Source organism: Taudactylus pleione, unplaced genomic scaffold, assembly GCF_031769625.1.
Source record: "Taudactylus pleione unplaced genomic scaffold, aTauple2 ptg000113l, whole genome shotgun sequence".
In the NCBI taxonomy this organism is placed as follows: Eukaryota; Metazoa; Chordata; class Amphibia; order Anura; family Myobatrachidae; genus Taudactylus; species Taudactylus pleione.
In genome coordinates this window covers 3,417,788-3,539,683 of record NW_028284515.1, presented here as the reverse complement: position 1 = coordinate 3,539,683, position 121,896 = coordinate 3,417,788, and the positions used below count along the sequence as shown (strand labels likewise).

Genomic DNA, 121,896 nt, shown 5'->3' with positions numbered 1-121,896 from the left:
AATTGCCCGTAAATGTGTCAAATGCAGTGCAAAAATAGGATTCTAAAATACACCCACTGGCATCACTAGTGGAGTACGGGCAGCAATGGGTGACACCATCCAAGGGGGTGATACCAAAATAGCAGAGATGCTCTGCTATTTTGGTGTCACCCCGTTGGATGGTGTCACCAGGAATCCAGAATGTGGAGAGAGGCAGGGGAGAGACTGTGGGCTGCCCCAGCAGCTGCTGGAGCACTGGGTAAGCCCGCTGTGTCCCGAGAATGGGGGGCAGTAATGCCCCCAAGATCTTCACACATAAGACACGCCCCCTTGCACGTGTGAGCCTAAGGCGCACTAAACAACTCTGACCCAGGTAAGTGATGCCTCTGAATAGACCACCTCTTGGCCAGAGTCTTTCTCGTGTGTAACCACTTTAGATCACTCTGCACACAATTATGATGCCTATAAAAGGGGACTAAGCAGCTGAATACCTTCCTCTGATTACATCATGGTAGAATTTTGCAGATTGGCTTTGATGCAGGGTGCTGTGGGATTTCTGAGACTACCACCAGGCTGAAAGGTCCCAGGAGCAAGAAAGTGAGCAAGGTCGGCTCCGTCGTGCGCATGTGTTCTGGGCCACCATCGACCCGGTTGCGAGCGCTCAGCGCTTGCGACCGGGTCTGAATCAGGCCCTGTGTGCGAATGACTGTACACACATTGGGCTGAGACCACCTAGGGACCTTGCACATATCTATTTGAATAGGCACCATGCACACTCCACGAATGTGCAGGTGGTTTGTGATGCAAACATGAAAGCAATGAGTGTTGTGGTGGATTATCCTGGCGCTTGTCATGACTCATTTATCCTCAGTCAGTCAGCCCTTCATGATAAATTTGACACCGGAGAAATGCCAGAAACTTGGCTTCTTTGTGAGATAATTATTTACTGGCCATGTCTGTTTCTTTATGACTAATGGGTGTTTTTACACTATGTATTTCAGGAGATTCTGGGTACGGCTGTTTCTTCTGGCTACTGACTCCATTGTTGCTTCCAGAATCCGCTGCTGAGCATAGGTATAATGATGCACATAATGCCACTAAAGCGGTGATAGAAAGATTTTTTTGACTACTGAAAACTCGGTTCCCATGCCTGGACAGTTCTGGTGGCATTTTGTTGTAATCTCCATTAAAAATATCTGATATTGTGCTCAGCTGCTGTCTTTTACATAATCTGTGTTTGCTACAACCTGATGCACATTATTATATATTAGACAGTCAGCAGGCAGAGGATTTTGAGGTTTCTGGCAACAATCTGACATCAGAAAGTGGGAGGCAGGTAAGGCAGCAGATCATTCAAGAACACTTCAGAAGGAAGTACAGTATATGGCTTTTACTAAACCCTTAATGAAAGTTTGTTTTTATTTTATAAAATGTTATGGCCAGCTTGGAACATTTCTATAAGCTCACAATGTTATAATTATTGGCAAGCTGTTTGTCTAGGTGATCAGCAGTGCGATCGCATTCATTTTCATATTTTCACAACATGCGGGTACGTGTGATTGAAGTCTTGCAATCCAAGTTGAATGATGCCCTTAGTTTGAATATGAAGGACACTGTTAAGGACACTATTGATACTAAACAACAGGATGATGATGAAAGTTTTAGCACATTGAATTATTGGTGTAAATACAGTTTATGTCCATTTGGTTTCCACAGCAATACAACATCACACTTTTAAGATACATGCTGTGGGGGAAACAGGTTTTACAACACCAGACTGATTTGTGAAGTGCACTCAGTTTAGATGCAATGCCTACATGTACATAATGTTAAGTCAGAACCGTAACCAGTGCCTCTTCAACTGTTGTGAAACAACAAGTGCCAACATGCCTTTACAAAATTTTTGGGTGATAAACTTCTTTGTTGAAATGATTACACTGTGTCTGCCAATGCTGGAATAGGTTTCATCACAAAACCTAAAGAACCAGAGTTTGTGTTACCTTTTACTAGACAATGTATATGAATCATACTAACCAACCTCTATTAACGGCAATGTGAAGCAGGGGGCGGGGCCACGATGATGCAATTCAGCGTGAATTGCGTCATGGGTCCCCCCTGCTGGAACCGTGGGTGGTGGGGGTCATTGGGATCACCAGTGGCCGGGAGGCATGCCTGCCTTTCCAGGGAACTCCTGGCCAAATCGGGAGGGTAGGCAAGTATGATATTGTAACCATGGTTTAGGGTTAAAGAAAAAAACATTTAAATGTATACTTTTGACATACATTTCATAGCATTCTCAGGTCACATAAGTCTGTAATTGCTTAAATAAATAAAGTATATATGTGTGGAGATATCAAGGTACATTAAATTCCTACTGTACATGTTTATGTATAAGTTTAAGTAATGTGCACTATACAAGAAAGTGCCAGAACTGGCAGGCAGAAGCTGCTGTTAGGTGACCCCTGTTTAACATAAGCGGAGTGATACATGTAGGAGTGAATTGGTTCCTGTCAGGAAAAGAGGATCCGGTGAGAGGGAGGTGATATAACAGCTGTCAGCTGCAGCTGACAGTTAGTCTGGTGTTCCCTTCCTTGGGTGCTCAAACCCCCCTGTGCCTGCCAGGCACAAGGGGGTGGAGCCGGAGAGGAAGCCTGTCACAGCGGGAGCTGTGGGAGAGCAAATTCGGCTGACAAGCGGTCAGCATCTCCCAGGGAAGAAGTTAGCGGCAGGCTTCTAGAAGCTTTCCCTGGGGCGAGTGAGCAGCAGCGGGCAGCTGGCAGTAAGCATCAGCATACGTTGATCGGTCAGCACTAGAAGGCAGGATATGAATTGGAGACAGTGGTGCTGAACAGTGTAAGTGTGATGAGCCTTCACACAATTATCTAGCTGCACAACGCATATCTATCCCAGTATAGAGACCTTATTATGCAGCATACAGCTTCACAAATATGAATATGTAATAAGGAGTCACAGAGGCAGAGCCCCTCCTATATTCAGAACAGCGTCACTTATTTATAAGAGGGCTGAAAGGAAGAGATTGAGCAGCTGATTAGGACAGGTACTACACTACTATATTGGGATTTGGAGTGGCATTTATACAGACATTATTTAAGCCTTCGCACTAAGCTGCCCAGAGACTATAATGCCACCATTGAAACCCTCTAACTATATGTCAGTCCTACAAAGTACTGCATTACTGCTGATGAGAGAGATACTGTTAGTATCTGAGCTCAGGTGGATACAGTATCACTAAAGAAAGTACAGTATCTGTGCATATTGCAGCTTATCCAGTATTTGTAGTGGAAAGGGGAAGAGAAAATATATCTATAGGATACAAATCATCTCTCTAGTGCAGCAGGATTAAGAAAACTAAGCTAATGATGTTCTAATCTATCAGCAATAGACTCTACAGATGACACTATAGAAGTACTGATAACCACCTTTTTAATAAAGGATACAGGAGCCTTAAGAGCATGCACACTAGATGATATGCTCCCTGAGCGATATTGTCTAGTGTGTCCCTGGCAGGGTGTGCTCAATGTCGTTCATGACATTGAGCACACCCGCTGAACGATATCATTAACAATATCGTTCAGCGCCCGGCTCTCACCCCCATTCCCCAATATGCAGCAGCCTGACGATATCGTCAGGTTGGCCTGCATGTTTGCCCGATGAACGACACACGGGAACGTGCATCATCGTTATCGTTCATCGTTTTGGTGTAAAAAATAGACAATATAGTGAACAACTGAACGATAGCGATATCGTTATCGTTCAGTCGTCCACTTTATCGCCCAGTGTGTACGCACCTTTAGTCAACTTATGCAATTCAAAGACTTTTCCAATTGATCAGATATAAAGGCCCCAGCGTGCACCAACGTACTGCAGTGTTTATAAGGGACCTGCTTTGTTTATAAGGGACCAATAATGCCTAAGTGTTACAGAGTTCATTGTTTCTCCATATTATACTTATTTTGTTGTATGGCATGCAGAAGTATATGTATAGAAGGTATATTGATATATTCTAGGTTGTGGGGCATATTGTATTGTCCAAATAATTGTTATGTTTCTTAATTGGAATAAATGAACAATTACTTGTATATGTTCCACCGGTTCACCATTATTTAAAGGCCCTGGACGTTAACGAGGAGAGAAGGAAGTTATTTTATTTTTAAAAAGTGTAATTAGTATACTGCATACAGTATATAATACCATCAGGTTACATAATTACATTGATTGGCTTACCCAAGCAAGCCTGAATAACATAGCTATGGGTTTTCCCAAGTAGGCCCATCCATACAACCAATACTTGGATTTTCAATATTTAGAGGAGGAAATAAGTGGGTACACTAAACCACAAGGAAGTTAGTAACCTGGTGTCCCTGAAAGAGAATAAAGGGGGGTTACAATATGAATAAGTCACATTATTGGCTGTGTGTTGAAAAATGCAAAACGAAAAAAAAAAATTCTAACTATTATATGCAACATGAGACTTCCATACATTTCTATTTCATGTTGCTAAAAAGGACCATTCCATGCATGTCACTGTTATACAAAAAAAATCCACCTCAGGATGGCTCTACAAACTACAAACAACGATAAACCCACCAAACAATTATATAGTATGGCCTATAGACAGGTAAAAAAAACAACAACAAAATCAAATGAAAACCTGCACACAATAACAGATTTGGAACATGAATGATGGTTTCATATAAAACCACGAAAAAAAAGTCTGGGACTTAACTGTCTGATTTAGCATGTATATTTTAGGGGGTGTGCAAAACGCCAGCTTCTAGGGATTGCATCAGCTGAAGACCCTAAAATCCGGGTAGGGCACCCAAAAGGAAGAGGAATGGCTTCCCACTGGATGCACGCTCTCTGTTAATCGCACCCCAGACTGGCAGTCCTGCTGTAAGGGGTCTCCTGCTGACTATCTATCACTCACTTTGCGAATAAATCCTCTGTGTGAGAATAATCGCAATTCAACCACTGCGGGTGCACAGTGCGACTTACACGCATACGCAATGGCTAACAATCACTCAATCTGCTTTATTATCTGCATTGCATCCACGTCTGAATCAGGGCCATAGATGCCAACACTTTGTCATTCCTATCCCCCTGCCCTTCTTGCTATATCTCTTCCTGTACAACCCCCCCCCCCCTTCAGATCTACTCTTGCACATTCGTGTAGGTCCTTACTGGTATACAGAATGCTGTCTGCCTGTGGAACCCATTTCAGCCTCAATGGGAATCCAGCCCCACAAATGTCTATAGACCATTGATGGTTAACTACAACGACTGTAGCCCACAAATGCTGGACAGCTTTATTTTTACACTGCAATTTAGATTTGAGTCTGGACAAGCCCCTCATATAACCAAATCTCTCTACACATTTTTATTCTCACCCACCTGCAGTGCAACATGGTTTCTACCTAGATGCAAAGTTACTTGCTTTTTTCTGCTTTGCTTCCAACCAGCAGTGGCTCCTGCCCTCTTGGTCCGTGATAATCTGGATGGAAAGGAGGACACAGTCCAGGGCACAATAGATCTGGCAGGCACTAGGATACGGTGCATGTGCACAAGTCATACTTACCGACTTTGTATAAATCCATTCCGGTTTAGGAAATGGAAAGTCAGTGATTCGTGTGTCCAAGAGAAGGGGGCGGGGCTAAATGCCACAAATCACGCCGTTGAGCCCTGCCCCTTCCTTGCGGACCCACAAATTCCTCATCAAATCTCCCCATCCTGCCTACTTTACAAGGGGTGTGCGGGGATGCCTGAAAAGTCGAGAGCCTCCCGCGACTTCCAAGAGTGTAGGCAAGTATGGCACAACAGGTGGTGGGACTGTGCAAGTACAAAAAATGGCTTCTATGGACAACATCAGCTGCAGCCCCTAAAAGCCTGGTAGGGCTTTATGAAAGGATAGAGGAGTGGCTTCCCACTGGAAGCATGCTTTCTGTTAATCACAGCCCAGACTGGCAGTCCCAGGGGGAGAAAACTCCTTTTTCCTGGGACTGCTTGTTTTGTGTGTGATTGGCAGGTAGCGCTTCCAATGGGAAGTCACTGCTAGCCACAGTGTAGCCCGTGCAGTCATGGACTGCAACTGGCTCACTGAGGTGGTGGATTTTACTTGGGGTCTGCAGCCCTGCAGCTCCTGGGTAAATCCACCACTGCTCCCAACTCTAAATCAGTACCTATGACAAGAAAATGTCAATGGGTAATGCCTCATTTTCATTAATGATTTATAGCAGTGGTTCTCAAATTCGGTTTTCAAGGTACTGTACCTTTCCAGTCCATGTTTTCATATCAGTATACTTGGGCAACATAGCGAAACATTCGGTAACATCGGATCCACACACACAGTTAAGGCAGGTCAGACATCACTCAGGAATTGCTTACTTCAGCGCATGCTATGAGGCCTCAGGCTGCATCTGGTATCGCAATGGCCAATTTAAGCATGCCCCTTCAACGCCGTCCCAATGCACAGACATGCCTGCGTTCGTCCGACCCCACCCTCCCGTCACCACCCACTAATTGCACTTCCTGTCAATCACTCTGCCTTGGGTCTGCGTATAAACTGCGATCGCAGTACCAACCGCAGCTTATGGCTCACGCATGCTCACTGCGATGCATTAGCATGCAAAGTGCATATTAATTGCCAGATTGCATGTGTATAAACAACTGCATTCTCTGCTTAATCAGGCCCATAGAATCTATTGTATATGGAATTATGCATTGATACACAAGGATAAGTGGTACCCATTGCATAATGGTCCAGCCAGATTGCAAAGGTTTTTGGTGGGCTGTATAACCCAGTCACACAGGAAAGTTGGTCAGGTGGAAGTGAAAGTGAAGAAAGAGAAAATATGTAAAGTTATTTGTGGACTGTATAGTAGGAATGTAATTGGGTAGGATAGCTTATAAAGGTTATGTGGGTGATTCTGGAATTTGATAAGCTCAGGGAATGCTTGAAGGTTTGGAGACTAGATGAAAGTCTTACTGTGCATGGGAGGGCATTTCACAGAATGGGTTCATCCTGAAAATAGTCCTGTAACCATGAATAGAAGTTATGCATGTGTTTGAGAGACTCAGATCTTGTGCAGAGCGGAGAGGTGGGTTGGGAGCTATTTTGAGATAAGTGATGAGATGTATGTTGGTGTGGTTGGTTTATAGCCTTTTTGTGTAAGTAAAAGTATTTTATATTGAATACTATAGAAAAGAGGTAACCAATGGAGGGACTGACAGAGCAGAACATCAGATGATAAACATTTAGCAAGGAAGATCAGCCTTGCAGCTACAATTAAAATGGATTGTAGTTGTAAAAGCCTGTTTTGGGGAAGACCAGTAAGGAGACTATTGGAGTAATCAATGCAGGAAATAATGAGTGTTTGAATTAGAGTTTTTGCAGTGACTTGTGTAATATATGGGCGTATTATAAAGCAGACATGTTTTGTACTTGTATGTAACATGATTTGGAGACAGATGGAATATGGGGAACAAAGGACAGTTCTGAGTCAAGGATGACACCTAGGCAGTGAGCTTGTAGAGATATCAGGTTGCTACTATTGCCCAGTATAATATTATTAAGGCAAGATGACATCCAAGATGAAATGGCAGAGATACATTTAGTAATGCGGACCAATACAGATGGTGACAAATGTGGGCGGAGGGGATATGTAGATTTCAGTATCATCTACATACAGATGATACTGAATTCCGAAGGAGCCGATCATTTTGCCAAGTGATGAGAAAATCAGACCTAAGACTGAGCCTTTCGGTACTCCAACTGATAGAGGTACCGAAGAGGAGGTAGTTTCAGAGAAACAAACACAGAAAAAGTGATAAGATAAGCAGGGTGAGAACCAGGAAAAGGCTGTGTCTTAAAGACCTAGGGATTGTAGTATTTGTATGAGACAAGAGTGTTCAATAGTGTGAAATGCAAAATATATATTTTGCAAAAAAAAGACGTGGGTTATGGCCTTTATACTTAGCAGTGATCAGACCATTCACTACCTTAGTCAGTGCTGTCTCAGTGGAGTGTTGGGCACAAAAGCCTGACTGAAGTGGTCCAATAAGTTGTGTGAGTGAAGAAGGCGAGTGTAGGCCAGTCTCTCCAGTAGCTTGGAGGGGCATGGGTGCTGAGAGATAGGACTGCAAATTGAGAGAGAGAGAGGGTGAGAATTTTGTTTTTCAGAATAGGAGTAATCACTGCATGCTTGAACAGTAATAGAGAGAGAGAGAGAGAGAGAGAGACAGAGACAGAGACAGAGACAGAGACAGAGAGAGAGAGATTGCAGAGTTTAGTTAAGGTTGGGATTAGCACAGGAGACAGAGGTGGATGCAGTGTCAATGGCACATGCAAACGGACTATGGCCCTCATTCAGAGCCGTACGCTCTGAGCAGAGCGCACGCTCTGAATGAGGGCCGCCCTCCATGAAAATGGAGCGTCCTCCTGGACGCTCGTATAGCTGTGGGTCACCACCCACAGCCTATACGAGCGTGCATTTTGATGGCCGCGATGGTCGTGACCATCGCGACCATCGAAACTGTGAGCCGGAGCCTGCGGTTGAGGTTTTCAACCGCAAGCTCCGGAGTGATTTTGGCTCTATCAGAGCCAAAATCACTCCCACTGACATCACTAGTGATGTCAGTGGGCCGGCTTCTGACGGGAGGCGTTCCCGTGGGAACGCCCCCGTCAGGGAGGCACGCCCCCGGCATGCCCACCAAAGGGGGCGTGCTGTCAATCAACATCGACAGCACGCCCCCTTTGATCAGACACAACGAGCAAAGGACTTTCCTTCGCTCGTCGCGTCTGGCGCATGCGCACGACGGAGCTCCCTCCGTCGTGCGCATGCTCAGTGCATAACATCGACCCACTTGCGAGCGGACAGCCGCTCGCGAGTGGGTCTGAATCAGGCCCTATGTTTTAAGTCTGAGCATGTATCTAAGTCGTACAATGTCCTGATTGTCTGTGCTCAGAGAAGTAGTACAGAATCGGACACATGGTCTGAGAATTTTAGTGGGCATTGCTGCGAGGTAACGGGGATGATGAAGCCACACAGGCTTAAAGAGGCTGTATTCAAAGACTCACAGCTCCTCACACAGGAGGCTGCACTCTTACAGAGAGACTGCACCTGCCAAAGGGCTGGTGCAAGTTGCGATGGTGTAACCGATAGTGCGTCGATGGTGCATCTAAATACACACAATGATAGAAATGAACTGTCTTAAGACATTGCAAGTGGGTGTCTCAGTTGTTTGAAAGTCAGATGCTGCATTAGCATAAAGATGAAGAAGCGACTGCGGCATTACACGCAGCTGCTGCCGTGACTGCGTCCACCTCTGAATTAGGCCCCTTATGTCACAAATTGAAAATAGAATTCACACATTGTAACATTATTATTTATAGTGATAATGAACTTTGCTTTGTACTGTACTGTATGTCTTTTATGCAGATAATGTTAGTGTGATGCAAAGTATATCTTTAGTATCGGTGAGGTTTTCTTTCATCATCTTAAGTGAAATCCTAGGCCTTATTGAAAAGTTTAAGAAGACTTTAGGCATCCCTCCAATGTTTATTAATGTTTACCACCCTTACACACAATTATATTAAATAATAATAATCAAATGTCACCTAATTTACAATACACCTAAATAAATTAACATATATACAATGATGTTTAAGCAAAAACTCTGAGATCAGGGATATAATGAGTTATTATGTGCATTTGGCCGGGATCAGCAAAGCTGGGTACACATAATACCAATCACTTAGCAGATTAGATAAAGCTCCGATCCATGGAGTGATTGGGTGGGATGTACTACAGCTAAAATGCGCCCAAAACTCAGAAAACTGTTGTCTTCTGAGTTTTGGCTGCATTCCCTATATGTACTAAGCTCTGGAATGCTATACATTCCGAAACTTGCACCCAGTAGGTAACGACATCTGTAGATGGCATTGCCTAATAGAAGCCTATGGACTTCTTTTCGCATTCTACTCTGTAAGGAATCCAAAACTGGGTGCACACTGCACACATATTGCAGAAAATAAGGAGGGGGCAGTGCTAGAACAGCGTATAGCCAGTCCTAGACCTAGAAAGCTAACGGTACACTAGGGCATTTGCTATTAACCTTTATTTATTATTGAACGTTTATAATATTGTAATGACTGTATTCAAACATGGAGAAGTCGACACTGTAAACATTCACAAGTTTTCTAAACAAACTAGGAGATATGGATTCCAAGAACCATTTGCTTATTTGGTCATTTGTACGGCTTTCATTAAAACGATGTTTTACATCGGGGTAGCTGAGATATTTTGGGGCCCCAATGACCTTCAAAATAAAGTTTGCATCCTGTTTTATGGTATCTAGCTTGCCAAATATGTCATAATGGATTTTGCATGGTTCACAGAGGTTATACATGGTCTTCCAATGGGTATCTGCGTATCGAGGATTTTCTTGAACAATGTAGAGAGCAAACTCTTCAAAAGTAATCTTTTCCGTGGAATTTTTATTCTTTCGAACATGTTTTTTAATTATATCTGCAATAATTGTGCCATAGTAAATGTTTTTATGGAGGAACTTGTCTCTGTAGGCTGAAACCACCCTCTCTAATGGGTCTCTAGTAATCATTACTTTGGTATAATTTGCAAGAAGCTGTCTCTGCATAGCAGGAGGGTACGAGCTTAACTTGACCAGTAAAGGAGAGGAATCAACATCAAAAGATCTAATGTCTTTCATTGTGAGTCCAGAAGATTCATTCAGTAGAAGAATTACTCTCTTCCAGTTGGAGCAGCCCACTTTTGGCACCTCACAATATATAAATTTGTGGCTGTGTTCCACATATAACTGAGCAGCGACTCTTCTGTCCAGTGCAAAGAAAGACTTGGTGAGATTGTTAGTTTCACAAAAAGAATTCACTATAGTCTTCCGGTGTTCGTAGATCAATGTGTTTTGTGCACTGGCTGCAAATGAAAGATATTCATTGTTAGTAGTTGAAGACAATGGTTACAGTATAAACTCTATTTCTACAAATTAAAATGTAACTAAAGATGGGTACACACCTAACAGATATATCTGCAGATCGAGTGATCTGCAGATATATCTGCAGGTGATGGCTGTTCATACACATCTGTCATCTGGCCGCGGGTCCCCCTGGCCAGGGGTCGCGTTGTGGCCCCCCTCTCCTCGGCCTCTGCAGCAAATGTAAGGGCGGTTGGCTGGCCGTCCATATACACAGGACAATGCCCCAATATATTGGACATCGGTTGTGCAGAACAGCCGACGCAATATGTCTGTGCACAATACCATATACAGACATATCGCTGGTAAACACTGGCTGGTGGGCACACAATATAATGGCCGATCAATTGGTCAGTCAATATATCTGCCAATGTGTACCCAGCTCAAGGCTAAAAAATGTACATGCTGTAGTTGTTTTAAACTTAAAGTAAAAAGCAATGTATCATCTATATTACATATTGCCCAGTATCTATTCAACAAACAAAGATTTTACTGACTGGTAGCCGACATGAAAATGTGTCTTAAGGGAAGGTATATTAAGCCTTTTAAAAAGAGTGGAGGAGTTGCCATTAGTAACCATTCTGCTTTGAGGTAGCATTAATCAAGTACATCCTATAAAATGATAGGTAAAGCTAATTGGTTGCTATGGGTAACTTCTCCACTCTTTAGAAATCTCGATACATCTCCCTATTAGTATGGTACAGTGTAAACTGTTTATAGCACATTATATATATATATATATATATATATATATTAGGGGTGAGCGGGTTCGGATTTCTGAAATCCGAACCCCCCCGAGCCCCCCCGATCCGAGTCCGATCCGAGTCAGGCTCGACTTTTCCCGCCTGACTCGGATCTGAAATCGAGGCAAAACGTCATCATCCCGCCTTCCGAGTCTCGCGGGTTTTGGATCCTATATAAGGTACCCGCGTCGGCGCCATTTTCTCACTCGGCTGTGGACAGTGAAGAGGGAGGGTGGGAGTTGGGGCTGTGTAGTGTAGTGTAGTGTAGTGCTGCTGTTGTCCACTACTTCAAAGTCCATAGGGGCTGGCTGTGTAGTGCTGTGCTGCTGTTGTTAATAGGGGCTGTGTCCACTACTTCGAAGTCCATAGGGGCTGGCTGGACTGTGTTGTGCAGTCAGTTCTCCATAGGGGCAGTGTCCACTCCAAAGTCCTGTGCAGTGTCCCAGTCCTAAAGGGGTGCTGTAGTGTTGTCCAGGGGGTGCTCTGTCCATCACGGGTGCTCCCCCCAAGTGCTAAAAAAATAATATATTTTCTGTGTTTGTGAATTGTGTGCGCAGTAGCCGCACATGCATCAACAAAGTAGTGACAAGCGTGCGCCTGTGTCATAAGTAAAGGGCCGGCTGGCTTGACCGTTAAGGGTGCTGTTACCTCCGAAAGTACACTCCAGTCCAAACCAAAAAAAAAATTATTTTCTGTGTTTGTGAATTGTGTGCGCAGAAGCCGCACGTGCATCAACAAATTAGTGCCAAGCGTGCGCCTGTGTCATAAGTAAAGGGCCGGCTGGCTTGACCGTTAAAGGGTGCTGTAACCCCCAAAGTACACTCCAGTCCAAACCAAAAAAAAAATTATTTTCTGTGTTTGTGAATTGTGTGCGCAGTAGCCGCACGTGCATCAACAAAGTAGTGCCAAGCGTGCGCCTGTGTCATAAGTAAAGGGCCGGCTGGCTTGACCGTTAAGGGTGCTGTAACCCCCGAAAGTACACTCCAGTCCAAACCAAAAAATAAATTATTTTCTGTGTTTGTGAATTGTGTGCGCAGTAGCCGCACGTGCATCAACAAAGTAGTGCCAAGCGTGCGCCTGTGTCATAAGTAAAGGGCTGGCTGGCTTGACCGTTAAGGGTGCTGTAACCCCCGAAAGTACACTCCAGTCCAAACCAAAAAAAAAATTATTTTCTGTGTTTGTGAATTGTGTGCGCAGTAGCCGCACGTGCATCAACAAAGTAGTGCCAAGCGTGCGCCTGTGTCATAAGTAAAGGGCCGGCTGGCTTGACCGTTAAGGGTGCTGTAACCCCCGAAAGTACACTCCAGTCCAAACCAAAAAAAAAATTATTTTCTGTGTTTGTGAATTGTGTGCGCAGTAGCCGCACGTGCATCAACAAAGTAGTGCCAAGCGTGCGCCTGTGTCATAAGTAAAGGGCCGGCTGGCTTGACCGTTAAGGGTGCTGTAACCCCCGAAAGTACACTCCAGTCCAAACCAAAAAATAAATTATTTTCTGTGTTTGTGAATTGTGTGCGCAGTAGCCGCACGTGCATCAACAAAGTAGTGCCAAGCGTGCGCCTGTGTCATAAGTAAAGGGCCGGCTGGCTTGACCATTAAGGGTGCTGTATCCCCCAAAAGTACACTCCAGTCCAAACCAAAAAAAAAATTATTTTCTGTGTTTGTGAATTGTGTGCGCAGTAGCCGCACGTGCATCAACAAAGTAGTGCAAAGCGTGCGCCTGTGTCATAAGTAAAGGGCCGGCTGGCTTGACCGTTCAAGGGTGCTGTAACCCCCAAAGTACACTCCAGTCCAAACCAAAAAAAAAATTATTTTCTGTGTTTGTGAATTGTGTGCGCAGTAGCCGCACGTGCATCAACAAAGTAGTGCCAAGCGTGCGCCTGTGTCATAAGTAAAGGGCCGGCTGGCTTGACCGTTAAGGGTGCTGTAACCCCCGAAAGTACACTCCAGTCCAAACCAAAAAATAAATTATTTTCTGTGTTTGTGAATTGTGTGCGCAGTAGCCGCACGTGCATCAACAAAGTAGTGCCAAGCGTGCGCCTGTGTCATAAGTAAAGGGCCGGCTGGCTTGACCGTTAAGGGTGCTGTAACCCCCGAAAGTACACTCCAGTCCAAACCAAAAAATAAATTATTTTCTGTGTTTAGCCGCACGTATATATCAAATTGATATAACATAAATGGAGGACCAAACTTTCTCCGATAAAAATAAAATAGAGAAAGATCAAGAACCACTTCCTCCTAGTGCTGAAGCTGCTGCCACTAGTCATGACATAGATGATAACATGCCATCAACGTCGTCTGCCAAGGCCGATGCCCAATGTCATAGTAGAGGGCACATACAATCCCAAATGGCAAAGTTCAGGAAAATGACCTTGAAAAAGACATTTAAATCAGCTGAAGAGAAACGTAAACTTGCCAATATGCCATTTACGACACGGAGTGGCAAGGAACGGCTAAGGTCGATCCCTAGTATGTTCATGACTAGTGGTTCAGCTTCACATGACGATGGAAGCCCTCCTCCCACTAAAAAAATCAAAAGAGTTAAGCTGGCAAAAGCACAGCGAAGAACTGTGCTTTCTAAGAAGATATCACAAATCCCCATGGAGAGTCCAAGTGTGGTGGTGGTTGCGATGCCTGACCTTCCCAGCACTGGACGGGAAGAGGTGGCTCTTTCCACCATTTGCACGCCCCCTGCAAGTGCTGAAAGGAGCACCCACAGTCCACTTGCTGATATGCAAATTGAAGATGTCACTGTTGAAGTACAACAGGATGAGGATACTGGTGTAGCTGGCGCTGAGGAGGAAGTTGGCGAGGAGGATTCTGATGGTGATGTGGTTTGTTTAAATCAGGCTCCGGGGGAGACAGTTGTTGTCCGTGGGATGAAAAAGCCCATCACGGTCATGCCTGGGCAGAAGACCAAACATTCCACCTCTTTGGTCTGGCAATATTTCTATCCAAATCCGGACAACAACTGTCTTGCCATATGTACCATATGTAAAGGTGAAATAAGTAGGGGTAGGGACGTCAACCACCTAGGAACATCCTCCCTTATACGGCACCTGCAGCGCGTTCATAAAAAGTTACTGTCAAGTTCAGAAACTTTGGCTAAGACCGTAAGCAGTCCAGGGACACCTAAATCCCGTTGTCCTGTTGTATCCAAGCGCCTGCAAACCACACCGTCAACTCCCTCCTCGTCAATTTCCTCCTTAGTCAGGATCGGAAGTAGTCCTGCAGGCCATGTCACTGGCATGACTGACTCTCCTATCCGGGATTCCTCCGGAGGATCCTGCATTGCTACGCCTACTGCTGCCGCTGCTGCTGTTGCTGCTGCTGGGAGTCGTTCATCATCCCAGAGAGGAAGTAGGAACACCACTACTTTTACTAAACAATTGACCCTCCAACAGTCCTTAGCGAGGAGGATGAAGTATGACAGCAGTCATCCTGAAGCAAAACGTATAACTGAGGCCTTGACTGCTATGTTGGTGTTAGACGTGCGTCCGGTATCCGCCATTAGTGCAGTGGGATTTAGACAATTGATGGAGGTAGTGTGTCCCCGGTTCCAAATCCCGTCTAGATTCCACTTCACTAGGCAGGCAATACCGAGACTGTACAGAAACGTCAGAAAAAGTGTCCTCAGTGTCCTGAAAAATGCCGTTGTACACAATGTCCACTTAACCACGGACATGTGGACAAGTGGAACAGGGCAGACTAAGGACTATATGACTGTGACAGCCCACTGGGTAGATGTATCACCTTACGCAGCAACAGCAGCAGCGTCACCAGTAGCAGCATCTCAGAAACGCCAGCTCGTTACAAGGCAGGCTACGCTGTGTATCACCGGTTTCAGTAAGAGGCACACCGCCGACAACCTCTTAGAGAAACTGAGGGAAATCATCGCCCAGTGGCTTACCCCACTTAGACTCTCCTGGGGATTTGTGATATCTGACAACGCCACCAATATTGTGCGGGCATTACATCTGGGCAAATTCCAGCACGTCCCATGTTTTGCTCACACAATAAACTTGGTGGTGCAGAATTTTCTGAAAAGCGACAGGGGCGTGCAGGAGATGCTTTGGGTGGCCCGAAAAATTTCTGGCCACTTTCGCCATTCAGCGACTGCGTGCCGAAGACTGGAGCGCCAGCAAACACTCTTGAACCTGCCCCGCCATCACCTGAAGCAAGAGGTTGTGACGCGGTGGAACTCAACCCTCTATATGCTTCAGAGGATGGAGGAGCAACAAAAGGCCATACAAGCCTATACATCCACCTATGACATAGGCAAAGGAGGGGGTATGCACCTGACTCAAGCGCAGTGGAGAATGATTTCCGTGTTGTGCAAGGTTCTCCTGCCCTTCGAACTTGCCACATGTGAAGTCAGTTCAGACACTGCCAGCTTGAGTCAGGTCATTCCCCTCATCAGGCTTTTGCAGAAGCAGCTGGAGAAAGTGAAGGAGGAGCTAAGAAGGAGCGATTCCGCTCGGCATGTGGGACTTGTGGATGAAGCCCTTCATTCGCTTTGCCAGGATTCCAGGGTGGTCAATCTGTTGAAATCAGACCACTACATTTTGGCCACCGTGCTCGATCCTAGGTTTAAAGCCTATGTGGTGTCTCTCTTTCCGGCCGACACAAGCCTGCAGAGGTGCAAAGACTTGCTGGTGAACACACTGTCAGCTGAAGCGGAACGTGACACGTCAACGGCTCCTTCTTCATTTTCTCCCGCAACTGGGGCTGCCAGGAAAAAACTTAGGTATCCTAAGCAACCCGCTGGCGGTGATGCAGGGCAGGCAGGACCAAGTTTGGACATCTGGTCCGGACTGAAGGACCTGGCAACAATTTCTGACATGTCTACTGTCACTGCATATGATACTGTCACCATTGACAGAATGGTGGAGGATTACATCGGTGACAGCATCCAAGCAGGCATGTCAGACAGTCCATACCTGTACTGGCAGGAAAAAGAGGCAATTTGGAGGCCCCTGTACAAACTGGCTCTATTTTACCTGAGTTGCCCCCCCTCCAGTGTGTACTCCGAAAGAGTGTTTAGTGCAGCCGGGAACCTTGTCAGCGAAAGCCGTAGGAGGTTGCTCCACAGAATGTGGAGAAGATGATGTTCATCAAAATGAATTATCAGCTCTTCCAGGGAGACCAGCCTCCAGAAGGTACAGAGGGACCTGTGGTGGTGGATTCAAGTGGGGACGAGTTAATACTTTGTGAGGATGAGGATGTACACACTGAAGAGGGTGAGGAATCGGTGGATGAGGAGGATGAGGATGACATCTTGCCTCCGTAGAGCCAGTTTGTGCTGGGACACATTAATTGCCAGCTTGTTTTGTGGGGGCCCAAACGAACCAATCATTTCAGCCACAGTTGTGTGGCAGACCCTGGCGCTGAAATGATTGATTTGTTAAAGTGTGCATGTCCTGTTTATACAACATAAGGGTGGGTGGGAGGGCCCAAGGACAATTCCATCTTGCACCTCTTTTTTTTCTTTGCATTATGTACAGTTTGGGGCCTAGTTTTTCTAACTGCCATCCTGTCTGCCACTGCAGTGTCACTCCTAGATGGGTCACGTGTTTGTGCCGCCCACTCGTGTCGCTTAGCATAGTCATCCAGCTACCTCGGTGCAACCTTTTGGACATAAAAACACTATTGTGAGGTGTGAGGTGTTCAGAATAGACTGGAAATGAGTGGAAATTAAGGTTATTGAGGTTAATAATAGCATAGGAGCAGAAAAACCTACAAATTCTGTGATTTTAGCTGTTTTTATGCTTTTTTTCAAAAAAATACAGATCCAAAACACAAAACCCAGAACCCAAAACACCGAAGGGTGGTTTTGGCAAAACCAATCCAGATCCAAAACACGAAGAAAGATCCAGATCCAAAACCAAAACACAAAACACGAAAAGTGGCCGGTGCACACCCCTAATATATATATATATATATATATATATATATATATACATGCATGTATGCTCTTAGCTGCATTGTGAGGTGGTATGCTGTATGTATGTTCTACATAACACTGTGTCTTTCACCTAGCTATCTTAAAAGTAGCAATACTTATCCTTTAGTTGCTGGGGTGTGCTATGTGTAGTTCTATGTCCTGTAAGAATATGTGGTGTTGCAAGAGAACCTAGAGTCCACAGTGCTGTTGCTGAGGATGAGGTGTAAGGCTGTGGAGGTAAGGACTGCTAAGGGGCATCTAAAAATATGCTTTGATAGGTTTTTGAAAAATGTGTATGGTGAATGCACTTATAAAATAAACTACAATAGGTTGGGATATTTGAATAGGCTCAAAGAAAAACAGAAATTAATAAGGAAAGAAATATAAGGGAGCAACTGAGCACCCACATTTAAGACAGAGAAGTATCACGACTGCCCAACCGATAAAGGTGATCTGGTGTAAGATGTAATATTGAATCTTCTGGAAGCAGACACTAGAGGTAGCCCACTTAGCAGTGCTCAGAATAAACTCTCACTTGTCATCTGTTATACTCCCCTGGTTTACCTCCCACTGAGCACGCAGAGGCATCAAGTTTCATTTCGAATAAACAAGGTAAAACGTGAATATACAAAATAGAGATGGTCTTACACGGACCAAACTTTTTCAAAACAGACTTAACTGGGGAAGCATACAGTACAATAGTGGAGATGTTGAGAAAATAACCTCGAGAAGGGTGCATAGCTCTATGAAACTGTGTTTGGACCCCTGTGTTTTGGTATTGCCAAAACCACTCTCAAAGGATTTGATTTTGCTAAAGTCACACCCAAGTGTTTTGGATGTCTTTACAATTTGATTAAAAAATACAGCTAAAATAATTTGGGCCTGTTTTTGTTCCTCAATAACATTAATTTCCAGTAATTTCAAGTCAATTTTGATCACCTAACAGCTCACAATATTGTTATCAGTTTTCACCCATATTGACCAAAGGTTGAAGCAAGCAGACTGGCTAAACTAAGTGACAGGGCAGCGGCACAAAGCAATGACAGTTTAAAACAGAATATAGCATATGTAGGAAATATAGTAGCACTGCAGTGGCAGACAGGATGGCAGTTTAAAATAAACTATATGATGCCATAGAATATTTGCATTAATCAAGAAGTAGATCAGAGGCCCGAGGTTAGCACAGGTAAATGGAGGTGGAAAACTATTTAATGGAAGCCAGGTAAAGTATAGATTGATTGATTGATTGATTGATTGATTGATTGATTACAGAATATATCTAAAAATGAAAAATTATTTGATAAATGGAACAAATCACTAAAAAACAAGAATACAAATTAGATTGATTGATTGATTAGTGTCAATAATTTAAATATAAAAAGAAAATCAGAGAAATGGAAAGCACTGTTACAAAATATGCTTCCAAAATCCAAAAAGGTAATTGTATGTAATGTAAGTGTTAGTGTAAGTAAATGTAAGTTTATGTAATGTAAGTGTAAGTGTGTGTAAAGTAAGTATCTGTAAAAGTAAGTGTATATAATGTAAATGTAAGTGTGAGTAATGTAAGTGTACGTGTATGTAAATATAAGTGTATGCAACGTAAGTACATGTAATGTAAGTGTAAGTGTATGTAATGTAAGTATATGTAATATAAGCGAATGTAAATGTAAGTATAAGTGTATGTAATTTATTTATAAGGGTATGTAATGTAAGCGTATGTAAATGTAAGTGTATGTAATGTAAGTGTTAGTGTAAGTAAATGTAAGTTTATGTAATGTAAGTGTAAGTGTATGTAATGTAAGTATATGTAAATGTAAGTGTATATAATGTAGGGGTGTGCACCGGCCACTTTTCGTGTTTTGTGTTTTGGTTTTGGATCTGGATCTTTCTTCGTGTTTTGGATCTGGATTGGTTTTGCCAAAACCACCCTTCGGTGTTTTGGGTTCTGGGTTTTGTGTTTTGGATCTGTATTTTTTTGAAAAAAAGCATAAAAACAGCTAAAATCACAGAATTTGTAGGTTTTTCTGCTCCTATGCTATTATTAACCTCAATAACCTTAATTTCCACTCATTTCCAGTCTATTCTGAACACCTCACACCTCACAATAGTGTTTTTATGTCCAAAAGGTTGCACCGAGGTAGCTGGATGACTATGCTAAGCGACACGAGTGGGCGGCACAAACACGTGACCCATCTAGGAGTGACACTGCAGTGGCAGACAGGATGGCAGTTAGAAAAACTAGGCCCCAAACTGTACATAATGCAAAGAAAAAAAAGAGGTGCAAGATGGAATTGTCCTTGGGCCCTCCCACCCACCCTTATGTTGTATAAACAGGACATGCACACTTTAACAAATCAATCATTTCAGCGCCAGGGTCTGCCACACAACTGTGGCTGAAATGATTGGTTCGTTTGGGCCCCCACAAAACAAGCTGGCAATTAATGTGTCCCAGCACAAACTGGCTCTACGGAGGCAAGATGTCATCCTCATCCTCCTCATCCACCGATTCCTCACCCTCTTCAGTGTGTACATCCTCATCCTCACAAAGTATTAACTCGTCCCCACTTGAATCCACCACCACAGGTCCCTCTGTACCTTCTGGAGGCTGGTCTCCCTGGAAGAGCTGATAATTCATTTTGATGAACATCATCTTCTCCACATTCTGTGGAAGCAACCTCCTACGCCTTTCGCTGACAAGGTTCCCGGCTGCACTAAACACTCTTTCGGAGTACACACTGGAGGGGGGGCAACTCAGGTAAAATAGAGCCAGTTTGTACAGGGGCCTCCAAATTGCCTCTTTTTCCTGCCAGTACAGGTATGGACTGTCTGACATGCCTACTTGGATGCTGTCACCGATGTAATCCTCCACCATTCTGTCAATGGTGACAGTATCATATGCAGTGACAGTAGACATGTCAGAAATTGTTGCCAGGTCCTTCAGTCCGGACCAGATGTCCAAACTTGGTCCTGCCTGTCCTGCATCACCACCAGCGGGTTGCTTAGGATACCTAAGTTTTTTCCTGGCAGCCCCAGTTGCGGGAGAAAATGAAGAAGGAGCCGTTGACGTGTCACGTTCCGCTTCAGCTGACAGTGTGTTCACCAGCAGGTCTTTGCACCTCTGCAGGCTTGTGTCGGCCGGAAAGAGAGACACCACATAGGCTTTAAACCTAGGATCGAGCACGGTGGCCAAAATGTAGTGGTCTGATTTCAACAGATTGACCACCCTGGAATCCTGGCAAAGCGAATGAAGGGCTTCATCCACAAGTCCCACATGCCGAGCGGAATCGCTCCGTCTTAGCTCCTCCTTCACTTTCTCCAGCTGCTTCTGCAAAAGCCTGATGAGGGGAATGACCTGACTCAAGCTGGCAGTGTCTGAACTGACTTCACGTGTGGCAAGTTCGAAGGGCTGGAGAACCTTGCACAACACGGAAATCATTCTCCACTGCGCTTGAGTCAGGTGCATACCCCCTCCTTTGCCTATGTCATAGGTGGATGTATAGGCTTGTATGGCCTTTTGTTGCTCCTCCATCCTCTGAAGCATATAGAGGGTTGAGTTCCACCGCGTCACAACCTCTTGCTTCAGGTGATGGCGGGGCAGGTTCAAGAGTGTTTGCTGGCGCTCCAGTCTTCGGCACGCAGTCGCTGAATGGCGAAAGTGGCCAGAAATTTTTCGGGCCACCCAAAGCATCTCCTGCACGCCCCTGTCGCTTTTCAGAAAATTCTGCACCACCAAGTTTATTGTGTGAGCAAAACATGGGACGTGCTGGAATTTGCCCAGATGTAATGTCCGCACAATATTGGTGGCGTTGTCAGATATCACAAATCCCCAGGAGAGTCTAAGTGGGGTAAGCCACTGGGCGATGATTTCCCTCAGTTTCTCTAAGAGGTTGTCGGCGGTGTGCCTCTTACTGAAACCGGTGATACACAGCGTAGCCTGCCTTGTAACGAGCTGGCGTTTCTGAGATGCTGCTACTGGTGACGCTGCTGCTGTTGCTGCGTAAGGTGATACATCTACCCAGTGGGCTGTCACAGTCATATAGTCCTTAGTCTGCCCTGTTCCACTTGTCCACATGTCCGTGGTTAAGTGGACATTGTGTACAACGGCATTTTTCAGGACACTGAGGACACTTTTTCTGACGTTTCTGTACAGTCTCGGTATTGCCTGCCTAGTGAAGTGGAATCTAGACGGGATTTGGAACCGGGGACACACTACCTCCATCAATTGTCTAAATCCCACTGCACTAATGGCGGATACCGGACGCACGTCTAACACCAACATAGCAGTCAAGGCCTCAGTTATACGTTTTGCTTCAGGATGACTGCTGTCATACTTCATCCTCCTCGCTAAGGACTGTTGGAGGGTCAATTGTTTAGTAAAAGTAGTGGTGTTCCTACTTCCTCTCTGGGATGATGAACGACTCCCAGCAGCAGCAACAGCAGCAGCGGCAGCAGTAGGCGTAGCAATGCAGGATCCTCCAGAGGAATCCCGGATAGGAGAGTCAGTCATGCCAGTGACATGGCCTGCAGGACTACTTCCGATCCTGACTAAGGAGGAAATTGACGAGGAGGGAGTTGACGGTGTGGTTTGCAGGCGCTTGGATACAACAGGACAACGGGATTTAGGTGTCCTTGGACTGCTTACGGTCTTAGCCAAAGTTTCTGAACTTGACAGTAACTTTTTATGAACGCGCTGCAGGTGCCGTATAAGGGAGGATGTTCCTAGGTGGTTGACGTCCCTACCCCTACTTATTTCACCTTTACATATGGTACATATGGCAAGACAGTTGTTGTCTGGATTTGGATAGAAATATTGCCAGACCAAAGAGGTGGAATGTTTGGTCTTCTGCCCAGGCATGACCGTGATGGGCTTTTTCATCCCACGGACAACAACTGTCTCCCCCGGAGCCTGATTTAAACAAACCACATCACCATCAGAATCCTCCTCGCCAACTTCCTCCTCAGCGCCAGCTACACCAGTATCCTCATCCTGTTGTACTTCAACAGTGACATCTTCAATTTGCATATCAGCAAGTGGACTGTGGGTGCTCCTTTCAGCACTTGCAGGGGGCGTGCAAATGGTGGAAAGAGCCACCTCTTCCCGTCCAGTGCTGGGAAGGTCAGGCATCGCAACCACCACCACACTTGGACTCTCCTTGGGGATTTGTGATATCTTCTTAGAAAGCACAGTTCTTTGCTGTGCTTTTGCCAGCTTAACTCTTTTGATTTTTTTAGTGGGAGGAGGGCTTCCATCGTCATGTGAAGCTGAACCACTAGTCATGAACATACTAGGGATCGACCTTAGCCGTTCCCTGCCACTCCGTGTCGTAAATGGCATATTGGCAAGTTTACGTTTCTCTTCAGCTGATTTAAATGTCTTTTTCAAGGTCATTTTCCAGAACTTTGCCATTTGGGATTCTATGTGCCCTCTACTATGACATTGGGCATCGGCCTTGGCAGACGACGTTGATGGCATGTTATCGTCTATGTCATGACTAGTGGCAGCAGCTTCAGCACTAGGAGGAAGTGGTTCTTGATCTTTCTCTATTTTATTTTTGTCTGAGAAAGTTTGGTCCTCCATTTATGTTATATCAATTTGATATATACGTGCGGCTAAACACAGAAAATAATTTTTTTTTTGGTTTGGACTGGAGTGTACTTTCGGGGGTTACAGCACCCTTAACGGTCAAGCCAGCCGGCCCTTTACTTATGACACAGGCGCACGCTTGGCACTACTTTGTTGATGCACGTGCGGCTACTGCGCACACAATTCACAAACACAGAAAATAATTTTTTTTTTGGTTTGGACTGGAGTGTACTTTCGGGGATTACAGCACCCTTAACGGTCAAGCCAGCCGGCCCTTTACTTATGACACAGGCGCACGCTTGGCACTACTTTGTTGATGCACGTGCTGCTACTGCGCACACAATTCACAAACACAGAAAATAATTTTTTTTTTGGTTTGGACTGGAGTGTACTTTGGGGGTTACAGCACCCTTTAATGGTCAAGCCAGCCGGCCCTTTACTTATGACACAGGCGCACGCTTGGCACTACTTTGTTGATGCACGTGCGGCTACTGCGCACACAATTCACAAACACAGAAAATAATTTTTTTTTTGGTTTGGACTGGAGTGTACTTTCGGGGGTTACAGCACCCTTAACGGTCAAGCCAGCCGGCCCTTTACTTATGACACAGGCGCACGCTTGGCACTACTTTGTTGATGCACGTGCGGCTACTGCGCACACAATTCACAAACACAGAAAAAAAATTTTTTTTTGGTTTGGACTGGAGTGTACTTTGGGGGTTACAGCACCCTTGAACGGTCAAGCCAGCCGGCCCTTTACTTATGACACAGGCGCACACTTGGCACTACTTTGTTAATGCACGTGCGGCTACTGCGCACACAATTCACAAACACAGAAATTTATTTTTTTTTTGGTTTGGACTGGAGTGTACTTTCGGGGGTTACAGCACCCTTAACGGTCAAGCCAGCCGGCCCTTTACTTATGACACAGGCGCACGCTCGGCACTACTTTGTTGATGCACGTGCGGCTACTGCGCACACAATTCACAAACACAGAAAATAATTTTTTTTTTGGTTTGGACTGGAGTGTACTTTCGGGGGTTACAGCACCCTTAACGGTCAAGCCAGCCGGCCCTTTACTTATGACACAGGCGCACGCTTGGCACTACTTTGTTGATGCACGTGCGGCTACTGAGCACACAATTCACAAACACAGAAAATAATTTTTTTTTTGGTTTGGACTGGAGTGTACTTTCGGGGGTTACAGCACCCTTAACGGTCAAGCCAGCCGGCCCTTTACTTATGACACAGGCGCACGCTTGTCACTACTTTGTTGATGCATGTGCGGCTACTGCGCACACAATTCACAAACACAGAAAATATATTATTTTTTTAGCACTTGGGGGGAGCACCCCTGATGGACAGAGCACCCCCTTGACAACACTACAGCACCCCTTTAGGACTGGGACACTGCACAGGACTTTGGAGTGGACACAGCCCCTATGGAGAACTGACTGCACAACACAGTCCAGCCAGCCCCTATGGACTTTGAAGTAGTGGACACAGCCCCTATTAACAACAGCAGCACAGCACAACACAGCCAGCCCCTATGGACTTTGAAGTAGTGGACAACAGCAGCACTACACTACACTACACTACACAGCCCTAACTCCCACCCTCCCTCTTCACTGTCCACAGACGAGTGAGAAAATGGCGCCGACGCGGGTACCTTATATAGGATCCAAAACCCGCGAGACTCGGAAGGCGGGATGATGACGTTTTGCCTCGATTTCAGATCCGAGTCAGGCGGGAAAAGTCGAGCCTGACTCGGATCGGACTCGGATCGGGGGGGCTCGGGGGGGTTCGGATTTCAGAAATCCGAACCCGCTCACCCCTAATATAATGTAAGCGTAAGTGTGAGTAATGTTAGTGTACATGTATGTAAATATAAGTGTATGTAACGTAAGTACATGTAATGTAAGTATAAGTGTGTGTAATGTAAGTGTATGTAATATAGTACATGTATGTAAATGTAAGTATAAATGTATGTAATGTATTTATAAGTGTATGTAATGTAAGTGTATGTAAATGTAAGTGTATTTAATGTAAGTATATTTAATGTAAATGTAAGTAATGTAAGTGTAAGTGTATGTGATTGTAAGTGTATGTAATGTAAATTTATGTAATGTACCGTATATACTCGAGTATAAGCCGAGTTTTTCAGCACAAAAAATGTGCTGAAAAAGTACCCCCTCGGCTTATACTCGAGTGAAGTGTAGCGCTGACCGGACGGAGTTCGGTCAGCGCTACACACTGCCAAACACACAGCCGCCAGAGCCGGCAGCTGTGTGTTTGCTGTAATCAGCAGCCGCTGAGAGTCTGTCAGACTCTCAGCGGCTGCTGCTGCTCCCACTGCGGGAGCCATCTTCTGGCTCCTGAAGTGGGTGATGGGAGACACGTCGTCATGACGTCGTCTCTCCCATGCAAAGCGGGCGGAGGAGTGGACAGCGGCAGGACCAGGAGCGGGAGTTTCAGGTAAGTGTTTATTTTTTTTTTATTCTTATCACGTCTCTCTCTACTAGGGGGGGGGACTACAGGGGGCACTTCCAGGGGGCGATTACTACAGGGGGCACTACCAGGGGGCAATTACTACAGGGGGCATTATCAGGGGGCGATTACTACAGGGGGCAATAAAAGGGGGGATTACCACTGGGGGAACTACCAGGGGGGATTACTACAGGGGACACTACCAGGGGTGGATTACTACAGGGGGGATTACTACAGGGGGCACTAAAAGGGGGGATTACCACTGGGGAAACTACCAGGGGAGGATTACTACAGGGGGCACTACCAGTGGGGGATTACTACAGGGGGCACTAAAAGGGGGGATTAACACTGGGGGTACCAACAGGGGGGGATTACTACTGGAGGCACTGAAAGGGGGGATTACCACTGGGGGCACTACCAGGAGGGATTACTACTGGGGGCACAACCAGGGGGAATTACTACTGGGGGCACTACCAGCTGCTGCCATTTCCCACACTAGGCTTATACTCGAGTCAATAAGTTTTCCCAGTTTTTTGGGGTAAAAGTAGGTACCTCAGCTTATATTCAGGTCGGCTTATACTCGAGTATATACGGTAAGTGTAAGTGTATGTAATGTAAGTTGTAAGTGTATGTAATGTAAGTGTATGTAAATGTAAGCATAGGTAATGTAAGTGTATGTAATTGTAAGTGTATGTAATGTACATTTATGTAATGTAAGTGTAAGTGTATGTAATGTAAGTGTATGTAATGTAAGTGTATGTAAGTGTATGTAATGTAAGTGTATGTAAATGTAAGCATAGGTAATGTAAGTGTATGTAATGTAAGTGTAAGTGTATGTAATGTAAGTATATGTAATGTAAATGTAAGTGTATGTAAATGTAATTGTTTGCAATGTAAGTGTATGTAAATGTAAGTGTGTATAATGTAAATTTATGTAATGTAAGTGTATGTAATGTAAGTGTATGTAAGTGTAATGTAATGTAAGTGTAAGTGTATGTAATGTAAGTATATGTAATGTAAATGTAAGTGTATGTAAATGTAATTGTTTGCAATGTAAGTGTATGTAAATGTAAGTGTGTATAATGTAAATTTATATAATGTAAGTGTATGTAATGTAAGTGTATGTAAGTGTAATGTAAGTGTATGTAAATGTAAGTGTATGTAATGTAAGTGTAAGTAAATGTAAGTGTGTGTGTAATGTAAGTGTATGTAATGTAAATGTATGTAAATGTGAGTGTATGTAATGTAAGTGTAAGTAAATGTAAGTGTATGTAATGTAAGTGTAAGTAATGTAAGTATAAGTGTGTGTAATGTAAGTGTATGTAAATGTAAGTGTATGTAATGTAAGTGCAAGTGTGTCACGACTGGCTTAGGAGCTGAGGTCCTGGGTTGTGGAAGGAATCAGAGGCGAGGGGCCTGAATGTATGTCCTGCTCATCCACAAGTATTTGATGTTGGCGAGACCTGACCAAAGGCACGGAGTCTAACCTGCTGGGAGGTGTTCACCAGTGGCCCCTCCAAACAGGATATGGGTTTAAGCTGCACCCAGCAAGCAGGTTGCGGCCCTTTGGTCAGGTATCCGAAACAGGTGGGAAATGGAGGGAGATAACACCAATGAGGCCCTGGAGAGTGTATTTCCGAAAGAAGCACTAGCAAGGATTCTGTACTTGGATATTGTACTGAGTACGCGGGCAAGGTATCCAGAAACACCGGACAGGAGAGTGACACTGTGGCTGTACTCAGAGGATGTATAGAGTATGCGCACAAGGTAACCAGATGCACTGCTGGCACAGGAGAGTAACTAGAGATGATTTTAGAGTAAACAGCAAGGGAACCTGGAATGAAGTGATGGCAAGCAAACACTAGTAGTAATGACATTATACATGCTACTTCCTGTTGTCCAGAGCCCAGTAATATACCCTAAGGTAGCATTCCATTGGAGGGCAGCGTCAGCTGACAACGACCATGCTTCCATTGGATGAAGGGTCAGTTAGGTGATGAAGACTGTCATGGCTGTGCCCATGATGACAACCTCAGTAACCAAGTCACAAGGCAGAACATGGATGTCAAAGTGCACCTAAGGCATAATCATTATCGCGTCACTCGCCACCGCACCTGACGTCTGACTGCTCGAGAAGTCAGGGGAAGTCGGCACCGTGGTGAGTAACAACCAATCCTAGGCAGAAACCTGACAAAGTGTATGTAATGCAATGTAAGTGTATGTAATGTAAGGGTAAGTGTATGTAATGCAAGTCTATGTGAATGTAATGTAAGGGTAAGTGTGTTTAATGTAAGTCTATGTGTATGTAATGTAAGTGTATGTAATGTACTCCTAATGTAATCCTTGCGCATATTCAGACTGCTGTAAGGATTTTGGCACTGGTATTCTGAATGCTGGCAGCCTGACAGACGGCATCTTGATGGTAAGTATTATCAACCACATCCCTTTTTGGGGTGTGCTGAAGCCAGCGACAGCATCTTCCGATTCAGATTCAGTAGCCTCGCCATAGTTGCAGTGGACATTTTGAGCAATCTTAGGGTTGAATCAGGCCTTTTGTGTCACATGACTTAATATTTTTAAATACTTACAGGTGTAAAACAGTTTTTTTGTCCATTGAATATGCAATAAAAGGATGCCGACAGCCGTAGAGATTATTAGCACATATAGCAGCTGTCGAAGTTGCTTTTGCATTTTGTTTTAATGCACAAGGTTCCAGTCCAGAACACTGAAAATATGAAAAAAGAAAAGTATATGTAGATTAAATTAAATGGAAATTATATATTGTAATGTTAATTATCATTATTTACCTTTGTAATGTAAACATTTTAAAAATAATTTCCATCACTTTGCTGATGAACAGCGAGATTAGTACGTGTGGAATACTCAATGTGTTATATACCTACGCCCCATGCCCCAACCATCATATGCATGAAAATGTATTTATTATTAAAAGTAACTTTTAGAGCTTTATGGTAATGTTTTAATCATACACTTCAGACCCTGCCCCAGTGGTGCATATGTTCTAAGAGCCTAATTCAGCAGAGGACACTAATGCATTCGTAGCTGCGATATCGCATGGATTGCAACTGTGAAAATATGCTAAAGCCTACCAAAGCTCAGCCGGCATAAAGACACCCACTGCTGCCTTCTCATATCCGTCCACTGTCGCTCTTCTGCATAAACATTGGTACCATCGACGTACATTGGCACGTCACGCATCATTTACAGGTCTGACCAGCCACAAACACTGCAAGTCTCCTCGCACGCAGAGAGCTCTCATGCTGCATATACAATCATACCGGCTAATTTAAGCACGCCCATGAAACGGCATTCAAATGGACAGGCACACCTGCATTTTTCTGACCACCCCCCCATTGTCACCCCCAAACGCTGACAGTCTGTCACTCACTTTGCGATGGATTACACTGTGCATCCGTGAGCGCAAAGCGATCGCTGCACATGTTCAGTGTGACGTATATGCCTATGCAATGTCAAACAATCTCTCGATCTGCGTTCGTAATAGCCATTGCGTCTGCTGCTGAATCAGGCCCTAAATTCAAAGACACACAGACATTAAACACCCAATATGTTTTTGGTCTGTGAACTGTGGATAGAAACTAAAGTTTATAGTAATAGGGAAATAATGATCTTTGGGGGCGGGATGCACTATTGCGATTCTTGCGATCAAACCTCCGAAAATGTTGTAATTGGAGGGTTGGCCGCTTACCATATATGCACCAGCTCCGGAATGTGATACATTCTGGGGCTTGGATGCGGTGGGCAATGCCATCTTTAGATGGCGTTGTCCAATAGAACATATTCACAAAGAGAAAGAAAGCAGACTCCCTTTGTGGTGCACTCTTACATAAGCTTTTCTAAACTTATCCAAGTGAGTGACACACAGGGAGTATTTTTTCTTTCACTTTGTGAATATGTATTAATTTATGGAATCGGTATGTGGGAAGACCAGTAACAGCAGATCCCGACAGGTACGTTTTTTCACTATCCCTAACCCTCTCCCCACCCTAACCCTCCTTTTGGGGTATCTAACCCAAACCTCCCCCCTCTATTGCCTAACACTAACCTCCCCCCGTAAGTGCCTAAGCCTAACCCCCCCTCCCTGAACCCTAAACCTAACCATCCCGGGGGGGTGCCTAACCCTAACCTCTTCCCAGGGGTGCGTAACCCTAAGCCCCCCTTTCCCTAGCCTGACCCTAATCCTTCCGGGGGGGTTCCTAACCCTAAGTCCCCCCCAGGAGCCCCTAACTTAACCCTCCCCAACCCCGAGCGGTTGTTCGCACCCACCGCCCAGCTTACCTACGTTCGGTATGCTGGGCGTCGGGATTTCGGTGGGTGGATAATATGTGTCGGGATTTCAACGCCTATAATTAAAGCCATGACCGGGATTTGACAGTCGGGAAGCCAGCGGTCGGCATTTCCACCGCCGGCTTCCTGACTACATACCTTAATTTACTGTTAAGGTTACATACTTAAAAATAATTTGATCCTTCAATTGTCAAATTTTGGTTTCTTCTACTAATACCCTATGACATTTTTTTGCTGGTGCTTAACCCCTCTCCTTTTCTATGGGCTTCTGTTCATAAAGTGCTGTCAGAGGGATCCAATCTCACTTGACGCATGTACAGAAAGACTTCTGTGTCCTACACCTCAGATCTAAAAAATACATTGTTTAAAGTATATATGATGGATATATGGGTGGATTGTGGGTTTTGCACAGTGAACAAAGAATATGCAGCAAATTTTAGATCACAAGGAAAGCAAAAACTCCATTACTTCTTAAGGGGGTCATCCACTACACGATTTTAGCATGCGATTGAACGATAATGACGTTGTTATCGTTCAATTGTTTAAAAATCGTTTATAAATTGTGCAGTGTTTGGTCATTAATGCATCTCATCAGTCAACTGAACATGCAGGTCAATTTCACTTGATCTATTAAAGATAGTTTGCAAATCGTTCAGACTGAAAGATAAAATTTCAAGGGAAAAAATCAAGGGAAAATCGTTTAGAGATTGGACAGGGAGTAGATCGTCTAGTGAATGTGCCCCTTTAGAGCCATATAGGATAAATATGTAGTAACCAATTATTTCAAGAATGTAGGTACAACGCTAATTATGTTTGAAAGATATCTTACATTTATTAAAAACTTTGTAAATATAAAAGTGACAGTGCATGAACCTTATGTAAACATAGACTTACAATACATAAATAAGCTATATAAAAACAAATACTTAATGAGTTGCAATTTGTAAACATGAGGTTATTTTAAAGTGACAGATGGCCTGAGTCAGCAAGCAATGCACAGGAGAGAACGCATGCACCCGGTCGCTGCGAGAATATGCTAATCAAAGCATACGCACGGAGACCGCAGTATTACATGCAGACATCCAGTCCTATATGAAGCTGCCCATCTCCCTTTACTCAAGGCCTAATCAGTACGCAAGATAGTGTAAACATCGGTAACATTGCGAACCATCAACCACATTTGCATAATAGGGGTTGACCAGACCTCGCTTGACAGCATGCCAGGGCAAATTCTTGAAAAAGAAGGGTCAACACTGCAAATATTGACTCTTTGCATAAACTTAATGTAATTGTCATTCTGCTAATATAGCTGGTCTACTACAAGTACCTTACAGCCTGCATATGTATTTCCTCATTGCAGCTATTTCATTCAGCATAGACTGTCATTCTGCTAATATAGCTGGTGCACTACAAGTACCTTACAGCCTGCATGTGTATTTCCTCATTGGAGCAGTTTCGTTCTGCATAGACTGTCTTCTGCTAATATAGCTGGTGCACTACAAGTACCTTTACAGCCTGCATGTGTATTTCCTCATTGCAGCTATTTCATTCAGCATAGACTGTCATTCTTCTAATATAGCTGGTGCACTACAAGTACCTTTACAGCCTGCGTGTGTATTTCCTCACTGCAGCTATTTCATTCAGCATAGACTGTCATTCTGCTAATATAGCTGGTGCACTACAAGTACCTTACAGCCTGCATGTGTATTTCCTCATTGGAGCTATTTCAGTCTGCATAGATTGTCTTTTACTAATATAGCTGGTGCACTACAAGTACCTTACAGCCTCCATGTGTATTTCCTCATTGCAGCTATTTCATTCAGCATAGACTGTCATTCTGCTAATATAGCTGGTGCACTACAAGTACCTTTACAGCCTGCATGTGTATTTCCTCATTGGAGCTGTTTCACTGTGCATAGACTGTCTTCTGCTAATATAGCTGGTGCACTACAAGTACCTTACTGCCTGCATGTGTATTTCCTCATTGGAGCTATTTCAGTCTGCATAGATTGTCTTTTGCTAATATAGCCGGTGCACTACAAGTACCTTACAGCCTGCATGTGTGTTTCCTCATTGGAGTTATTTCATTCTGCATAGACTGTCATTCTGCTAATATAGCCGGTGCATTACAAGTACCTTACAGCCTCCATGTGTATTTCCTCATTGGAGCTATTTCAGTCTGCATAGATTGTCTTTTACTAATATAGCTGGTGCACTACAAGTACCTTACAGCCTCCATGTGTATTTCCTCATTGCAGCTATTTCATTCAGCATAGACTGTCATTCTGCTAATATAGCTGGTGCACTACAAGTACCTTTACAGCCTGCATGTGTATTTCCTCATTGGAGCTATTTCATTCTGCATAGATTGTCTTCTGCTAATATAGCCGGTGCACTACAAGTACCTTACAGCCTGCATGTGTATTTCCTCATTGGAGCTGTTTCACTGTGCATAGACTGTCTTCTGCTAATATAGCTGGTGCACTACAAGTACCTTACAACCTGCATGTGTATTTCCTCATTGCAGCTATTTCATTCAGCATAGACTGTCATTCTGCTAATATAGCTGGTGCACTACAAGTACCTTACAGCCTGCATGTGTATTTCCTCATTGGAGCTATTTCATTCTGCATAGATTGTCTTCTGCTAATATAGCCGGTGCACTACAAGTACCTTACAGCCTGCATGTGTATTTCCTCATTGGAGCTATTTCATTCTGCATAGACTATTTTCTGCTAATATAGCCGGTGCACTACAAGTACCTTACAGCCTGCATGTGTATTTCCTCATTGCAGCTATTTCATTCTGCATAGACTGTCATTCAGCTAATATAGCCGGTGCACTACATGTACCTTTACAGCCTGCTTGTGTATTTCCTCATTGGAGCTATTTCATTCTGCATAGACTGTCTTCTGCTAATATAGCCGGTGCACTACAAGTACCTTACAGCCTGCATGTGTATTTCCTCATTGGAGCTATTTCATTCTGCATAAACTGTCATTCTGCTAATATAGCCGGTGCACTACAAGTACCTTACAGCCTGCATGTGTATTTCCTCATTGGAGCTATTTAATTCTGCATAGACTGTCTTTTGCTAATATAGCTGGTGCACTACAAGTATCTTACAGCCTGCATGTGTATTTCCTCATTGGAGTTATTTCATTCTGCATAGACTGTCTTCTGCTAATATAGCCGATGCACTACAAGTACCTTACAACCTGCATGTGTATTTCCTCATTGGAGCTATTTCATTCTGCATAGACTGTCATTCTGCTAATATAGCCGGTGCATTACATGTACAGCATGTGTTATTCACCATAGTATTAGTGTATTTTGAATGGACTGCTTTCTGCTAAATGTAGTTTGTTTCGCCTTCATGCAAAAGTTAATGCTAGTTTAACTCATTATGATTAAACGGGTGAATATTGTCACTTACCGATGTTTCAACAGTTTTTTTTATTGTACAACCTGTATGCATTTAGTGTTATTGATGCCAAATCCATTCTGAGCAACAGTGGTTTAGAATGTTGTAAATTTGCTACTATTGAACCTTTGGTCTGCATTTAGTGTAGACCAAATCATGTGTGAGACTATTTGATGCTACAGTGCTGTGAATGTTTGCATTCCTTCTTCAAATGAAGCAAATTATTGTTTTCGAAGAATCTCTTTCCCAGCCTCTGCGTCTGCAAAATGGGGTCCTAACATCCAACTTGCCACTCTGTCATGGTGTGTCTCTGCTGTCAGTGAGAAAAAGTATTCATCACTTTAACAACCACACTAGAGCAGAGAAGTCTGTTTCTGACATGTCTCTTGCAAGTAGCATGTGCCTGGTTCAATGTCTATATACTAATGATGATGGTTGTGGAGTCTAACGTAAAATGGGCTTCTGGTTGCAGACACATGAATGAAATCTCACATTAGCATAAGCTAGTAATTCCGGCTTCCACAGCTGCCCAGATAGAGCTATCAGAAAACCCGTAGATCCTTCTGGTGAAGGTGGCAGCAGTCTTCCCATATTTCCGTGTGGAAACCGGTTGAATGTGATCTGGAAATGGGAAGTTGGAAAGAGCATGCGCCTGATAGTGTAGTATATTTTAAAAAATGCACGTGCTCAAAAAATAAATGTACGTACTAAATTGCAAAGCTTTAAAGCTTGTCTGTAGTTATTTACAAGGTTTCCATATGGTGGGATGGGTCCGGGATTTTAACTCCTGGAAAACCTTTATAGGAGGGTCTCAATCAGAGCCATATGAGACATATATAAACTGTAGTACTTTTTTTTTTAAATAATTTGCATAATAAATAGAATGCGTACCAGAAAAGCACTTGGATATCAGCATCAATATCCCTTATTAACCCCAGCAGTTTGCCCATAGGTAGGTTATTGGCTCAAATAAGCAGAATCAACCCTTTATCAGCAGTGATTTTCAAAAAGGATTTATTTAGACATAGTACAACGGGGTATGTAATACAGGAGCATAAAAACATTAAAACAAGTAAAGTCATAAAGTGTTTATCTGTAAGTAGCCAGTAATATGGAGAGAGGCTGGTGCATAGGCCCCAATGCATTTCGTCCTGTTAGACTTCCTCATGGGTGATGGTTAGTCTCTTGGGGTGCCCTTTATATACTGTACTAATGAAGGTACTGTGCTATAATGATTCTGGCGTCTATTGCCATTCTGCGCAGGCACCCGCGGCCATTTTCTGAGACGTCATTGATGACGTCTGCCGTTTCAATGAGTGCCGCGCATGCGCAGACCGTGGCAGCTAGTTTGTTGCACCTGCCGCGGCCACGCTATCAAGCACATTGCCGAATGTGCGCACATGGAGTCAATTGCTTATTGTCTGGAATGAGGGGGAAGGCAGAATAAGCGGCACTCCGCTTCCATACATGCAGAATATGCGGCGGCCATTTTTTGGGTATCCAATATCTTCATATAGCGAGTGGCCATTTTGTTGGTGGTTCATGGCCCATAATATGACAAGTGGCGGACATTTTATTTGTTTCTCAGCTACATATTGGAAACAGATATTTTCTCCTAGACGACATAATGACAATAAAAATGGGTATATGTGATAAAATTGTGTCTAGCATAATGTAAAACATTAATAAACAATAAAATAATATATAGCATCACATAAAAACACAACATCACATAAAAATACAAAAAAGCAATTACCGAAATGTCCAAATATTAAAAATATAAGTAGGAGTATCTCACGTTACTACAGAGACAGGAAGGGGGGGAAGTGGATACATACCACCTCATAGGAACTCTAAATTGAGAAATAAAAAATGCTTTATCACTAGAAAGGGGGGGGGGAGCTGCAGAGGGCCTAAAAAGACCTAAAATTAATAAATACCAGCTTAGTGTTTTAAAACCCACTAAAAACTGGTAAAGACCAGATTATCTAAAAAGCAGTATTTATAAAAAAAAAAGGTGCAAACTCATAATTATCATTGAGGCCATGAGGTACAAAGTATTTAATTCAAATATCCAAAACATCTCTCGCTGGGACAATCGATTAGCCATATCTTCTCCCCTTCGTCCCATTTTCACATGTTCAGTACCTCTAAATAATAGTTTCTCTGGGTTAGCATTATGGTGTGTTTTGAAATGTCTGGATACGGAATGACTCTCAATCTTATTCTTTATATTTCTGATGTGCTCCTGAATCCTAAACTTGTGGTTTCTATTGGTTTTTCCAACATATTTAAGGTCGCATGGGCATTCTAGTACATAAATAACAGAGCAAGTATTAAAATTAATAAAATGTTTCATGTTATATGTTTTGGAGTCATCAAAATTTGAGAACTCTCTTCTGTTGGGATGTAATGATTGCAATGTCCACATTTGTATGCCTCCAGACATTTGTGTATACCTTGTCTGACAGGTCCTATTTAGTTGAGCATGCTGGGGGCCAAAATTTCTTTAAGATTTCTGCCTTTTTTGAAAATTAGTGGGTTTATTTGGTAGGATATCTGACAAGATGGGGTCCATTTTAAGGATTCCCCAATGTTTATTTAGGACTTGGCAGATTCTTCCCTTTTCCTTATTAAACTGTGTGATGAAGGGTATTGAATCTTCCTTCTTAGGCCTGGTTTTATGTTTTAGTAGTTCTTCCTTTTTCAAGGTTTCAGTTTTTGAGATAGCTTCTGATATCAATGTTTCTGGGTAGCCTCATTCCTTAAACCTTTCTACATATATGTCTATTTGTTTACTATTTTAACTATTGCTACAGTTCTGTTTATGGTTGAACTGGGAGTAAGGGATATTATCATTCCAACCTTTAATGTGTCCACTTCTATAATGTAGATAACTGTTTGTGTCGACCGATACTATATATGTTTTAGTAGATGTAGCATTAGTGGTTCCTTCTAAAACAACATCCAGGAACTCGATTTCTGTTTTCTGTAAATTGGAAGTGAATTTTAAATTATAATAATTTATATTGATAAAACCCATAAAATTATTAAAATACCATTCATTCCCTTTCCAAATGATGATAATATCATCAATGTATCCCTTATAGAGGTGTATCATATGTTTGAATGGGTTATTATTTTATATATATATATATATATATATATATATATATGTGTCCAGACGGTCCGGCACTCTTAATCCTCCAGGGTTTAAAAATGCCTCTGTGCCCTCCTTATGTGGAATGGTGTATAGCAAAAGAGACAGGCAGCACTGGAGGTCTTAGATGAAATATGTTTCATCCAACATTTCAGGGTGTATACAGCCCTTTTATCAAAGATACAAAGTTCTGTATACGCCCTGAAACGTTGGATGAAACGTATTTCATCTAAGACCTCCAGTGCCGCCCGTCTCTTTTGCTATATATTATATATATATATATATATATATATATATATTATTAGGGATGTGTAAGCTCGGATTAGTTTGGATCTTCCCGCCAAGTTTGGATTTTTCCCACCAAAAATTGGGTCTCAGATAGAGGCAAAATGTCATCTTTCATAGAAAAACATCATCTTTCATGGACTTTGTCAAGGAATAATGATGTTTGTCCATGAAAGATGACTTTTGCCCTTTTTCTGAAACCAGATTTTTGGTGGGAAAATCTGAATTTGGCGGGAAAATCCAAACTAATCCAACTCTGCACATCCCTAATATATATTCTGCTTCCCAGTTACCCATGAAATTTGTAAAAAGAATTGATCTAAAAATGTAAAATAGTTATGTGTTAAAATTAATAAAACCAGGTCGCAGATGAACTGTTGTATTCAGTGTTGATAGATGGAACTTCATCTTGGAATTTCCTGCAAGCTTCTATTCCTTTAAAGTGCTGTATATATATATAAAGATTGAACATCTATAGTAGCCCACATTAAGCTGTCATCCCAACTGATTTCTTGTAAAGTGTTTAAAAGGCTAGTTGTATCATTTAAGTAGGACTGGAGTTCTTTCACATACTTATTTAGAAAAATGTCAAGATATTCTGATATATGTGAGGTTCAAGAGCCAATCCCCGCAATGATGGGTCGGCCTGGTGGGTTTCTTACATCCTTATGGATTTTTGGTAGATGATAAAATATTGGAATTACCGGGTTTGACATCATTAGGTATTGATATTCATCTTTTGTAATGATATTCTTGTGTAGACCTTTCACTTGTACTTCTCTCAGGAGTTCCACATATTCTTCTGTAGGGTCCTTAGTTAGTGGTTTATATGAATTCAGATCACCTAAGAGCCTGACAGCTTCTTTAGTGTGATCTGTTGTATTCATTATAACTAGACCTCCTCCCTTATCTGCTTGTTTGCGAACTAGATTTTCATTGCCTTGTAAAGTTTTTAGTGCTTGTCTTTCTTGGTTAGTAAGGTTATTTTTTATGGATACCTCCTTTTGGATATCAATTAGATCTCTTTTAACCATATCATAAAAGATAGAAATATTACTGCTTTTGGATTCTAAAGGATAAAACTTAGATGTAGGTTTAATGCTGGATTTAGAACTGTTTTCATAATTGGATATAATTGCTGTATCTTTCCTAACATAGGGCCATATTCAATTAGTTTCACACTCAATTTTTTGCATTCCAGACTTTTCGCCAACATCGTGTGTTTTGCATGCGGAAAAGTATCAGGCGCGCTCTCACTATTCGCCGTTTTCAATTAGAAATGACATGAAAACGACACCTGGCAAAACTGAAACAGGTGAAAAGTTCTGTCGAAAATGGGGACCTGACATCCCCCAAAAGAAGCACTAACATTGGGGAACACTATAGATGCCCCCAATAAGCCCTAATGAAGGTATTTGGGGTACTTAAGTTGTGACAATTGCTGCCAATTATTGCATTAACACAAGTGGTGAAGAATAGCATTAAGCAGCTTTTTGGGTGAAAATAACTATGCCCAGCAAATTTGGGGTACTTGAAAATGGGGGCTAGCATATTTTTAAGTTGCTTAAGTGAAGTTTTAAATCACGTAAAAAGCCACCTGCTGCAAGCACCTGCAATAAAAAAAACACCTGCTCCATACTTGGAGACCCCCCAGAAATCTATTTCGCAAATTTTTGAGCTTGTCCCCCTACTTTGCACTTTTTCGCCACCCAAAATGAAAGTACTTTTTGGGGTGTTCTAAAGTCATTTTTTTGACACAGTTTATCTTTGGGGGACTGTCCAAAGGGTGCAGGGGGGTTTCCCGAAGATTGCACCCCAAAATCGTAATTCTGCACTTTTTTCCTCCTGCTATTCATAGGCAAATGTTTCTGCCGATTACATTGCATTCATTTTTCGCGAATGCGAAGAGTCATTTGGAAGTGAATACGGCGGAAAATTTCCGCCTGGCGAAATGACGTTACCCACGATACTTTTTTGCGGATTCTGACTTTTTGCCTCTAATTGAATACGGGCCATAGTGCCTTTTCAAGGCTCGTTTCTTAACAAATTTATTCAGGTCTATAAATGTTTGAAACCTGTTACTTTTTTGTATTGGTGCAAAATTGAGACCTTTACTAAGTATAGATGTCTCTGATTCTGTTAAATGATGGTTAGAAATATTTAAGATCCACTGTGTGGTGAGGTCTTTTATTGCCTGTAGGTGTTCTTTCTTTTTGTCTCTCTTTCTGCAGCCTGCTCTTCTTCCTCTGTATGTCTTCTTTTTAAGGGTGATGCTATTTTCGACTGTTCCCTGAACATTTATTTTTTGTGTTCGCCGATGGTATGGAATAGAAGTGGGAGATAAAAAATCACTATCACTATTGGAGTCAAATCTCTCAAGTGTAGTAAATCTATTTCTTAGCGGTAATTCCTGTCTGGCTGGAGGGTTAATTCTACCTCTTTGTGCATATGATTTCTTAGGTACCTTATTCCAGACAAGGTATAAACAAATGTCTGGGGGAGTACAAATGTGGACATTGAAATATGTGTAGATCCCTACATCCCAACAGAAGAGAGTTCTCCAATTTTGATGGCTCCAAAACATAGAACATGAAACATGTTATTAATTGTAAATACTTGCTCTGTTATTTATGCACTAGAATACCCATGCAGCCTTAAATATGTTGGAAAAACCAAGAGAAACTACAAGTTTAGGATTCAGGAACACGTCAGAAATATAAAGAATAAGATTGAGAGTCATTCCGTATCCAGATATTTCAAAACACACCATAATGCAAACCCCATGAATCTATTATTCAGAGGTATTGAACATGTGAATATGTGAATATGGGACCAAGAGGAAGAGTTTTGGCTAATAGATTGTCTCAGCGAGAGATGTTTTGGTTATTTGAATTAAATACCTTGTACCTCATGGCCTCAATGATAATGAGATTGCACCTTTTTTTTATAAATACTGTTTTTTAGATTATCTGTTTTTACCAGTTTTTTTGTAGGTTTTAAAGCTTTTAAAAAACTAAGCTGGTATTTATTAATTTTATGTCTTTTTAAGGGGCACATCCACATTGTAATAGTACCGTCGTTCCTCTAACCATGCAATGCCTGGCCTGAATGATATGTCATTCAGTGTAGGAACCCTCCCTCATCCCTGAACATTGTCAATCTGTCGTTATCGGCAGATAGACTGGCATGTTCAGGCGATGATTGATGTCGGAAACGACCAGCGGGAGCGCTTCACTGGTCGTTTCCGACATTATAGTGCATACAATTAATGAGCGATTGGACAACATGTTATCGTTCAATCGCTCATTAATATCGCCTAGTGGTTGTGCGCCTCTAGGCTCTTTGTAGCCCCCCCCTTTCTAGTGATGCTTTTTAGTGATGCATTCTTGATATTTCTTAGATTAAAGCATTTTTCATTTCTCAATATAGAGTTCCTATGAGGTGGTATGTATCCACTTCCCCCCCCTTCCTGTCTCTATAGTAGTGTGCGGCACTCCTACTTGTTTTTTTAATATTTGGACATCTCTGTAATTGCTTTTTTGTATTTGTATGTGATCCTGTATTTTTATGTGATGCTATATTTTGTTTTATTGTTTGTTAATGTTTTATATAATGCTGGACACAATTCTATCACATACACCCATTTTTATTGTCATAATGTATTAAGATGTTATTCACCTGTTTCGTATGAGAAAACATCTGTTTCCTGTATGTAGTTGAGAAACCAAAAAAATGACCGTCCCATGTCACATTATGGGCTATGAACCACCAACAAAATGGCCGCTTGCAATAGGAAGATACTGGATACCCAAAAAATGGCCGCCGCATATTCTGCATGTATGGAAGAGGAGTGCCGCTCATTCTGCCTTTCCCCTCATTCCATATAATAAGCAATGGACTCCATGTGCGCACATTCGGCAATGTGCTTGATAGCGTGGCCGCGGCAGGTGCAACAAACTAGTTGCCACAGTCTGCGCATGCGCAGCACTCATAGAAACGGCAGACGTCATCAATGACGTCACAGAAAATGGCCGCGGGTGCCTGTGCAGAACGGCGATAGACGCCAGAATCATTATAGCACAGTACCTTCGTTAGTACAGTATATAAAGGGCATCCAGAGAGACTAACCATCACCCATGAGGAAGTCTAACAGGACGAAATGCATTGGGGCCTATGCACCAGCCTCTCTCCATATTACTGGCTACTTGCAGATAAACACTTTATGACTTTACTTGTTTTAATGTTTTTATGCTCCTGTATTCCATACCCCCTTGTACTATGTCTTAATAAACCCTTTTTGAAAATCACTGCTGATAAAGGGTTGATTCTGCTTATTTGAGCCAATAACCTACCTATGGGCAAACTGCTGGGGTTAATAAGGGATGTCGATGGAGTGACCAGGACATAAAATACTACATGCTGATATCCAAGTGCTTTTCTGGTACGCATTCTATTTATTATGCAAATTATTTTCTAAAAAAAGTACTACACTTTATATATGTCTCATATGGCTCTGATTGAGCCCCTCCTATAAAGGTTTTCCAGGAGTTAAAATCCCGGGCCCATCCCACCATATGGAAACCTTGTAAAGAACTACAGATAAGCTTTAAAGCTTTGCAATTTAGTACGTACATTTATTTTTTGAGCACGTGCATTTTTTAAAATATACTACACTATCAGGCGCATGCGCTTTCCAACTTCCCATTTCCAGATCACATTCAACCGGTTGCCACACGGAAATATGGGAAGACTGCTGCCACCTTCACCAGAAGGATCTATGTGTTTTCTGATAGCTCTATCTGAACTTGAAATTATTGCACCCAGTTTTATATAAGAAAGACACATGTGTACCATTCTAAAACCTATATATATATATATATATATATATATATACTGTATATATATATACATATATAAGCTGTGTCCATTGATTGGGTCACCAATTGTAACATTTGCTCTTCTGTCCTTTGATGGGAGGCTAGCAAATTTACTGTAGTACGAAAAACTTCCTCCATATTTATAGAGTGAGGTGTATGTACAAGTGTAGGTGCTTTTAGATAACAAGCCAGTTTACACAAATAACTATATCTCTTTCTTTCAGCAAAGCAATTGTTATTTAAGTTTAACACAGATAAAGAAAACACTGCTTTTATTTTCCTTCAGCGATGCAGGGGTTAAACCGAACACAGAAAACAAAGTTTATTTCTCTTTTAGCAATACAATGCTTAATTAAGTATGTGAGCTCTGCTCTTGTTCAGTCAACAGGTGAACTTAATAAGACAGCATGAAGACTAGCTGATGAAGATACTAATCATCATTTGTTATATGTCTCAAGAACTTTAGTAAAAAAAAAACAAGAGGAAAGTAGTGTAACTTTTTTTCCCTCAGTATACACACAAACAGCTTTCCCTTTCAGTGCAAATCAGGTTACACAATGTCCTCAATATTACTGCGTTTTTTCTGGTTCGCCAACCATACTCACGTATACTGAACATTCTACCTTTGTTAGATCCTTTGCTACGCTGTAGGCATCTAGCACCTGCACTGCGAGACAGCAGTGCAGTTCCCTGTATGGGCCACCAAATGTAATATGAGGTATAGACATGAGGACTCCAAACAGGCAGGTACTCAGCGAAGCAAACACTACCCTTAAGCATACGTGAGCATAGGCCTGGATACACATAGTCACATAACAGAAAATAAGCAACTAAACATAAAAGTAAATGTCCCAGCACCCCTTGTGCTTCCCAGTCATTTGCAGCATTTGCAGTCAATTGTGACCACCTCACAATATTTTCTTCATCCAGTTTAGGCCAAAGGTTGCATTGAGCTACTTGGCTGTCTAAGCTAAGTGACAGCAGTGGATGGCACAAACACGTGGCAGGTCAGCTTCCAACATGGCACGTCTAGGAAACAGAGTGACACTGCAGTGGGAGACAGGATTAGACTTCCCATAACATTGGGACAGCTACAGGAATACATGCTGACTCTCAATTCCCAGGAGGATCCCAAAAATCAGGTGGCGCTCCAGGCCGCCCGCAAGAAAAGGCAAGTCTCCCAAAAACACATGCTATTAGCATAAACCTATCATTAGTCAGGCAATGAAATGAGACACTGCAGGGAGATAACATGCTGGCCGTTCATTATTTATGGCTGCAAGGACTCCCAGAGCAGGGCTGGTAGCGTAGTGTGACATCCAAGCACCTACACTGCCGGGGGAAACTTGGAGGGGCGTGGCTTCTGTCACTTCTGCCTGTTGGGTCCAATCAGCAGCCATTACCATTTTAACAGGCCACTGATTGGATCCGAAAGACAGGAGTGACAAAACCAAAACACAGGGCTCCCACAGTGGAAAGAGGAGGTTTTGCCTCGTTTCTGGATCTGACCCCAGCAGGAGGAGCTGAACAGGGACTCGGATCCACTCAAAACTCCTAAGTTCAGGTGGGTTTCAGTTTCCAGGAAACTGAACCCACTCATCTCTACTTTTTACACCACATCTCCCATTCAAGTCATTCTGATTCAGAACAGTATAGAAATTAAGCAAACATTTAACACATCACCTGTCTCACTTCACTTTCAATATCCTTTAAAAGTACTCTGTTTGTAACAAACCAACCTCAGTCCATGACCTCAAATGCAACCTTTTAGCAATAACATAAACATGACTCACAATCGGACATAGAGTCACCAGCAGCACTTTCACGCAGCGGTCTCCACTTTTCCGAGGTGCAGGAAGGAGGTAGAGTTGAACTACACCTTTCCCCTCATTGCTCATTGACAGTTCGACCAAATTCCCCATCACTCATGTTCATATCTTTTGAACTACATGCTGTTATTATACAGATTATGTGGAGGGCGCACATTTTGATGCTGGTTTTAGACTACAATCTCTGGGCCTGATTCAGACCCAGTCGCAAGCACTTAGTGCTCGCAACCGGGTCGATGGTGGCCCAGAGCACATGCGAACGACGGAGCCGGCTCCGTTGTGCGCATGCGCGAGACCCGGATTGCGACGGGCAATCCGTCACTCTGGGTCTCAAAACCAAAGGGGGCGTGCTGTCGATGTTGAGTGACAGCACGCCCCCTTTGGTGGGCAGGCCGGGGGGGTGGCTGCCCAGATGGAGGCATTCCCATGAGAACGCCTACCGTTTGGGGCCGGCCCCACTGACATCAGAAGTGATGTCAGTGGGAGAGCTTTCGGCTCTGTTTGAGTCGAAAGCTCTCTGGGGCTTGCGACCACAAGACCCTATCACAAGGGTCTCGTCGCAAGCCTGATGGTCGCGATGGTGACAACCCACAGCAATGCGAGCGGCTAGGAGGCCGCTACATAAAAAAAAAAGACGCCCTGATTCAGAGCGTCCGGCTCTGTATCAGGGCCTCTGTTCTGTCTGACTCTGACATTTAATTTGTGTGAAGTATCAGTTCTCTTCAGTCCTGAATTAGATAAAATAATTTCTCAGTCCACTGGAGGAAAATGTTCATTCCTTCATGTGAATTCTCCCAAGTCCAGAGGACTTGGGTTTAGTCCTTTTGTCCTTCTGGGAAGGGGAGAGGAACATATGTCATAGGTCCGTCTCCCTCATACAAGAGAGGAAATAATTAGACTGCAAAATGAAAGGGACCAGGACCTGCCGAGAAACCCTTGGCATGATGGGATCTCACCACCCCACCCAGAATCTTCTGTGGTGGGGATTGGTTTATTACTCTTTCAAAGCCATTGTATCAGATCCATTTCAGGCACATGGCTAAATGCCATCATGATCAGAGGACACATTCTAGATTTGGTCGGGCCCCGTCTGAAAACATTTTGATCTCAATTATTTCAATTCTGAGTGATCTGGGGCCTGATTCAGCAAGGATCACAACAGCGATCACGGCTGCAATTACGCACGCAGTCTCACCTCGATGATATGCTAATCCATTGCGATCACTATGCCATCGCAGCACAACAAAAAGACGCCCACCTTACCTTCCACACATCCGTAATGTTTAGCAAGACTGTGAAACCATTGGTAACATCTAGTACAATCCAAGCTTCGCGCTCACTTGCACAAGGTCAGACCTTTCTCAGAAATTGCTAACCTCATCGCACGCAGTAAAAGTAGAAGCAGCATATGGCATTGCAGTGGATAATTTATGCACGCCCCTGTAACAGCGCTCAAACGCACTGGCATGCCTACATTTTTTGCTATGTATTTGGGGGGGGCACCTCTACTGGGGGCACTAATCGGGGGTACTACTACTATGGTCAGTAATTGGGGACACCACTGGGGGGAACCTCTACTGGGGGCACTAATTGGGGGGACTACTACTGGAGGCACCACTGGGGGGACCTCTACTGGGGGCACTAATCAGGGGGACTACTACTGGGGGCACTAATCGGGAGGACTACTACTGGGGGCAGTAATTGGAGGCACCACTGAGGGGACCTCTACTGGGGCACTAATTGGGGGGACTACTACTGAGGGCAGTAATTGGGGGCACCACTGGGGGAACCTCTACTGGGGGCACTAATTGGGGGGACTACTACTGGAGGCACCACTGGTGGGACCTCTACTGGGGGCACTAATCAGGCGGACTACTACTGGGGGCAGTAATTGGGGGCACCACTGGGGAAACCTCTACTGGGGGCACTAATTGGGGGGACTACTACTGGCGGCACCACTGGGGGGACCTCTACTGGGGGCACTAATCGGGGGGACTACTACAGGGGGCAGTAATTGGGGGCACCACTGGGGGGAACCTCTACTGGGGACACTAATTGGGGGGACTACTACTGGAGGCACCACTTTGGGGAACTTCTACTGGGGGCACTAATTGGGGGGACTACTACTGGAGTCACAACTGGGGGGACCTCTACTGGTTGCACTAATTGGGGGGACTACTACTGGGGGCAGTTATTGGGGGCACCACTGGGGGGAATCTCCACTGGGGGCACTAATTGGGGGGACTACTACTGGTGGCACCACTGGGGGGACCTCTACTGGGGGCACTAATCGGGGGACTACTACTGGGGGCAGTAAATGGGGGCACCACTGGGGGGAACCTCTACTGGGGGCACTAATTGGGGGGACTACTACTGGAGGCACCACTGGGGGGACCTCTACTGGGGGTACTAATTAGGGGGACTACTACTGGGGCACTCCATCGGGGACCACTACTGGGGAGACTAATACTCGGGGCACTATATAAAGGGCACTGCATGGGGGGGACTACTACTGGGGGCACTATATAAAGGGCACTGCATAGGGGGGGGTCTACTACTGGGGGCACTATATTAAGGGCACTGCATAGGGGGACCACAACAGGGGGCACTGCATGGGGGGACTGCTACTGGAGGCACTATATAAGGGGCACTGCATAAGGGGTGTCTACTACTGGGGGCACTATATAAGCGGCTTACTACTGGAGGCACAAGGTACACTGCACTGGGGGCACTAAATAGGGAGGACCACTACAAGGGGCACTGGATAGTTGGGACCACTAATGGGGGGCTGCATAAAGGGGATTACTACTGGGGACACTGTATAAGGGGCACAACTGGGGGCCTGCATAAGGGGGACCACTACTGGGGGCACTATATAAGGGGAACTAATGGGAAGCTGCACAAGGGGGACCACTACTGGGGGTACTGTACAAGGGGCACTACTGGGGGCCTGCATAATAGCCACCACCACTGGGGACATTGGATACTGGGGGTACTGTACAAGGGGCACTACTGTGGGCCTGCATAAGAGGGACCACTACTGGGGCCACTGCATAGGGCGGATTGTATAAGGAGCACTACAGGAGTTAAGGTGCATATGGAAAGGAATGTTAAGAGTGACGAGAAAGGGGTATGTGTGTCCTGTTGACACGCCTCATTGTCAAGTGGCCTCGCTCCTTGTGACCACGCCCATTTTTTGCCACGCACATACGGGGGGGGCACCGTATTAAAATTTGCCCTGGGCTCCAAATACGCCACTGATCACGGCCTGAATATTTTAGAACACACAAAAACATTTTTATTTTGGTTTTGATGAAAGACAAATAAAAAAAGACTGTCCACCAAGAACGACACACTCAGCTCACACTGCGTGCAGTCACAGTGCTTATATTTATGATGAATGCAGTACAGCACACACAAGTTGTAGAAAAAATAGAAACATTTTTATAAAGTGTTTTTGCAAATGCAAGTCACAGCGCTTATATTTACGGGTTGAGTCTCCCATATCCAAAATGCTTGGGACCAAGGCTATTTTGGATATTGGAATATTCTGTATTTTGGAATATTTGTATACCATATTGAAATGTCTTAGGAATAGGGCCCAAATCTAAACACAGAGTACATTTATGTTATATGTACATCTTATACACACAGCCTGCAGGTAATTTTATACAATACTTGCAATAATTTTGTGGCTCAAACAAAGTGTGTGTACATACATGAAATTAATTTATGTTTCATATACACCTTATACACACAGCCTATAAGTGATTTTATACTTTATTTTTAATAATTTTGTGCCTTAAACAAAGTTTGTGTACATTGAACCATCAAAAATCAAAGATTTCATTATCTCAGTCATGCTAAAAATATTCCGTATGTCGGAATATTCCGTATTTCGGAATATTTGGATATGGGAGACTCAACCTGTACAGTAGGATGAATGCAGTGGAATATGTACAGCACACACAAGTTGTAGAAAAAATATAACAAGTTTTTTTTTTTTTTAAACTTTTTACATTAATGCCACCTCACACTGCAAAGTCACAGCTCTTAAATTTATGATGAACACAGTGGGGTATGTACAGCACACAAAGAAGTTGTAGAAAAAATAGAAACATTTTTATAAAGTGTTTTTGCAAATGACACCTCACACTTTGTACACAAAAAAATATTTTTTTGAATTTTTGCTTTTTGACAAAAAAAAATATTTTAGTGACACTGACCACCACTGTCCACCACTAAGCACATGCTTTTTATTTTATTTTTTTAAAGACAGTGATACACAAAGTGCCCACTGCCCCTGCTTGAGCCTTGGTTTAAAGTTGAACACACACACAATGCTCCATCCTCCACACAGACACAGGGCCTGATTCAGAGCCGGACCGCTAACGGTCGTTCAGAAAAAGGGGCTGACTATTTAAATTGAGCGCTCGCTCTTAGCGGTCTGTTGATGCCTCTATGTCTGAGCGAGCGAACGAAACATGTGCTCGCTATTTTGTAAAGACGCCCCCTGGCCGTTCGCATCATACGTCATCTCCGCTATTTATTAGATTAATCGAGTACATCGAAAGGCATCTGAACTGCTCGCTATTCTTGTGGTAGCATTTTCCTACCGCAATCATGCGAGCAGTTCAGGCTAAAAGACAACCAAGTGACGTGGTCGATGATGCTCCTTTACTAATTATGCACTCCCATTAAACGCCCGTTTTGACTGTTTGGCACGCCTGCGTTCGGATCTCCACTCCCCGTTTTCAAGCACCTTCCCCTGTTACCACCCACAAACGCCTCATTCTGTCACTCAAATTAGCAGGCTCTCGCTGTTTTGCGAGCACACGATTTCTGACCGCAATGACTGGCTGGCGCATGCGCATTACTACCCATACGTATGCGCAGATGTGCGAACATCGCTCGGAGTGAACGAGCGGCCGCTTATGAGCGGCTCTGAATCAGGCCCACATTGCCCAAACCTACGGTACACAGACTTGAAGGGACGCTGTGTGACTGTGTGCACTGCTGTATTTTTTGTTGTTGCTGCTGGCTAAGCTAACTAAATCTGCCTTTCTTTCATTAAGAGTCCTATCTACACTACCTTCTCCATGGGATCTCCAGCATGAAATGATGCCCAAAATCGGGGAGGGACTTTTATATGTGAGCCAAAACACACTAGATTTAATTCCGGGAAGATAATGTAGAGAAAAACGGAACAATACTGCGCTATGCACTGATGTATAGAATGGTATTGTTCATATATCTATAATAGGTTTGCTGTTTGTTAATAAACAGGAGGCCTTATGAATAAGATAAATGTTTTTAATCAACACAATGTAGTTCACATATATATCAAAGTTACAATCATGTGCACATGAAAAATAGATCTTACATAAAAACAAATAAATGAATCAATAATGAGCTGTAATAAATTACTAATTGCAAAAAAATTATATCATTGAACTGGGGTATCACAGCATAGAGAAGCCACTGTCGTAACAATGTGGCTAGAAAGTAGCAAGTGTATCTTGATAGAAATTGTCAGAACAGCTTAGATTCGCTACTGTGTAGCAATCACTACTGGCGTCCCAGAGTGAAATGCAGTGGAATGGTATAAATAAACAGTGAAAAGGTGGAGAAGGTATTAACTCTACCTCTAGGTAGCCGTGTTCACACTGATGGTTATCCCGGCTTAACTCTTTGGTGTAAGGCCACGGGTGAGTATTAGCAGCTGCCGTGCAATGGGAGACAAAATCTCTGTGAAGAGGTGAGCGTGATCCAGCGAACAGTGACCAGGAGCAAGTAATGTACCGGAGGTGACTGGATCCACACTGTCCTCCGCCCTGACTGGTTCGCTTCACTGTGGAGTCGCGGTCGAATGAGACCAACTTGCCATGCAGCGGGAGATGGAATGGATCTGTAGAGTGAGTGCCGCGTGCGGCTGGCAGCGCTCCCGGAATGAATGGATGGTTCCGTGTATATCATCCAAAGTAACAGACGGTAAGTGGTAGTGATGCTGTGAGCAAACCTCAGATGCCTGGGTGATGACGTCAACGCGTTTCGTCCCGCAAAAAAACTGAACTTTTTCCATTGGTTGCCTTCTGCTTTCCTAGCTGAACCTTTTCTATTACTTGTTTCTTTAGAAACTTTACAGAAGCCTCTATCTCCAACACTGGCAAGTCTTGTTCCACCATAAAACTACAAGTTTTAGCTTCCAAGAGCATTATCATGTCCATATTAGCACCTGGACAGCGCTTCCATGTTGCTAATATGGACATGGGTCATTGTGTGCTTTATAAGGACAGATTTGCCACTTGTATTTATTTTAAAGTCCTTGTTACAAGTATGGCAGGATGCCACATTATTTGTTTGTCTTTTTTAGTCAACCAATCTTTTAGTTCTTTAACCCTTAACCCTGAATCTCGGAACTTATGAGTTCTCTAGTACAGTATGACTTTTGTGGATTTTTTTCTTTCTGCCATTAGCCTGACAAGGAGGAGTATTTGATGAGAATATCGGATTGCTTTTATTTTCAACATCATGTGACACAAAGGACTCATCATCTTCCACAACAATCAGATTCTTTTTGGGACCCTACAGACAGACCAGAATACCCTTGGAATGCTGATAAAGTCCCTGCTTTTTGAAACAATGTCATAAAGTTTACAATAAAATTAGAACATTAAGGGCCTGATTCAGACCCACTCGCGAGCGGCTGTCCGCTCGCAAGTGGGTCGATGTTATGGACTGAGCATGCGCACGACGGAGGGAGCTCCGTCGTGCGCATGCGCCAGACGCGACGAGCGAAGGAAAGTCCTTCGCTCGTTGTGTCCGATCAAAGGGGGCGTGCTGTCAATGTTGATTGACAGCACGCCCCCTTTGGTGGGCGTGCCAGGGGCGTGCCTCCCTGACGGGGGCGTGACCACGGGAACGCCTCCCATCAGAAGCCGGCCCACTGACATCACTAGTGATGTCACTGGGAGTGATTTTGGCTCTGATAGAGCTAAAATCACTCCGGAGCTTGCGGTTGAAAACCTCAACCGCAGGCTCCGGCTCGCAAATTCGATGGTCGCGATGGTCTCGACCATCGCGACCATCACAATGCACGCTCGTATAGCCTGTGGGTGGTGACCCACAGCTATACGAGCGCCCAGGAGGACGCTCCATGAAAATGGAGCCCGGCCCTCATTCAGAGCGTGCGCTCTGCTCAGAGCGTACGGCTCTGAATGAGGGCTAAGGCTTCTATTCATTATGTTAATTATTGGGAGTTCGAGCGACCCTGATAATTAACATTTCAACTGCTCCAATTAATCATTGCCTCGGCTCAGAGACAGCTGATCTGAAAATCAGCTTTCTCCCCAAATCTTTTCACTGCTCCAATCAGAGAGCGAAACTAATGTGCCTGTGTGAACTAGAGTTCACGCAGATGCACAAAATCCTTGGCGTCCAGCGGAAGGAGCCGGACAGTGGCGGAGGGATCCGAAATGATCCCTCTTCGCAACACGGGACTCCTTACCATAGGGAAGGAGCGTGGTGTGCGCCGCAAGTGGGAGCAAATGCCATCTTAAGATGGCGAATGCACCTACCGTCAAGCTCTGAAAATATTGTGTTTTCAAAGCTTAATGCATTTCTGTGCCCATACTAGTGTTTGGGGACAGCCTTTAATTAGTATGTTTCACAGTCCCATAGTAATCATGTAGAATAATGATACAGATGTCTTAATAAATACTGTATGTTTCCTCTAGTGGTTACTAACTCAGGTGCAATTACAGGTTTGGCACATGGTATTCCTCCGTATAACTCTCACACTATCATCTATACTGGCTAACAAACTGAAATGTACAGAGGTTACTTTAGTACACGTGCGCCCGCTTATTGTGTCCACCTGTCTAACAGACACTCTTATCGGTAATGTATTCACACTTTCATAGTGTTTTGAAGTTAATACTTCATAAAAACATAGCACACGCTTATTAGCATATGCCGCGTGTCTCCTGACGCTAGTTTCGCTTAGACAGCTTACTATAATTAAGAGGGATGTATGTACAGACAAATAGCTATAACTAGTGGGCATATATAAAGTGATATAACTTTTATATGGACACTTTGTTGTCAACTATATATAATCTAAATTTGTGTGTTAAACCTGCTACAGCTAAATTGTTTCAGGAGGGATGTGAGCTTAGATAAGCAGGTATAACAAGTGGATACATGCTTACTAATGCAACTTGGTTGCTAATGTCACATATGATTTAAGAGACATACAGGATTATTTCTATGTGCTTAATCCAAAATTTTTCAAATGGAATGATGCCATAATGAATTACATCAACCTTCAGTTAGTCCATATAATAAATATATCTGGTACTTTCCTTTATACTTGCGCTTATGATACCTAACAATATTGTATTATTTAATACTACATGAAATATAGGAGACAGTGCTAATTATACATTTTGGGATATGCAACAATCTCAAAGTAGCAACTGTACCCTTTAATGATATGGAATCAGCAAATTAGTTATGAGTCACAATATAGGTGGGATTTGCAATGATTCCTAAGTGACACGTTTCTTTTTCTTCTAAGCACAGGGACTGTGTGATATTATACAAGTCCAGTTTGGGATTTATCTTTATTTCCTAATTAGTGAAATAGTATGTTCTCTTTATAATATACTCTGAAGTGAAATTTGCACAAGTATTAAGCAACCGTATATATTTTTTCTGATAGACTATAATATTCACACCCTCTATGTCTGTAACACATACCTTCCCATTGAATGATAGAATTTGACACTGATGATTTACTAAAACTCAGGATATTTTTTACTGTCATATGAAAATTAAATTTTTTCATACTTATATCAATTTGATATGTCCTCAGATCTACAGACACCTGAATGATTTATGAATATTATATAATTTATTAAAGAACATTAAACACAGGAGACTCATAGTAGTTAGAATTGTTTAATTGAATCTTAATATCGCATTGTTTATTATTATGACACTTTGTTTTGTTTTTTCTATATTTCGTGGACAAATATTTTAATTGAAATACCAATAAAGGTTACATTTTAATTAACAACAATTTCCTCATAACAGTCGACATATTGCCTGCTGAAATGTTTCAGTAATAAGTCCATGAGTGCCCCATAAAGGAATTACTTTCCTTCTTTGGACTCTTTGATACTAGTGTATGGGAACAGCCGGCCACATTGGAAGAGAACGGTAAGCAGGAGATATCTGTGATACTAGTGTATGGGTACAGCTGGCCACATTGGAAGAGAAAGGTAAGCAGGAGATATCTGTGATACTAGTGTATGGGGACAGCCGGCCACATTGAAAGAGAAAGGTAAGCAGGAGATATCTGTGATACTAGTGTATGGGGACAGCGGGTCATTCCGCAAGAGGAAGGTAAGCAGGAGATATCTGTGATACTAGTGTATGGGGACAGCGGGCCATTCCCAGGAGAGAAAGGTAAGCAGGACATATCTGTGATACTAGTGTATGGGGACAGCCAGCCACATTGGAAGAGAAAGGTAAGCAGGAGATATCTGTGATACTAGTGTATGGGGACAGCCGGCCACATTGGAAGAGAAAGGTAAGCAGGAGATATCTGTGATACTTGTGTATGGGGACAGCCGACCACTTTAGAAGAGAAAGGTAAGCAAGAGATATCAGTGGTATTAGTGTATGGGGACAGTGGGCCCTTCTGGGAGAGAAAGGTAAGCAGGAGATATCTGTGATACTAGTGTATGGGGACAGCCGGCCACATTGGAAGAGAAAAGTAAGCAGGAGATATCTGTGATACTAGTGTATGGGGACAGCCGGCCACATTGGAAGAGAAAAGTAAGCAGGAGATATCTGTGATACTAGTGTATGGGGACAGTCGGCCACATTGGAAGAGGAAGGTAAGCAGGAGTTATCTGTGATACTAGTGTATGGGGACAGCCGGCCACATTGGAAGAGAAAGGTAAGCAGGAGTTATCTGTGATACTAGTGTATGGGGACAGCCGGCCACATTGGAAGAGAAAGGTAAGCAGGAGATATCTGTGATACTAGTGTATGGGGACAGCCGGCCACATTGGAAGAGAATGGTAACCAGGAGATATCTGTGATACTAGTGTATGGGGACAGCCGGCCACATTGGAAGAGAATGGTAACCAGGAGATATTTGTGATATCTCCTGCATTACCTTTTTGATGAATGGCCCCAAAACTTAATTTCTACTAAAGCAGGCGAAAAGCTTTTGTAGAAATTCAGTGATAATGAATAGAGGAGCCCTATCACAGTGTGATATGTGATGGCTTTGCATGGTGTAGGTGATGGTGTAGTTTGTCACAATTGCTGTGTCTTGATGGCTGGACTGTCGCTAACACAAAGATGCACTTCAATAGTCTGTGCCTCTGCAGTCTGTGGGTAAACAATGCTTTACATTACATTTCAATAATTAGAGTTAAATTAATTAGGCAGGCAAAGTCTATGTCAGTGATTTATTATAGTATAGGACATTACACTGTACTGATTATGCAACCTATTCTTTAAACTGTGTAAAGATAACTGGGAGGGCACAATACAATATAGAAATACAGCCAATGCTAATATGTATGCGTGTAGCCCTCAATCAACAGTACACAGCGAAAAGAACATACTTGAATATTTCTCATATTAATACAATGGAATGATAGTTGGCTGTCTAGTCTTGTGGTTACTTACTGTTATCTGTGGTATGATGTGTGTGTGTGAGTGTGTGTCTGTGTCCCTTTTGGGTGAACAACCAATAATGAACTGAGACTGCCTTTTTTCTTTTTAGTAATGAGTGCTGGGCTGCTGGCCGGATGCTCTCTGTCACTGCGACATGCTACTGCTGATGGTATGTGATGCCACTGTGATTTGGTGGACAGTGGATACTATTGTAAATATACACAGACACCAAGGCCGCCAGTGACTGGCCCCAATGTCATCACGTTACACTCTCAAATGAAAATATAGTCTAAATGTAACAGTCGCTTAATGTTGGACAGTAGAAAGTTGGTTAATAATAATTTACAAACTACAATCCTATCCTCTTTAACTGAGTCCAACTGCCCCCCCCCCCCCAGCAAATTGTACTTTGCTGCCACTATGTTGCTATTGCAAGGAAGCACTGCAAAAACAAACAAAGTAGAATCAGAAATCAAAGTTTACAGAGACAGCGAGTGAGAGTGAGATTGTGAGAGACAGACAGTAACGTACAGAAGTATATATGATTGAGTAGTGTGCACTCACAACACCAGGCTCTCAACAATCCACTCCTTGAATCTGACTGCACTGGTGCTGAACCCACTACTGCTGTCCTCCTCAGTCCTCCCCTGAAGTCACTGTAGTCTGGTGGCCACTGATGGTGGTGGTCAGTGGTCTTGGGTGACGCAGGCTGGGATCACTCACTGACAGTAACACTGCCACTGGCTCTGAATCTGGTCACACTGGTCAGGTACTGCTGGTGCTGTAGGTGGTCCTAGTGCCCCTGGATGTTCTGCTACAGCTTCCGCCTGTCACACTCCCACTCAGAACAGTCCACTCTGAGTGCAGTCTGCTATCTCCCTCCTCGTCACCAATCACTGTACATTCTAGCCTGCCTGCACCATCCAGGCTGGCTGAGGCTGCTGCTGCTGCTGCTGACTATCACTGGCTGCAGCTGCACAATTATTAGATGGTTGTTTGAAGAAGCTGCTGGTGCAACTGGAAGTGGTAGTCCTCTAAATACTTTAATGTGACCGTGATTAATATGATGTTTAGCGTGGCCATGCAGTGGAGCAGAGCTGCTGGCACTGCTAACCTCTAATCACCACTGCCACTGGGCTCCCCATGCTCCGCTATGTCTGAGACCGCTGCTGCCCACTCTTCCACCTTCATATGCCACATGTCTAAGCATCTACTCCCTATTGGAACCAGTGGGAAAAGCGGGCTGCCTTTTATAGCCCTGGCATGGTGTTGTTGGCACCATGACCATCGTGCACTGCGGTTCACATGCACTGAAGTAATCACTGATTGGCTGACTCATCTGTAAACCCACCACACCCCCTTTTGACTCATCACTAAAAGTGACTGATAGACTCCTTGACCTTGACCAATAGATAGGAGTCAGTGGCCATTTTTATAATCCCAACCAAAGTCTATTTTTCCCTTTTCTGCGGCATGCAAACTGGTTGTCCCAAGAGGAAGAGGAGTAGTTTTTCCCAGTTGTAATAAGTGGAAACACTGTCCGTGTCAGCTAACCATCTGTTATGACTGGGGAGGGTTCCCGAATCACTGCCCTCCCTCCTAAGTAAACACAAGAGCATTGGGTGGAGGTTGCCAGAAGCCTGGCAGATGACTTTAAGGCAGAGCTAGCCAGAGGCGGCCAATGTCCAGCAGTAATCACTGTGAGTGGTAGAGTTCCAACAGCTGTTTCAGGCCCTGTTTGAACAGAGGGGAGGGACAGAAGAAATCCCGAATGCCAGACATCAGTAACAGAACAACAGCTACTATCTAAGGTGCTGAACTATACCACAGATGTGAGCACTAAGAGGTCTGTAATAACATACATCCCATCTGCCTTGGTAGGGATAATTTATGCACTGAATAAATACTGGTGATGCAGCTGTTTATCTAGAAGAATTCAGTCAGAATTGCACTGACAGTAATTTTCCTAATTGGATATAGGAGAATAGGAGCCAGTACTTTCAATATCCAAGACATTTTCCTCAACATATAGATATTTATTTGTTATTTATTTATTACCAGTTATTTATATAGCACACACATAATTCACAGTGCTTTACAGAGAATATTTCAGTCATTCATATTAGTCCCTGCCCCAGTGGAGTTTATAATCAATATTCCCTACCACATGCACTGCACACACACACACACTGTACACATACAATATGATATATAAAGTGAGCTTATATTTCAGTCAGATGAAGATAAACTTGTAACGAGTAGTAAGCATCATTCAGCCAGACTGATAGGATTAAAAGGATAACTGAAATCTTACATCCTCCCAGCATATCTTTAATTGGAATGGGTATAAAATCTCAATGGATGGGATACCGGCTGTCAGTACAGTTCAAATCCTGACAGGGGAACAGTAAGTAATGTTCCCCTGTCCTATTTACACCATAACCCTGACTCTCTTTTCCTGCACCCTTATACTAACCCTCCCTACCCTGCACCCTAACCCTAACCCTCCCGGTAAGTACCTAAACCTAATCCTCCCCCCTTAGTGTCTATCCCTCCCCCCTTAGTGCCTAACCCTAACCCACCCTGGTGGTGCCTGAACCTAACACCCCCCCCCCGCCCAAAGCCTAACCCTAACCTTCCCCCTCTCACAGCCCAACCCTAAGTCCCCCAGCTGCCTAAATGTAACTCTCCCCCCGCGTGGCTGAAACTAACCTTTCCCCGGTGTCCTTACGATCGGGATGCTGTCTGCGTGATACCGGCATCGGCATCCCAAGTCATGTCGGGATTTTGGTGCTGGTGTTGTCTTGGTGATCAGGATTCTGATGCCAGGGTTCTGGCAGGCGGCATCCTGGTTGTTGGGATCTTAACCGCACCCCCTTTAATTACTGCCTATTGTGGGTTTTTCAAGAATCTACATAATGAGGCACTAGCCACTAAAGTTAGTTCCTCTATGAACAGAATGCTATCTATTGCTGGTTAATGTGTCTAATAACTGTTTATAAGTGTTACAGTGTGTATATTAAAATCAACATGTAGTATATATTAAAATCAATATATAACAATAATTCCTTATACAACTGTGGTCACATGATGGTGTGATTTGCTTATCCCAGAACTGGTATGGCCAGAAGGTTTAACATATCCATAGATGGAAACAGATCCCACAATACAATCTAATTATCATTTGTTTACCCCTAGCTAGAGTCACAGTTCACACATATAGACCACCTCCTGCCTGAGGCTCTACATAACACAATAAGGTTTGGGATGCCCTTGAATGTGCACGACACCTTGCAGGTGAGGGGGGGGGGGACAGACACTCTACAGCAGTGGTCAGGGAACAGGGGTAAATTACCCCACATGGGGTAAAAATGAAATTCCTGGGGGTAATGGATGGACAGCTGGGCATGCATATGAATCATTCTATAATATAGAATGATTCATATGCATGCCCGGTTGTTCCGCAGAGAGGCTCTAAGCCGGACGCCCGCTGAGATGTTATTACCAGTGTTCACCCGGCTCCTTCCCTGCAACACCGCGTTAGCTGGAGGCTGGAGTTCTCTTTTGAACTCCAGCTTCCAGCTCTCTCCATGCGCACTATGGGAGAGACATCTCTCCCATAGTTCCGAGGAGCAGCCTGGCAAACAGGATGGCGGCTGATGCAGGAGCGGGGATTAAGGTAAGTGGGTTTTTTTGTACAAGGGGCACTACAGGGGCATTATATGGGGGCACTACAACAGGGGCATAACTATGGGGGCACTACTACAGGGGCATTATATGGTGGCACAACTATATGATTTCCTTCCTTTCAAATCAAGGGGGAAACGTCGACGTATCTAAATATATTTTGGGGTAAAAGGTAAAAAAGTTCCCTGACCCCTGCTCTACAGAGACACACACTTGGAGCAGGAACACTTGCAGAGCAGACTTCCCCCCAGAAGGCTGCCAAGATGCAGCTTCAGTCCCCAGGAGGCCTGGAGAGATCTTCTCAAACTACGCTAAGTATCTGACTAGATAGAAATATTTAATGGATAAAGGACACAGCTTTGGTTAAAATATATGGAATTGGCATAATGGTATTGGAAAATAATGTCTCCTGTAGTGAGTAACATGGTGATAGTTAATGAAGTGATTTGCTACTGTAGTTAGCTATATGGGTGGGTCTGTAACATGCAATATGCTGTAGTGTACAATAGTCTGTTTATACTTGTTGTATTATTGTTTAATGGGCAAAATAGAACTATGGTATTTGTAATTGATTGGTGTTAGCAATGCATACAGTGGATGATATGGTGTAGTCTTTTTCTATTCCCATATGTTTACTGGAAGCTACAGGTTCGTAACATGGTGTAGCTTTCAGGTGATGAAGGAATTTGTAATTCGGTAGTGGTCAATTATATTGTAATAAGCCTATAAGTAATATACACTGTTTAGTAGATTATACTTTCTGAAATACTATATAATGGAATCTGGTTGAAATATTGTAGTCTATGGAATGTGTATATTTCGGGTTGAAATCAGCTAGTAATTGTAGTTTCATAAGAGTTGTGGATAGGGAGGGCCACTGACCCCCATGTTTTGGTTTTGGTTTTGGATCTGGATCTCCCCTGGTTGTGGATCTGGATTGATTTTGCCAAACCCTCATCTCCGTGCTTTGTTTTCGTGTTTTGGTTTTGAATCTGGATTTTTTTTCTTAAAAAATCAAAAAAGCAGCTAAAATTACATAAAATGAGCCTTATTTGTTCCTGTAGTATTAATAACCTCAATAACATTTATTTCCACTCATTTCCAGTCAATTTTGACCACTTCTCAGCTCACAATATTGATTTGTTCATCTAGTTTAGGCCCAAAATTTGCACCAAGATAGCTGGCTGACTAAGCTAAGCTGCAGCAGTGGGTGGCACAAACACATGGCAGTTCAACTTCAAACATGGCACATCAGGAAACACTTTTATTATTCAAGAGAGGCCTGAGGGAGTTGGAGTATGTATGTAGTTGAAGGTAGGGCAGAGACAGGAAAGGTTGATTGGTAGTAAATTTAATTTTGTTTTTTAATTCCAAAGAAAATTTGAGGGAGAAGGGGAAGGGAGAAGGCATTTACAAAAAAATGTGATACAGTACATTTACATCAGTCCTGGCCACAGAAGAATCCTTGAGCATTGCTGCTGCTGCTGGGAGTTGATTTTTTTATCCCAGAAGGGGACCAGGAAGTGTGCTTTCCAAAAATAAATAAACAATTGACTTAAATAATGCTTTGCAAATCTTCTATAAAGGCATTTCCCAACCTGTACAGGGACATAAAAAAAACAGTTAGTTAGTGGCCTTCAAACTGCCGTTATTCCCACTGTCCACTTAACCATATGAGATATTGTGAACAAGCAGAACAGAGCAGCAAATGCAACATTTCAGACTTAAGGTTTAAGTATTACATTGTGTCTTTCTTGGGAATTCTTTCTTGAGCACCATGCCTGCTTGCTGGGAGTTGATTGTTTTCATCCCAGAAGGGGACCAGGAAGCGTGCTTTCCAAAAATAAATGAACAATAATCCTTTGCAAACCTTCTGTTCTGTAACGGAATTTCCCAACCTGTACAGAGACAGTTAGTTAGTGGCCTTCAAATTGCCATTGTTCCCACTGTCCACTTCTTAGATATGTGAATGTTAGAATGTAGAAGGCCAAAAATTGGGTGGACCACACATGGCTGATTGATTAACTATGGCAACTGGATTAGTGTCATAAGGAAGAGGAGGTTGCAAACTGGGTGTCATGTTTTGAGGTGGCCATATGGGGTATGTTGCTGTTAAAGGATCAGGATGGTTATCATCAGTGGACACATTATTATAGCTGTTGTTATTTTGGGTTGCCATATCCTGAATGGTGTTTACCAACAGACAGAGACTACCTACCTATCAGCTCAGGCATAGACACTTCCTGAGGAACAGAGCTCTGTTCTCTGGAGGGAAGCCAAATAGGTGGGAGCCTCTGTTCCAACATATGAAGCTCTTATCTGTCCACATCATCTATTATAGAAGAAAGAAAATGTCATGGGGGACATCTAGCTCCTCTTTCTGTACCCTGCTCACCCTTTTTTGGAAAGGAAGTCCAGGATGAATGGTTTGGAAGAAGAAGGCCTAGCAACAGATGGGGATGGTCATTATCAAGACCAGGTCCCCCCAGTGGGTGCAGTCTGGGAGGTATTGGTTGGCATGCAGGCAGCGGAATAACAAAGGCCTCCATGTTGTCTGTGCTTACTATTCCATATTTCAGTTTACGATTCAGGTAGGAATAAAGTTGGCTACAGAACACAGTGCCAGAATCACTGGATGTCTTAATGCATTCAGGCCAAATACGATCCATTAATTCCCAGACAGATTCCGGACAGATGAATCCTTTGCTTGTAATAATCTTTGGTAATTCCTGGAAAGGTGGGTGTTATAGCCAGACACTTTGAAGGCTGTAACTTTGAACTGCTTTATAGAAAACATGTGAATGAAACCTTTCCACACTGCAGAACATGATGGAGAAATCCCTTGAAGTTCAGCACCTAGAGCATCTTTTTTCATGTTCTCTAAGGCCTCTCCTGACTTTTGTTTATGTTTTTGAATAGAACAGTTTTAGAATTTAGGATGTCTACTCTATATAGGTTTGTAAATAAATATAGGCTTTAGTTTTTTAGAGCATATAACTTTATAAGCTGTTACGATAACATTTCTGATATGTTTAAGATTTAAATAAAAAACTTTTTGTAACCCAATAACTTCAAAAAAAGTTTTCATTGCAATAGTCATGCAGCCCCTTGAAAGACAGCAGCACAGCACCCCTGTGCAGCTATGCCAATGACAGGTGTGGCTGACACACACACAATAAAAATTGTTTATTTATTATTTTGGGCAGCAGCCCCTCGACAGACAGGAGCACAGCACCCCTGCACACCTACGCCGATGACAGTGACAGCCAGGTGTGGCTGACACGCACACAAAAAAAAATTGTTTATGTATTATTTTGGGCAACAGCCCCTCGACAGACAGGAGCACATCACCCCTGTGCACCTACGCCGATGACAGTGATAGCCAGGTGTGACTGACAAGCTACCAAAAAAAATAATTGACAAAAAAAGACAAATTTTTTTTTTCAGCTTCAGAACTTGGGCCCAGAGCACAGATTAATCACGACTGGAGTCGGGCAGCACTAGGTTGCAAGTTGCGTTGCTGGCTGGATACACGCACACACACAGTTAAAGATTAAAAAAAAGACAATTGATTTAAAAAATTTTATGCTCCAGAACTTGGGCCCAGAGCACAGATTGATTATGACTGGAGTTGGGCAGCTTGCGTTGCCGACTTACTAGATCTTGTGTGGCTAGGCCTAACACGCACAGACACACAGACAATTATTAGAAAAGAAGACAATTGATTTAAAAAAAATGTATGCTCCAGAACTTGGGCCCAGAGCACAGATTGATCATGACTGGGGTCGGGCAGCACTAGCTTGCGTTGCTGACTTGCTAGATCATGTGCGGCTAAGCCTAACATGCACAGACACACAGACCATTATTAGAAAAAAAGACAATTGATTTAAATTTTATTGTATGCTCCAGAACTTGGGCCCAGAGCACACATTGATCATGACTGGAGTCGGGCAGCACTAGCTTGCATTGCCGACTAGATAGATCTTGTGCAGCTAAGCTTAACACGCACAGACAGTTATTAGAAAAAAAATACTTTTTTTTATTTTTTCAGCTCCAGAACTTTGGACTGGAGTCGGGCAGCACTAACTTGCATTGCCGACTTGCTGTATTTTAAGCCTAATATGCACACAGACAAATATATATTACACAAACAAAAAAAAACTTTATTTGGGTCCAGAACTTGGGCCCAGATGGATGCAGCATACAGCACCAGCCCAGATGGATCAGAACCAGCCCAGATGGATCAGCAACAGCCCAGATGGATGCAGCAGACAACACAGCACCAGCCCTGATGGATCAGCAGCAACAGCCCAGATGGACACAGCAGACAGCACAACACAAGTTACACAACACCAGCCCAGAATGGATCAGCAGCACCAGCACCTCTCCCCAGCCCTATACTACCCACCCTCCCTGTTCAGTCTCCACAGCCAGAGTGAAATGGCGCCCGCCACGTCCCTTATATATAGAAGAGACGAAAGCTCATGAGCCGCGAGATTTCGTCTCTATAGTTTTGCCTCGATTTGGAGATCCGAGTCGGCGGGAAAAATCCGAGCCCGCTTGGATCCGACTCAGATCTCCTTAGTTCAGGTGGGTTCGGATCTCTTAGATCTGAACCCGCTCATCTCTAGTTGTGGATTACTAGCCATACTATGATAATATTGTGAAGTTATGTACTATCATAGTTTGTATAGTACAAATAGGTTTTTTATAAGTAATAATAACCATGTGTAAAGGAGTCTGCAGTCAATATGGCTGCCAGCATGTGGGTCAGACAATGGCATTACACGTGATACTCCCCTACTTTTCCCCCTCATTGAATAAGATGGCTATATTAGATACTGGAATACCATATAATGTAATGTTTGGTCCGAAGATATCACACAGTTGTGGTGTGTGAAAATAGTATAACAATCTGCAGACAGTATCCAGTTTGCATATTTATGACATAGTATTGAGGAGATGTGTGGATAGATATGTGATTTACTGGATGCATTATATTGGTATTACTGAACATGGCATTATGGGAGTCTTCAATTTGAGTTTTCAAAATGGAGTCTTTGTCTAGGGAGCATGCGTTTCGGACAATAGGACATGCCAACCCCCACAGACTCTCACCATGCCTTCTCAGCAGCCATCTTGGATGTGCTCTCTTAGCAGCCATCTTGAATAAGCTTTCTTACCAGCCATTTTACATTTCTTCCCTCTCCTCTATTTCTTTCTCCTCTACCTCTCTCTCTCATCGCTGATTGTATATTGACTAGTATTGTTAACAATTAATACTGTTTTATGAGGATATATTTCATGAATATAAAAACACTTTATCACATCTTGTGTTCAATGTTATTATCCAAATGATCCAAACGATTTAAAAGGTATACAATTCTGGTTAACACTTTGCGCTATTCATATATATATATATAAAAAATATCATACAAACTCGGCACTCGCATGTGAGTGCCGAGTTTGTATGATATTTTTTATGTAGATGGTGTGGTCACATACCAAGGGCACCCCAGATGGTTGAGTGCCGTGGATTGAGCCTGTCGTTTATTTTTATATATATTATATATATATATATATATATATATATATATATATAAAACTTATAACCTGATGTTAGTTAGTGATAAAAATAGAATATTTGCTTCAGCTATATACAAAACAAAGCAGAAGAAGCAGAAAAAAAAAAGGAAAACCCCCTCATCAATAAGTATGAACTTTGCTTCTGAACTTGAGGATACCAGACGTCTGATGGAACCAAGGTGACCCTATTAGCATGAGGAAACAACTGTTGCTATATAAGTTGAGTGTATGTGGAATGATTAACAGAAGGAGGGGTGGCAGAAATGAACTTTAAAGGTATAGTAAAATAAATGTAGTAGTGGAATTTGTTATTAAATTAGGTAATAATATGGGGAGAGACGTTATTAAGTAACTGTGGTATGTATTAATAATAGTGCAAAATATAATATGCTAAAGCAATAGCCAGAGAAGATAAATACGTGGACTGAGGTCAAATGTCCCATTATTGTCTGTGAGTGATGATAATGATTCATGATAAAGAGCTTTAAGGTAATCTGTGATTTAAGACTATGGGGGAGATGTACTAAGTCTTGGAGAGAGATAAAGTGCCAACCAATCAGCTCCTAAATGTCATTTTTCAAACAGCCTGTAACATGGAAGTTAGGAGCTGATCGGTTGGTACTTTATATCTCTCCACTTTATCTCTCTCCAAGGTGTAGTACATTTTCCCCTATTAGTTCTTACTGAAAATTTGCAGTATTGCCTGAAGTTTAATATTATTGTAAGTTGAGTCACTCAACCCATTTTTACCATATGGATCCTGTGAAATAAAACCATATGAGTATATCACCCAAATGTATCTGAGTGTCCATTTAATGAGAATTATAAGAAAGGGAACTGTTATATCTTACTAGCCTTACTACAACTGATAAAGAGTTTTCCAAGCCAACCCCTATCTGGTACCAGTATATATCTACTGCAGTCAAGAAAAATGAGGTGTTGCCAACCTCACAAAAACTACAAAGAGGAAGACTGCACTGATATATCCTAAAAAGTTCATGACAAACCAGCATATCATGAATAAAATTGGATATATCTGCGGTTATGAACATACACATATAAGCAATTGTTATTATGTATTGCAATAGTAACCAGTAAATTGCAACAAAGTATCATAAAAAACACACACAGGGCCTGATTCAGACTTGGTAATATCTCAACTGATCATCTTGGTGAAACCATGCTGCACTGCAGGTGGGGCAGATTTATAATGTGCAGAGAGATTTAGATTTGGGAGGAGTGTGTCCAAACTGACATCTAATTTGTAGAGTAATAATAAATCTGTGCAGTATTTGTGGGCTACATGCAAATGCAGCCAGTATTTACCCCACATGTAAAAAAAAGTATGTATTTACACCCCTTGCATTGCAATATGGTTCAGGTTCACAGTTGAGAGATATATCTCACTCTGGGCCTGATTCAGAGCCGCTCGTAAGCGGCCGCTCGTTCGTTCTGACCGGTGTGCGCACATCTGCGCATGCGTACGGATTTTAATACGCATGCGCAAACCAGTCAGTGCAGCCGAAAATCGTTTGTTCGCTATATAGCGAATGCCTGGTATTTTGAGTGACAGAAGGAGGCGTATGTGGGTGGTAACAGGGGAAGGTGCTTGAAAACGGGGGTGTGGAATTCGAACGCAGGCGTGCTTAAAGGTCAAAACGGGCGTTTTAAGGGAGTGCATAATTAATACAGCAGCGTCATTGACCACGTCACTTGTTTTTTTTTTACCCCGCAAAATAGCGGTTGAAAAAACCAGTCACAAGAATAGCGAGCAGTTCATACGCTGTTCGATGTGCTCGATTAATCTAATAAATAGCGGACATGACGTAGGATGCGAGCGGCCAGGGGTCGTATTTTTCAAAATTACAACCGCAAGTTTTGCTCGCTCGTTCAGACTTAGAGGCGTGAACAGACCACAATTAGCGAACGGTTAATTTGAATAGCCACCCCTTGTTTTAGAACGAACGACCGCAAATAGCGAGCGGCTCTGAATCAGGCCCTCTATTCCCAAGTCTGAATCAGGCCCATAGTTCTAAACAACATGAAAATAGTACTTATAGGAGTCAATCCAATTTGGTGCGAATGGCGAGTAGCGAGTTTGTTTTTTGAAACTCGCAGACTTCACATCAAAGCGCGCTCTTAAGAATTCTACAATCCATTTAAAAATGACTATTCGCACTACTCACTGCAGAGGGGGGTTCAGAATGATTAACCGGCGGTTCTAATCCCGACAGCGGCATCCCGGCAGCAGTGGAAATCCCGATAGTCCAAGGTAAGTATTCTCTAACCTAATTCTACCCCCTAACCCTAACCCTCCCTTAGGGGTGCCTAACCCAAACCTTCCCCCCAAGTGCCTAACCCTAACCCCTTCTTCCTCACCGCCTAAACCTAAGTCCCCTGGGGGAGTTCCTAACCCTAACTTCCCCCCGGGGGTGCCTAACCTTCCCCTCCCCTAGCCTAACCCTAAACTCCCGGGGGGGTGCCTAACCCTAAGTCCCCCCCCCGGGACCCTAAACCTAACCCTCCTCCCCGCGACTGTCCGTGCCCAGCGCCCGGCTCACCTTCGTTTGGTAAGCCGGGTGTCGGGTTCCCGGCGTAGGTAACATGACAGGTGTCGGGATTTCGACGCCTGTCATTTAACCCCTTGCCGGGAGGGGTGCGAATTGACTGCCAAATCATATTTGAAAGAAATGCATGAAAATGTGGGGAGACCATCCTGGACCCCCAAATAAAGGATAATTTTGTTAGCAGGGTCGTATAGAAGGCTGTTAGTGGGCATTAGGAAGGTCCTGTACATTTCTAAATCATGTTAAATGGCTGATTTGTGGGGGGGTTTTAAATGCAAGAAAATTATAAAAAAAACTAACTTTTTTCGTTTAATCTCAAACTAATTAAACTAAAAAATGCAAAAATAGGTAGGAAAAAGGAGGATTTTGGGGTACTTTGAAGGCATCTTGAAAATGTTTTATAAATTATAAAAAAACAATTATTTTTCAAATAAAAAAATATTGTAATTAAATTTGTGGTACCTAAACTAACGAAAACAGTTGGTTTTGGGGTAATTTGAGGTCAAAACACGAAGAAAGATCCAGATCCAAAACACAAAACACGAAAAGTGGCTGGTGCACACCCCTACTTACAACCCATTGAATTTTTTCTATAAGTTGAATCTCAAAGTGGAATGTTAGTACTAGTAGCATCAATTTTTGATACCCCAGTATATAAGGCTTGGCTGTTAGGGGATATTTTCCCAATCATACAGCCCCTCCATCTATATATAAATATGTATGCTGCTTTGCTCCGCTGGATTCATATGTCATCCCCCTTCTCCCTCTCAGGGACAGGACATTGCAGCAGGCTGCCCTCGCTGGACTTAGAAACTACAGGGGCACATGCAAGGGACAGGACACTGCAGCCACTGCGTAGGGGGAACTGTCCCCATAGTGACCTACAGTAGAGAGGGGCAGAGTGGCATGTGCTTTGAGCGGGAAGGAGCCCGCACGCGACCACTAGTATAAAAGGGAACACCCGTGGGGGCCGCTGGGTTGTAGAGCCTGAGGTGACAGGACGGGGGAAGTTTTGTCATAAGCGAAGAGACTGGGTCTTACCGGCGGGCATTGTGAGCAGCTGCTGCTGCCGTGAGATCGCTGGAGCACACAGAAGGCTGCCCCCGTGACCTGGAGAGGAGGAAGCAGCATCTACAGTGGAGCCGCCCTGCTTCCTCCCCCTTCTTGTTGACTGACAGCCAGGAGCCTAAGGAGCAACCCCGGGGAGGGGATCAGAGCCATCGCTTGTGGCTGAGCCGGCCTTGGAGGCGGAGCAGTGAGTAATATCACCACCCCTGACTGGACATACACACCTCTCTGTTACCAAGATCATGGACAAACCGTAGTCAGCATTTGGGACGCACCACAGCACACCCTTTAGAGAACTAGTTCACTGAGACTGTTAAAACAGCACTATATATTCATAGACTGTTATATTAATTAAGTTCATAATAGCAAGATTTGCAGCACCAGTGAGGAGTCAGCCTGAACAGATATATCTTTTCAGCACAGTATAATTCTCCAGGTGATAACAACCTCAGTGTTATAGCTAAAATCCGCAGAGGTCAAAAGTGAAAATAGTCAGCAGCGAATTTCCTTATCTACTGCATGCGTTCCCCATTAAGTCTGTTCATTTAACAAAGTGGCCACAGTATAGAACGCTAAAGCAAGAGAGCCAGGATATATAACAAAGAGGATACATGTATTCTGCTAGGGATAACATCTGACAGCGGCAAGCACAAGGTCAGGAAAATAAGGAGGCAGGAAACAATACACTTGTTCTTCAAACACAAATAAACTTTAATGCAGCCTGCAGTACCATTAGGATTATAACTACTGTGATTTATAACCCAGGCACCGTTTGCAAACATTTCATCTACTAGTCACAGCACTGAGGTCATGGGTTCGATTCCCACCACGGCCCTAACTGTGCGGAGTTTGTATATTCTCCCTGTGCTTGCGTGGGTTTCCCCCGGGTACTCCGGTTTCCTCCCACACCCCAAAAATATACTGGTAGGTTAATTGGCTCCCACCAAAAAATTAACCCTAGAGTGTGCGCGTACATGTGGTAGGGAATATAGATTGTAAGCTCCACTGGGGCAGGGACTGATGTGAATGGACAAATATTCTCTGTAAAACACTGCGGAATATGTGTGCGCTATATAAATAACTGGTAATAAATAAATAAATAAAATAGTCACTCACTTGCATGCATAAGTGACGAGAAACTATTATTTGTTTTGTGCACAAATTAATAGAGTTATATTTTATCTAGTATTGATATTTTGCCAGTTTGCATATCTATTGATTAACCCTTCTTCTAGTATTCGGATCCGAGATTCCAGAGTTCCAGTTATAATAAAATTTCCGGATACCAGTGTACTTTTCTGTCTTACAGTATAAGAGATACATTGCATTGTGCATTGTTGTTTGTATTGCTTATGTAGAAGCCGTCCCTATATTGAATTGATCTTGTAGAATAAATACAACATCCTTTTTCCTATTATTGCCTGTATCTATTTGGTAACCTTCCAGAAGAGCCCAAGGTGATCCAGAGTACTTGGTAAGGAATCACCCTAACACACCACGAATAAAATAGTACACCCTTTTCGGGGTGTGACAAATAGTCTGTGGAAATGATAATTTTCTATACAAATGTGAAACCCATTATGGGGTGTATCAAATTAGCAGCGCTAAAGTAGCACTAATGATTGATCGCAGTGGTGCTACCCAATTAGCCCCGAAGTGCCGCCTGACGCCGACACTTATGGTGGATATTTTTCACTCCGGCTGTGGACAGTGAAGAGGGAGGGTGTGTGTTAGGGCTGGCTGGGCTGTGTTGTGCTGCTGTTGTCCATAGATGGGCCACGTGTTTGTGCCGCCCACCTGTGTCGCTTAGCATACTCATCCAGCTACCTCGGTGCAACCTTTTGGCCTAAAAACAATATTGTGAGGTGTAAAGTGTTCAGAATAGACTGGAAATGAGTAGAAAATAATGTTATTAAGATTAATAATAGCGTAGGAACAAAAAAAAACAATTCTGTGACTTTAGCTGGTTTTATGCTTTTTTCCCAAAAAATACAGATCCAAAACACAAAACCCAGAACCCAAAACACGGAAGGGTGGATTTGGCAAAACCAATGCAGATCCAAAGCACGAAGAAAGATCCAGATCCAAAACCAAAACACAAAACACGAAAAGTGGCTGGTGCACACCCCTACTTACAACCCATTGAATTTTTTCTATAATTTGAATCTCAAATTGGAATGTTAGTACTAGTAGCATCAATAGTCTGTGGAAATGATCATTTTTGATACAAATGTGAAACCCACTATGGGGTGTATCAAATTAGCAGCGCTAAAGTAGCACTGATGATTGATCGCAGTGGGGCTACCCAATTAGCCCCGAAGTTCCACCTGACGCCGGCACTTATTGTGGATATTTTTCGCGACCTGTTGTGTCCCGAAAAATAATCCGCGATAAGTGCCATTTTTTTCACCACCTAAATGGTGAAAACACATAAGTCCGCGAGCTTATCATGGGTCCTATATGTTTTCAGGAGAACGATCCTATTATTTAGACCAAAATAGTAGGATAGGGTGAAAAAAAAGTTTAATCCCTGTTTTTCACTGATCGCAGGTATCCATTAGCGCCCGAATACCAGCATTGTTTACTGGTAGTTATATAAGCATTATTATTTATGACCTGACTGATAGCAAGATCCGTGAGTTCCTTATGATGAAGGCCATCATTCCTTGCAGGGATTCCTGGTGATTAACAGGGTTCCTATTAGAATTTAACAGTGCAAATTGTAAGTGACATAGGGGGGTATCCAGTTATCCCCTAACTGTCCCTTAGGAACGCCTGGAGTTTGTGGGCGGCCCTACTCAGTAGTGGACTTCCTGCTCTGTCAGTGGGTAACTGAAGAGAACTGAAGAGTTACTCACAGACTTTTCCATGTAAATCAGTATTTCTTGTTCGCTACCGCTCATCTCTGCTAGTGAAAACTGTTTCCCTCATCTGCAATCACAGAACTCGGCATGTTTACCGGATATTCTTGTCTACTGCAACACACCTCTGCAAGTGCTGCTAATAGCCTATTCTAGAAAACACCTGTCGCATACTTATAGAATAGCCCTGAACCTATTTCCCTATTTTTAAACATTTTTTTTCCTTTTTTTTTTTTTTTTCACCCCAATTTTTAAATTCATTTTTTGGGGTGTCCCTATTTTTTTATAAAAACTTTTTTTTTGACACAGTCATTTTTAAAATGTCATTCCCAGGGGTGCAGGCTATTTTTTTTTAAGCCTGTACCCCTAAACCCCAATTCTGCACTTTTTTTCGCCATCTATTCAGTGGTGAAAAGTTATCCCCGTTTTTTTCAAAGACTTTTCGAACCTGAGAAAAGTCTTTGAAATGAATACGGGGATAATTGAAATCGGCAAAAATGACGTCATCAGCGATAATTTATCGCCGATTCCGAAATTTTCGCTCCAAATTGAATATCCCTGTAAGTGGGAGAACCAGGTTGATGGAAGCAGGTAAGCTAAACCTGAAAAAACCTTCTTATACTTTGTTTATTAGTGAGCTAGGTTCACTTCTGTATAGTTAGTGCTAGGCTGCAAGGTGTTTATTTCTGTTTATTTTGTTTGTTTGCCTAATAAAGCTGGTGGAGGCCAGTTGCACCAGACCAGTGGACTTTGTGTAATTTCTCAGCTGTTGCGCAGTGCCATCTACCCCAAGAGATGGTACCAGTACCCCGACCTTGCTACACAGTGTACTGGGGCAGTAATATGAGGCTGAATAATGGAACTTTGGCTCCTTTATACTGAAAGTAACCTACAATATTCCAACTGTTATTCATATAAGAGCCATATCTCTGTCTAACACTAGCAGCGAATACAATGTACTTACCTGGCTAATTTTAATAACTTCTACATCAATAGGTGGCTTGAGGGCAGAGAACATTGTCTGATGCAGTGGTCTGTAGCTTTTATGACTGATTGAGCCAGTGGCGTAGGTTCATCCCAGACACCCGGAGGCAAGTTATAATTTGGTGCCACCCCCGTCACAGCAGCTGACACTGTAATGTAGAAATTCGCATGCTGACAGGCTATAGATAGACGAAGGCAGCAGCTGAAGGTCTGACACAGAACTCTCCACTAGTGTATGGTGGCTTCTCAGGTGCCGGGAAGGGGTGCCATGTATTAGGCAGCCGTGACGGTACACTCTGGGTACATAGTTACAGCCCTAAGTGTGGTGAATATGTTGTGGACAATGGAGGAGGTGCCCATTCAGAGCTGGAACGTGGTGGCAGATGCCCCATTGTCTCCCATAGTTCTGCCCCTGGATTGAGCTTGTAGTAGATATTTTTAACATCATTTAATTGGCAGCTGAATTTCTAATAGAATTTAAAAATAACAGGTACTATACTGTCACATTGGAACTTTGCATGCAAGAAATACTAGTGGAATACCTGCAGAGATGAACACTGACCTGCACTGTACATCTTTTTCATAGATAAGATTGTGGCATGGTGGTACCAGACCTTATTAGACACATTTGCGGTTGGTGTAAAAAGGAGAAGTAGTAATCTTTATTGCTTTATCAGCTTGTTGACGCAACTGACAACCCTGATGTTAGACTACAGTAGTTTTACAACATTCTATTGTACGTCAGTGTACGTGGTGTGGATATTTTATAACAGGACTGTAAAAAATAAATCTTACTGCCTGAGTTAAAAGGGAGCGGGGAAACATTGAACTCGGACTATCCCGAAACAGTTTTGCAAGTTTCACCCCTCTCACACAGATAGTTTGCTGTCACACAGCATGCAAAGAAGTTGTGTTTTCCCATGTGTCGGAAAAATGTTTAGTTCAAAAGTAGAGCAACATGGTAACTTCAAATTTTTTATTAAACTGAACGAAATGCACGCCGAATCTTTCCATATGCTAACCGAGGCTTACTGGGGAGATTGCATGTCACATGCACGCGTGTTTGAGTGGCACAAAAGGTACTGAGGTAAAGAAGAAAATGATGGTGCTGTTGAGACAGCTGAAAAATAATGAGCTACAGCACGGCTTTGACCATTGGAAAATAAGAATGTGTGTGGATGCACAAATGGAGTACATAGAAGGGTAACAGAGTTAAAATGTACTTAATATAAGTAAACAAATTATAACATCAGTCTTGCTATTTAATAGCCACACCTCATATATATGATCCAGTGTAGAGTCACAAAGTCACCATCACATGGTTGGAAGCATACCTCTCTTAAAAATTTTAATGTACTAGTACGACACCCATTTTGTTGTAAGCTACACCCATAAGGAAGTCATCTTTGATGAAATGCGTAGGGTGAGTATGCAGTACTGACTTTTCACTAGAGCCACTACCACTATCGAGAGCTCATAATTCTGTAGTGGGGCGAGACAGGGTGAGATGGTGATACCAACTTGCCATAGTGAGATAAGAGAGTAGTTTAAAATAGAGCATTGACAATACTTTTTGGTGGTGAATGCTCGAGGCTGTAGGCATATGTATATCAGAGCATGACCACACACCCAAGATTGTAATTTCTATATAGATGATGCTGTTTCCAGACACAGTGAAAACCTTTAAACCTTGAGGCTATCAGGAAACATTATGTGGTGATCCCATCCCACAAGAATCTACTCATCTGCAAAATAATTAACTCAAACAGGTATCTGAAGTGTCTCTCTCAGCATGGAGAATGACATGTCTTTCATCCGTCTGCTTTTCACTGAAAGGAAATCACTTCCCATTGTGGAATTCACAAGAATATAATCTATCTCGTTCATGACCAATTACGGCAACATAATAATAGCTCCATAATGATCAAGTTATAGTAGAAGCCTCAAAAAATAACCCCATAAAACAATAAAATAAAATAATAAAAATGAAGTGCATGTGACCATCAGCCTAGAACACATACATTTACGCAAAACAAATGTGAAAAATAAAAATGAGGAAAAACTTATATTGGAGAGGGAGATCCAAGTAACAACATTTAAAGAAAACAAGTAAAGCTTCATTCTTCCAGGCATATTTCCATTTTGCTTCATGCTGAAGGAGTAGCTTGCCACGGTTACCCCCTCTATTGAGTGATGAAATAGTTAATTGGCATAACTTTGTAGTCCAGTAGATTATGACCCATTTCTATGAAATGCCTGGCAACAGGTAGAGTGCCAGAATCAACTGAAATAGAGGCTTTTTTAATAGAAGATCTGTGTAGATATATCCGTTCTTTTAATATCTGAACAGTTTTGCCAATGTAGATGCGGTTACAAGGGCATATTATGGCATATAGCTCAATTTTGCTTTCACAAGTAAGTGGGTGATGAATCTTATAGGATGTATTAGATATAGGACCTTAAGATGTGGGCATTAATCGACACTTTGTACATCCTGTACATCTGAAGGCACCAGCTTTTAGTGATAACCAACCTGTCTGACCTTTATGGCTGATATCAGAAAATGTCACTTCATCTTTCCAAATGTAGAAAAACAAGGGTGTATCACAGCATAATTGCCCCAACATGGGGACAGCTTGAATAATATGCCAATGCCATAAAATAGCCGGTTTGATCGTTGGTAAACTTGAAAAGTAGTTTAAGAAAATAATCTTATCAGACTTGTGTGTTTTCCCAGTGGCAGCGAGCAGTGTAGCTCTGTCCATCTATAAACACTTGTAAACAGCCTCATTGAATTTATAAGGGTCATATGCAAGCTATAAAACTTCTCACCTACATTCCTCAATGCCTGCGGTAATGACTTCTTATCAGAAGTAATGTATGTAACACAAATCAATTGAGAAACAGGGTGTCTCTTTTTGAACAAGCAATGTATTTTTATCCATATCCTTGGTAAAAACTGTAGTTACAAAATGTCCATTAGTAGTATTAAATAGATACATCCAAATAATTAATAACCTTGCTACAATTCAAAGTAAATTTAATGTTACCAGGCAAACTTAAGATCATCAAAAAATGTCAGAAGGTTGGCTCCCACCCCATCCACACCAAAAATAAATCTATATATATATCGAACCTTATGTGAAATATATTTGGCCAAAGGGCGTGTCGTGATATGGCATTTTTCAAAATGATACCGATAAAGATTATAATGCGCCCGGAACATATTAGACCCCCATCGCAACGCCTTTGCATTGTAAATAACATTATCAAAAAGACAGTAATTTTATGCAAATTGATGTCAATTAAAAACATTAGAAAATCTACTAGTGGACCCAGATAGTCATATCGGTGGACTTGTGACCAATCCTCTGGCAGTCTCTATTCCCATATCATGTGAGATGTTAGTGTATAAATTAACAATATTGAAAGTCACTAAAAGACACTCTCTGGTGGGTTCTGATAATTGTTTTCCAATTTATTTTAAAAAAATTAGGTAGAGCCCCTTAAATAGTAATCAATATTTTGAACAACAGTTTGCAATAATATTGACATAGAGGAAATAATGGGTCTCCCCAGTGAGTTCTGTTAGGTCTTGTGTATTTTAGGTAAGATGTATAACAAAGGTGTCAATTTAGCAGTTTGTTCATCTATCCAAGAATTTAATAAACCCATGTTAATAATACCATCAGTTTCCTTCTCATAGCAAAATGTCAGATCATAACTTAATTTTTTTGTAACATGACATAATTGGCTTTAAGATAACAACACCCCTGCCCTTATCGTTGGGGCAAATGACCTTGTCCCTATTCATTTTTAAAGATTCTATAGCTTTAATTTCTTCATTAGTCAAGGTTAAAAAATAAATCCTGTGTCTCCGTATCACAGGTAAGGTAGCATTTTACAAAATGTATTGTCATGTTACAATTCTCTTGCATAACTCAAAGAAATAACACCACAAATACACAAATGGCATTACCATGACGTGTTTGTATTAACAGGGTTTTATTATTATTATTAATTATATGGTGCCACAAGGGGTCCAACAGTAACTTTCAATGTACATAATAAACAGTAATAGTTTGATAAAACAAGAAAATGTTACTTATACTGCAGAAAATTATAGAACATGTTCATGGTTTATATACATTAATGCATCAGCAGTTCTAATGCTCAAATAGCAGCGGGACAGTTGCACCCAAAGATTGTTGGCTGCCTCGTGTTTCTCTTATTTATGAGCTTCGTCTGTTTAAAGATTTTATTATGCCTTCTCACTATGCAGGAGCTACAGTATAGGACGGCACTGGGACATATGAGTATTGAAGGAGAGTGCCACTGATACTAGTGTCTGTGTGTGTGTGTATATATTAGGGATGTGCAGGCTCGGATAGGTTCGAGTTTGCACGTGGAGTTCGGATTTTTCCCTCAAAAAAAACGGAACTCAGAAAGAGGCAAAACGTCATCTTACATGGACGAACATCATCATTCCTGGACAAAAGTCCAGGAATGATGATGTTCGTCCATGTAAGATGACGTTTTGCCTCTTTCTGAGTTCCGTTTTTTTTGAGGAAAAAATCCGAACTCCACGTGCAAACTCGAACCTATCCGAGCCTGCACATCCCTAGTGTATATAGATATATATATATATATTGTGTCCCTTGAACTGCAATGTATTATTCCATTTACCTAAACATAGGCAACTGTTGTAACCCGTGGCGTGTGTATTTCTCTATATATATATATATATATATATATATATACACACAGCCCAAAATATTTCGGCACTCTAGATATAAGAGCAAAAGATAAGGGGTGCCTTCCTAGAGGCGAAATATGAAAGGTGTCAGCGTTGCTAAGCAACCCTCTTGGAGTTTCCTGCTTCCGCCGGATGCCAGGCTGGACCTTGCTGCGGGGACGCCCGGCGCTGCTGCCCCATCCTTTCAGCACCTTCTCACGCATACATCTCCTTATTTAAGGTAAGCACTTGACACTTTACATTTGATGCTAGTTGTACAGTCCTGACGAAAAGGTCTGCGGACCTTGAAACGTTCCATGTTTCTGTACTCATTATCACCATGCCACAATTACATGATTCTTCTTTAATCAACGTGGGAGTGCCTCCTCTTTGTTCCGATACTGTGGGGTTATTACACCTCACATAGGAGGATTATTTTGTTCTATATTAATCTTTTAGGAAGGCACCCCTGTCTTTGTACCTTTGTCCAGAGTGCCAAACCTCAGCACTATATATATATATATATATATATATATATATATATATATATATATATATATATATATGGGAAAGATTTCTGGGCTGCACAACCTGACTCTATATATTAAGGGAGGAGCTACCTGTTGAGACTAATTGCAGACACAGAAACAGACAAATCTCAGGTGCACAACTCCAAATTATTAATGATATATATATAAATGCAATAAAATTTTGCAATCAATAGAGGTTCTTAGCATAATCATGGCCAAGCTTATGGGCCTACCCACCAATATCCAGGTAACCTCTTTCGGGTAGGTCCCTAACATACCAAGGTTCAAATCCAGAGCGCAGGACCCCCCAAAAAATGCCCCAGCCAAGCTGCCCCAGGGCACCAGCATAGTAAGAAAAGTGCAGTGTAAAGAGATAGTTAAGAGCAGCTACAGCTGCATATAAGGAATGAAAATAAAAAAGGTGAAGTACATAAATATTAAACACACAGTGAAGGGTTAAAATGTGTTATAATGGAAAATGTGTTATAATGCAGTGCCCTGAGACAAACCAGCCAATGCAATCCAGGGGGACCCACGCCCCAAAAATGAACCAAAATTGCACTACAGTATATAACTTTTAGGACTTACCTAGAATTGTGCCTAATACAGTGTGCATATACATTACCATACTACATGCTTTTAAACCAATAAGGTAGGGTGCTAGCCCAGAATGAGGGCGTCTCATTTCCCTCAGAAGTGCAGTAAAGCACATTAAATGGAGCATATGGGAAAGATTTCTGGGCTGCACAACCTGACTCTATATATTAAGGGAGGTGCTACCTGTTGAGACTAATTGCAGACACAGAAACAGACATATCTCAGGTGCACAACTCCAAATTATTATATATATATCTATAGGAATAATTTCACTTGGAGTGCTTATAAAGCGGGCGACTACCTGCCTCTCTAGAATTAAGACTCTCTGGATCTCTCTCACATCCACTGCCTGCACCACAGGGCAGGGAACAAACTCTTGCAGTCTTTCACTGGCTGACTCTTTAGACAGCCGCTGAGGAACTCAGTAAGTAAAATAGCTCCTTGGGTGTCTCACTCACGACGTCGCAGCAGCCCCACAGTCATTGTCTTGCGGGATGATGACATCATCTCATGAGACTCTGACTGTGGAGAAGCTCCTCAGCGTCCGCTGTTAAGATATACTTTAAATACAACAGTGGTGCACTCAGGGGTAATCCCAATTAATGGTGGGTGTTCTTATGTGTATCCTCTAATATTTTATTATCAAGTCTTGTCCTGTTTCCTTAATATAAAAGTCCCATATATCAATCTGTAGGTAGGGTGTTCTTTAAAAAATTGACCATAAAGTCTTTATATAGTCCTGTCCCTGAACGGGAAATATCACTGATTATGTCCAAGAATCCAAATAAATTCTTATGGAAAAATGGTTCATGGACAGTCCCAAAAAATTCATATACTTGTGGTGTCTGTAGGATGGGTGTTCTGATATTAATACTATGCCTCTTCGTTCTCCTCTCCACCTCAAATATAATACATATGCACAGTATCAGGAACTTGGTGAACACAATAATGCAGGATAGGTCAGTAATGGCTTGTACTTACCAAATGTGCAGTTCGTTCCTGCTGGTTCTCCTAGTCCCGGTGCTTGCAGAGGTGGTGATGAGGAATGATGTGGAGGTGGTGATTAGTGTTGCTATGCACTATATAAGACTCTGAACTCTGGTCTCATAACAACACTTTTATTCTACAAGTATAAGTACTGTGACTCATCACAGTCTGACACAACTATTAAAAGTACCTTAAATGCTATAAAAAAGTTCCAAGTGTGCCTTGTACAATGTTCTCCTGTACTCGTTCTGTGTATAGGGGGCGTGGGCCAATGCGTTTCATCCAAAATTGTAGACTTTCAAGGTCTAAGAAACAGCTGAGCCACCGAATACGGGTACTGCAGTGCAGCAAATTGCAAGCAATTTAAAGGTACACGTAGTGTCTGTTTGTTGGGAACCCTCTATGTGTGGGGACCCTGGGGCCACCCCTGCCGCCCCGTCCATAATCTGGCATGTGCAAAATATGGGGGACAAATGACATAGGGGTCCCCTGTACTTAAGCACAACCAGCACCGAGCTAGTCAGAACCAACCCCGGTTGCCAAAATGCTGTGGGACAAACAATGTAGGGGTCCCCCGTAATTTGAGCAACCAGCACTGGGCTCTGATCCGGTCCTGGTTCTGGAAATACAGGGGAAAAAATGCATAGGGTCCCCCTGTATTATCCAGAACCAGCACTGGACTTTTTCTAGCAGGGGGGCTAATGCCACAGCCAGGGAAGCCCTTTCCCTGGGCCCCCAGCTGAAGCATTAACCCTGACACTAGTCAGCCCTGGGGAGCAGGGGACCCCAATAAATGGGTCCCTCTCTCCAGGGCACCCCTGTCCTGGGCTGATAGCCTGGGGCTATCCCCGCCACCCCAGGGAAGTGCGTGGCAGGCTGATGGTGTAAGTGTAGTGTAAAAAAAAAAGTGGTTGTTGCCTGTTGCGTGGATCAAGGTATACTAATTTTTTTTATTTTACCAAGACCATGGATGTCTACAGGGAGAAGTGGACCAGAGTAGGTAAAGTAGGTGAGTATGTGTGAGTGTGTATGTACTGTATGTATTAAAACTTTACTATCATGGTGTGCGTGTATTGTGTTTATTTAAACATTTCTTTACAGGTGACCTACAGGTACCAGTGGGCCATTAATGCCCCACATGCTAGTACTTGTGGTTCTCCAAGTACCAGCATGCGGGGGTGGCTTGCTGGGACTGGCAGTTCTACTGTAAAGGCAATGTTTATGCTCTTTTTTTTTACACTATCAACCTGCCACCCACCACCTAGGCCAGGGGTGTCCTGGAAAGAGGGACTCCTTTATTGGGCTCCCCAGGGATCACCAACCTGGGCTGACTAGCGGTCAGGGTTAATGCTTCAGCTGGGGGGCCCAGTGAAAGGGCTCCCCTGGCTGTAGCATTAGCCCCCCGCTAGGAAAACCCAGGTGCTGGTTCTGGATAATACAGCGGGACCCTACGCATTTTTCCCCCTGTATTTCCAGAACCAGGACCAGATCAGAGCCCAGTGCTAGTTGCTCAAAGTATGGGGGACCCCTATGTCATTTGTCCCGAAGTATTTTGGCGACCAGAGCTGGTTCTGACTAGCCCGGTGCTGGTTGTGCTTAAGTACCGGGGACCCCTACGTCATTTGTCCCTTGTATTTTGCACAACCAGCACTGGGTCACTAAAGCCTGGGGCTGTTTGCTCTTTTGGGGGAGGGGTCACAACATTTTTGGGGGGCTTTTTTACACAGGTTTTAATTTTTTAAACACAGCAGCATGGACGGGTCTCACTGATCCCGTCCGTGCATCTGCGTTTATTTTTTAACAGACAAATGCATGCATCACGGATATCCCTGATCCGTGCAAGCATCTGTCTGCCATCCTGCATGATCTAAAGGTCAGCAAATCTTTAGGTCGTGCATGATAGATCTTGTAACACATCATGCAGCTTTGCTGCACATTGTGTCCTGGAGTGTCAGGGAGCTGCCGGGGAGAGCTCAAGGGAAATTGCTCATGATATCGCATCGTGAGCACATCACATAGTGTGTAGGCACCTTCATAAGTGGCTGTGCTGGTAAAGTGACTGTGTATAGGGGGCACACTGCATGCAGATGTATACTGCGCTTTACTCTGCTGATCAAAGTGTCGAGACTCACAAGTGGCTGTGTGTACAAAAAAATTTTAAAAACTAAAAATACTTTCACGAAAGTTAAAAGTTTAAAAAGAAAAAAAATAGCTAATTTTTTGGTGCTGTACCCCACTGTGTATACAAGCACCATGATTCAATTGAGCAATAGCCCTCTGTGTGTGTGTATAAGCACCGTGACTCCTTGGGCAATAGCATTCTGTGTATACAAGCACCATGACTCCTTGGGCCGTAGCTCTCTGCGTATACAAACTCCGTGACTCCTTGGGCCTTAGCCCTCTATTGTATACAAGCACTGTGACTCCTTGGGCCTTAGCCCTCTGTGTGTCCATAACACACAAGTACTGTTACTCAGTAGTGAGTGGCAGTGAGTGGCAATGTTTCATAGATGTGCTTTAAACTGCAGTGTCTGTCGCTTTATTGTGGCCAATAATGGTGAAAACAATATTGTGAGCTGTGAGGTGGTCTAAATTGACTGTCAATTACTGTAAATTAATGTTATTGGGGTAAATAATACTATAGGAACAAAAAAGAGCCCAAATTAAGTCATTTCAGCTTTTTTTGTCAATTTTTGTAAAAAAATCCAAATCCAAAACCAGTCACGGCAGGTTTGGCAAATCCAAACCCAAAGCCGCACGATGAATCAGAACACAATCCAAATCTAGCATGAATGGTCTGGCGTACATCCCTAGTTCTCCTTTAGTTTTTCTCAAGCTTAACTGCGGCTTAACTCCGTCTTAGGGTGGTATTCAATTAGTTTTGCAGCCTCAATAAAGTTTTGCATACCAAACTTTTTGCTTACATAGTGTATTTTAGCAGCGGAAACTTACTGTGCGCGTACCTGATATTTGCCCTATTCAATTCCAAAAGACGCGAAAACAGTGACACACGAAGTCAGAACAGGCAGAAAGTGGTGTCAAAATCGGGGAAATCAGCCTGAACCCGCCAAACAGATGCAGAAACATTGGGGATCAATATAGTAGTGCCCGATTAGCCCTAATAAAACTGTGTGGGGTACTTAAGTTCACACAATTGCCTCTAATTAGCGTCGTTGCACAAGTGGTGAAGACTGCAATAAAGCAGTATTTTTTGTGAAAATAAGTAGTCCTGTCAAATTTGGGGTACCTGAAAATGGGTGCTAGCATATTTTAATGTCTCTGAAGTGCAGTTTTAATAAATGCATATTTTCACCGTCATTAAAGCACCTGCAATCCCAAAAACACTTGACCTCTTGTTAGTGCACCCCCAGAACCTTATTTCGCTAGTTTGCGAAGTTGTCCCCCCACTTTGTGCTTTTTCGCCTCCAAATTCAAAGTACTTTTTTGGGGTGTTCTTAAGTTTTTTCAAGAATTTTTTGAATACAGCTGTCCATTGGGGGGCTGTCCCAAGGGTTCTCAGTGCTTTCCCCACCTTTACACCCCAAAACAAAAATTTTGCACTTCTTTTCTCCTGATTTTCAGAGGCAAATCTTTTTCACCTATGACATTGCATTGACTTTCTGTGTATGCGAAAAGTGGATGGAATTGAATACGGAGATAAGTTTCCTCAAGCCGAAAAGTCGCAATCGGCAATACCTTTTAGCTGATTTTGGCTTTTCGCTTCTAATTGCATATGGGCCTTAGTTATCAAATTGTAATTACACTTATAATCTAACACTTTGATTCTAACACTGACTATAGCAGCCTATGGCTTTGCAAACTTCCTGATCACTAATAAGAAGTGCTGCCAAACATCGCTGGCCGTGACTCACTGGCAGTTGGTGTGGCTCCCCTATTTGAATTTTGGTCTGCGCAGCAGCCCCACCTCTGGAGCCGCCACTACTAATAAGTAGAGATGTGTGCCGACCCCTGTGTTTTGAGTTTCCCCTGATTTGGGATTTGGATTGGTTTTGCCAAAACCTCACCTCCGTGTTTTGTTTTTGTGTTTTAGTTCTGGATTTTTTTCTTAAAAAATAAAAAAAACCAGCTAAAATCACATAAAATTGGCCTTTTTTTGTTCCTACAGTATTAATAACCTCAATAACATTTATTTCAACTCATTTTCAGTCAATTTTGACCACCTTACAGCTCACAATATTGATTTTTTTCATCTAGTTAAAAGGCCAAAAGGTTGCATTCAGCTTGCTGGCTCAAAACTGATTGATATAATTATTAATGGAGTTGAGGACTGTGCAAAGATGATGGTTTGGATACCCTTGAGGACTGAAGAATTGATAGTTGGTGCAGCCCCTGGCTGTAAAATTGATAATAAATTAATTAAAAAACAATTCATTGGTGCAGCCCCTGGCTGTAAAATTGATAATAAATAAATTAAAAAACAATTAATTGGTGCAGCCCCTGGCTGCAGCTAACAATTTTTTTACCAACAGCTCTTTGAATAGTTTTAGATTTCGGTCTGTTGGAAAAAAACTCACAAGGTAGGACTTAAACCTAGGATCCAGAATGGTCGCCAAAATATATTTTTCAGATTTCAATAGATTGACGACTCTTGGATCCTGGTGAAGTGAATCAAGGGCTTGATCCACCAGTCCAACATACCAGTCCAACATACCTAATCGCTTTGTTTCAGTTCTTCCTTCAGTTTCTCCAGCTATTTTTGCAAAAGTCTAATGAGGGGAATGACCTGACTCAAGCTGGCAGTGTCTGAACTAACTTCACATGTGGCAAGTTCAAAGGGTTTGAGAACCTTGCACAACACGGAAATTATTCTCCACTGCACTTGAGTAAGGTGCATTCCCCCTCCACGGCCTATGTCATAGTCCGCTGTATAGGCCTGGATGGCCTTTTGCTATTCCTCCATCTGCTGAAGAGGGTAGAATTCCACTGAGATACTACCTCTTGCTTCAGCTGATGGCAGGGCAAGTTTAACAGTACCTGCTGGTCATGCAATCTTTGACAAGCGTTTGCCGAATGTCTAAAATGTTCGGATATTTTGCGGGCCACTGAGAGCATCTCCTGCATGCCCCTGTCATTTTTAAAAAAATGTTGTACCACCAAATTAATTGTGTGAGCAAAACATGGGACGTGTTGGAATTCACCCACATGTAATGCTCTCACAATATTGGTGGCATTGTCTGAAATCACAAATCCTGAGGAGAGTCTAAGTGGGGTAAGTCATTTAGCAATGATTTCCCTGAGTTTTTCTAAGAGGCTCTCAGCGGTATGCCTCTTAGTGAAACCAGTTATACAAAGAGTAGCCTGCCTCTGTATCAGCTGTCTTTTGGTAGATGTTGCTGCTGCTGTTGTAGGCAATACACCTACCCAGTGGGCTGTCACAGTCATGTAATCCTTAGTTTGCCCTGTCCCACTTGTCCACATATCAGTGGTCAAGTGGACAGTGGGTACAATGGCATTTCTGAGGACATTAATAAGGTTTTTTTTAATGTCATTGTACAGACTTGGAATTGCTGTTCTAGCTAAGTGGAATCTAGAAGGGATCTGGTAGCGAGGACACAGGACCTCAATTAACTGTTGAAAACCCACTGCATTAATGGCGGATACTGGACGCACATCTAATACCAGCATAGCTGTTATGGTGTCAGTAATCCGCTGTGCAACTGGGTGATTGCTGTCATACTTCTTTGCCCTTACAAACGATTGTTTGACAGTTAATATTTTTTGTAGGATACACGACAAGTAGTCTTCCTCCTGGTCCCCTTCTGGGATGAAAATCCACTCACAGCAACCGCAACAGGCGTAGTCATCATGGATCCTTCTGAGGAATCACGGATAGGAGAGGAGTCAATCATGCTTTGAATAACAACATTGGATGCAGCAGGACTACTCCCGATGAGGAATGAGGATGTTGATGATGCAGGTATTGGTGGTGAAGATTGAAGGTGCTTGGATCCCACAGAGAGGGAGCAGGTAGGTGACACTGGACTTGTTACATTTTGAGTTTTGGAACTTGGCGACATACACTGATATTTGATGAATGTGCTCCAAGTGACGTAACAAGGAGGAGGTTCCTAGGCATTCCACAGAAGCATCCTGGATGACTACGTCTGCAAGATGTTGACTGCCCATCCCCACATTTACAGAGGGCACACAAATGTTGGAACTTGGAGGATCCACCAGTACACTAGTATTTAGGTCTGGCTCACACATGGCAACCGCAGACACACTTGCACTCTCCTCGGTGATTTGTGATTTCAATTTCTCAGGGCACACAGTTGGTTCTTCCGGAGCTGTCTTACTCTTCTTAACAACTTTAAATGTTTTAATGGTATCACCACTACTACTACTACTACAAGCAGAAGGGCTATCAGAACCAGCAGTCAACATAAATAAAGACAATGGCCTTATCCTTTCCTTACCACTTCATGTAGTGAATGGCATTTTGCCAATTTTTTGTTTATCTAAAGTCAACTTGCCTTTCGATTTTTTTTCTTTTTTTTTTTCTTTACTACAGTAAAAGTAGCTTTACCATATCCATGGCGTGACTTAAGCCCTGGGGCATGGGCCTTCATAGAGGACAAGGAAGTTGATGGCCTTGCATTATCATGATGACTGCTGGCAGCAGATACAACATGTGGTTCTTGGCCTTGCTCTCCTGTCATGTGACAGCCCTCCATATTTTCTGCGGTCTTGAAGCAGTGTCACAAGCATCAATAGTGTAGCCAAGGTGCGGTTACAAAATTCACACGTGCAGTCGTGCGCACACAGAAAAATATTAGACAAAAAAAAGACACTATTTGTTTTATTTTTTTCCACGTCCAGAACTTGGGCCCAGAGCACAGATTGATGATGACTGGAGTCGGGCAGCACTACGTTACATTGCCGTATCTTGTGCGGCTAAGCCTAACACACACACAGAAAAAAAATAAAAAGACAATGTATATTTTTTTGTGGGGGGGTCCAGAACTTGGGCCCAGATAGATGCAGCAGACATCACAGCACCAGTCCAGATGGATCAGCACCAGCCCAGATGGACACAGCAGACAGCACAGCACCAGCCCAGATGGACACAGCAGATAGCTCAGCACCAGCCCAGATGGACACAGCAGACAGCACAGCACCAGCCCAGATGGACACAGCAGACAGCACAGCAGTGACAGCACCAGATGGATTAGCAGTACACCAGCCAAGGACACAGCAGACAGCACAGCACCAGCACAGGTAAGTACCTCCCAGTCCTACACTACCCATCCTCCCAGTTCAGTCTCCACAGCCGGAGTGAAATGGCGGCCACCGCATGGTCCCTTATATATAGAGACAAAAGCTCGAGAGCCGCAAGATTTCATCTCTACGGTTTTGCCTCTGTTTGAGATCCCGGGCCAGCGGGGGAACCGAACACACGTTCGGTTCTTGACCCGGATCTCAAAATTTGGGTGGGTTCGGATCTCTGAGATCCAAACCAGCTCATCTCAACTAATAAGTATAGCTACAAATATGTGTCTGTGTGCTCACTGATTGGGACCCCACCCTCTGTACTCAACACACACTAGATTGGGATGCAATAAAGTCTAAGATAAACAAATGGTGAGAGGGGAGTAGAACATCACAGATTCACAATAAATTCCTAACTTAATTTATAGTAATGGCTGCTAATATAAAAGTAAGTAAAAAATTACCAAAAACTATTTTTCAACGATGTGCTATTGGAATTAAGGTAGCAGCATCTGATGGGTACAGTAGTGGCAAATTACCTAAAACAATTTTTCAAAGCTACCACAAACATGAATGCATTGGCGTATGATAGGGCCACGTTTGACCCCATCACACAGCGTTATGTTTGGAAGAAGAAGTGTCGATCATAGTAAAAATGATTAGAGATGGTTTTTGGCTCAGATCTTCCTGCCAAGTTTGGATCTCACAATGAGGCAGAATGAGCCAGAACAAGGCAAAACATCATCTTTTTTGGACATGTGTGCCAAGATGTCCATAAAAAAAGATGACATTTCGCCTCATTCAGAGATCCGAACTTGGCAGGAAAATCCAAGCCAAAACCGAACCACTCATCTCTAAAACTTATTTCTAGTGAGGACCAGTTGCAGCAATTCACAAGACAAGAAAAATCTATATTGGAACCATTGTTTAAGGCAGAGGTTCCCAACCACGGTCCTCAAGGCTCCCCAACAGTTCAGGTTTTAGAGATAACCATGGTTGAGCAGCAGGGAGTTATTGACTCAGTGTGCAGTGGGTGTATAATAAAAACCAACAAACCAAGGAAGAAGACTAACACGATAGAATCCAGATAAATCTAGATAAATTCAGATAGTGTATCTTTATATATATATATATATATATATATATATATATATATACTTCCCAACTATTGGAATTTTTATCTATTATTCTACTTACTTCTATATAAAATCACTAATCCCAGAATGAGGAAGCTAGAATTAATTAATCCCCTCTAGATATCTAATATCAGCACACCAATGAATTCCTTAATGTATATTTTTCACTCACCATTTATTTACTTCATTTATGCATGTTGTTTGTTAATGCAGAGGACCCCTGTTTTATTCAAATTTGTGCAAAATAACTGGTTTGCAGGCGTCCACTTATATACTTTGTCTATTTATGCACCTCTTTCATGTCTGTATATTTGTACAATTTTTAGTTCTAATTACCAAAGATTTTAACTAATTACCAAATAACTAAACATAGCAAGGAAAACCATGTCAATAAATCCATAATTTTTTATAAAAATTAACGCACCAACAATCGGGATCTGGTAAAAGGACTAATTACCTAAAGAAGATTTAAGTACCTAAGGAGGAGTCAATTATCAACCTGAATAAAAGGCTTCCCCACCACCAACCACTTACACAGCCCTGATGAAGCCCGCACAAGCACAAGCGGGTGAAACGCGTTGGCCACGCCCCCCCTCTCAACTTGCTTCACGGACTCCCATCTTCAGCTTTCCGGTGAGGATCAGCGTGCACGCTCACCGCCGGCAACACCCGCCAAGCAAGACAGCACATACCTAGGACAGCCAAAGAACTGTCTAGAAGGTAGGAGAGGCGCTATCCATTCATCTGATACTTTGTATTCAAGACAGTAGTTGCAAAACAAAGATCCAGAACTACATCCAGCATTCACTCTTTGCACACCGGAGACTGTAGTACCTATCAGTATATATATACAGATGTATCTTTATATGTGATTTTAATATGTGATTGTATTTTATTTTGTCATACTGTGTTTAGATTAAAAACAATTTTATTATACACCCACTGCACACTGAGTCAATAACTCCCTGCTGCGCTGTTGTTTAGACACAATAACCATTACTACAGTGTCCCATAAAGGCTGTAGTCCTAAAGGGGTGCTGTAGTGTTGTCCAGAGGGTGCTCTGTCCATCAGGGGTGCTCCCCCCAAGTGCAAAAAAAATATATTTTTCTGTTTGTGCGCCAAGCGTGCACCTGTGTCATAAGTAAAGGGCCGACTGGCTCGTCTGTTGAAGGGTGGTGTAACCCCAAAGTGTGCTCCAAAAAAAAAATATATATATTTTTCTGTGTTTGTGACTGTTGATGCACGTGCGGCTACAGCGCACATCAAAGTAGCGCCAAGCGTGCACCGGTGTCATAAGTAAAGGGCCAGCTGGCTCATCTGTTGAAGGGTGGTGTAACCCCCAAAGTGCCTGAAAAAAAAATAAAAAAATCTTTTTCTGTGTTTGTGTGCACCTTAGCCGCACGTGCATCAATATCACATAAATGGAGGACAAAAATTTGTCCGACAAAAATAAAATAGGGAAAGATCAAGAACCACTTCCTCCTAGTGCTGAAGCTGCTGCCACTAGTCATGACATAGATGATGAAATGCCATCAACGTTGTCTGCCAAGGCCGATACCCAATGTCATAGTAGAGGGCATATAAAATCCCAAATTGCAAAGTTCAGGAAAATGACCTTAAAAAATTAATTTTAATCATCTGAGGAGAAATGTAAAAACTTGCCAATATGCCATTTATGACACGGAGTGGCAAGGAACAGCTAAGGTCCTCCCCTATGCTCATGAGTAGTGGTTCAGCTTAACATGACGATGGAAGCCCTCCTCCCGCTACAAAAATCAAACGAGTTAAGCTGGCAAAAGCACAGCAAAGAACTGTGCGTTCTAAGAAGATATCACAAATCCCCATGGAGAGTCCAAGTGTGGCGACGGTTGCTATGCCTGACCTTCCCAACACTGGACGGGAAGAGGTGGCTCCTTCCACCATTTGTACGCCCTCTGCAAGTTCTGGAAGGAGCACCCACAGTCCACTTGCTGATATTCAAATTGAAGATGTCACTGTTGAAGTACAACAGGATGAGGCTATTGGTGTAACTGGCGCTGAGGAGGAAGTTGACGAGGAGGATTCTGATGGTGAGGTGGTTGGCTTAAATTAGGCAGCGGGGGAGACAGTTGTTGTCTGTGGGATGAAAAAGCCCATCACGGTCATGCCTGGGCAGAACACCAAACATTCCACCTCTTTGATCTGGAAATATTTCTATCCAAATCCAGACAACAACTGTCTTGCTATATGTACTATATGCAGAGGTGGAATAAGTAGGGGTAGGGACGTTAACCACCTAGGAACATCCTCTCTTATATGTCACCTGCAATGCATTCATAAAAAGTTACTGTCAAGTTCAGAAACTGGCTAAAACCGTAAGCAGTCCAGGGAGACCTAAATCCCTTTTTCCTGTTGTGTCCAAGTGCCTGCAAACCATACCATCAACTCTCTCCTCATCAAGTTCCTCCTCAGTCAGGATCAGAAGTAGTCCTGTAGGCCATGTCACTGGCATTACTGACTCTCCTATCCGAGATTCCTCAGGAGGATCCAGCATTGCTACGCCAACTGCTGCCACTGCTGCTGTTGCTGCTGGGAGTCGTTCATCATCCCAGAGAGGAAGTAGGAACACCACTACTTCTTCTTTTACTAAGCAATTGACCCTCCAACAGTCCTTAGCAAGGAGGATGAAGTACGACAGCAGTCATCCTGAAGCAAAGCAGATAACTGAGGCCTTGACAGCTATGTTAGTGTTAGATGTGCTTCCGGTATCCGCCATTAGTGCAGTGGGATTTAGACAATTGATGGAGGTAGTGTGTCCCCGGTACCAAATCCCATCTAGATTCCACTTCACTAGGCAGGTGATACCGAGAATTTACAGAGACATCAGAAAAAGTGTCCTCAGTGTCCTAAAAAATGCGGTTGTACCCAATGTCCAATTAACCACGGACATGTGGACAAGTGGAACAGGGCAGACTAAGGACTATATAACTGTGACAGCCCACTGGGTAGATGTATCACCTTATGCAGCAACAACAGCAGCGTCACAGGTAGTAGCATCTCAGAAACACCAGCTCGTTCCAAGGCAGGCTACGCTGTGTATCACCGGTTTCAGTAAGAGGCACACTGCCGACAACCTCTTAGAGAAAATGAGGGAAATCATCGCCCAATGGCTTACCCCACTTAGACTCTCCTAGGGATTTGTGATATCTGACAATGCTACCAATATTGTGCGGGCATTATATCTGGGCAAATTCCAGCACATCCCATGTTTTGCTCACACAATAAATTTGATGGTGCAGAATTTTCAGAAAAACTACAGGGGCGTGCAGGAGATGCTTTGTGTGGTCCAAAAAATTTCTGGCCACTTTTGCCATTCAGCGACTGCATGCCAAAGACTGGAGCGCTAGCAAACACTCTTGAACCTGCCCTGCCATCACCTGAAACAAGAGGTTGTGATGCAGTTGAACTCATCCCTCCTATATGCTTCAGAGGCTGGAGGAGCAGCAAAAAGCCATTCAAGCCTATACATCCACCTATGACATAGGCAAAGGAGGGGGTATGCACCTAACTCAAGCACAGTGGAGAATGTTTCCTGTTGTGCAAGGTTCTCCAGCCCTTTGAGCTTGCCACATGTGAAGTCAGTTCAGACACTGCTAGCTTGAGTCAGGTCATTCCCCTCATCAGGCTTTTGCAGAAGCAGCTGGAGAAAGTGAAGGAGGAGCTACGACGGAGTGATTCCACTCAGTATGTGGGACTTGTGGATGAAGCCCTTTATTCACTTTGCCAGGATTCCAGGGTGGTCAATCTGTTGAAATCAGACCACTACATTTTGGCCACCGTGCTCGATCATAGGTTTAAAGCCTACATGGTGTTTCTCTTTCCGGGCAACACAAGCCTGCAGAGGTGTAAAGACCTGCTGGCGAAAACACTGTCAGCTGAAGCGGAATGTGACACGTCAACAGCTCCTGGGGCTGCCAGGAAACAACTTAGGTACCCTAAGCAACCCGCTGGCAGTGATGCAGGGCAGACAGGACCAAGTTTGGACATCTGGTCCGGACTGAAGGACCTGGCAACAATTTCACATGTCTACTGTCACTGCATATGATACTGTCACCATTGACAGAATGGTGGAGGATTACATCGGTGACAGCATCCAAATAGGCATGTCAGACAGTCCGTACCTGTACTGGCAGGAAAAAGAGGCAGTTTGGAGGCCCCTGCACAAACTGTCTCTATTTTACCTAAGTTGCCCCCCCTCCAGTGTGTACTCCAGAAGAGTGTTTAGTGCAGCCAGGAACCTTGTCAGTGAAAGGCATAGGAGGTTGCTTCCACAAAATGTGGAGAAGATGATGTTCATCAAAATGAATTAGCAATTCTTCCAGGGAGACTAGCCTCCGGAAAGTACAGAGGGACCTGTGGTAGTGGATTCCAGCGGGGATGAATTAAAACTGTGAGGATGAGGATGTACACAACACTGAGGAGGGTGAGGAATCGGTGAATGAGGAGGATGAAGATGACATTTTGCCTCCGTAGAGCCAGTTTGTGCAGGGACAGATTAATTGCCAGCTTGTTTTGTGGGGGCCCAAACGAACCAATCATTTCAGCCACAGTCATGTGGCAGACCCTGGCGCTGAAATGATTGGTTTGTTAAAGTGTGCATGTCCTGTGTATACAACATAAGGGTGTTTTTCAAACAGCCATCCTGTCTTCCACTGGAGTGTCACTCCTAGATGGGCCACGTGTTTGTGCCGCCCACTTGTGTTGTTTAGCATAGTCATCCAGCTACCTCGGTGCAACCATTTGGCCTAAAAACAATATTGTGAGGTGCTCAGAATAGACTGGAAATGAGTGGAAATGAATGTTAATGAGGTGATAAATAGCATAGGAACAGAAAACCCCACAAATTCTGTGATTTTAGCTGTTTTTATGCTTTTTTTCCAAAAAAATACAGATCCAAAACACAAAACCCAGAACCCAAAACACAGAAGGGTGGTTTTGGCAAAACCAATCCAGATCCAAAACACGAGGAAAGATCCAGATCCAAAACACAAAACACGAAAAGTGGCCGGAACACACCTCTAATAAGAAGTCAATGTTTTGGTCACAAGCTGTGACCTTTCTCGGGGCATAATCCTCACCAAAGGAAAGACAGTACATGTTCTCTTGTTTCATGTGCCACTTGAGCTGACACTTTGTTTGCAAGGAGCTCTCTGCATCTCTTAAGATCTGTGGATCTGTGTCAGTTGGAAAGACAGAATTACATAGGACTTAAACCTAGGATCAAGCATGGTTGCCAAAATGTACTTCTTCAACTGCAAGATGTTGCAACCCTTTGCTCCGGGCAAAGCATAAAAAGAACTTGATCTGCAAATCCAACAAACCTAGCAGAATCACTTTGTTTAATCTCCTCCTTCAACTTCCCTAGCTGTTTTTCCAGTAAACTTGAATAAATGTGGAGCACTGGTTTTGAAAAACCAAACAGTATTAAAAACAATTATTTTTTCACAAACTGACAACATATCAGACAATAAAACAGTAGGATATAAATGAAAAATAATAAGTATTCAGTGCTGGGATCTGATCAAGCTCTGATAGAGCCTCCAAAGTCTGTATTGGATGAAGGGCTCAGAAGGTATATCCAGTAGTTGACATATAAGAATAATGGATATGTATATGTTTTTCTATCTGTTCTTCAATAGACGCTTTATCAGCATATACACCCCAATAGGTATTTTCAACCTTCAGTATGCAATAGTGTGAGAAAAGTTCCGTTTTGATAACAAGAGTTCAGGCATATAAGACACTGTAGTTGGAGTGCTTGGAATGATATACTCACTGATGGAAGTCTGATGGAGATGTGCTTTCTACCGCTCGTCAGCGGGAATGCAGGTAGACCTCTGAGCTTGTTTGGGCAGTCTGGTGTAATCCGGTTCGGTCACCCACACAGCTGGACTTTACCTCTGCCTGCATCAGTTACAGCTCACCAAACCTGCATTCAGTTTCAGCTCATCAAGCCTGCATTTAGTTACAGCTCATCATACCTGGATTCTGTTTTCAGCTCACCATACTTGTATACTAGACTGTTCCTGCCTGTCACTATCTGGACATTTTCTCATTAACCCCCACTACAGTTATCAAGTGCACTTTAGTGCTATACCTGGACTTTTTCATTTGCCATTCCCATGTCTTCTAAGTCACTTATTAAAAACTGCACTTTTTCATTTAAGTCTTCTGTGTCTGCTCCTATCACCACCCCGGGTCCACAACAAATTCAGAACCTCACAACAACGCTGCACAGCCAGTAAGTGCTTCTAATCTTAAAATCTTCACCTGCCGCCACCTGCTCTCCATGGCACCATGGACCCGCCTGGAACTGAGCAACACCCAACTGCGATAGTCTTAGCGGCAACCGAGTGGACTCGGAACGAAACAGCGGGAGCTAACTGACCATTAATCCATCCATCTGGCATTGAGGGACTCCCCAGCAATTGAACACCTTCTAGAGGAAGTGAGCCCACTAGTGATCAAGTAGGGTAAGCATAACCGCATACGCTGTGACAATAAGAATTAATGCCAGTGAAATTTAAAAGACACTCCAATATTGGAGCAGCCAATCATCGTATTGGTGTTACACTATGTTGCCTTTTTTCCTTTATTTTTTATGAACATATGATGGTGTTTTAATGAGGAGGAGTCATCTGGTTGTCATTAGTGCTCTGTATTCTGAATGGTGGTGAATTCCAGAAAAGAACTACAACTATAAGTCTGTGACTTCAAATATTTTTTCCTTTATTCATTTAGTCCAGCGCTGGTAGAACTGTCTATATCAATTTGTTGGCGGTGCCCGTGATGTGCCATTGTAACATCAGCAACAGCACCCTACATTGCCTCTAAATTGCCCCATTGTCACCCCCTACATCACCCATTTTAGTTCACAGCCCCATAGGGATGCATATTAAAATGTGCAAATTGGGACTATCATATGTACGGTATTTGTGCATATTGCACCTCTCCCGTACATTGCATTCTGCATCACTCCTAATGGAATTGAGCGATATATATGTTCGTTTTTGTGGGGAGGGGGTGGGGGCTTGCTGCGACAGTCACTGAATTATTTAGTACTGTAGTTTTCACCATAATCTATGCACATACAAGTAATTTTAATTACTCTTATAGCAATCCCTGCCTGCATTCGGCAAGTGTGATACATTGCAGAATTCTCCCAAACAACATTTCCCTCCACCTATGGTATCAAGTTGTTTGAGGCCATTTATGACATGCTACAGTAGTTAGGAGTGTATTTAGATTGGACTTTAGCTTCACATGTAGCTCAGACAACATTCAGCAACAGATCACTCTTACATTGCTGAACTTTACACAAATGTATGGATTTATCTATCCCAAAACAAGGAAACAAGAAGAGAACATCAGGACTAAAATCAAGAAAGAATAAAATGCACATTATTTAAAAAAAAAAAACTATGATGTAATAAAGCGTGGATAGGAAAAGAGTGAAAAAGGTAAGTGAGACCTCTGAGAATAGAGGAGGTAATGCTCGGCAATATAGTTCAGCAGCTATAGTGGTATTGTGTCAGTAATTAACTTTTCAGAAAACTTTCAACCAGAAAAGACTGTTGATAAATATATATTAAGGGTAAGAAGGAGTTGTTCATTGTGTATAACTATCAAATCTGATGTTATTGCATTCCCCAGCCAACACAGAGATAGGGATGGCAAGACTTTAGGGCACAGATCCCCTTATTAACACCCACCAATGTTTTTGTCCATTGTCTTTGAGGTCTTACAGCCTACCCACTTCCTCTCTAGTGTGCCAGGCTTCCCCAGTTCTTTGTTATTCTGGGCTCTGTAGTTCCACAGCTCCCTAGACCTCTTTAAGAATTGGATTTGTGCATCAGAAAGGTTCTCTAGTTAAAGTAGCATAGACAAATAACTGAAACAAATACACTTATTAACTGATTTCTAAATATGAATTATTGTTCTAAGTAATTGGATGGTGCAAATTAGAAAAATGACAAGATGTCTACTGTGTATAAAAAAGAGTGTATCTAAATCAAAACTTTATAACAACTACATTCAGTTCTGATAAACACTTGAAACTTTTGTATATACAGGTTGAGTCTCCCATATCCAAAATGCTTGGGACCAGGGGTATTTTGGATATCGGAATATTCCGTATTTTGGAACATTTGCATAAAATAATGAAATATCTTGGGAATGGGACCTGAATCTAAACACAGAATGCATTTATGTTTTATATACACCGTATACACACAGCCTGCAGGTCATTTTATACTATATTTTTAATAATTTTGTGCTTCAAAAAATGTTTGTGTACATACATGGAATTCATTTATGTTTCATATACACCTTATACACACAGCCTAAAGGTTATTTTATACTATATTTTTAATAATTTGTGCTTTACACAAACTTTGTGTACATTGAACCATCAGAAAGCAAAGGTTTCACTTTCTCTGTCATGCTAAAAATATTCCGTATTTCGAAATAATCCGTATTTCAGAATATTTGGATAAGGGAGACTCAACCTGTATATATATATATACAGTATATATATATATATATATATATATATACACACATATTTAAAAACACTTCGAGATTCCGCACTCACATCCATAAAATGGCAGTATCACAGGGTGCTCCCCTAAGGAGAGGACATATAGTTCTCCAAATTTATATCCAAAATACTGGCTATTTAAGCCAGAGAGAGGGCACTCGCCGCTTATCAGTAGAAAAAAAATCATCCATATTTATTGATATATTTCAACATTACCAAATATTATCCAATCAACATTTCGACCCCAAAAGGTCATTCTCAAGACGAGTCAGCATCACAGCAAGGTAACCATCCAGTACACTGGCAACGTTCAGTCTTTCAGGTCGCCTAGTGGATAGGCACCTTTAGACTTGCCAACTCAATTCTATAATTACTGCCACATGTAATTATTCTCATTCTGGGGCTAATATAAACCACACAATGCGAGCAGTGAATAAAGGGGATAACTGTCCGCACTGGCACATCTACTGAATATTGTTTCTTGATCTTTTGATGATCCACTTAAAGGTGACATGCATCCCAAAATCACTTTTACTTGTATGGTGCACCTCAGATCATATTAGATATAGCATATAAATAACTAACAAAAATGTTCAAATAGAAAGCACTTTGGGATGATCACCGGAGTACTGTTTGAGATCTCCAGGGTATTGTCACATCTGACCTATTCAACTTTTCACATTTTATTTTTATTTTTATTTCATGAGTTGAGTTTCAAATATGTTGATGCAGCAGAATATTAAAAACCAAAAGTGGAGTAAGTATAAAGTGCAAGTCAATATATAAGAAGTTTCTATTGGACACCAGTAATATTATTAAGCTTGTGCAAAGCTACGAGACAGTAACTCAACAGCATATATCTGAACCCTTAAATCACAAATTTAACAATAATATGGATGTGGCTAATACGATTTAGTGAGGAATTCAATTAGACGTGATAATGCGATAACTGAATAGGTGTTAAGTTATTGCACACTTTGTGACGTTTTTGTTATTATTTTGCGTATTCCTGTTTATCGCACAATCCAATTGCAAAAGTCGTGATGCAGAAAATGTGCGATACCTGAATCTAAACACAGAATGCATTTATGTTTTATATACACCTTATACACACAGTCTGCAGGTCATTTTATACAATATTTTCAACAATTTTGTGGCTCAAATAAAATTTGTGTACATACATGAAATTCATTTATGTTTCAAATACACCTTATACACACAGCCTGAAGGTGGTTTTATACTTTAGTTTTAATAATTTTGTGCCTTAAACAAACTTTGTGTACATTGAACCATCAGTAAGTAAAGGTTTCACTATCTCAGTCATGCTGAAAAATTCAGTATTTCTGAATTTTTGGATATGGGAGACTCAACCTATATATTGTTCAACCAGCAATTAGGTGCATTGATAGAAAAGTGAATACTGCATTCTGATATCATTTGTTGCTGAATTGCAACACTGCAAAAGCCTATCATGTTCTAAGCAAAATGTTATGAATGCAACAACTATATATTCACAGAGAAGCTATTACAGTATATCCTGTTAGAAAGATAAAGTCGAATATGCTATATGTAATTATTGTTCACACCTATTACATAAGATGTACCGGGATAAGGATGTTCTCAATTATAGTACAGCCGCATTCTATATTGGCAGTGTTGTAACATTGCTATAGGTACAGTATAGGTAATTTTGTAATGACCAAACACAGAAAAAGAAACCAGTCGGCGCGGAATACCTCCTAATAAAAAGTCATGGTGTTCCTTTAAGACTGGCTAAGCAGCTGTGCATGAGTAATAAACCTCTGCAGTTTTATAGCATTAAACCAATAAACAAAAAAAGAACACAACTCATGGACTACGCCAGGGGTTCCCAACCACAGTCCTCAAGGCACACAAACAGTCCAGGTTTTAAGGATAACCATACTTGAACACAGCTGACTTAATTAGTACCTCAGTTATTTTGACTTAACTACCCATGCTTAACCATGAATATCACTAAAACCAGGACTGTTATGGGGGGTATCCACTTAGCGATATGCAAACGAGAGCACGATTGCGACATTGCAATCGTGCTGTCGTTTGTGTAGCTAGTGATGTGTCTAGACTGAACGTTCACTCGTTCAGTCCCGGCACATCCCTCATCCCCACACATGCAGAACCTGACGAGATCGTCAGGTTGACCAGCATGTACGGGCGATGTCGGAAGCGACCCGCGGGCACGTGCATAGCGGGTCGCTTCCGTCCAAAACATGCCCGATGCATGCCCGATGCATGCGCGATTTGCAAGCGATTGCACGATAACGACATTGTTATCGTGCAATCGCTTGTTTAAATCGCTAAGTGAATACCCCCATTAGTGTGCCTTGAGGACCGAGGTTGGGAATCACTGGACTACCCTATGCCAGTGTTAGATATAATATACAAATTTAAATTCCAAGTGCAAGTAAGTCAAATAATGATACTTTTATTAAACAAATTATCAGCCTAGTAATAAAATAGTATACATACACATACACACAAATGCATGGGTCCCTGAATTACAATCACTAAATATAAAAATCTATATATGTGAATATAAACCACATTTAAAATAATTAAGGTTAAGTCTGTCATGACTGGAGAGGAGAACAGTTTGCATTTAATAAACACAGTCCAATTACATGGCACAAATGAAAGTTGCTGTTTATAAGTTGAGAAGTGACCGCAATGTACACTTAGATAGGAGATGTATACGGTTCGTATCAACTCTATCCATACAAGTGCACGAAGAAGCTCTGACGAAATTACCTGTGTGTACAGAATTGCGTTAGGAAGCCTGCAATAATCTTTGAATCACGAACGCAGTGATAGCAGGGACCCAAATACCAGCCTTTCTACATTTACCAGCACAGGACCGCTCTTTCCATCAACATCATACAATTCTACCATCAGCGCCAATCCCGATCCAACATATATAGCTGATCCAGCTCCACCCGCCTACACAGGTAGAGACGTCGGTCTCACCAGGAAGCCTGAGAGGCAGCACGGGGCTCAGTTACGGGACTCTCAAACAAATGCTGCTAAGGGTAAGTAGCAGATACATTGTTTAATGAATACAGCATGCAGAACTCTCACCGGGACAACCCTGATGAGTGGGTGAGAATATACACGCTTCTTCGCGCACTGCTATGGATAGAGTTGATACTAACCGTATACATCTCCTATCTAAGTGTACATTGCGGTCACTTCTCAACTTATTAACTGCAACTTTCATTTGTGCCATGTAAGTGGACAGTGTTTATTAAGAGCAAACTGTTCTCTAGTCATGACGGACTCCGGACATTATATATAATAAAGAGAGGAATACCTTAACTGTTTTAAATGTGGTTTTTATTCACACATATAGACTTTTATAATTAGTGATTGTCATGCTGGGACCCATGCATTTGTGTGTATGTATACTATTGTATTGTTAGGCTAATAATTAGTTTAATAAAAGTATCATTATTTTACTTACTTGCACTTGGAATTAAAATATGTATATTATATCTAACACTGGCATAGCATAGTCCATGAGTCGTGTTCTTTTTGGGTTTATTGGTTTCATTCTATAAAACTGCAGAGGTTTATTACTCATGCACAGCTGCTTAGCCAGTCTTAGAGGAACACCTTGACTTTTTATTAGGAGGTAATCAGCGCAGAATGGTTTCTTTTTCTGTGTTTGTTCATTACAAAATGACCTATACTATAACTATAGCAATGTTACAGCAATGTTAGAACACTGGCAATATAGAATGCGGATGTACTATAATTGAGAACATCCTTATCCTGGTACATCTTGTATAACAGGTGTGAACAGTAATAACAGATAGCATATTTGACTCTACCTTTCTAACAGGATATACTGTAATAGCTTCTCTGTGAAGATATAGTTTTTGCATTCGTAACATTTTACTTAGAACATGATAGGCTTTTGCAGTGTTGGAATTCAGCAACAAATGATATCAGAATGCAGTATTCACATTTCTATCAATGCACCTAATTGCTGGTTGAACAATATATTTAAGATATTGTTTCACCATATTAATATTTCCATTTTGGCTAATATCATTATGAACTATGATATGTAACTCTTATTGACTGATTTTCTCCTTATCCATTTATTAATTGTCTTCATTCAGCAGTTTATCACTGTCCCCTATATAATTCAGCGATTTATAGAATTTGATAATACATTTAGGAGGGAATTCAATAAGCCACTTTTTTGCAAAGAGTTTTCACCGTTGTTAAAAAAAGGCGTATTGCGAAATCCTATTAGTCGCGGCTTTCGCAGGTGCGAATTATCCATAGCAAAAAGCCGTGAAAAGTTTTCACCACCTCCTAAGGCATAGGGCCATATTCAATATGGGAGCAGAAGGTCCATGCTGGACTTTTCGCTCCACATCAGAGGTTAGAGTGGGGATAAATTATCGGGCACGTGCCCGCTTATCCCCGTCTTCAATTTAAAAAGAGCGAAAACGGGACCCGGCAAAATTGGATATGTGAAAAAAAATGGGCATTTTTGGGAAATGTGCCTGGGACCCCCCTAAAGATGTCCAGACATGGGGGATCACTATGGGTACCCCCATTTTTACCTGCTCAAGGAAGTCAGGGTTTGTAATAGCAGCGGCAGGTGCATATTTGCGGCTATGAAGAAGGGGTGAAGAATAGCACTTAGATTTTTTTTTGTAAAAATAACTATTGCCATCAATTTTGAGGTACATGAAAATTGGGTTAAGCGTTTTTTTAAGTCCCTAAAATGATTTTAAAAAATTCAGCAAAAATGACCTGCCGCTACTCCCACAATGAAGAAAACACCTGCCGTATACTTGATGAGCCCTCTGAATCTAATTTGGCTATTTTAGAAGTGTGTTCCCTATTTTTTTTTTTTACCCCCAAAATAGTACATTTTTTGGGGTGTCCCGATTTTTTATTTTTTTTTAAAAACTTATTTTGACACAGTTTATTTTTAAATGACATTCCCAGGGGTGCAGGTGCACCGATTCCGAAATTTCGCTCCAAATTGAATATGGTGAGTTGTGTTCATTTTTCATTTATTGGTTTAATACTGTAAAGACTGTGCAGATTATTAAAGCCCTTCTCTATCTTTTGTTTGAAATTTAAAAGCATTAATGTCCTAGTGAATATCTCTGTTGTCTCCTCAAAGCAATTAAATGTAATCGTTTATTACTAACTAGCTGGGTTACCCGGCATTGCCCGGGTTGAAGGCTGGACCCTGAAGTATACCTGCAGCTTTTATTTGTTTACATTGTCCTCACCTATAACCCCATTACATTGATCCTGAAAAGGACTCCAATGTTTGGTAACATGCTTACAAACAGTGACGTAACTACCGAGGGTGCAAGGGGTGTGGCTGCTATGGTGCCCGAGCTGCCTCTGTGGCCTGTCGCTCCCCCTGCACTTAGTCACGCACACAAGGTGGGCTGGTCCAGTCAGGGCCATCAAGGGGGGCACGGGTGTCAGCAATGTTGATTTGGTGCAAGCCCGCCAGCTTACATTGTATTACAGCTGGCGCACTGGCAGGCAGTCATGGAGAGACAGCACTGCCGGTCATGAGGCAATCAGAGCTCGCGGACTGGCAGCCAATCAGCAGTGGCGGCTCCTGAGTGTCTGCCGGTCTGCGAGCTCTGATTGGCTCGTGACCGGCGCCAGATTCAAATTGTGCTGGCGCTGTCTGTCCATGTCTGCCGCTGCCTGCCGGTGCGCCTGCTGTAATTAGCTGGCTACCCGGCCCCAAATCCATACCTGCTGGCTCCTGTTGGCACATAGTGGGAGGTGAGAGGCTGCTGGAGGGACATGGGGAGGTGAGTTGCTAGGGGGGCATAATGTATAAGGGGCACTACTATTGTGTGTAATAATGTGTTATATGGGGCTCTAATAATATGGGGCATAATCAGGAAAGGGCATTACTGTGTGATATAATGTGTAAGGGGCATTACTGTGTAGTGTAAGGGGCATTACTGTGTGGTATAAGGGACACTACTACTGTGTGGCATAATGTGTATAAAGGGGTATTACTGTGTGGCATGACCAGAATGGGCTCTGTGTGGCATAATATGAATGGGGTCTGTGTGGCATAACATTAATGGGCTCTGTGTGGGGGAAAATGTATGCAGGGTTTTTTTGCCTCTGGGGGGGCTTTTAAAATCTTGCTATGTGGCCCACAAAGTTCTAGTTATACCCTTGTATGCAAACACAGATGCTCTGGATTTAATATGATCCTGCATGAGTCATCAAGTTTGTATCAGCCTAGGATCGGCTAGTATCAGCCTAGGATCGGCCGTTACTCAGCCCAGCACCAGCTTCTCCTGACCTCTCGAGTGGTCAGACGTCAGGTGCAGCAGCAAGTGACATGCTGAGGACTATGCCTAGGGACCATGTAGACATCCATGAGCTGCTCCATGTCTTGGTTGCTGCGGTTGCCATCATGGACGCAGTCTTCATCACAGGATTACCGTTTACCAAATGGTAGCATGATGGTTGTCAGCTGATGCTATCCTCCAATGAACTGCTACCTTAGGGTATATTACTGGGCTCCGGACAGCAGGAAGTTGCCTGTACAATGTCGTTACTACTAGTGTTTGCTTGCCGTCCCTCCATTCCAGGTTCCCTTGCTGTTTATCCTCGAGTCATCTCTAGTTACTCTCCTGTGCCAGCGGCGCGACTGGAAACCTTGCCCACGTGCTCTGTACATCCTCCGAGTACAACCACAGTGTCACTCTCCTGTGCCAGCGTTGCGACTGTATACCTTGTCTGCGTAATCAGTACAATATCCAAATACAAAATCCTCGCTAGTGCCTCTTTCAGAGGTAAATTCTCCTGGGGCTCATCGGTGTTATCTCCCTCCATTTCCCACCTGTATCGGATACCTGACCAAAGGGCAGCTAAAACCCATATCCCGCTTGGAGGGGTCACTGGTGAACACCTCCCAGCAGGCTAGACTCCGCGTCTTTGGTCAGGTCTCGCCAACATCCGATACTTGTGGATGACGAGGTCGTACATCCAGGCCCCTCGCCTCCGATTCCTTCCACAACCCCGGACCTCAGCTTTCAGCTCCTCAGTAGGAGATTCCCCTGAGCCAGCTGTGACAGTTTGCTCCAGACTGAGGTTAAAAGGATACTTTTGTAGCATTTTCACATGGTTTTTGGCAGACTGCCAATTTGCACTGGAGCCAGCCCTGAAACCTGTATAATTTAAGTGTCCTCATTGTGTCATCATCACTGTTGTCATTTTTGAGCATGGCTCACTATCTCTCAGTATATACTGCCAGCTGTAAAATATTAAAAATATCCTCAAGATGGCGCTGATACACTGTTATCCAGCAGCTGTAAGGAGGGATGTCAAATCCTCATATAGCTCTCAAGGGGATCTATATACATGTATAAGAAATGGAGAAAATAAACGCAGTGCTAATGGAATATGGACCTGATTCAGACCCGCTCGCAGGATGCGATCGCTCGCTGGCAAAAAGGGGCCGGAAAATAAATTAAGCGCTCGCACTGCGTCGCGTAAGGACACCCACTGTGTGTTAGTGAGCTATGGCAAAGTGCGCTCGCAAGTGTCTGAAGACGCCCCCTTGCCACTCGCAACATACGTCATCTCCAGGAAATGTATGATTAATCGGGACCATCGGAGCTGCTCGCAGCCCTGGGGTTGCCTTTCCCCGCCGCAAGCACTGCGATCAGTGCGGGCTGAAATACATGCAGGTGACGTGTACAATGACGCTACTTTGCTAATTATGCATGCCCTTTAAACACCGTTGTGGCGGGCAGACACGCCTGCGTTCGCAACACCACTCCCCCCGTTCACATTCACCTTCCCCTGTTACCACCCACAAATGGCACTATCTGTCACTCAAAGCAGCTCAGCCTAGCTTCTGTCAGACACTGCACGCAGAGCTGGGGGCAGGGCCACACCACAGGCAGTAAGCTGCACAGAAAGAGAGCTAATGGATACATGTCTCTGAGTATGGGGGGGGCGTACCTTGAGCACTGATGGACACCTTGGATGTGTCATGTGACAGGAAGTGCACTGCAGTGTTTAGAGATTGGAGCTCAGCAGCAAGGGAAGACAGTGATGCAGGTAGGAGAATCAATGGACACTGAAGCTTAGTGTAGAGAGGGGAGAGTTAGAGTGAGTAGGGAGTGAGACAGGTTCCCAGCACTCAGACCCATCTCCATGTGTGCCTCCCCAGCCATTGACCTCACCGCACATCACTGTGAAAGGGATATTACCAGGCTTGACAAGGGGGAATCCCAATTAGCAAGATGATCCTTTGCACAGTTACAGAGGTCTCCTGGAATCCTTGTGAGTTGCTATATCTCGTAGTAGCACTGGAGAGCAGAAATTGAGCGTATCCAGCAGTCAATGATTCGATAAGTGCAGTAAATGCAATCCTCATAGTATGCACAACAAAGTGGAAACCCCCAACTAGTTCAAAGGTATGTACCAGCTTTGTTTCAAAACTGGCACATAGATTTCAAGGGGTTGGGTACGTATTGCCGGCGGTTGGAGTGCCAGTGGCAAGGATATCTACAGCAGTAAGAATCCTTAATCCACCTTGCCTGCAGTCTAACCCTAACCCCCCACCCATGGCCTAACCCTTACATTCCCCCCACAGCCTTACCCTAACCCTCCCACCTGCAGCCTAATCCAAACCCTCCCCTTAGTGGCTTAACCCCTAACCCTCCCCCTAACCCTGATACTTACCGTCAAGATGTCAGCGGTCGGGATGCCGGTGCCATGATCTTGACCCCTGTTTGCTTTCCGGCACTGGAATTCTGACCACCGGGATGTCAACTACATCCCTTTTCAAGTTATACAGTACTTGCACTTAGAGAAGTGGATAAGTCTCATTCATGTGTAAGTGCAGTTGCAGCTTAACTCTCAGTCAGAGCATTCCCCATGAATTCATAGAGTTCGCATTTGTTTTATCCACTTATTACTGAAATGTGCATATGCCTCAATGTGTTCTATAAAACACTTAAAGCTTTGCTATATAGTATAAATGTAACCAGTTTCAAGGTGGCACCTCCATTAAGCAAACTTAAGTGGTTGCCTAAAATGTATTTAGTCTTCCCAGCTCCTCCATGCTGAGTGTGGATGTCCTGGGGATATAAATGAAACTGAATTTAAGAAACTAAAGCTGCCCATCCACTAGCAGGCATGAAAACAACTGCACGATTACGACATTCTAATCATACAGTCGTCTGTCAGTCTGTGATGAGCCTGCACTGAACGAGCAGTCGTTCAGTGCAGGCTCATCAATCATCTGCAAGCATGCTCAACCTGATGTTATCGTCAGGTTATCCAGCATGTTTGCACGATAATAGATGTCTAAATGACCAGTGGGCACGTGCATCGCTGGTCATTTTAGACATTTTTGCAAATGATTTGCAAACGATTTATGAGCGATTGAACGATCGTTATCGTTCAATCGCTCAACTTAATCGTCTAATGGATGGGCACCTTAAATTTTGTGCTGTGAATAGATCCCCATTCCAAATAATATATAGATTACCAATGTAATAGCTACAGAGGATGAGCTTCATGATGATCCAACCTCCCCAGCACAAACTCTCCAATGAATATGTTGGCACAATTGGCTGCAAATGTGGTCCTCATGATCATCCCCATCACTTGTAAGTAAAATATCATAAAAAAAGAAAATAATTGTGCTTGAGTTCCATCAAGAACTGAGACACTCCGAGATGAGTAGCATACTGTCGTCTTAATATTTTGTGTATTAATCACATCTCAGACATAGCAAAAAGCCACTCATAGTATAACAGAAATGCTAGGCTGCAACTACAGGAATTGGTATAACACAAGTACAAAGTTGGATATGAAGCACAAGAGAACTTGGCATTAGGAAAAGCTGCAACTGCTGGTATCGGAGCTCTTTTTGCACAGATTCAGACTCAGGGCCTCGTTCAGCAGCAATAGCGATCGCAGCTCTGATTCGTACGGAATGCAGCAGTGAAACTATGCTAATGTTTGCCAAAGCACAGCCTACATAGGTACGCCCACTGCTGCTTTCTCATATCCGTCCAACCTCGCTTTTCTGTGTATACATCGGTACCATCGATGCACAATGGGCTGTCACGCACAGTGGTGGATCTACATTTTTGGAGTGCTGAAGCTTGAACTGTTATGCGGGCCCCTTTGCAACCAGCAACATTAGGGCAACATCCAACAAGGTCCAAAGGGGGTTGGGTATGAAATAAGCTGTAAAAATACCTACAGTGGCATCCCGATGCTCAGTATCACGACAGGGGTAGGTAAGTATCCTAACCCTCTCCCCTTCTGCCTCTAACCCTTACCCTAGATAGTTAGATAGATGTAGAAAACCCCCAGAGAGTGAGGCACTGTAGATAGATAGATGTAGAAACCCCCCAGAGAGTGGGAGACTGTAGATGGGACCTTACACGCCAGACACCAAGAAGGGACCTTACACGTGAGAGGGGCTATTGAGCCATAATATAAAAGGACACATGTATTTGTAGCGTTTTTAGTGTTTATTGATATGTAGGACAAATGTGATTGACAACTTAGGTACAAATTATTGTGCTGTTATTAGAAAAGAGATGTGTGGTTCGGTTTTGGCTCGGATCTTCCTGCCAAGTTCGGATCTCAGAATGAGGCAGAACGAACCAGCATGAGGAAAAACATAATCTTCTGTGGTACCCCCATATGTATGTAAATGGGGTACCCCACAGGAGAGGGTTAAATCAGGTGGCCGGAAGCAACTAGGGAGCCCAGGAAAAAGCCCCCCCCCATTGATTGGCCCCCTTGGTTGAAGGGCAGAGGGCCCGCTGTGCGGGTTGTCACTGGGGCCACCTGTCCAGTGTGGAAATCCAGAGTGGATTAAGAGAGGTGGGCTATGAAGGGATTGAGAGAATAAAAAGACGCTCCATTGAAGGCACAGGTGGCTAATCCCGGGGACCAGTAAAGTGCTGCTGAACTGCAGGGAGAACAATCTGCGCCAGAGGGGTGCTTTCCAACCATTGCCCTGCTCCAATCTTTGGATCTGTTGCCTGCCTCTGGGACTGAGACTTCACCTGCTAGGAAACACAGGACTCCTACCGGCTCCCAGAATGATACCACGGCATGCTTACCTTCCGGACCCCTAAGAGGGACAGCGGAGCAGTGTCTGCTGACTGACAGAGAGAGAAGGATTGGCCACCGCTGACTGGACCATGCTTAGGACACAGTCGCCTACTGATGACCAGGGCCCCCATTTATTAATGATCGTATTTGCAATGCAATCAGGGCATGTGAGTACCGCCCATGATCACTTTACAAAATGCGATCATAATTGCCGGATGTATTATCCGGCACATGCAGGGACACGGGCTCCTTTTGGTCCCTGCAATGTATCCGGGGAGCTGCTTGCCAGTGCCAGGGCTGCTGCACATGCGCTGATTATGTGGTGTGTAGCCCATAGGCTACAGCGGCTAATGTCATCTTCAGATGGATTTAGCTGAGGGGGGCCAAAATTTTGAATGCATCACATTCCAGATATTGGTAAATCTGGCAGCATCGCATCCCCCATAGAAACCAATGGGGGACGCGGCTGCCTGTGCGAATGGAGGGATCACAGCAGGTATCGGAGATAACTGCTGTGGTCCTAATACATCCAGGGGATACTTAATGTTTGAGGTAAACCCTCGAAAATTGGTGTTTTCTTGGATCTTACCTCAAATATTCATATGATAAATGGAGCCCCAGGACATGTTGCCACTGAGGAAGTAGTCGGGATCTGCAAGGAGAGCTGAAGACCCCTGGAAGAAGACCTCCCCACCTGACATCGGCTGCATGGGTAAGTGCCCATGGACCAGAGGATCCCGCTGAGGAGCTTGTTGCTAGGATTGGACAGAGGGAGCCACTGCCGCAAGGTGACTACCGCGACTGCCTACCTGAGAAGCGCCCGTTGGGAGGAAGACCTCGCCGAGGAGATTGAAGTGGCTAATTGCCAGCCGCGTGCAGAAGAGGACCCTTGGAGACAAGCAGTGAAGTATCCGGACCCTAGTCCCACTTAGCACAGCCTGGTGCGGTGCATAGCATCCCAGGCAGCGCCGGATATCGGGAGGTGAGCCGCAGCTATTGGTGAGAAGCCCGGTTTGAGAGCCCTTTAGAACCTTCCCTATCTCTTCCCCTCCTCACATACATTGGCTAGTAGTTGGAACTTGTTAGGGTGTGTCCCCAGTGTTATGGGGATTAGGGGAGGTCACCCACTCATTGAAGCTATTTCATCTGCATAAACTGTCTTCTGCTAATATAGCCGGTGCACTACAAGTACCTTTACAGCCTACATGTGTATTTCCTCATTGGAGCTATTTCATTCTGTATAGACTGTCTTCTGCTAGTATAGCCGGTGCACTAAAAGTAACTTTACAGCCTAACTGTGTATTACCTCATTGAAACTATTTAATTCTGCGTAGACTGTCTTCTGCTAATATAGCTGGTCCACTACAAGTACCTTTACAGCATACTTCCCTACTCTCCCGATTTGGCCGGGTGCCTACCGAAAATCGTGTGGCGCTCCCGGCCCCCAGGAAAAGTAGGTAAACCTCTCCCCATGGATCCCCCTGCGAATCCCAGACAAACCCACATAGCGGGGAGGGAGCGATGATGCGATTTGCGTTGAATGGCCGGATATGCAAATTAAGCGATCACAAGTTGCGGTCCTAAGATGATATCGTTAGCTGAACGACCGAGGGTAAGAAGCGGCCGTAAGACTAAATCACGCCCCCTTCTCGATCACAACAGACGTCATCTCCTGGGATATAAGGATTAATCGCGAGCATCGGGAACCATCGGAGCTGGTCGTAGAGCTTAAGGTTGACCATACCCTCTCTTAAGCACTACGATCAAGTCAGTGTAAAAACCTCCCATGTCACATGTGCCATGACACTACTTTGTTAATTATGCACTCCCATAAAACGCCATTCACATAATTAGGCACGCCTGCGTTCGGATCGCCACTCCCCCATTTTCAAGCACCTTCCCCTGTTATCACCCACAAACGGTTCATTCTGTCACTCAAACTAACGACCTGGCTGTGTTAAAGGAGAGAGACATTTCTGATCGTAAGAGCTAGTTTGCGCATGCGCATTAATTTGCAAACTTTACGCATGCGCAGCGAACATCGGTGGGGTACGACCGTGCGGCCGCAACGACCAACTCTGAATGAGGTCCTATGTCCCAGCCTCTGTGTCTGCAAAATAGATTTTAACATCCAAATTGCCTCTATGTCATGGTGTGTCTCTGTTATCTGTGAGAAGTATTCATCACTTTAGCAACCACTCCTGAGGATCTGGAATATTACACTTATTCAGACAAATTATCATCGTTCTCGGACATCTGTATCAAAAATGTCCATGAAAGATGACTTCTGCCACGTTCAGAGATCCGAACTTGGTGAGAAGATCTGAGCCAAAACTGAACCTCTCATCACCATTGGAAAGATGTTGGGCCAAATGTAAAAGGTTGCGATTTGTAAAAAATGCAAGTTTAGCTTTACTCACTCGCAAAGGTAATAGGGTGCGACTATAGTAAAACTCGCATTTTCGGGCTTTACTATTACTTGCAGAAATGCATCTTGCATACAGATGTTTTCCCATTCTCAAGATAGAACTCGGGCAATGTAATAGAGGGCCTGATTCAGACCCGGTCGCAAGCGCTGAGCGCTCGCAACCGGGTCGATGGTGGCCCACAGTGCATGCGCACGACGGAGCCGGCTCCGTCCTGTGCATGCGCGAGACCCGGCAAGCGACAGGCACTCAGTCGCTCCGGGTCTCGCAACAAAGGGGGTGAGCTGTCGATGTTGAGTGACAGCTCACCCCCTTTGGTGGGTGGGCCGGGGGTTGGCTGCTCAAATGGAGGCGTTCCCATGAGAACGCCTGTCGTTTGGGGGCGGCCCCACTGACATCACGAGTGATGTCAGTGGAGAGATTCCGGCTCTGTTAGAGCCGAAATCTCTCTGGGGCTTGCGGCCACGAGACCCTACCACAAGGGTCTTGTCGCAAGCCCGATGGTCGCGAAGGTCTTGACCATCGCGACCATCATCATGGCGCTTGCTGTAGCTGTGGGTGGTCACCCACAGCTATGCGAGTGGCCAGGAGGCCGTTCTAAAAACAAAAAAACCCGGCCCTGATTCAGAGCGAGCGCTCTGTCAGAGCGTCCGGGTCTGAATCAGGCCCAGAGTGCAAGTGATTCATACTGCCAGAGAAATCCCCAAAACAATATAGCGAGTTTATCCTGAGCAGGTCAGAGTAACACAGAAACATACACATATCCATGAGATACCAGCATGTTTCTGTGTGTACATATAAAAATGTTGTTGTTTTTTTAAATTACATGCACCCCCTCCCAAAAAAACATTTCCAGTAAAGCCTGTCCTAGTTCTAAAAGTACAGGGAGCAAAATGTGTAGGGGTCCCCTGTATTTTAAGTACCAGCACAGTACTTTTCTGATCCGGTCCTAGTTGTGGAAATAAAGGGAACAAAATGAGTAGGGGTCCCCTGTATGTTCCATAACCAGCACTGGACTCTTTCTAGCAGGGGGGTAATGCCACAGCCAGGGAAACCCTTTCACCGGGTCCCCCGGCCAAAGCATTATCCCTGACCGCTAGTCAGCCCAGGCTGGGGATCCCCGGGGAGGAGTGGACCCCTCCCCCCAAAGAGGGGACCCCCTATCCAGGGTACCCCAGGCCCGGGCTTATAGCTCGGGGCTATCCCTGGCCAGTGGGTGCCGGTTTGATAGTGTAAATGTAGTGTCAAAGATAGAAGTGTAAACATTGTTTTTTGCAATTGTACTACAGGTCCCAGCAAGCCTCCCCTGCATTATGGTCCTTGGAGCCCTGTGGCTCCAGTCCACACAGGAATAGAGCTGTGACGTAAAATAAAATGATTAAATAATTTTACTGTTTGGTGTGCTTTTTTCATGTGCATATATAAGGTAAGCCCTGTGGCTCCAGTCCATGCAGGAAAAGAGCAGCGCCATCAAAAAAATAAATAAAATAATTGTATTGTTTTTACTGTTTGGTGAGCTTTGTTCACATGCATATATAAGCCCTGTGGCTCCAGTCATGCAGGAATAGAGCTGTGATATACAAAAAAAAAAATTCAATAATTGTGTTGTTTGTACTGTTTGGTAAGCCACGCAGTGATCAGCAAATTGAAAAATGGATAATGTTCAGTTAAGAGAAGAGCAACCAAATACTGTTGCTGCAGCTGCTGCCACCAATCAATTTGATGACGCTAGCCCTTCAACGTCATCTTCTAAAGCCGATGTTCAAGGGCATAGAGTGTCTAAGTCATTGCATCTAAAATTAAAAAAAAAACAATATACAGTTCTAAAGAAAAAAACACATCTAATAAAGGGAAAGTGTGGTGCAGAAAAACATAAAATTGCCAACAAGTAATTCACCACATGCACTGGCAAGGAAAGACTGAGGCCCTGATTCAGAGCCGGACGCTCTGACAGAGCGCTCGCTCTGAATCAGGACCGTCCCTTCTTCATTTTGGAGCGGCCTCCTGGCCACTCGCATAGCTGTGGGTGACCACCCACAGCTATAGCGAGCGGCCAAAATGATGGTCACGATGGTCAAGACCATTGCGACCATCGGGCTTGCGACGAGACCCTGCGGTAGGGTCTCGCTGCCGCAAGCCCTGGAGTGCTTTCGGCTCTATCAGAGCCAAAAGCACTACCCCTGACATCACTAGTGATGTCAGTGGGGCCGGCCCCAGACAGGCGTTCCCCTAGGAACGCCTCCGTCTGGGCAGCCACGCCCCCGGCACGCCCACCAATGGGGGCGTGCTGTCAGTCACCATCGACAGCATGCCCCCTTTGGTGCGAGACCCATAGCGACGGCTTGCCCGTCGTTATTCGGGTCTCGCGCATGCGCACGACGGAGAAGCCTCCGCCGTGCGCATGCGCACTAGGGCAACATCGACCCGCTTGCGAGCGCTCAGTACTCGCGAGCGGGTCTGAATCAGGCCCTGAGGCTGTTATGAATCCCAATGACCTCTCCTAGTAAGCCCTCTAGAACAGGCTATTAAGGTCTTCTGACACTAACAACTGCCCATTGTTCCCTTAGAGAGAGTTGTTTCACCGGTACTTAGGCGTCCAGCTGGACTTACTGCTCGGAGTAGTAGCAGCTTACAGGAGTGTCAGTTTGAATCCAGTGATGAGGGAAAGAGTTGGAACAGGAAGAGTCAATGGTGCAGCTTAGAGACCTGATGGTGCGACTTGTGTACCGATGATACGGCATAAGACGATGGTTGAAAGCTGATAAATGCTGCGGCTTTGAGAGCTGATGTTGCAGCAAATGTGCAGATGGTGCGGCTTGTGTGCCGATGATATGGCTTGTGTGCTGATGGTGCAGCAATAGCCAATGGTAGAAAGCTGATTATAAGAGTTGCGGCTTTGAGAGCCGATGGTGCGGCAAGTGTGCCGATGGTGCGGCTTGTGTGCCAATGGTGTGGCTTGTGTGCCGATGGTGCGGCAATAGCCAATGGTAAAATGCTGATTACCAGTGCTTCGACTTTGAGAGCCGATGGTGCGGCAAATGTGCCAATGGTGCGGCTTGAATGCCGTTGGTGTGGCAATAGTGTGGGCAGCACAGATGGTGTAATGGTTAGCATTACTTCCTCACAGTACTGAGGTTGTGGTTTCGATTCCCACCACGGCCCTAACTGTGTGGAGTTTGTATTTTCTCCCTGTGCTTGCATGGGTTTCCTCTGGGTACTCCAGTTTCCTCCCACACTCCAAAAATATACTGGTAGGTTAATTGGCTCCCAACACAAATTAACCCTAGTGTGTAAGTGCGTGTACATGTGGTAGGGAATATGGATTGTAAGCTCCACTGGGGCAGGGACTGATTTGAATAGTCAAATATTCTCTGTAAAGCGCTGCGGAATATGTGTGCGCTATATAAGTAACTGGTAATAAATAAATAATAAATAAATAATAGTCAATGGTTCGAAAACTAATAGGAAGTTGGTAGTAGGTGCTGCGGCTTTGAGAGCCGATGGCAGCACGGTGGTATTGGTGTGGCTAGAGAGCAGTTGGAGAAGCTGGAGAGCCGGAGACAGCACGGAAGCTGCTACGGGGAAACCAGAATCTTCACCACGAGGTTGTACAGGACGCTGACCATGCAGCCGAGCCGAGGGAACCTATAGGAACACTATAGTTGGCGAGGCAGCAAAAGGCCAGTGTGTACAAATAGGAGGACCATCCAATCACGCTGTGCTAAGGATAGCATGTGATGTCCTGAGGCGTGCCGATCACCTAGCAACTGACGGTACCGGAACAACAACATCCAGGGAAGGCGAACTGCTCGTGGGAGACAAGTCGTGACCGCGACTTGTAACAGAGGCCTTGGCCTGTATTTATGATTGGTGGTTCTGCAAGTGTCAGTGAGGCATCTTCCTCTCTCTCTTGATGATGCAAGACCTTATCACTCAGAGTGTAGAAGAGGTGTAAAAAAAAATTAAAACTACTAAGGCAGTAGAACAAACTGTGCATTCAGAAACAGAAATGTCACAAATCCCTAAGGAGAGTCTAAGTGTGTCCATGAGTGCGATGTGCGAACCTGACCTTTCTGATACTGTTGTACTCGCAGAAAATCCGCCTTCCACCATTTCTGCTCAGTCTGCAAATATGGGGATGAGCAGCACAAATATAGCTGATGACATAGAAATTGAGGATGCCACTGAGGCTACTGGCACCTCTCTCATCCTGCGTCCTCTCTCCACAAGACGCTGGCAAGCAGAAGGTATCAGAACATCTGTGTGCTGTACTACTCACAACTACTATCTATCTTTTTATGCTCAAAATTGCTCATTAAGACTATTGTCTTTACCTGTTTCTTTGTATATATGAGATTTTGCTTATATTTTGCAGAGGAGATTTGGTATACACTGACCTGCTCTAGATATTATGATTAAGGGCAGTTACTTTTCTCCTTGAAGTTTACTATTGTTTATATATCGATACCTAAGGAACTAAGGGGTTATGAATTACATGATATGATTGCATGGAATTAAGCGGTTTCATAAACAATACATAATTGAAATACTTCTGAACACTATTAATGATTTGTTTTGAACCATATATGCTAAAAAAGTCTCTCCATTTCTACCAAGTGTCTACATAATTATATATAACGCTGAATGAAACTTTGCCGATAATCAACTAAGATATAGCAGACAATGTATATCTGTTTTAATTATTGCATATGAATTGTAAAACTTTTTCAGTAACTAAGGTCTAATTGACATTTGGGTGGACTCACAATGCTTTAGAGTCCTTATACCCTACAATTTTAAATGAAACGATAATAAAAGGTACGTTTTAAATGATACCATATGTTCACACATCTTTGTTAATTAACAAATCTAATCAATGAGTGCTCCAAAAAAAAGAAATTTCTTGTCTGTTTAGCCCTTGCTAAAATACTTTTGAGAAGTTCAACTAGATCCCAGCACCTACAATCTCTACCGCCAACACCTTCATCCTCAATATCCATAAATGATCGGAGGTAGTCCTGCATCCAATTTGTTAAGGCTAGGTGACTCCTTCCCTTTCCCTATCCAGGATTCCTCAGAAGAATCAGCGCTAGGCCTGCTGCTGCTGCTGCTGCTGCTGGGGATGGATCTTCATCCAAGAAGAGGACTTAGAAGATTACTATTTAAAAAAAAAACTGAATGTGAAAAAATCCTTTGCAAGGAGAAATAAGTATGACAGCTCTCACCCAGTCGCAAAATTGTACTTTTGAAAACAATTTTGTGAGCTGTGTGGTGGTCAAAATTGATTGGAAATTAATGTTATTGAGGATAATAATACTCTAGGAACAAACAAGGCTAAAATTATGTGATTTTAGCTTTTTTTGCCAAGTTTTGGAAAAAAATCCAAAATCAAACCAATCACGGCGGTTTGGCAAAACCAAAACCAGCTGACAAATTAGAACCAAAATCCAAACCAGCAAAAATGGTCCAACGCACATCTCTAGTACGAAGTACCATCTAAACATATATTTGTAGGTGTTTTTCTTTTATTCTCATCTAAATAGTGACTTACTGTAGCAGTGTTTTCCCTATTATCACCATTATTCCAGTTCCAGGACCGGTGGGTATTAAAAAGCGAGAAGTTTATGTGGCGTATTTGAAGGTACTGGTAAAAACACTCGGAGGGTAGGACAAATTTGTCTCATAGAGTGGGAAAATCGGGAGAGAGCTTGGCAAAATTATATATTATTTCCAGTCCAGTGTTGAAATGGTCTGGGATCAAGGCCCAGAGGAAAGACTTGTAGTGCAGTGACTTAGGGCTCTATTTACTACAATCCGCATTTTGAATGCAGATTGTAGTGTGATATTATCGACTGAATTCACATTGCGAATTCAGCCAATATCACAGGGATTTACTAAAAGTCCTTTGCAGGGACAGAGCTTGCGACAAAGCTCTGTCTCTGTGAATCTCCACCGCACACTTATCACAGTATTTTTGCAAAAAATACAGTGACAAGTGCTCGCGCATATGCCAACCGGCCGCTGCTAAGCCCCGCCCCCACCGCTAAGCCCCACCCCCGCAATCGCGACCCTTCACTTCATTGCACTTACCTTCTGTGATCGGGCTCCAGTGATGTCCTCCATGGCTCCAGTCAGCGGATCTCCCATCCTGCACTGGGACCCGGTTACCTGATGACCGGGTCCCAGTGCAGGATGGGAGACCAGCTGACCAAAGGGAGAAGATCACCAGAGCACCAATCTCCGGTCCCTGGACTCAGGTAAGTTATTTATTTTTTTTTACTATTTTTTTTTTTTTTGCAGTGTATCAGCGTATGGTCTGTTTAGACCACACAGCTGATCACTGGGGCCGGCTCCGGGCTCTGCTCTGCCTGTTAGAGCAGAGCAGGAGTCCAGTAATCGAGGGAGACCCTGGATAATGCCACCTCCAGGTGGCGTTATTATCACAGGGCTTCTCCCGGTATTTTTTTCACAATTTATTTTTAGTAACTACTAGGGGTGAGCGGGTTCGGATTTCTGAAATCTGAACCCCCCCGAGCCCCCCCGATCCGAGTCCGATCCGAGTCAGGCTCGACTTTTCCCGCCTGACTGGGGATCTGAAATCGAGGCAAAACGTCATCATCCCGCCTTCCGAGTCTCGCGGGTTTTGGATCCTATATAAGGTACCCGCGTCGGCGCCATTTTCTCACTCGGCTGTGGACAGTGAAGAGGGAGGGTGGGAGTTAGGGCTGGCTGGGCTGTGTAGTGTAGTGTAGTGTAGTGCTGCTGTTGTCCACTACTTCAAAGTCCATAGGGGCTGGCTGTGTTGTGCTGTGCTGCTGTTGTTAATAGGGGCTGTGTCCACTACTTCAAAGTCCATAGGGGCTGGCTGGACTGTGTTGTGCAGTCAGTTCTCCATAGGGGCTGTGTCCACTCCAAAGTCCTGTGCAGTGTCCCAGTCCTAAAGGGGTGCTGTAGTGTTGTCCAGGGGGTGCTCTGTCCATCAGGGGTGCTCCCCCCAAGTGCTAAAAAAATAATATATTTTCTGTGTTTGTGAATTGTGTGCGCAGTAGCCGCACGTGCATCAACAAAGTAGTGCCAAGCGTGCGCCTGTGTCATAAGTAAAGGGCCGGCTGGCTTGACCGTTAAAGGGTGCTGTAACCCCCGAAAGTACACTCCAGTCCAAACCAAAAAAAAAATTATTTTCTGTGTTTGTGAATTGTGTGCGCAGTAGCCGCACGTGCATCAACAAAGTAGTGCCAAGCGTGCGCCTGTGTCATAAGTAAAGGGCCGGCTGGCTTGACCGTTAAAGGGTGCTGTAACCCCCGAAAGTACACTCCAGTCCAAACCAAAAAAAAAATTATTTTCTGTGTTTGTGAATTGTGTGCGCAGTAGCCGCACGTGCATCAACAAAGTAGTGCCAAGCGTGCGCCTGTGTCATAAGTAAAGGGCCGGCTGGCTTGACCGTTAAAGGGTGCTGTAACCCCCAAAGTACACTCCAGTCCAAACCAAAAAAAAAAATATTTTCTGTGTTTGTGAATTGTGTGCGCAGTAGCCGCACGTGCATCAACAAAGTAGTGCCAAGCGTGCGCCTGTGTCTTAAGTAAAGGGCCGGCTGGCTTGACCGTTAAAGGGTGCTGTAACCCCCAAAGTACACTCCAGTCCAAACCAAAAAAAAAATTATTTTCTGTGTTTGTGAATTGTGTGCGCAGTAGCCGCACGTGCATCAACAAAGTAGTGCCAAGCGTGCACCTGTGTCATAAGTAAAGGGCCGGCTGGCTTGACCGTTAAAGGGTGCTGTAACCCCCAAAATACACTCCAGTCCAAACCAAAAAAATATATATTTTCTGTGTTTGTGAATTGTGTGCGCAGTAGCCGCACGTGCATCAACAAAGTAGTGCCAAGCGTGCGCCTGTGTCATAAGTAAAGGGCCGGCTGGCTTGACCGTTAAAGGGTGCTGTAACCCCCAAAGTACACTCCAGTCCAAACCAAAAAAATATATATTTTCTGTGTTTGTGAATTGTGTGCACTGTGGCTGCACGTGCATCAACAAAGGAGCAGCGCCAAGCGTGCGCCTGTGTCCCATAAGTAAAGAGCCGGCTGGCTCATTTCTTAAAGGGTGGTGTAACCCACAAAATGCACTACTCTCCAGCAAAAATAAAAAAATATTTTCTGTGTTTGTGTGCGCTTTAGCCGCACGTATATATCAATATAACATAAATGGAGGACCAAACTTTCTCCGATAAAAATAAAATAGGGAAAGATCAAGAACCACTTCCTCCTAGTGCTGTTGCTGCTGCTGGGAGTTGTTCATCATCCCAGAGAGGAAGTAGGAACATCACTACTTTTATTAAACAATTGACCCTCCAACAGTCCCTAGCGATGAGGATGAAGTACGACAGCAGTCATCCTGAAGCAAAACGTATAACTGAGGCCTTGACTGCTATGTTGGTGTTAGACGTGCGTCCGGTATCCGCCATTAGTGCAGTGGGATTTAGACAATTGATGGAGGTAGTGTGTCCCCGGTTCCAAATCCCGTCTAGATTCCACCTGCATCCTCAAAACAGCAGCGACAAGCGTGCGTCTGTCTGTTAAAGGGTGGTGACACCCTCAAAGTGTGCTACACAAACAATAAAAATATTCTTCTTTTTTTTTCTGTCTTTATGAATTGTGTGTGCTGTAGCTGCACTTGCATCCTCAAAGCAGCAGCGACAAGCGTGCGTCTGTCTGTTAAAGGGTGGTGACACCCTCAAAGTGTGCTACACAAACAATTAAAATATTCTTCTTTTTTCTGTCTTTGTGAATTGTGTGGGCTGTAGCCGCACTTGCATCCTCAAAGCAGCAGCGACAAGCGTGCGTCTGTCTGTTCAAGGGTGGTAACACCCTCAAAGTGTGCTACACAAACAATAAAAATATTCTTCTTTTTTCTGTCTTTGTGAATTGTGTGGGCTGTAGCCGCACTTGCATCCTCAAAGCAGCAGCGACAAGCGAGCGTCTGTCTGTTAAAGGGTGGTGTAACTCTCAAAGTGCTCCAAAAAATAAAAAACTATTTTTTTAATGTGTTTGTGACTTGTGTGCGATGTAGCCGCACTTGCATCCTCAAAGCAGCAGCGACACGCGTGCGTCTGTCTGTTAAAGGGTGGTGACACTCTCAAAGTGTGCTACACAAACAATAAAAATATTCTTCTTCTTTTTTCTGTCTTTGTGAATTGTGTGGGCTGTAGCTGCACTTGCATCCTCAAAGCAGCAGCGACAAGAGTGCGTCTGTCTGTTAAAGGGTGGTGACACCCTCAAAGTGTGCTACACAAACAATAAAAATATTCTTCTTTTTTCTGTCTTTGTGAATTGTGTGGGCTGTAGCAGCACTTGTATCCTCAAAGCAGCAGCGACAAGCGTGCGTCTGTCTGTTAAAGGGTGGTGTAACCCTCAAAGTGTGCTACACAAACAATAAAAATATTCTTCTTTTTTCTGTCTTTGTGAATTGTGTGGGCTGTAGCCGCACTTGCATCCTCAAAGCAGCAGCGACAAGCGTGCGTCTGTCTGTTAAAGGATTACATCGGTGACAGCATCCAAGTAGGCATGTAAGACAGTCCGTACCTGTACTGGCAGGAAAAAGAAGCAATTTGGAGGTCCCTGTACAAACTGGCTCTATTTTACCTGAGTTGCCCCCCCTCCAGTGTGTACTCCGCAAGAGTGTTTAGTGCAGCCGGGAACCTTGTCAGCGAAAGGCGTAGGAGGTTGCTTCCACAAAATGTGGAGATGATGTTCATAAAATGAATTATCAACTCTTCCAGGGAGACCAGCCTCCAGAACGTACAGAGGGACCTGTGGTTGTGGATTCCAGCGGGGACGAATTAATACTCTGTGAGGATGAGGATGTACACAACACTGAAGAGGGTGAGGAATCGGTGGATGAGGAGGATGAAGACGACATCTTGCCTCCGTAGAGCCAGTTTGTGCAGGGACAGATTAATTGCCAGCTTGTTTTGTGGGGGCCCAAACGAACCAATAATTTCAGCCACAGTTGTGTGGCAGACCCTGGCGCTGAAATGATTGGTTTGTTAAAGTGTGCATGTCCTGTTTATACAACATAAGGGTGGGTGGGAGGGCCCAAGGACAATTCCATCTTGCACCTCTTTTTTTCTTTGCATTATGTACAGTTTGGGGCCTAGTTTTTCAAACTGCCATCCTGTCTGCCACTGCAGTGTCACTCCTAGATGGGCCACGTGTTTGTGCCACCCACTCGTGTCGCTTAGCATAGTCATCCAGCTACCTCGGTGCAACCTTTTGGACATAAAACACTATTGTGAGGTGTGAGGTGTTCAGAATAGACTGGAAATGAGTGGAAATTAAGGTTATTGAGGTTAATAATAGCATAGGAGCAGAAAAACCTACAAATTCTGTGATTTTAGCTGTTTTTATGCTTTTTTTAAAAAAAAATACAGATCCAAAACACAAAACCCAGAACCCAAAACACGGAAGGGTGGTTTTGGCAAAACCAATCCAGATCCAAAACACGAAGAAAGATCCAGATCCAAAACCAAAACACAAAACACGAAAAGTGGCCGGTGCACACCCCTAGTAACTACCAGGCAGATCGCATTTCCCATTACAATTATGGGAATGCTATCTGATTACTAAAAATAAGTGATAATTAGGGGTTGGAGTAGAATTTTTTTGAATTCTACTCCAATTGCCCTTTAGTAACTTTAGGTGAAACTAAAATAATGTGAAAAGGGTGTGAAAACACCCTTTTTCACTTTATTTTAGTAAAAATAATGATAATAAATAGAGCCCATAGAGAGAAATGAACTTCCAGCTAGAACTGGAACACAGGAAAGTGGTGCATAAACAAACTGAAAATCCACCAATATAGGATAGGAGAGTCTCACCCCTGGGAGAAGATCTGAAAAAGGAGCCTGGGACAATTACAATTATTGAACATCTTTCTTACTAAAAGCCACTAGGACATCTATCAAAGTTCACTATTAGGTGGCATAGTCACACATCAATTTGACACACATTGAAGGGGGTTTTGGTCATGCCATATTGGTGCTTGGCTGCACCACCTCTGCCGCCCAGGCCCCTGCTATGAACCCTCTTTCAATGATGCAGTACTAAAGAGCAAAACATTTGGTAAGAAGCAAGAACTTATTAATAAATAATTCTGATATAGAGTCAACTTTCATTTTCTGAATCGGGTAACCAGAATCCGCCATTACTTAAATGATTTTCTACTTATGGCTCCAAAAGGATCACTAGTTTGTGGTGATACTTTGCCATGCTTTCAAATTATAGCCAAAATATTTACTAGTGCCCAACAACCATGCTAACATACTTAGGGAAAGAAGTTCAAGCATTGCAGCTGCTATTTTGCTTGCCAGAGCAGAATCTGGGAGCTCTAAAAGGCCCCATCCATTCCATGATGGCAGTTAAGAAGGACTTACAGGTGGATAATTCCTGCAACAGGTGGAGTGGGCTGTATTTTCTTTAGGAATATAATTGTTATACATTTTTGACCAAAGGAAAGCTTTGTCACAAAAAAAGATAACACTATTCAGCTATGCTGCAGGTAGGTTAAGGTTTGGGCATTTTTTTCTGCAAAAATGTTGTTTCGAGAGATGGTTTGTGGTGCAAGTGGGTTTAACTCCCAATATAATGATGCTGGAGCTCTTTAGTGGATATAGGGGGTGATTCAGGCTCCGACGGTATTGCTATCGCAGCTGCTAACATGGTAGCAGCTGCGTTAGCACTATTATGGTAATGCAGCAGGAGGCATCACGCCTCCTACATGCATTACTGTTCCGAGCTGTGTCCATGGATGCAGCATCGGAACATCTACGTGATCCTCAAGCCAATGATCGCAGTTGCTCAGAGCAACTTTTTTTGCCAAAAATGTGTCTTAGTCGCAATGTGATGCAACTAGGATGCACCAAGAGACTGTGCTGATTAATGTGATATGTGACAACGTGTATATCCGCGTGCGACCGAGTCTCTGCATCTATATACAAAGTGCTACAATGTAGTGGCCGAGGCTTTTTTCCAGGACAAATTCCATTGTGCTTCGTAAACATATTCCATCACACCGAGATATAAATGATATCTTGATGATCCCAATGATATTCATTTAAATGTAATAATTATAAAGAATAAGAGAAGAAGGGAAAGGTCAATGTGGTAAGCATTATAGACTGTAAGCTCCACTGTGGTAGAGACCGATATGTTTGATTACGCATTATCTGTAAAGAGCTTCATAATATATGTGTGCTATGAAAATAACTGTAAATAAATTACTGAGTAGTGATAGTACTAAAACTATGGCTATTCCCACCTCTATGTCTGACACTACTCCTGACACATATATAGATGCCATTTTTATGTTTGGGTACCATATTAAAGTGTGAATTAGCCTCATTGTGGCAGTTGATTAATTCATGACAAAGAAAGATAAAAATTAAATAAAAATAGAAGCAATAGTAATAATAATAATAAATTATAATAATAAATACAAATACAAACGAGTAATACAAACAAATACAAAAATAGAATAGAAAGAATGATAATGGGCATGAAAAAACATGTTTAGTTTTTGGCGGAATTGCTGGAACTGTCTGTGAAGGGTTCTTGTCCAACAGTATAAGTTATTAAACCCCGGTTATATATTTGTTGACAGGATGAATTGTCAGATATCCGGTTTGGTTGGATATGGTGTTCAGAACACTTGACAACTGATTAATGGCATGGTGGCTGTGGTAGTTTGGTGGCACTTGGGTGCCTGGTATGCTCCTGCCCTTAAGAGTTTGGTGACAATACTAAATAAACGTTGTCAGAAAAACACAGGCCTGTCCGTTTAAACGCCGTTACATGGGCGTGCATAAATTAGCTACTGTGATTGCATACACAGCTCTGCGTGTCAGGAGAGCTCTCAAGGCTGCGGCAGGTCAGACCTGCTGTAAGGGTAAGATGGCCACCGATGTGCGTTGATTTTACCGATATTTACACAGGTATGCATCATCGCACGCAGGTGAGAAGGCAGCAGTGAGTGTCATCTGTGCAAACATTAGCATACTATCGCTGCTGCGTTGCGTATGAAATCGCAGCTTCGATCGCATTAGCTTCTGTCTTTGAATCAGGCCCTTTGTCCATTATTATGGATGCTATGATAATGAGTATACTGTATGTGGGACAAAGGGACAATATGTATATTATATTATATTATATATATTATATACAATAATTATAACATATTATATTATAGTCAGGGCCGTAGCTAGGGTAGTGCTGCCAGTGCCATCGCACAGGGCACCACAAGTCAGGGGGCGCTGTTTGGGCCTGTCAAATTTCTGTTCATTATCATTCTTGCTTGCAGGTTCCTCTTATTTCATCTCCAGCATCTCCTGGCCTCTCCTATCTCTTCCCTGGCCCTTCCCCATGAGGCCAT

The 121,896-nt window shown here is 43.2% G+C and overlaps 1 protein-coding gene across 1 annotated transcript; it reads right to left on the bottom strand.

The window, feature by feature from the left end:
• Positions 1 to 10,119: 10,119 nt before the first annotated feature.
• On the bottom strand, positions 10,120 to 67,286 carry LOC148525053 (carbohydrate sulfotransferase 9-like). The gene is made up of 3 exons (XM_088471183.1): positions 67,240 to 67,286; positions 28,348 to 28,484; positions 10,120 to 10,946 (listed from the first exon to the last, which is right to left on the bottom strand). The coding sequence occupies exons 2-3, from the start codon at positions 28,448 to 28,450 to the stop codon at positions 10,120 to 10,122; spliced, it is 930 nt and encodes a 309-aa protein (XP_088327309.1). The 5' UTR covers positions 28,451 to 28,484; positions 67,240 to 67,286.
• Between the last annotated feature and the right edge of the window lie 54,610 nt (positions 67,287 to 121,896).

Bases quoted from the DNA above. Each gene is read 5' to 3' on its own strand.
- LOC148525053 (XM_088471183.1), bottom strand. From the start codon at position 28,450: ATGCAAAAGCAACTTCGACAGCTGCTATATGTGCTAATAATCTCTACG. The intron at 10,947-28,347 runs GTAAGTATTTAA...TTTCATTTGCAG, and splicing joins AAAAAAACTGTTTTACACCT to CCAGTGCACAAAACACATTG.